We start from the raw sequence: 144,179 nt of genomic DNA, 5'->3' as shown, positions 1-144,179 counted from the left end.
TCTCAATAGATGCAGAAAAGGCCTTTGACAAAATTCAACAGCCCTTCATGCTAAAAACTCTCAATACACTAGGTACTGATGGAACGTATCTCAAAATAATAAGAACTATTTATGACAAACCCACAGCCAATATCATACTGAACGGGCAAAAACTGGAAGCATTCCCTTTGAGAACTGGCACAAGACAAGGATGCCCTCTCTCACCACTCCTATTCAACATAGTGTTGGAAGTTCTGGCCAGGGCAATCAGGCAAGAGAAAGAAATAAAGGGTATTCAATTAAGAAAAGAGGAAGTCAAATTGTCACTGTTTGCAGATGACATGATTGTATATTTAGAAAACCCCATCGTTTCAGCCCAAAATCTCCTTCAGCAACTTCAGCAAAGTCTCAGGATACAAAATCAATGAGCAAAAATCACAAGCATTCTTACACACCAATAACAGACAAACAGAGACCAAATTATGAGTGAACTCCCATTCACAACTGCTACAAAGGGAATAAAATACCTGGGAATCCAACTTACAAGGGATGTGAAGGACCTCTTCAAGGAGAACTACAAACCACTGCTCAATGAAATAAAAGAGGACACAAACAAATGGAAGAACATTCCATGCTCATGAATAGGAAGAATCAATATCGTGAAAATGGCCATACTGCTCAAGGTAATTTATAGATTCAATGCCATCGCCATCAAGCTGCCAATGACTTTCCTCACAGAATTGGAAAAAACTACTTTAAAGTTCATATGGAACAAAAAAAGAGCCCACATAGCCAAGACAATCCTATGCAAAAAGAACAAACCTGGAGGCATCATGCTACTTGACTTCAAACTATACTAAAAGGCTACAGTAACCAAAACAGCTTGGTACTGGTACCAAAACAGATATATAGACCAATGGAACAGAACAGAGGCCTCAGAAATAACACCACACATCTACAACCATCTGATATTTGACAAACCTGACAAAAACAAGAAATAGGGAAAGGATTCCCGGCAAGGATTCCCTATTTAATAAATAGTGCTGGGAAAACTGGCTAGCCATATGTAGAAAGCTGAAACTGGATCCCTTCCTTACACCTTAGACAAAAATTAATTCAAGATGGATTAAAGACTTAAATGTTAGACCTAAAATCATAAAAACCATAGAAGAAAACCTAGGCAATACCATTTAGGACATAGGCACGGGCAAAGACTTCATGACTAAAACACCAAAAGCAATGGCAACAAAAGCCAAAATAGACAAATGGGATGTAATTAAAGAGCTTCTGCACATCAAAACAAACTACCATCAGAGTGAACAGGCAACCTACAGGATGGGAGAAAATTTTTGCAATCTACCCATCTGACAAAGGGCTAATATCCACAATCTACAAAGAGCTTAAATTTACAAGAAAAACACAAACAACCCCATCAAGAAGTGGGCAAAGGATATGAACAGACACGTCACAAAAGAAGACATTTATACAGCCAACAGACACGTGAAACATGCTCATCATCACTGGTCATCAGAGAAATGCAAACCAAAACCACAATGAGATACCATCTCACACCAGTTAGAATGGTGATCATTAAAAAGTCAGGAAACAACAGATACTGGAGAGGATGTGGAGAAATAGGAATGCTTTTACACTGTTGGTGGCAGTGCAAATTAGTTCAACCATTGTGGAAGACAGTGTGGTGTTTCCTCAAGGATCCACAACTAGAAATACCATTTGACCCAGTGATCCCATTATGGGTATATATACCAAATGATTATAAATAATGCTACTATAAAGACACATGCACACGTATGTTTATTGTGGCACTACTCACAACAGCAATGACTTGGAACCAACCCAAATGTCTATCAATGATAGACTGGATTAAGAAAATGTGGCACATATACACCATGGAATACTATGCAGCCATAAAAAAGGATGAGTTCATGTCCTTTGCTGGGATATGGATGAAGCTGGAAACCATCATTCTCAGCAAACTATCACAAGGACAGAAAACCAAACACCGCATGTTCTCACTCATAGGTAGGAACTGAACAATAAGACTACTTGGACACAGGGCAGGGAACATCACACATGGGGCCTGTCAGAGGGTAGGGGGTTGGGGGAAGGATAGCATTAGGAGAAATACCTAATGTAAATGACGAGTTGATGGGTGCAGCAATCCAACATGGCACATGTATACATATGTAACAAATCTGCACGTTGTGCACGTGTACCCTAGAACTTAAAGTATAATAATTTAAAAAAAAAAAAATGTCACCTTGCAGCCACTGGCCTCATTAATCCTAATCGGAGTATTTTCTTTCCCATATCACATCTTAAAAGGGAGGCCTTACTTTTGCTCCTACAGGACTACTGCTTTGCTGTATCTTCTCTAAGAAACACATCCATAATGAAGGTGTGTGCCACCTCAGGTGAAGCGAGAAGAGAGAAGCAAGTTAGCCCAACCTCCTCCTTCCTGCTGGGGAACATTCCAACCACTGATTCCTGGAGGCAAAAGGAGAGAACAAGACAACATTCTGTTTCAAACTAGAGACAGAGATGAGTGTCCCCTCCTTCTAAAAAGAAGTGTGACATCTTCATAAAGGGGAAAGGCTGTCAGAGCCCCTCACTTGTACAAGGTCCAGTGCAGGAAGCTAGAATGTGGCCACTGAGAGCTCATCACTTCAGTCCACGGACAGACAATGCCAGGCAAAGTGCCCTTCTCCCAAACACCTCAGTAGAGTCTGGCTATCCAAGGAATGCCAAGTAATGTTTCTTAGAACTTTCTTTGGAATCCTGAAATGGTGGCCTGAGCCTTGGATTATAAAAGAGGATTCCCCTATTTCTCATCACCTCATGCCTCATGCTTGGCTTCCTCTGCAGGACTGGGCCAGAAGATCAGATGGAAAGAGAAGGATTCACCTGAGGCAGCACACACCTTCGTTATGGATATATTTCTTAGAGAAAATACAGCAAAGCAGGAGTTCTGTAGGAACAAAAATAAAGCCTCCCTTTCAGAATTCAAAGATGTGATATGGGAAAGAAAATACCCAGATTAGGATTAGTGAGGCCAAGAGCTCAGAGGTCATTTCTCTTCACAGGTGTCAGTTTAGCCTTGATTATGCTGGGGCAACCCAGCTCGACCTTGTCCTTCCATGGACCTGCGGTGTCCATGTTTCCACCAGTTGTTTGTTTCTCTATTTACTTTTAGGACAAAAAAAGTCCCCAGCTTTTATTTTGTGGTAGACCTCTCAGAAACCCATCAGCATGCCTGTGAGCTTAGCTTATGCTGCTCCTCTGCATGGAATACCTTCTCTCTCCTCTCCACGGTGACTGCCTCCTCTTCCTTCAAGGCCTAGTTGAACTGCACCCTCTGTGAAACCTCCTCCCCCTCTCCAGGAAAGGTGAGTCACTTCCACAGCACCTGTTTCTGCTCTCATCCTCACACTCAGCACCCTGTAGGACCCCACGAGCCCCTGGAGGCCCAGCAGGCAGTCTGGAATGGAAGATGGGTTTGAGTGATTTATCATGCTGCCACTGGCCCTGAGGCCTTATCTGTAAAACAGCATTCTTCTCGCCTACCTCAGAGCCACTGTGAGGCTCAAACAAACCCCCAGGGTTAAAGTGGGAGCGGTAACTTGTAAAAGAACCCCCAGGTGTCACCTCATTCATTGATTTCCTCATTCACAAGGCACCAAATGCCAGTCACTACCAGGCAGAAGCTGACAAAGACACAGTGCTGACCTTCAAGGAGCCCACCATCTAGGGTGGGAGACAGGAGCAAGCAAAAAGTCACAGAAATGCGTTTCCACTCTGATGAGGGCAAGCCCAGAGCACCAATGCAGGCTGCTGGCTCAGGGAAGCCTGCCCCAACTAGGAGATCCCTAAGCTGACTTCAAAAGACCCCAGAAGAGTGAGTAAAACAGAGGGCATGGTGTCCTGAAAGACATTCCATGGCCAGGGGTAGGAAGGACAAAGCAATGGCACAGAGCCACAGAGCGAGCATGTTTTTATAACTGTGACAAGTTGTGTCACAGCAAGTGTGAAGCAAGATCGGGAGCAAAGTTGAGAACATGTGGGGCCTGTGTGCCAAGCTAGGGAGTTACAAGGGGGGAAAGATGGTGGAGCCCCCAGAAGTTGGAAGCAGGAGTGAGTGTTGCGATTGGAAAGATCACCTTGGCTGCAGTGTGGGGAAGAGATTTTGGACAAGTCTAAGGCTCCAGGCACGGCGGGTAGGGGGAATGACAAGAGCAAATCAGAGACGAGAACTACATTTGACCCCTGAACAATGTGGGAGTTGGGGCACTGAGCCCCAAAGTAAAAAATCCACATATAACTTTTGACTCACCTAAAACTTTACCAATATAACTTGCTGTTGGCTGGAAGCCTCACCAATAATGTAAACAGCTGATTAACAAGTATTTTCTGCGTTACATCCATTACATATTGTGTTCCAGCAATAAATTAAGCTAGAGAAAAGAAAATGTTACTATGAAATTGTAAGGAAGAGAAAATATATTTACTATTCATTGAGTGAAAGCGGGTCATCATGGTCTCCGTCCTCATGGTCTTCACACTGAGTAGGCTGAGAAGGAAGATGAGGAGGAGTTGATCTAGCAGCTCAGGGGTAGCAGAGATGAGAAAAAACCTGCCTGTAAGTGAACTCACAAGGTTCAAACCCATGTTGTTCAGGGGTCAACTGTAATACTGCCTGAAGACCTGCTCAACATCAGGCCACTTTACATATAAGTACCTCATCCCATTGAGATGCAAAAGTATCCCATCAGGTAGACAGTACTGGCCTCACTCGACAAATAAGAAACAGGCTCAGAGAGGTTAAGCGACTTGCCCAAGGTCACACAGCCTGCACAGAACTTGTGTTTGTCCCTTGTACTCTGTCAGGCTTCCGATCTGCAGGCTGATGGACAGGGAAGCAAAATGTGGAGGGACATTAAGTTAGAAGGGTTAGCAGGGGCAAAACTGGGCAGAGGGATCACAGGCCAGGCTAAGGAGCCCTTTACAGTCCAGGCTCTGAAGGTTTAAGAGCAGGGAGATGCCGTGACCAGAGCTGTTCACTATGAAGATTAACCTGGCAGAGTAGGGAGGACTAGCTAGGTGAGAGGTGGGAAACAGGGGAACTACTCATCAGTTGTCTGACCAAGATTTACTGAGCACCTAATATGTGCCCCTCTCTGTTCCAGGTCCTGGAGTACCAGTAGTGAATACAACCAAGATGCCCGCCCTCAGATAGCCTGCCTTCTAGCGGAGGGACAACAAAGAGCAAAATAAACAAGCAAAATATACAGTAGGTCAGAAGGTGATAAGGACTATTGGAAAAAAAAGCAGAAAAAAAAGCAGAGCAAGGTGAGTGGCCTGTTTGTATTGGGGGCTGCAGTACTTAAATAGGGTGCTTAAGAGGAGGCAGACAGAGAGGACAACTGGGACAAAGATGAGAGGCAGTAGTGTGGCTGGCACATGAGGTTCAACCACAAAGCCAGTGTTCTGGGGCTGAGAGAAGAGTTGTGGAGTGATGGGAGGGGACACGTCGTGCCAAGCTTTGGAGACCATGATGAGAACTCTGGCTCGTACTACTTGGGGGGATGATGATGACCCAAAAATTAGGAGTCTGTTCACTGCTGAAGAGGGCAAAGGGCAGAAGCTCCATTTAAAAGGTTCTAATAAGCCTCAGGCCTTTCTCTGCCTGAAAAACTTACTTTCTGCCCTCTACTTCCCTAGATTACTGCCCCAGTGCCTGGAGGAAAATCAGGTGAAGGCTAAAAGCCACGTAGACAGCTAAAGAGGGCAAACTGGACCTCCAGCTCCACTTCTGCAGGTCTGTCTCAGTCCACACAGCCCTTGCACACGCTCCCTTTTAATTCTCCAAGCATACCTCTCACTTCCAAAACTCCTGTGACTCTGCTGATGAGGGCGTCTCGGCCTGGAATGCTCCTCCTTATCTGCACTGTGTGGGTGTCAAAAAGAGTATATTTTGATGACCTCTCCCCGCCCCTCTTGCTTGCTCACATCCCCTTCACTCCTTTCAAAGTCCGTTCCCAAAGCCCCCAGTTCACCGTCCTGGGCTGTTTTTAGCCAGGTAAGACCTGAAGTGATCCTCTCTTGGAACCTGGTCTGGGGCCTACACATCTGGGTCAGTCTGGGGGTGCTCTCGAAGGGCCACCCTCAAAGAGCGAGCCTCGGCTGGATTCAGTTCCTAGGTCCCAGCCGTCCGACCTCTGCCACAACGCTCAGCAGACCCCTTCCCCTCTCCGGGTCTCAGTTGCCCCGTGAGTACAGTCCCTGCTCCAACACGCAAGGTCAATCGTCTCTGGCTGCTCTGATGCACTCGGTCCCTAACTCAGCCTTAGGTCAGCACAGAAAGCACCCGACCCGGGCGGCCCCGCAGCTCCTCACCCTCCCGCCCCGCCCAGTCGCTGACACAGGGTGGCCTCCAAGGGCAAGGCCACGACTCTTACCCGTCCGCAGGTGCCCCACTGGCTGGCCTCAGCTCGCAAGCAGGCTGCACCCACCGAACTCCAGCCCCGGAACGCCACCCTTTACTCCCCTCCCGCGTGAGCCGAGAATCAGCCGAGCTTCTTCTACCAAGAGGATTGGCCCAGCTCGGCGTCGGCTCAGCCAATTGGCGCTCACGGCTTGATCTTGCCCAATAAAGACAGGTCTCTGTCCCCAGCGTGCCCCTCCCCGCGCTGGGCCTGGGCTTTGCCAGGTTAGTCCCACCCTCTTCGGCCCTGCACCAGTAGGGAGCGGCGGCGGCGAGCGGACGCCCAATGGGGAGCGGGGCTGTGCGCGCGGGGCGGTGGGAGCGGCGCCGAATCAGTGTACACGTCGGTTGCCTAACAACCGGCCGTGGACTCCTTTGGCTATGGTGAGTGCTGCCGCTCTGTCGCGCCCCACGCCCAGAGGCTGAGCCCTTCCCAGGCCCCAGCTCGGCCACGCCGCCTCTCCTGCGCCTTTCTCGGCTTTGACGCACCAGTCCTTCCTTTGAGCTCTTTCCCGGAAGAGTAGGGTACAGACGCTAACCAACCTACTGGGCCTGCGCTTTGCTGCTGCCTCCCCTTCACCCACAACAGGCCCACACCCGCCCCTCGGGCTCCCCTGGCCTTCCCTGATCACCTCGGTGAACCTCCCTGGGCAAAAAAGACTCGAATCCCTCACAGGCCCCTGACTTTCTCAGACCTTGGCCCCCTGGCCGCCTCATTCTGCCAAAATTTCCACACAGAGCTGGGAGAAGGTGTATTGTGTTCTATTAAAGTGTTTTTTACAATTTAAATATAGGGGCATTCAGGGGATGCTGTAGCTTCTTGGAGAAGGCACGAAGGTGTCAGATGGATTGAGTTTTATTACTCGATACTGACACAATATACATCTTAACAACTTGCTAATATTTGGCCAAATCTAGAAGTAATTGGGAAGTCAGAGTGCTTACTGGGAAGCGGAGTACTGGGAGTGGGCATTGTAAGGCAGTTTCCAGAACCAGGATCCCCACATTCGGGAAGAGCTGATTATCTCTACTTATTCGCAGTCATTTTCTTGACTAGCTCTCTTTTGGGATGATTTTCAGTAAGAGGTATCCTTACTGAACAAGTGATCTCCCTGCTTCTAGAAACGACAGTAAAGAAAAGGGAGGGATAGAAGTTCATGGAAAGATTCATTGTTCTTGCCAGTAAACCCTGTTATCTTTCTTGTTAAGCAAAGCTTTGGAATTGGTTGCCATAAAATTATTTAAAACTACATATGGGTGTCTGTAACTATGTTATGTAAATATGGACTGTACGATATATTATTGTGCTTGTGTATTGCATAACGTATGAAGGCCTCCAACTTTAAGAAGACAAACATGGCATCAAGTTCCCAGAGAAAAAGAATGAGTCCTAAGCCTGAGCTTACTGAAGAGCAGAAGCAGGAGATCCGGGAAGCTTTTGATCTTTTCGATGCGGATGGAACTGGCACCATAGATGTTAAAGAACTTAAGGCAAGCTCTATGCATTCCTGCCGTACTGCCCTTCCTTTCCTCTGCCTCTTCCTTGTCATCTCCCTATCACCTCTCTACCCCTTTTGCCCTCTTCTCCCTGCAATAAGTAACAGGGGAGGTTGTACTGTGCTCTGTTTTCCTGTCTTTACTTAGAGTATTATTAAATAAAATTGATTGCAAATGTCAATTAGATCAATGTTATAGTGTTCCCCAATCATATTAACATGACCACATCAGATGCTGGCTTAATGCTCTCAACACTGTTGTTTTTGCTGCTGCTAGTTCAGATGTGCTTATTGAGACAATCCTGTTTTCATTATAGGTGGCAATGAGGGCCCTGGGCTTTGAACCTAAGAAAGAAGAAATTAAGAAAATGATAAGTGAAATTGACAAAGAAGGGACAGGAAAAATGAACTTTGGTGACTTTTTAACTGTGATGACCCAGAAAATGGTGAGTAGCTAAGACAATTTGCATGGTATGGCGCCCCAGTCATCTGCAGAGGCCCATGGCATCTGCCTGTTAAAACAGTCATGTGACCACAGAGCAGTCCAGGTAGCAGCTGCATCAGGAGGCCTGCCCTCCCATCATGTTACCTTGGGCTCCCAAAACAAGCCCTTGTACTTCTTTCTCAAGACTTCCAAGCAGATACCTCTTCCCACAGAATTCTAAACCAGTTAGGAAATAGATATGGGATAGGGAGAGATATAGGGATAGGGAGCAAACGTCACCTTGGATGGAGTGCCTGGCTTGACTGGTGTTTCTCTGAGGCCAAAATGGGCTTCCTGACACTTGCTGCAAGTCTAGACTCGAGTTACATTGTTAAAAAGGAAAGGGTGACCTGACCGGGCAGTGGCAGGGCTACAGGACATGAGTAACCATGGTGTCCCCCTACTCATGTGTTTCATGTTCTATTTGGTAAGTCTGAGAAAGATACCAAAGAAGAAATCCTGAAAGCTTTCAAGCTCTTTGATGATGATGAAACTGGGAAGATTTCGTTCAAAAATCTGAAACGCGTGGCCAAGGAGTTGGGTGAGAACCTGACTGATGAGGAGCTGCAGGTTTGTAATGCATCACACTGGAACTTAAGATTCCCACCTTTGGGCCCTCTGTGACTTTTCTGTTACATTTTCCCTAGTGTGAGCACTTCTTTGAAGGAAAGCCAGTGTACTTTGTCCCTCTGTGGACAACTGAATTCTCCTTTAATAGTCAGACAAACCTATGAACGCTGCTTCCAGAAAAATGCACATAGGCACAGTTTTGCCTACTATTTTACATTCCAGGAATCCCTCTAGTCAAGGTAATCTTCAAGCTCCCTCCCAGGTGATAATGTTTGACAAAGTATGAGTTGGTTTTCAAATAAGTTTTCAGGAACCAAGCTATTATCAGGAGTGGCATACTGGCATTGGGTGGACTACAATTATCTATTCACATAGTGTTATTAAAAGTCTATTGCTTGCCAGGCACAGTGGCTCATGCATGTAATCCCAGTACTTTAGGAGGCTGAGGCAGGAGGATCGCTTGGGGCCAATAATTTGAGAGTAGTGTGGGCAGCATAGAGACCCCGTCTCTAAAAAGAGTCATATTACTTAGTCACCTTTTGGCATTAGTTTATAAATTAATCTAACCTGAATCTTTACTGTCATATAGGAAATGATTGATGAAGCTGATCGAGATGGAGATGGAGAGGTCAGTGAGCAAGAGTTCCTGCGCATCATGAAAAAGACCAGCCTCTATTAAGATCAGTGTCTTCTTTTTCTACTGCAAGCACATGTAACTAGATTTAGTGCCTGCCATTGTGTGAAATCTGGCTTTTGAGAATACAAACTTTTCCCCCACTGACCTCCCTTTATCACTTTAATAGTGACCTTGAGTCTATTTTAGCTGTTTGGAAGTGTTCTTTGATATTACAGTTCTTTGTAAAATGACCTGCGAATTACCCTAATTCTCAAAAGCAAAACAAGAGCACATTAGCATGAAGAAAAAGATCTTAAAGCTTTGAGCACCTGCCATTTTGCCTTGCATTGTTTCCCTCTTATCATGCATTTCCACATATCCACAAACACAGGACGACTTTAGACAAGCACATGTTACACTTGTGTCACCACAAGCAGTCATTCTTGAGTGGCTCCAGTTTTTATTTGACACTTGAGTTTAGTTTTCTCTTTAATAAAACCCAGTGAAGTCTTGCACTGGCATTTGGATGTGTGTTAATGCTATTTGTTTTGTCTTAAAAATAAAACCTTTCTCAGTTTGAACTTGTGTTCTCTAAGGATGAGTTCTTTAGCTTTGCTTATGAGTTCCTCTTCTCAACTATTGTGTTGAAGGCAGCCTGTTAGATACAAAACTCCTTACCAGCCTATGGACAGAAATGAATAATCCTTTGCTACTTTCCTGGCGTGAATTGTTTTTTGCCTTGGGAACCTGCTGGTTTGTAAAACTAGCAGAAATTTTATATTAGCTAAGCCTAAATGATGCTCTAAAAATAGTTTTGGCAAAGTGTAAGACTGGAAAAGAGTCTTGTTAGTAATTTGTGCTTGAATAAAATGGGGAGAGCCAGGCTAATCCAACACTAGGATGGATTCAGCCAACCTCTCATGAATTTATTTGCTTATGGTGTCTCATCGACTCTTGGAGGTGGGTTGGGCTGAGGGACCCTGTCCAGCCATCTTCCTGGCCTTGCACGGGATTACCTGTGAGAGAAATCCTGGTAGATGACATGAAAGTCTCTGCTCCAGGTTGAGAGTGGGGAGACAGAAGGGGTAAGGGAGAATAGAAAACGAACAATGATGGAATGCTCATTTGTTCACGTGGAGACAGAGAAAACAGATTTTCAAACTTCTGGGGGTAGGCTAGTCCCCTGGGGATAGGGTTGCACTGATTTAGCTAATAAAAAGAAAGCCTAGGTAAATTTGTATTTCAGATCAACAATGCATTTTTTTTTTTTTGTATGAATATATCCCATTTGGATTTTTTGTTTATTCATTGTTGATCTTAAATGCAAATTTACCTGAGCATCCTGTATTGCCACTGGTAACCCTACCTGGGGAGCACGTTACAGAGGCCAGAAGCCTGGCCCTGGGTCTCATGCCTGGACCCTGACATCCTGTAGGACTTGGGGGCCCAGGAATATGAACTTTACCATATCCCGCAGAGGAGTCTCATGCAGAGGGACTGCTCCTTAAGAAACACTTGGGGGAAGAGCCCAGACTAGCCCCATCACTGGGTTCTCACACACATACTCACCCACTTCCGCGCCGGGCAATTTGGGCCAAGCTACTTCTCTAGGTGCCTGGAGTTTCATGTCTGTGTGATGGGGAGAAGAGTTGTGCCTACTCAGAATCACTGGAGGTGAAATGCAAACTTACAGAAAGGACCTGGCTTGAAGGTGTTCAAGAACAAGAGGATTCAGAAGTGTTCAGTCTCACTCCCATTCCTTTGCTATAGTTATCACATAAGCTTTGTTGTTAAATGTGGGTCCATGAAGCTTTTATCATTACTGTCCCCAAAGTCTGTTGATAGCATTTCCTAAGAGGATTTGACCTTTGTCGTATTGTGATTTTCTAATAAGAGGCATATGATTGGATAAAAGACATAATGTTAGAAAGGAGTGAAAAGACTGGGCCCTGCCTCCGATTTTACTGTTAACTGTAACCCTGGAAACACTCATTTGAAAAAAAGTTAATTAAATGAGATCATGTCCTTTGCAGGGACATGGATGGAGCTGGAAGCCATTATTCTCAGCAAACAAACTCAGGAACAGAAAACCAAACACTGCATGTTCTCACTCATAAGTGGGAGCTGAACAAAGAGAACACATAGATACAGGGAAGGGAACAACACACACAGGGGCCTGCCGGTGGCAGCAGGGGTTGGTGGGGGGAGGGAGAGCATCAGGATAAATAGCTAATACATGTGGGGCTTAATACCTAGGTGATGGGTTGATAGGTGCAGCAAACCACCATGGCACACATTTACCTATGCAACCAGCACATTCTGCACATGTATCCCGGAACTTAGGGAAAAAAAAAAAAAAAAAAAAAGAGAACAGTTTTAGGGATAAGGAAAAAAAAAGTTAATCAAAAAGAAGTTTTAAAATTGACATTGTATATATTTATGGTATACAATATGATTTGAAACGTGTATACATTGTCGAATGGCTAAATTAAGCTAATGGACTATCCTGGACACATTCTTATCTCCTCCTGCTTAATATTCCCACAAATGAAATCTCTCAGGAATCTCTTGAGAGAGGACAGAGAGTGGCAAGTAATAGGTTATCCCTGAGGATAAAAACAAACATAAGGTGTTCACCATAGCTATGCCTGGCAGCCATTCTAAGATAGGTGTGCAGTTGTTCAGTGGAAGGGATGGGGACAGAGAGGGAGCATGAGTCAGTGGGGCTGAACCAGAGAGCTGCAAGGGGATCAGGAAGATGGGGAAGGAGAGGGAGCTGGGCTCAGTTCATCTGGAGGCAGAAAAGAGTCCTGAAGGCGGGAGAGGATGTGGATGGAGAAGTAACTGAGGTCAGTTCACGTGGGGCTGGACCAAGAGGTGGTGGGAAATTGCAGAAGATAGGGACAGAGAAGTAAAAGAGATCTTCCCATGGGGTGTCCTGGAGAGGTGCAGGGGAGAGGGGGTAGGGGGGAAGGGAGTGAGAGAGAGCAGGGATCAGTTCATGTGAGGATGTAACTGAGTTTTCGTGGGAGTATCGGTGGGTGGGCTTGTAGAGTTAGTGGCTTATTCATGTGGACAATAGAGTTGTGGGGGAGGGAGGGGAAATGTTGACAGTTCATGTGGGGCTGGCCCAGGGAACTGGAGGGGGATGGAGTGGCGATGGACGCTTAGAGGGGGCAGAGGTCAGTTCATGTAGGGTGTACCAAGAGATGCAGAAGGTTGAATGGGATGGCATGGGAGAGGCATTCGAGGCCAGCTCCTGTGCAGCTGCACTGGGGAGATGTAGAGAGTCAGAGAGGGAAAGGAAAAGCCACTGAGGACAGCTTATGTGTGGCCGTATCTGCAGAGGTAGCCGGAGTATGGGGCAAGGGAAAGGAGAGGGAATGGAGCTTAGTTCATGTGTGGCTGGACCAGAGATGTATGGTGGGGAAGGGGAAGGAAAGGAGATGGAGCTGAGTTCATGTCATGGAGGGCTGGACCAGAGAGACGTAGGAAGAGTGACTGGGTAAGTTTTAAGGGGTGTGGAGGTGGCATATGATTGGATAAAGACATATACTATTGGAGAGGAGTGAAAAGACTGGGCCCTGCCTCCCATTTTGTTGTTAGGGAGGGAGAGGCAGGGTAAGTGAGTTCAAATGCCAGTCGCGTACAGAGCTGCAGGGGACAGGCAGGGAGACAGAGGTAGCAGGGGTCAGCCCCTGTGGGTGGACCAGAGAGACGCAGGAGGAGTGGAGTGGGTTTGGAATGGAGAGGTAACAGAGGTCAGTTCATGTGGGACTGGAGCAGAAGGACACTGGGGAGAAGATCAGAAGTAAAGGGGCTGAGGTCAGTTCATGCAGCGCAGGATGGAGCAATATAGGGAGGTGGTGGGGAAGGGGCAGGAGTGAAAGCAGAGGGCAGTTCAGGTGGGGCTGGACCAGAGAAATGTCGGTTGTATGTGGGGATTGGGCTGAGAGAGGGCAAAAGTTCATTCATGTGCAACTGCGGCAGAGAGCAGTAGTGCAATGGGGGGAGGCAGGGCACAGGAGAGAGCAGAGAGCAGTTCATGTGGGGTTGGACTGGAGAGCTGCAGGAGGGTGGAGGTGGAATTTTGAACTAGAGAGGCCAGAGATTGCTTCATGTGAGGCTGAACTAAAAAATTCAGTCAGAGTTGGAGAAAAAGGGGAGGAAGAGGGAGCAGGGGTTCCTTCATGTGGGGCTGGACCAGAGGGATGTCGGAGGGAATGCAGGCCAGTTTCCTAAGGATGGACCAGAGAGCCGGAGGGGAGGAAGGGTAGGGGGAGGGAGAATACTCAGTTACTGTTTGGTCTTGTGGGCCTCCTTAATAACTTAGGGTTGTGCTAAATTGCCTTGAAAAAACTGTCCAGTAGATTCGTCTTTTCTTTACTCCCAAGTGTTAGAACTACTGTGAACAGTAGAATTTGTTGCTCAAGCTTGATATAACGAAATGATTTAAGAAAGGATGTGGTTCAGTTTCTGTCTCTGTAAGACATGGAACAGCTGCTGGGACAGATTTTTTTAAGTTCTATGATGACCGGGAAGAGAAGAAAGAACACGTTTAACCATTTTTCTTGTTTAACCACCTCTTTAGGAAGTCTAGGAGTTAGACCGTTAGGTTAGACCCAGTTATCTCAGGGACCACGTGGCTCCCCACCATACACTGGGAGAAATTTCCTTAAAGTTCAATCTGGCTTTTGAGAATGCTGATCTTTCAAATGCAACCTCAAGTGCCAGGATGTCTGACTGTCATTGGGCCAACCTCAAAACTCGATCTTAGAGCAGCTCTTCTCTCGAGGGACTCCTGCTTTCAAGGATGACTGTATTCCAGGGCTGCTCAACTTTATTTTATGTTTTTGTCACACCTTTGAATACAATGCAGGAGCTACCCTTTTTTGAGCTCCCCCATCACCATTAGTGAGAAGTATCTTACAGCAGGTTGCTCCTTTCTCCACTCCATGTCTCATGACCTGCTTAGTTCATTGTCCTACATGCTGGAAGCTGCTGGAATGGCCACATCTTCAGTTGTAGCAAAAGTAGTGCATCTGCATCAACTGCAGCTGTGCCATGCTGGGACATGTCGGACCCATTTCCTGACCCAAATCTCTGTCAGCAGCCCCCCAAATTCTTATGTGGGTTTCTGGACTCATTTCGAAGAACATCGCCATCAGCACTTGCTGTATCTGGAGCTAAAGTTACCCTCATTTCCAGCTTTTCCCTGCGGCCTCCCAGTCCTCCGGTCTTCCAAGCCTCTCCTTAAGCACCACCTTTTGCCTTTATCTTTCTGATTGTGTCGGTTTACAGGATTGATGTCATTTTCATTTTCTTTTTTGTCTTTGCCTCATATGTCACCCAGACTTTCCCTACAGTATTCACACCCATCCACCCCTTCCTTTTTCATTTCTGAAGCCACCACCTCAACTCAAATTCAGATTGCTGAAATGTCCTCCTAGTTGATTTCCCTGTCCTGTCTTTTCCCAAGACATTCTGCAGTACTGTCTTTGTCATGCCATTATTTTGCTCAGGGAAGAGACCTAGCCTTTTGATTCAGTCACCCCTGGTGCAAATCCCAACTCTTCAACCCAGCAGCTGTGGTTTTGGGGGAAAGGATTCAACCTTCTCAAGCCTCAGTTTGCTCATCTAGAAAACAAGGGTGCAGTAAGGACAAAGACAGCGAACAAAAGCTAGCGTAGAGCCTGATGCCTCTTTGCCACTGATGATGGCTGTTCATTAATTAGCCTGTTTTTCTTTCTTCCCCTGACTTGGACACCGTGTCCTTAATAAGTGTCTATGTGTGTTTCCCTTCATATAAAGTTAGTTGCTATATATATATTATACTCATGTCTCTCTCATTGTCCCTACTGAAATATTGTCCCCCCATCTTATCCCAAATCTGTGTTCTTCTCCTTGTGAAACTCCTCCTCAGAGCTCCCTCCTTCCAGAAAACTTGTTTTCAAATAGAGGACTGCTTCCCAGCTGGAATTCTGGAAGACAGCAGTCTTGCAGATATGTCCCTTGCCACTAGGTGGGGTGCCAGGACAGAGAGGTTCTGAGGCAGTGCCACTAAATCACCTTGAGTTCAGCAGTGGTTTAAATTGGATCTTCCTAGTGCCCCAAGAGGGCTGTGGTCTCATCTAGCCTTGGAGTGTGATGGAGAGAATGCCACAGTGGGAAGAATCCTGGTGGGGCTGTGGACCCCTTGGAAAAGGCCACCAGGTGTGGACACTGATGGAATGACAGGTCATTTGAATGGATGCCCTATTAAGTCTAGTTATAAGTGAACAAAATGATACATTTGCATTTTTGAGTGTGAGCGATCAAGATTGCTTACCTGCTACGTGGGCTCATTGAGACTCCCTAACTACATTGAACACTTCTCAATGGAAGAGCGCAGGGTGCCTTTGATGTCATCATAGCTGGGCTTTGTGCCTGGTACAATGCTCCATCCATCCATCATCAGGCTTACTCATTTACTAAGTTTGTTGATCCTATAGCAAGGATTTATTAGCTCATTAAAAATGTCTAGTATTCTGTGGCTCTTTTACTTCCTGACCATTATCCCTTGTTATGAGTTGAATTGTGACCCCTAAAATTCATATGTTGGTGTCTTAACTGCTAGGACGTCAGAAGGTGAACTTATCTGGGGGTATGGTCCTTGTGGAGGTAATCAAGTTAGAGTGAGTTTACAACAGTAGGCCTTAATCCAATACAACCAGTATTTCCTTATATTGAATAAATATACAAATAAATACTGGAAATATATATATATGAATAAATACTGGGAATATATAAATATACAAATAAACACTAGGAATATATAAATATTTCCAGTATTATAGTGTAAAATATAGAAATATTTCCAGTATTTATTTCCTTATAAAAGGAGAAATTTGGACACAGACACAGACACTTGCAGAGGGAAGATGATGTGAAGGGACACAGGGCAAAGACAGTCATCTTCATGCCAAGGAGAGAGGCCTGGAACACATCCTTTCTTCACAGCCCTCAGAAGGAACCCACCCTGCTGACATCTTGATCTTTGACTTCTAGCCTCCAGAACTGCAAGACCATGCACTTGTGTTGTTTAACTCCTCAGTCCGTGGGTACTTTGTAACTGAAGCCACAGGAAGCTCATACATCCTCTCTCTTACTGAAGAATTTTCTCTGTTCCCCTAAGTGTCTCAACCAGAAGTGCACACAGTAATGTTGATGAAACAAAACCTGAACTTGGAATCTATGCTGCAGAACTCATGACTTCATGGACACTGGATGTGGCCTCTCCTGAGAGATCCATGAGCCCCTGGGTGTGTGCAGCATTGCTATCAGAAAGCTTTCTTCTCAACTTGGAGACTGAACTTGAACATGCATGTAAAGCCATCTCCTTGTGAGATGTTGGATGCGGGGAAATATTTGTGCAATCCCTCTTACAAATAGATCCAGAAGGTAAACCAATGATTAAAACTGAGTCAGCAAACCATGGGAACGATGAATAAGCAGAGGCAGGGTGACAGAGCCTCCGGGTGTCGTTGGTGGTGGGATTTTCACTTCTAACCTACTATATGTAGTCTAAGAGAAATGTTTTCAGGGTGAACGGGGTTATCTGAAAGACAGACGCCAACCTCATAAGAGGCATCGTGGGGTAGCAGTAAAATGTCTCTAAAGCTGAACTTCTGGGGTTCCATCACTGGCTCCGCCCCTACTAGTGACTAGTACAAAATGAGTGATCTCTAGCAAGTTACCCAAAGCCCCAGTACCTCGTTTGTCTCATCTGTCAAGAGTGAAGGTGGTATTAATATAATCTACTTCAAGGGCAGTTGTGAAGATTAAATAAGCTACATGGCAGTCATGCAATACATATTTGTTGAATGAATACACTCAGAATTTGGCTGCAATCCTCAATTCTAGGGTTAAAGAGTTACATCATTAATCCAAGTGCTGCAATTGAGGGGTATACCCTTAGAACAGGGGTTTCTAACCTGGGGCACTTGGATTTCAGGTGTCCATGAATTGCCTGGAGGAGGATTCCTGAAATTTCCTTAAATTCCCGGAAATAATGCACATGTGGCAATTTTCATCAGATTTGTTCAAAGAGTTCACGAGCCCAAAAAGATTCAGACCCACTGCTCTAGATTTGGACATCATTTGGGGGGCATGGAGAAAAATATGCAAACCCATAGTATTGTGCCCTAGCAGTGTGTGTGTGTGTGTGTGTGCATGCGCGCGCGTGTTTGGCGGTGGGGACTGGTTTAGAGATCCTCTGTCCATACAGACATTGCCTGAGATCAGCCTGCTTCCTGGCCCTTCTGGATTTTTTTCAGTGAGGCAGCTCTAGCGTTATTTTTATGCCATGCCTGAGGGCATGAGGCTGCTGCTTCCTTGCTGCTCTGGGGCCTGGAGATCTCTATGACGCTTTCTCTGTCACTATCTAGACATCCCCCGCAATCAATCGCTCCTTGGAGCCTCTGGGATCTAGCAACTTCACCAGCTGTCTGGATTTCCCGGTCTCTCTCCTGTCTCTCCTCCAACTTTTCTTTAGCTTGAAGATCAATCTTCTGGAAGGAAAAATGCCAACAAAAGAGGATTTATTTTCTTCCAAGAAATTGCTCTCACACTTCCTTACACTCACTAAAAGGCATTTTACTTATCTGTCTTCAGCATTTTCTTAAAGCCTCAATTCATTTTCAGCTTTAGCTTTTCCCAAATTAAGTATTCGTTAGGATCCACACCATTTCATATGTGCTTTTTATCCATCACTGGATCTGTCCCCTCCTTCTATCTTTTGCATTTATTCATTTATCCACTCACTCAGCAAATACTTAGCACCTATTCTGATCCAGGCCTTGCAGAGAAAAAATAAAGTCCCTGGCCTCGTGGAATTTACATTCTAGTGAAGAAGACAGGAAACAAGCTCAAACAAATAAAGGGAGGTAAGGAGGTGGAAAGGGATGGAGGGGGTGCTATTTTGGGGAGAGTGGTCAGGGAAGGCCTTGCCATGAAGTCCTGTAAGGATCTGGGAAAGAGTGCCCAAGCAGATGGAACAGCAAGTGCAAAGGCCATGAAACAGCAAAAGGCTTGGCAGAAGTGAGGAACAGTGAAGAAGCATGTGTGGTGGCAGCAGGAGGCAGGCGGTGAGTCAGGCCTCATAAACCCCATAAGGTAAGGGTATGTTCTCTGGGGGATGAGGAGTCATCACAAGGTTCTGAGCAGGAAAGAAACCTGAATAGCATTGCCACTGCATTCTCTTTCTCTCCAGTTTGGCCTACACACCTTTTTTTTTTTTTTCTTAATCTTTCTTGCTTAGAATTTTAACTGCCTATAATGCCCATCAGGATAATTGCTCAATGCACCAGAGCTTCCTGCTATGGGTTCAAGCTCCCTAAAAGGCCCATATGGCTAGTGTGATGGTTAATTTTATGTGTCAACTGGACTGGGCCACGGAGTGCCCAGACATTTGGTCAAACATCATTCCCAGTGTGTCTGTGAGGGTGTTTTTGGATGAGATTAGCATTTGAGTTAGGAGACTGGGTAAAGATTGCCCCCCATTATGTGGGTGGGCCTCATCCAGGTAGTTAAAGGCCTGAATAGAAAAAAAAGGCCTACTCTCCCCCAAGTAAGAGAGAATCCCTCCTGTCTGAAGGCCTTCAAACTAGGACATTGGCTTTTTCCTGCCTTTGGACTCAAACTGCAGCATCGGCTTTTCTGGAGTCTTGAGCCTGCTGGGCTTTGGACTGGAACTACGTCATCAGCTCTCCTGGGTCTCAGGCCTTCGAACTCAGACTGGAACTACATTATCATCTCTCCTGGATCTCCAGCTGCCAACTCACCCTGCAGATCTTGAAATTTGCCAGTCTCCATAACAGTGTTAGTTCCTTATAACCAACCTGTATATATTTATATATAATATAGACATAGATTTATATTTATAATCTAAATATATATGTTTAAATATGTATATTTATATGTATTATGTTACTCCTTACAAATGTATCTATCTTTCCTATCGGCTGCTGCTCTGGAGAACCCTGACTAACACAGGCAGCAGAGGGCGATCTCTCACCAAACACTGGCTGTTTCCCACGTTCGTCCTATTGGATGGTTGTTTGCTCCGAAGGGGTGAAAAATTTTTCTCATTCCTTTTTTTTCTTTTCCAGACAAAAGAAGGTAATTTCGGAGAAAGAGAGAAGCATAAGGAGTTGTTGGTATATGTGATAGGAGAAGTTCAGCTCAGATCAGGCCTGAGACGACCTAGGCAATGCATTCTACATGCGGCAGACACTAAAGTTCTTCTGGTAGTGACTTCACCCAAAACAGCATACTCTTCCTGGAAATCAAAGACCACGTTATAGCCAGCAGTATAAGCTAAGGGCAAAATTTTAGAAGTGGAACTTCTCTAACAGAAAAAAAAGAAATAGTGGAACAGTTGGAAAGGAGGAAAACTGACAGTGACAGAATGGCTGTTTCCATTATGCATAATCTTGCATTCACACACCCATAAGAATACAAATGCAAAACAAAACAAAACAAAACAAAAAAACCAGAATGATACAACGGACTTTGGGGACTTGGGGGGATGAGTGGGAGAGGGTCAAGGGATAAAAGACAACAAATATGGTGCAGTGTATACTGCTTGGGTGATGGGTGCACCAGGTTCTCACAAATCTTCACTAAAGAACTTACTCATGTAACCAAATACCTCCTGTACCCCGATAACTTATGGAAAAATAAAATAAAATAAAATAAAAAAAGAAATCTGTGCTTGTCCAGGTATAATGAAGATATTTTCCTCTGTAAGTTTTATAGTTTTGTTTTCCATGTTTAGTGTCTATTTCATCTTAATTTTTTGGTGGGTGGCAAAATTTCCTTCTCACCCCATACGGAGACTCATTTGTTCCAGCGTCACTTATTGAATAGTTTACCTTTTTCCAACTGATTTATAAATATCTAAAAATTCTGCCATAGATAAAAATCCATATATGCAAAAAAAAAAAAAAAAAAAAAAAAGAACAGAAATGCAAAGAACAAGGTCAGGAAAGATGCATACCAAATTTTTAACAGTGATTTTCTCTGGAGAGGGGAAGGAGCTTGGACATGGCTACAGTGAAGTAGATTTTTAAATTCTGTTCTGGGTTTGAATTTGTCAGAACAAAATTGTATTCATATATAACATTTGTACTTAAAAATGTTCTTAGATACAGCTTCACACATGCTAGGACACACTAGGATGGCTATAATAAAAAATAAGGAAAATAACAAGTGTTGGCAAGTATGTGGAATAATTGGAACCCGGATTCATTGCTGATGGGAATGTAAAATGGTGCAGTCACCTTGGGAAACAGGGTGGCAGTTCCTCAGAAGTTTAAGCATAGAATTATGATCTAGCAATCACACTTCAAGATATAGATTCAAAAGAATTGAAAACAGGGACTTGAAAAGATATTTGTACACCAATGTTCATAGCAACATTATTCATTATAGCCAAAAGTAGAAACCCAAGTGCATCAACAGATGAGTGGATAAACAAGATATGGTCTAGCCATACAATGGAATATTATTCAGCCATGAAAAGGGATGGAGCTCTCCTACATGCTATAACATGGATGTACTATTAAAAACTATGTTTCCTGATAAAAACCAGACACAGAGGACAAATATTATGTGATTCCACTTATATGAGGTACCTAGAATAGGCAAATTCTAGAGACAGAAAGTAGAATAGAGGTTACTGGAAGCTGGGGTGAAGGGGAAAGAGGAGTTACTGTTTAATGGGCATAGAGTTTTTATTGATAGTGACAATTCTGGGGTATAGATAGTGGTAAAAGTTACACAGCATTGTAAATGTATTTAATGCCACGGAATTGGCAACAAATTGTTAAATCGATGATGATTGTGTTATATATTTTTTACTTAAGAGAAAGGGATGTTATACTATCACATCCAGTTGCACCCTTCCACAGAGGGAAGAACAGTGGATTCCAGGATCTAGAGAGGGGAAGCCTCGGTTTTATGGGTAGCGGGTTTGCATGAAGCAGCAAATGCTACAGAAGTTTCTCACAGCTGGAATATAAGAAGACATGAGGATCAGCTGTCATCCAGCTCACAGTAAACTTTGTGAGTGAATGGACTGGTTTTATCTTTGCTCATCATTGCAACCTTAGTTTCTAGCACGGTGTCTAGTGCCTGTAGGCACTCGATAAACATTTGATGAATGAAAGAATGCATGCATGAATCTCTGTGACTTCCTAGTAATCTATTAAAAAAAACCCATCTATCCCATCAGTTTGGGCTGCATTGTCAATCATTTGATGCATAATTAGAAGAACAAGCCCAGAATGCAAATATTTGGTTGTCATTAGCATAGAGATAGTGTATTAGTTGGGCCAGGTTAATTGCCTCATCAAATAATTTCTGTATTTCAGTGAGCTGACTCAATAAAGGATTATTTTTCACTCATGTTCAAAGTCAGTGGGAGTGGGTTGGGGTGGAGGTTGGGCTCTGTTTTATTCAGGATATTAGACACCAAGCTTCCTCTTGTCCCGTACTTCCAGGGGCCCCTAGGCACTCAGAGATCTCTACTGGCATTTTTTTTTTTTTTTGGCACAGGGCCAAATGAATGAAACGAGAACATGGAAGATCACATGTGAGGTTTGAGTGGCCAGCCCTGCAAGTGTTAAACATCTCTTCTTCCCACATCCCACTGGTCAGAAGCTAGTGACCTGTAATCAAAAGGGATTCTAGGAAATATGGTCTAGCTGCATGCAAAGCAGGAAGAGGAAACGGTGTTTGGTGAACATGTAGCATGGTCCATGTTGCAGGTAATGTTGGAAGCCATAGATGAGGGGGAGTGCTCCTAGGTAAACTGTGGTGAGCCTGTTAAGAGAATGTAACCTGGCCGCAAAATCCTAGGAACTTCCGTCTTTAAGAAGTGGGAAGAGGAGGAGAGGCAAAGAACGGGGATGGAAAATAAGGAAAGCGACTGCAGGAAACCCAAGAGGATGGAAGGGCACAGGAGCAAAGGGAGAGGAAGTGGTCACCTGGGTCAAGCTAGTGAAGGCTGGAGTTTGCCCTCTGGATTTAGCAACATAAGCTCATTGGTGACCTTAGCAAGAGCAGTTTGTGTGGTGTGATGGGAGTAGAAATAAGATTGCAGTGGCTTAGGATTGAAAAGTGGCTGAGGAAACCGAGGGCCACATGCAAAGACTTTTTGAAAAATGTGACTGTAAAAGGATGGAAAGAGAGTGAGCATGGTAGCTAGTGGCCATGTGGGGGTGGCAGTGGGAGAATTTTCTTTTTTTAATGGGAAAGACTTGAGAATGTTTGATTGTTTAAATGGAAGAAAATACAGTAAGTACAGAGTGTGGTATACTACCAGGAATGAATAAATGGACTACTGGAACAGAAGAAATAGCCTTCAAACAGGTTCAAGTGCATATGGCAATCTGGTTTATGGCAGGGGTGGTACTAAAAATTGACATGAAATGATAGACCGTTTCTGAGACAGACAGGTATGCACTTATGTATGTGGTAATCTGTGTATATTGTTTACTTTCCTTTTTCCAGAAAGGATTTAAAACAGTTTAAAAAGATGAATTCTATGCAATAGAGTAAGACAAGCGTTTAAAGAGGGAGAAAATGACATGTGGGGACAACGAGGGGAAACATGTATTTAGATTTTTCAACTTTAAGTATCTCTTTGATTCTGACTACTTTAAACGTTGGTGCTAAGCTGATGTTAAGTACTTTGATCAATTAGTGCTGTGATCTATTAGATAGATAATTCTTTATGTAACTTGCTCTGCAATGTCCCATTTAAGGCAGAGATTCATATTTATTCTGGACGTTGTTCTGAAAAATCATGCTGTTTCTGCTCTTTGCTCTGTCTACTGTGCAACAGCCTTTGACCACAAGCAATAAAACCCGACATGAACATTAGACAGGCACTGACTGTTCTGGTAGCAGAAATAGCTTCTAAATCAGACAGCAAGCTTGGTTTCATTTTTATATAATCATATCTATTCCTGACCCCAGATGGCACCCCGTGAGCCATCTTCTGCTGTATTTACTCTGAACTTTCTCCTAAGCTGTTGGAAACCCCTAAGCCTTTGTCTACAATGTCCCTTTATTCCCTGTCTCCTCTCAGCAGACTCCTTACTCTGCAAGATCTAACTTACCTGTCCGTCACACGCTCGAGGGGATGCTTTCAGGATTCCTCCACGCTGGATTTGTACTCTTCTCTGTGCTTCCCCAGCCCTTGTTCTCTTCATCACGGCACGGAAGCCTCACAGCAGAGAGATGGGATTTTCTTTTTCTTGTTGTAAATAAAGATGGGAATCTTGCTCTGTCACCCAGCCTGGAGTGCAGTGGCGTGACCTTAGCTCACTGCAGCCTCAAACTCCTGGGCTCAAGCAATCCTCCCACCTCAGCCTCCTGAGTAGCTCAAACTACAGTCACATGTCACCATGCCTGGCTAAAGAAGGTGCGATTTCTATTTAAAAATACAACTACCATAGCAACCAGGATGATGGTTCCACGGGAGTGTACATTTGTTAAATTTTTCATTAAGTTGGACACTTAATATCTGGGTAATTTATTGTATATACGTTATACCCCAATAGAGCACCATTAACCTAAAATTGTTTTAACAAAAGAAGAAAGAAGAAAAATCTCCTTAACTATCTGCGGTTGCTTTTGCTTTTTAGGTGAGTGACATGGTTGTCCCTGGGTAGACAACTCTTTGTTTAGGAAGATACCTGGCTGCCTCTGGGTTGAAATTAGAGAGTCACAGAGAGAGCTGAATTGCTCCTCCACATAAAGGCAACAGAATCTGTGATGTCCTGATGTAGTCACTTTAATAGTAAAGGAAGAATATTCCCTTAGTGCTGAAGTGTTCATGAACCCCATGCACCTGGAACTCTGGTGTGTGACACTTTTAAAGGCTTGTCATAATCACTCTTTTGTTTGGTCCTTAGAGTTAAGGGTAAATGCTAATATGGTTCCAGAGTCCTTCTGTCGAAGGATCTAGCTACGGCAGTCCTCTTAGCCTAGGACAAGAATGCAAACCACAGGGAAGCTTTGAGTCTGGGGTTGGGAGACCTGTGCCAGGAAGTCCCTGAGCCCACAGGGCATGAGGGATGGGCATGACTAGGAAAAGGATTCAGATGTTCTGAATTGGGCGAACTGGGGTGCAATTCCCCCTAGGCTGGCGGAGTGGAAAACACAGGCTTGGGGACAGATCAAGCTGCGTTCAAGTCCTGGCATGGCTGCCTACTAGTTTGTGTGACCCTGAGCAAGATAGTTAACCTCTTAAAGTCTTGGGCCCCTTCTCTGTGAAATAGTCATAGGCTTTATTTCACAGGAGTGGGAGGAATGAAGGATATTATACTAGTCTACTCCAGCTGCCATGACAAAGCATCACAGACTGGGAGGTTTAAACCATAGAAATGCATTGTCTCCCAGATCTGGAGGCTGGAAGTTGGAGACTAAGGTATGGGCAGGGTTGGTTCATTCTGAGGCCTTTGTTCTTGGCTTGTAGATGGCCCACTTCTCCCTGTGTCCTCACGTGGTTCTCCCTCTGCACAAGTCTGTGTTTGAATCTCCTTTTGTTATATGGACACCAGTCATATTGGATCAGGGACCACCCTAACAGCCTCGTTCTATCTTAATTACCTATTTAAAGGCCCTATGTCTAAACAGTCACATTCTGAGGTACTAGGGGTTAGGACTTCAACATATGAATTTTGGGGGACACCAGTTAGCCCCTAACAGGTGTTGTCCTGCTGTCACCTCCTCAGCTCCTATTCCAATTGTATTTTCTTAATGCTGTCTGCTTCCCTATGAGCCTGAGAGCTCCCCAAAGCCTTCATTTCTTCAGTTCCGAGTTGGATTCTTAGAACAAGTGAGGGAGCTGTGATTCCGGCTACCCCTACCTTTCTGCCATGGGAATCCCAGGAATGCCTTCCCACACTGAAGGCCTGTTTCAGTCTAGTCGCTGGTGCCTGAAAGCAGCTAAGCGCAAACGCATTAGCCCCTGAGGTGCACTTTCAGTCACGTGAACTTAGACTAAGTCCATCTGCTCCCTATGGGTCAGTTGTCTCTCTTATAAAATAAAGGTTTTAGCTAGGACTGGCTATATAATTTGTCGGGCCTAGTGCAAAATAAAAATTCAGGGCCCAGTTGTTTAAACATTATTAAGCATTTCAAGTCAGTGGCAGTAGAGCATTAATTTAAGCATGCAGAGCCCTTCTAAGTGTGGGTATCTGTGTGACTGCTTACACTGCACACTCCTGAGACTGGCCTTGGTTCTAATTTTGGACCTTCTCTTGAAACCAAGCAGGTGTATACTATGTGACAATCTCAGGAAAAGTGCTTTAGAAACAGCCAAGTGCTGGACTTGAAGGTTGCAAGCTTCCCAAAGTCTACTGTCTTCCTTTTCCTGGCATCATTTGGACGTTTCTAATCAGTTTGCTTACCCAGAGCACTCCCTCTTCATCCGCCTCTCAAGATCTCCTCATTCAGTGTGCAGCATCCTTTCACTTGGCTATGGGGCTGGGTGCCCCAAAGGATCAGAGTCAAAGGGGACCATCCATCTCCTGGGGGTCAGACCCACATCTCTGCCAGCACCTCTGCCCTGGGGCTAGAGCTGTCTTGCTTATCTGGCAGCCTGGGAAATCCCAGCGTTCCCTAGCAACAAGACCCATCTGGAGCTGTTGCTAGGGAAACCCTGGGATTTCCATAGCTACCGAGAGCACACCAAGCATCTCTGCTCCCACAGCTGAATATATCTGGTGCTAGCAGAAGACGGGGGAAGGGAGATGATCTTCTGCTGCCAGCGGGGCAGAACTGGTTTCTCTGAATCTCAATACCTGCACAAAGAGGGGTAAACAGGTCACCAGGGACAGGATCACTCCTCCAGGCTGATGAGTGGACAGTCCTTCCTCACGCAAAAACCTCCAAGAAATGGCTAGTCAATTTGGAACTGTGTAGTCTGCTGGGGTCCCACAGTACCCGCTGCCCTGTGGGACAGAAATCCCCAGACTGTGTTGTATCTGTATATCTGCGGGCCCTCCCACCTTCAGTGGCTGGGATCTTTCCAAAGCCAGTGACCAAGGTCTGTATCATGGGCTGCGGTGTCCTCAGTGCCCAGCACAGGGAACCTTCTCTTTGGTTGTCTGGGGAAATTTGTGTGTTCCTTCTCAGAATAATGTTTTTGAATTCATGAAATAAAATTGGTGGAAATACAAAGAAAGCAATTTTATTGAAAGACAGTTATCAAAATATTTTTTTAAACCACAATTGTGATGCCATGAAATATATGTGCATCTTCATTAATGTGTTAAATAATAAAATTGAGGAAAGGTCTAATAACTGCTATAATTTGGAAGTAGTGACAAGTATAAAGCATAGAGAGCTGCTTCCACAGTTAATGTAATACAAAAATATCAGGGATTTCACTCAGTGACTGTTATAAGTACTGCTAATCTTCCTGTGGTTGATTGCCTGCATTCGTTATCCATGATGGTAATTTCAACTAGAGGTTAATAAAAAAAAAATAAAAAAATAAAAGTATTCTTCCACGATCTAATTGCATTGACTCCCTAAATTTTATGGAGGTTGTGAACTCTGGGTTTGGACATTGCCCAATGCATGAACGAATAAATAAATTCATGCCCAGGGTCCTCAGTCGAGTGAGTGACTCAGCAAGAGAAAGGGAGGTCTTGTCACCCTCAGTCACCATGCTCCTTGTCCTTTCTTCCTTTAAGAGCTGAGGAGAATCTCAACAAATGATGTTGGGACAACTTGTTATCCATATGCAAAAGAATGAAATTGGACCCTCACTTTACACCATATACTAAAATTACCTCAAATGGATGAAAGACCTAAACACAAGTGCCAAAACTGTAAACTGAAGAAAACAGAGGGGAGAAGCTTCATGACATTGGATGTGGCAATGCTTTCTTGGATACAATGACAAAAATACAGGCAACAAAAGAACAAATGAGACTACATGAATTTTTTTTTTTTTTTGGAAACGGGGTCTCACTATGTTGCGTAGGCTGGAGTGCAGTGGTGCAATCATGGCTTACTGCAGCCTCAAACTCCTAGGCTCAAGTGGTCCTCCTGCCTCAGCCTCCTGGGTAGTTGGGACTGCTGGCACGTGCCAACACTCCTGGCTAAAAATTTAAAAAAATTCTTTTAAAAATAAAAACAGGGTCACCCTATGTTGCCAAGGCTGGTCTTGAATTCCTGGGCTGAAGTGATTCCCTTTCCTTGGCCTCCCAAAGTGCTGGGATTACAGGCATGACCCACCACGCTGGCCTACATCAAAATCAAAAACTTCTGCACACCAAAGGAACAATCAACAATATTAAAAGGCAATCAATGGAATGGGAGAAAATACTTGCAATTCGCACATCTTATAAGGGGTTATTATCAAGAATACACAAAGAAGTTTTACAACCAAACAACAACAAGAAACAAGCGAGATTTAAAAATGGGCAAAAGACTTGAATAGATGATTCTTCTAAGAAGATATACAAATGACCAATGAGCATATGAAAAGATGTTCAATATCACCAATTAGGGAAATGCAAATCAAAACTATTGTGAGACACCACCTCACATCCAGTGGGATGGCTAGTATCACAAAAACAGAAAACAAATGTTGGTGAGGATGTGGAGAAATTGGAACCCTTGTGCACCCTTATACACCATATGTGGGAATGTAAAATGGTGGAATATAGAATGGATGTCCTTGAAATATTAAACACAGAATTACCATATGATCTAGCAATCTCATTTCCATAGTGACAGACAGTAGAATGGTCAGTGCCTGGGGGTAGGGGGAGGGAGAATGGGGAGTTAGTGTTTAATGGGGACAGAGTTTTAGTTTGACAAGTCTGTGGATGGATGGTGGTGATGGTTGCACAACACTGTGAATGTGCTTAATGTACCATCGAACTGTACAGGCTCAAGGCCTCTGGACAGGGTGAGCCTCACAGGCCACAGAAGTTCAAGGGCAGAGAGGCAGTATTCACAGGGACTCCAGTACAGCAAAAAGAAGTTTTGCCTGAGGGGGTCAGGGAACCCTGGGCTTCAGATTTTAGCTAAGCAGGGAGAGTGGCAGGAGCCCAGGCTGAACAGGAGGCCAATGTCCCCACCATGCAGGACCCCATGGGCCATGGAAAGGGGTCTGGACTTTATTCCAAGGAAAGTGGGGAGTCCCTAGGAGGTTCTTATTTTATTTTATTTATTTATTTATTTTTGTTAGACGGAGTTTTGCTCTTGTTGCCCAGGCTGAAGTGCAATGGCGCGATCTTGGCTCACCACAACCTCCGCCTCCCAGGTTCAAGTGATTCTCCTGCCTCAGCCTCCCAAGTAGCTGGGATTACAGGCATGTACCACGATGCCTAGCGAATTTTTGTATTTTTAATGGAGACAGGGTTTCTCCATGTTGGTCAGGCTGGTCTCGAACTCCCGACCTCAGGTGATCCGCCCTCCTCGACCTCCCAAAGTGCTGGGATTACAGGTGTGAGCCACCGTGCCCGGCCTATTTTATTGTGTTTTAAAAAAATTCTGTGTTTTATGTCTTCAAATATGTTTAACACATTCATTTTATAGTCACTATCTCATCATGCTATAACATGAGGCCCCTGAGCAATCCTTTGGCATCTTAAGGTCTGGCTTCTGATCGGGCCAGTTGTTTTAGGAGCTTCCACAGAAAAACGTCTTTGGTGAACTCATCATCACTGCTGTGCAGGGAACTGCTGGCAGTGGCAGTGGTGAGGAACTGCCCTCACCTGACTTCCCTGGACCCAGAAATGAATGGTGGGAGCAGAAACGAGAAAGGACACTTTGTGTTTCGGGCTAAGTGTAGATGAACGACTTGTTTGTCAGCCCAGGTGCATCACTCTCTAGATATTTCAGAGATATCTGGGCAAAGATTTGATGCCACGGACAGATTTGTGATAATAGCTGTAAGCCAGTTGAGGGGTATGGACTCAGTGAAACATACCTCTGTGGACAGATTCTACATGTCCTAAAATATTTACCAAGATCTGGATGCAAAAACATAGGATGTTTTTTTAGTCCAAACCAATCAACTCACAAAAGAAAAACAGGTCCAGAAGGAGGCAGTAGCCGGATCAAAGTTACACAGGAAATTCAGGACTAAGACTCAGTTTTTCTACTTTCTATATACATGTTCTTTTCACTACAAGATGTCATTCTACTTCCAGTCATTTTGTATCTCCCAATCTGTTCTGCCTCCAACGTTCTATGGCTCTGTTATTGACAACAACTGCTGAATGGCCCAAACCGGAAATCTGGAAGTCATGACACATCTCTGTCCATCAGTCCCCACATTCTATCCATTTCCAGGTCCTAAGTATTCCTCACATCGATTCAGTTTTCTCCATCTCCACTGCCTTCATTCCAGTCAACTAACAAACATTTATTAAGGACCTACAATTCTGAAGCACCATTCTAGATATTAGGACATAGCAAGTGAAGAAGATAAAGTCCCTTCCCTCAAGTATTCTACATTCTGGGGGTATGGTGGGGTGTGTGTAATGTGTGTGTGTGAGAGAGAGAGAGAGAAAGAGAGAGAGAGAGGAAGAGAGTAAGAATGAGCAGTGATGGACAACTAACAGTAAGTGGTAATTAAATGCATGACTAAAACCATTGACTCATACATTTTAAATGGATGGCCTATATGAGACATAAATTATATCTCAATATAGCTGTTTAAAAGTGCCTATTACTTTACTGGCTGGGTGTGGTAGTTTATGCCTGTAATCCCAGCACTTTGGGAGGCTGAGACAGGAGGACTGCTTGAGCCCAGGAATTTGAGGTCCCATCTGGGCAGCACAGCGAGACCCCATCCCTACACAAAAGATAAGTAAAATAAAAATGTCTATGATAAATTTGTGCTTTTTTTTCTGTTAAACTCCTGTTTATTTACTTTGCCCATTTTTTTTCTATCAGGTTATTTGTCATCTTCTTGTTAGTTATAGGAGTTTATTACATATTTTGTGTACTAATCCTTTGTTAAATATATTTGTTTAAATATTTTTGTAAGTGTGAAGTATAACATACAAAAACCCTGCAAATACATACAGTTTAGCAGTGATTATGAAGTCAACACCCATATATTCACTACACAAGTCTAGATATAAAACATTATCAGCAATGCAGAAGCTTACCTATGTAAATTATGGCCAACTTTCTCCACAGTAAAGGGGGAATTTTGTAATAATCATCTTATTTTTTCCTTTTGTTGTCCTACTTTTCAATACATTTATTAACAATATTGTTTAGTGTCACTTGAGTTTTAAGCTTTTTATTCAGGTTTAATTTTCAATAGTTACTGACAGATTTTGAGCCCATTGTTATATAAGCTCAATATATTCACATTTGACAAATGTGAATACTTATGTATCCATCACCAAAATTAAGATGTAGAACTTTTCCATGACCAGAAAGTTCTCCATTTCATTTTATATTCAATCTTTCCTCATCCAAGGCACCTTCGATTCTGTTTGCCATCATTATAAATTAATTTTGCATATAATTAGAATCATATAGTATGCACTCTGTTGTGTCAGGATTCTTTCCCTCAACATAATGTTTTTGAGATTCATTCATTGTGTTGCATGAATCAGTATTTTATTCATTCTTATTATTGGATTCCATTGTATGGATATATCACAATTTTTTAAAACCATTTACCTGTTAACAGACATTTGGGTTGTTTCCATGTTTGGCTGTTATTACCCTGCTATGAGAATCTTATACAAACATTTCTGCAGACCCATGGCTTCATTTATTTTGAGAAAAATACTTAGAAGTAGAATTTCTGGGAAAGGGCTGGTGTGTGCTTAACCGGTGTGTGCTTAACCATTTTAGAACTGCCTGTGTTTGGTCAGATTCCCAAGAAGTTTGTATGAAGGAACCTATTATTGGAAAGTGCTTTCAGGAACAACATCTGTGAGGAAGTGAAGGAAGTAGGGAGGAAAAACTGGCAGAGAAAGCATTCAGCTGTGACTCGGTCATGATGGAGACTTCATCCTATCCCATGGGGATCCTTGTAGCTGACATGTCCCTTCAGAGTTGTCTTAAATTGAGTCAAAGGGGCCCAGTCTTTATACTCCCCCACTTACAAGTCACTGGATGCAGATTTTTCCTAGGGAGACTACATAATCTTTGGTTAGGTTAAACCCTCCAATTAAAAAGCAAAGATTGTCATATTTGACAAAAAGAATGATTCAATTATATTTTTCTATAAAACCCTACTTTAAATATGAAGAAACAGATAAATTAGAAATAAAAGAATGCTAAATGATGGAACATGAATTAACTATACTAACATCAGACAAAATAGATTTCAGAGCAAGGAATATTATCAGGGATTAAAAATAGATATTTCATAATGACAAAAAAGTCAATCTACCCAGAAGACATACTAATTCTAAATGTGTATGCACCTAATAATAGAGCTTCAAAATAAATGAAACAAAAAATTTTTAGGAGAAATAGACAAATCCACAACTGTATTTGGAACTGTCAATACCTTTCTTTCAATAATCGATAGAACTAGTGCACAAACATCAATAAAAATATGGAAGATTTTAACAGCATTATCTGTGTTCGTAACATAATCGACATCTACACAACATTCCATCCAACAACATCAATGTACACAGTCATGTCACATTTTTTAAAGGTGCACATAGAACATTTACCAAGATAGCCTATGTCCTGGGCCATAAAATAAGTCTGAGTAAATAAAAAGGATTGAGGTAATAAAGGCATATTCCTGCTCAGTAGCAGAATTAAGTTAGATGTCAACAACATAATGATATTTGGGAAATTCAAAACTATTTGGATATTTAAAATTACACTTCGAAATAATCCATACATCAAAGATAATTTATCCCAAGGGAAATTTAAAAACGTTTGGAACTGAATTAAAATGAAACTGGATAAAGAAAATGTGGTAATATACACCATGGAATATTATGCAGCCATAAAACGAAGGAGATCATGTCCTTTGAAGGGACATGTATGGAGCTGGAAGCCATTATCCTTAGCAAACTAACACAGGAACAGAAAACCAAATACTGCACGTTCTCATTTATAAGTGGGAGCTATATGATGAGAATACATGAGCACTAGAGAGGAACACCACACCCTGGGGCCTATTGGAGGCTGGAGAGTGGGAGGGCGGAGAGGAGCAGAAAAAACAACTATTGGGTACTAGGCTTAATACCTGAGTGATGAAATAATCTGTTCAACAAACCCCCATGACACAAGTTTACCTACGTAAAAAACCTGCACATGTACCTCAAACTTAAAATAAAAGTTAAAAAAAGAAAATACAACATCTCAAAAACTGTGGCATGCCATTAAAGCAGTACTTAGAAGGACATCTAAGTGCTTATTTAGAAAACCTTATGAAACTAGAAAAAGAAGAGCAAATTAAAGTCAATATAGGGTAATAAACAAACAGAAAAACTGTGAAGAAAGCAATTATACTAAAAACTTGGTCCTTGAAAAGATAAATAAAACCAGCAAATTTCTAAACAGACAGCTCAGAACAAAATGAGAGAAGACACACATTACCAACATCAGCAATGAGATAGGCAACATAACCACAGTTCCTAGAGCCATTAAAAAATAATGAGAATATTGGCTGGGAGCAGTGGCTCATGCCTGTAATCCCAACACTTTGGGAAGCCAAGGTGGGCGGATTGCCTGAGGTCAGGGGTTTGGGACCAGTCTGGTCAATTTGGTGAAACCCCATCTCTACTCAAAATAACAAAAAAATTAGCCGGGCATGGTGGCGTGTGCCTGTAATCCCACTCGGGAGGCTGAGGCAGGGGAACTGCTTGAACCAGGGAGGTGGAGGTTGCAGTGAGCCAAGTTCGTGCCACTGCATTCCAGCCTGGGCGATGGAGCAAGACTGTCTCTAAAACAAACAAACAAACAAATAATAATAATAAAATAAATTAATTTAAAAAATAAAAAAAGAATATTATGAACAAGCTTGTGCCGAAAATTTCAACAACTTACCATAAATAGGCAAATTCCTTATAAGACACAAAGTACCAAGAAGGTAGTCTGAACTGCCCCATATCTGTTAAAGTAGTTGAATTAGCACGTAAAGTCTCTCTCTACTGATAAAACTCCAGTCTCCGATGACTCTACAGGTGAATCCTACCTGCTTAACGAATGAATGATACAATTCCACACAAAACTTCCCAGAAAACTGAGGAGTGAAAACTTTCTAAATCATTTTATGCAGCCTTTATTACTCTGATACCCGACACAAAGACTACACACACAAAAAAATACACACGACCAATATCTCCCATGAACTTAAACAAAAAAATTCTCAACAAAAATCATAGAAATTTAATTAAAAAATAAATTTGAAAAATATAAATTTGAGACAGAAACAATCATTGGACAAAATTCAACATCCATTTATGATTTAAAAACTCTCAGCAAATTAGTAATAGTCAGAAATTACTGCAAGTTGGTAAGCAGCATGTACAAAAAAACCCCTACAGATAACATCATTACTTAAAGATGAAAGACTGAATGCTTCCCCCATAAAATTAGGCAAGGATGATTGCTCTCAGCTCTTTTCACTCTTATTCAACATAGCACTAGAAGCTCTAGACACTGTAAAAAGACAGAGAATCCACAGATGGCAGAAAAGCACATGAAAAGATGTTCAACATCATTGCCCATTGGGAAATGCAAATCCTTAATGAAATATCATTATAATCTCTCATAACAGCTACAATAAAAAATAGTCACAATACCAAATGTTGGCAAGGATGTGGATAAATTGAATCACTCATATATTGATAGTGAATGTAAAATGATACAGTCACTCTGAAAAGGAGTTTAAGAGTTTCCAATAAAACTAAATATGCAATTAGCATATGACCCTAAAATTAGGCTACTGGCCATTTATTACAGATAAATAAAAACTTAAGGAGGGCAGAGGAAGATGGCCGAATAGGGACAGCTCCAGTCTCCAACTCCCAGCGCGAGCGACACAGAAGACCGGTGATTTCTGCATTTTCAACTGAGGTACTGGGGTCATCTCACTAGGGAGTGCCAGACAATCGGTGCTGGTCAGCTGCTGCAGCCCGACCAGCGAGAGCTGAAGCAGGGTGAGGCATCGCCTCACCTGGGAAGTGCAAGGGGGAAGGGAATCCCTTTTCCTAGCCAGGGGAACTGAGACACACAACACCTGGAAAATCGGGTAACTCTCACCCCAATACTGCGCTTTAAGCAAATAGGCACACCAGGAGATTATACCCCACACCTGGCGGGAGGGTCTCACGCCCACGGAGCCTCCCTCATTGCTAGCACAGCAGTCTGCGATCTAAACGCAAGGCAGCAGCGAGGCTGGGGGAGGGGCGCCCGCCATTGCTGAGGCTTAAGTAGGTAAACAAAGCTGCTGGGAAGCTCGAACTGGGTGGAGCTCACAGCAGCTCAAGGAAACCTGCCTGTCTCTGTAGACTCCACCTCTGGGGACAGGGCACAGCTAAACAACAACAACAACAACAAAAAGCAGCAGAAACCTCTGCAGACACAAACGACTCTGTCTGACAGCTTTGAAGAGAGCAGTGGATCTCCCAACACGGAGGTTGAGATCTGAGAACGGACAGACTGCCTGCTCAAGTGGGTCCCTGACCCCTGAGTAGCCTAACTGGAAGACATCCCCCACTAGGGGCAGTCTGACACCCCACACCTCACAGGGTGGAGTACACCCCTGAGAGGAAGCTTCCAAAGTAAGAATCAGACAGGTACACTCGCTGTTCAGCAATATTCTATCTTCTGCAGCTTCTGCTGCTGATACCCAGGCAAACAGGGTCTGGAGTGGACCTCAGGCAATCTCCAACAGACCTACAGCCAAGGGTCCTGACTGTTAGAAGGAAAACTACCAAACAGGAAGGACACCTACACCAAAACCCCATCAGCACGTCATCATCATCAAAGACCAGAGGCAGATAAAACCACAAAGATGGAGAAAAAGCAGGGCAGAAATGCTGGAAATTCAAAAAATAAGAGCGCATCTCCCCCGGCAAAGGAGCGCAGCTCATCGCCAGCAACAGATCCAAGCTTGACGGAGAATGACTTTGAGGAGCTGAGAGAAGAAGGCTTCAGTCCATCAAACTTCTCAGAGCTAAAGGAGGAATTACGTACCCAGCGCAAAGAAACTAAAAATCTTGAAAAAAGAGTGGAAGAATTGATAGCTAGAGTAATTAATGCAGAGAAGGTCATAAACGAAATGACAGAGATGAAAACCATGACACGAGAAATACGTGACAAATGCACAAGCTTCAGTAACCGACTCGATCAACTGGAAGAAAGAGTATCAGCGATTGAGGATCAAATGAATGAAATGAAGCGAGAAGAGAAACCAAAAGAAAAAAGAAGAAAAAGAAATGAACAAAGCCTGCAAGAAGTATGGGATTATGTAAAAAGACCAAATCTACGTCTGATTGGGGTGCCTGAAAGTGAGGGGGAAAATGGAACCAAGTTGGAAAACACTCTTCAGGATATCATCCAGGAGAACTTCCCCAACCTAGTAGGGCAGGCCAACATTCAAATTCAGGAAATACAGAGAACGCCACAAAGATACTCCTCGAGAAGAGCAACTCCAAGACACATAATTGCCAGATTCACCAAAGTTGAAATGAAGGAAAAAATCTTAAGGGCAGCCAGAGAGAAAGGTCGGGTTACCCACAAAGGGAAGCCCATCAGACTAACAGCAGATCTCTCGGCAGAAACTCTACAAGCCAGAAGAGAGTGGGGACCAATATTCAACATTCTTAAAGAAAAGAATTTTAAACCCAGAATTTCATATCCAGCCAAACTAAGTTTCATAAGTGAAGGTGAAATAAAATCCTTTACAGATAAGCAAATGCTTAGAGATTTTGTCACCACCAGACCTGCCTTACAAGAGACCCTGAAAGAAGCACTAAACATGGAAAGGAACAACCGGTACCAGCCATTGCAAAAACATGCCAAAATGTAAAGACCATCGAGGCTAGGAAGAAACTGCATCAACTAACAAGCAAAATAACCAGTTAATATCATAATGGCAGGATCAAGTTCACACATAACAATATTAACCTTAAATGTAAATGGACTAAATGCTCCAATTAAAAGACACAGACTGGCAAACTGGATAAAGAGTCAAGACCCATCAGTCTGCTGTATTCAGGAGACCCATCTCACACGCAGAGACATACATAGGCTCAAAATAAAGGGATGGAGGAAGATCTACCAAGCAAATGGAGAACAAAAAAAAAAAAGCAGGGGTTGCAATGCTAGTCTCTGATAAAACAGACTTTAAACCATCAAAGATCAAAAGAGACAAAGAAGGCCATTACATAATGGTAAAGGGATCAATTCAACAGGAAGAGCTAACTATCCTAAATATATATGCACCCAATACAGGAGCACCCAGATTCATAAAGCAAGTCCTTAGAGACTTACAAAGAGACTTAGACTCCCATACAATAATAATGGGAGACTTCAACACTCCACTGTCAACATTAGACAGATCAACGAGACAGAAAGTTAACAAGGATATCCAGGATTGAACTCATCTCTGCAGCAAGCAGACCTAATAGACATCTATAGAACTCTCCACCCCAAATCAATAGAATATACATTCTTCTCAGCACCACATCGCACTTATTCCAAAATTGACCACATAATTGGAAGTAAAGCACTCCTCAGCAAATGTACAAGAACAGAAATTATAACAAACTGTATCTCAGACCACAGTGCAATCAAACAAGAACTCAGGACTAAGAAACTCAATCCAAACCGCTCAACTACATGGAAACTGGACAACCTGCTCCGGAATGACTACTGGGTACATAATGAAATGAAGGCAGAAATAAAGATGTTCTTTGAAACCAATGAGAACAAAGATACAACATACCAGAATCTCTGGGACACATTTAAAGCAGTGTGTAGAGGGAAATTTATAACACTAAATGCCCACAAGAGAAAGCTGGAAAGATCTAAAATTGACATTCTAACATCACAATTAAAAGAACTAGAGAAGCAAGAGCAAACGCATTCAAAAGCTAGCAGAAGGCAAGAAATAACTAAGATCAGAGCAGAACTGAAGGAGATAGAGACACAAAAAACTCTCCAAAAAATCAATGAATCCAGGAGTTGGTTTTTTGAAAAGATCAACAAAATTGACAGACCACTAGCAAGATTAATAAAGAAGAAAAGAGAGAAGAATCAAATAGATGCAATAAAAAATGATAAAGGGGATATCACCACCGACCCCACAGAAATACAAACTACCATCAGGGAATACTATAAACACCTCTACACAAATAAACTAGAAAATCTAGAAGAAATGGATAATTTCCTGGATGCGTACACTCTTCCAAGACTAAATCAGGAAGAAGTTGAATCCCTGAATAGACCAATAGCAGGCTCTGAAATTGAGGCAATAATTAATAGCCTACCAACCAAAAAAAGTCCAGGACCAGATGGATTCACAGCTGAATTCTACCAGAGGTACAAGGAGGAGCTGGTACCATTCCTTCTGAAACTATTCTAATCAATAGAAAAAGAGGGAATCCTCCCTAACTCATTCTATGAGGCCAACATCATCCTGATACCAAAGCCTGGCAGAGACACAACAAAAAAAGAGAATTTTAGACCAATATCTCTGATGAACATCGATGCAAAAATCCTCAATAAAATACTAGCAAACCGGATTCAGCAGCACATCAAAAAGCTTATCCACCATGATCAAGTGGGCTTCATCCCTGGGATGCAAGGCTGGTTCAACATTTGCAAATCAATAAACATAATCCAGCATATAAACAGAACCAAAGACAAGAACCACATGATTATCTCAACAGATGCAGAAAAGGCTTTTGACAAAATTCAACAGCCCTTCATGCTAAAAACGCTCAATAAATTCGGTATTGATGGAACGTACCTCAAAATAATAAGAGCTATTTATGACAAACCCACAGCCAATATCATACTGAATGGGCAAAAACTGGAAAAATTCCCTTTGAAAACTGGCACAAGACAGGGATGCCCTCTCTCACCACTCCTATTCAACATAGTGTTGGAAGTTCTGGCTAGGGCAATCAGGCAAGAGAAAGAAATCAAGGGTATTCAGTTAGGAAAAGAAGAAGTCAAATTGTCCCTGTTTGCAGATGACATGATTGTATATTTAGAAAACCCCATTGTCTCAGCCCAAAATCTCCTTAAGCTGATAAGCAACTTCAGCAAAGTCTCAGGATACAAAATTAATGTGCAAAAATCACAAGCATTCTTATACACCAGTAACAGACAAACAGAGAACCAAATCATGAATGAACTTCCATTCACAATTTCTTCAAAGAGAATAAAATACCTAGGAATTCAACTTACAAGGGATGTAAAGGACCTCTTCAAGGAGAACTACAAACAACTGCTCAGTGAAATAAAAGAGGACACAAACAAATGGAAGAACATACCATGCTCATGGATAAGAAGAATCAATATAGTGAAAATGGCCATACTGCCCAAGGTTATTTATAGATTCAATGCCATCCCCATCAAGCTACCAATGAGTTTCTTCACAGAATTGGAAAAAACTGCTTTAAAGTTCATATGGAACCAAAAAAGAGCCCGCATCGCCAAGACAATCCTAAGTCAAAAGAACAAAGCTGGAGGCATCACGCTACCTGACTTCAAACTATACTACAAGGCTACAGTAACCAGAACAGCATGGTACTGGTACCAAAACAGAGATATAGACCAATGGAACAGAACAGAGTCCTCAGAAATAATACCACACATCTACAGCCATCTGATCTTTGACAATCCTGAGAGAAACAAGAAATAGGGAAAGGATTCCCTATTTAATAAATGGTGCTGGGAAAAATTGGCTAGCCAGAAGTAGAAAACTGAAACTGGATCCTTTCCTTACTCCTTATATGAAAATTAATTCAAGATGGATTAGAGACTTAAATGTTAGACCTAATAACATAAAAACCCTAGAAGAAAACCTAGATAGTACCATTCAGGACATAGGCATGGGCAAGGACTTCATGTCTAAAACACCAAAAGCAACAGCAGCAAAAGCCAAAATTGACAAATGGGATCTCATTAAACTAAAGAGCTTCTGCACAGCAAAAGAAACTACCATCAGAGTGAACAGGCAACCTACAGAATGGGAGAAAATTTTTGCAATCTACTCATCTGACGAAGGGCTAATATCCAGAACCTACAAAGAACTCAAACAAATTTACAAGAAGAAAACAAACAACGCCATCAAAAAGTGGGCAAAGGATATGAACAGACATTTCTGAAAAGAGGACATTCATACAGCCAACAGACACATGAAAAAATGCTCATCATCACTGGCCATCAGAGAGATGCAAATCAAAACCACAATGAGATACCATCTCACACCAGTTAGAATGGCAATCATTAAAAAGTCAGGAAACAACAGGTGCTGGAGAGGATGTGGAGAAATAGGAACACTTTTACACTGTTGGTGGGATTGTAAACTAGTTCAACCATTATGGAAAACAGTATGGCGATTCCTCAAGGATCTAGAACTAGATGTACCATATGACCCAGCCATCCCATTACTGGGTATATACCCAAAGGATTATAAATCATGCTGCTATAAAGACACATGCACACGTATGTTTATTGCGGCACTATTCACAATAGCAAAGACTTGGAATCAACCCAAATGTCCATCAGTGACAGACTGGATTAAGAAAATGTGGCACATATACACCATGGAATACTATGCAGCCATCAAAAAGGATGAGTTTGTGTCCTTTGTAGGGACATGGATGCAGCTGGAAACCATCATTCGTAGCAAACTATCACAAGAACAGAAAACCAAACACCGCATGTTCTCACTCATAGGTGGGAACTGAACAATGAGATCACTTGGACTCGGGAAGGGGAATATCACACACTGGGGCCTATCACAGGGAGGGGGGAGGGGGGAGGGATTGCATTGGGAGTTATACGTGATGTAAATGACGAGTTGATGGGTGCTGACGAGTTGATGGGTGCAGCACACCAACATGGAACAAGTATACATATGTAACAAACCTGCACCTTATGCACATGTACCCTAGAACTTAAAGTATAATAATAATAATAATAAAAACAAAACAAACAAACAAAAAACTTAAGGAGATTTGTCTTCAGTGTCCAACCTTGATGCAACCCTTATCTTGCATGTCTGGCTAACTGTGGACTGTACGTCTGGCCCCAACCCCAGAATACCCACCTCTCTCCCTTTCCACACCACTGCCTCTTCCTTCCTTCCTCCCTCCCCACCATCTGAGAATATGCAGACCCACACATCATTTTACAACAGGTTCATTTTATTTTCATCACCCTGTTGGGTGCAAAATATACTCTAGACCTTGTTGCCTATTTCTCCGGTGGGGGTAGGGGGGAGTGGGTCAGACCTTTGGGGACTTCTCAGATAGATTTGAGGTCTCTGGCCTTGCCCTGAAATTACAGGCTGTGCAGGGAGATGCTGGAGATGGTGGAGGTCTCCTGGCTTACTTGGTCCTGCTGTGGCTGATTTTATCGAGTTCCTTATTCAGTTGGTCGCAGTGGCTAGATAGTGTTGGCCCACTCCCTTCCTCAGCTTTGCTGGAAGCGGTGGTCTTTTAGGGAGAAACTTTTTTTTTCCTGGAACTCCCTCCAAGGGTTCCTTTTCCCTTTCAGGTTGTCTTGGGAACCTGGAAGGACAGCAGGGAGATCACAGAAGGGAATGGTTTTGGGGAGGAGGAAGGAAGAGGGTGGGAACAGAAGCTTCATGAGAAGGGGTGCAGGCTGGGGTGGGGGTTATGCCAGGACAGGACAGGGTAGGAGTCGGAGCTTGAGTGGGCTGCCCACCTTGATAGGGCTTCTGGGCCTGGATTGAGAGGTGGCCGTCCTCTTTTCCTCTTCTTTGGTGTTGGTAGGTAGTCGTTGGGCAACTGGGCTGGAGACTCATGGTTTCCTGGCCATCTTTACCATGCCAGCGTCTCTCAACAGTCTGTTCCAGACGTCCTAGCCTCACTATATATACCCCTCCCAGGATAACGGCAAGACACATTCCTGAGCTTTGATTATTCAGAGGAGGATACTGGAGGGCCTAGATACTCTGGTTGAATTAAGGGGCATTTCTTTAGCACCCATAAAGAGCCTTCCAAACTGATCTGTCACCCTGTTCATTTCCCCATCTTCAATTCTGGTGGGTCACGTAGCAGAGAGAGGGTGTCTCCTCCAAGTCTTCTCCCATGGCCCACCCCATTCAGTGGTATTAATACATTCTGTCCTCTGCCACCCTTCACCATTACCTAGTGTTTGTATGTCTTACCTAAAAATCCCTCCATGGTAGTGTAGCTATATTAAGTCTTTTGTGGAAATGCGAATCATTCCATTTCCTGCCTACAAATTGCTTTCATGCATCTTGAAGACCATCTACTTCTTGGTTACCACCAGGGGACTTTGCCATTCCCCTCCTTTTCCCAGTATACTCATATCTCTTTTCAATTTTCTGTTTTTCAGTCTGAAATCACTGCCTTCAGGCTGTCAGACGTATTCTAGTCTTGTTTCAAATATGGGGGTCATGTTAATCTCTTTAAGTATAGCACCCAGGCTTGGGTTTCTTCTTCTTCTTTTTTTTTTTTTTTTTGAGATGGAGTCTTGCTCTGTTGCCCAGACTAGAGTGCAGTGGCGCGATCTTGGCTCACTGCAAGCTCCACCTCCCAAGTTCACGCCATTCTCCTGCATCGTCCTCCCAAGTAGCTGGGACTACAGGGGCCCGCCACCACGCCTGGCTAATTTTTTTTTGTATTTTTAGTAGAGACGGGGTTTCACCGTGTTAGCCAGGATGGTCTCAATCTCCTGACCTCGTGATCCGCCTGCCTCGGCCTCCCAAAGAAGGCTTGGGTTTTAACAGTACAGGGAGGAAGAGGTAGATATTCCTGTGTTGGAAGTTGTGCTGGGGATTTGCATGTAGAAACTATAACCTAAGACTGATGAGTTTGTGGTAAAGAGAGAGAAATTGTTCAACATTGTACTTGAGGTTCTTGCCAGTACAATGGATCATCTGGACTGGAAGAGGCCTCCGGATTGGAAAAGGAGAAGTAAAATTGTCTTTTTCACAGACCACAAGATAATATATGTAGAAAGTTCTATCAATCTAAAAAAAATGCTTCTAGAATTAATAACTGAATTTAGCAAGTTGCAGAATAAAAGATCAGTATACAAAAATCAATTGTGTTTGTATAAACTAACAATGCACAATTTGAAGTTGAAATACACAACAGTGCAATTTAAAATAACTTTAGAAAATAAGAAATACATAGAGATAAATCTGGAAAATAATCACATGAATAAAAACTCAACATTATTATTCATTAGGAAACTGATAATCAAAATCACAATGAGATAATGACACAAATATCAGAATGGTTAAAATTGAAAAGATTTAGTCCTTATAAATGTTGGCAAGAATATAAAACACTGGAGCTTTCATATATACCTGGTGAGAATGTAAAATTATACAACCATCTTCAAAACAGTTTGGTAGTTTCTTAAAAAGTTAATAATACCCCTATCATATGATGGAGCTATCCCACTTCTAAGTATTTATGTAAATCTTTTAAAAAATTTAAAATAGTCTATCACGACAGACAGATCAGTGGTTGCCTGGGAATGGGGATTCAGAAGTGGCAAGAGGGAGGAATTACAACGGGAAAAACCTTTTGGGAATGATGGATATGTTCACTATCTGTAGTGTGGTGAGGTTTTGCTGATGTATATATATGAAAAAATGTATTAAATTGTATACTTTGGGAAGTTTATTGTATATCAACTATATCTCAATAAAACCATTTTTAGAAATTACATTCTGTGAAAGTTGTCAGAATAAAATGGAGTCACTAATGTTAAAAAACCACTGACAAATATAGCTGCAAAAAGTTATGAAGGAAGGGTTCTCATGTAAGAACGCCTGATAACAAGAGTCTGCAAAAACTACAACCTTACACAAAAGCCATTACAACCTGCTAAAAATACTTCTGTGAGGGCATCTGCCCAGCAACTGCTTATCCAACCTCGGCCTGGCATCACCTTTGTTATTGATCTTTGTAGTCAATGATAATTATTTCCTTTTTTTTTTTTTTTTTTTTTTTGAGACGGATTCTCACTCTGTCATCCAGGTTGAAGTGCAGTGGCTCGATTTCAGCTCACTACAACCTCTGCCTCCTGGGCTCAAGCCATCCTCCCACCTCAGCCCCCAAGTAGCTGGGACCACAGGTGTGCACCACCACATCTGGCTAATATTTTGTATTTTTTGTAGAGATGGGATTTTGCCATGCTGGCCAAGCTGTTCTCAAACCCCTGAGCTCAGGCCATCTGCCCGCCTCGGCCTCCCAAAGTGCTGGGATTACAGGCGTGAATTGCCGCGACTGGCCAAAGGATAATTATTTCAAAGGATTTATGTAAGTCTCCTTATTCTTTCCTTTTAAAACCTTTGTCTTCCTTTGCCTCTCTGAATACACAACATTTACTATGGCACGTGTAATCCCAATGAAACGCTCTATTCCCAAATTTTCTTTTAGAGATCCTCTCTCTGTATATTTAGGTTGACAATTTCCTGAAAAGAAAAATAACTTGTGAAAAAATAAGGATAAAAGATTGGGGGGAGAGCATTTTATCACAGAAATTATATAGACATACTGGAATATGGTGGTGATAAAAATCAAGATTGGCTTTTATCAATTTCATTGTTTTAAAATTATCTGTAGGGATTCAACTTCCACTTCTGAGAAGATGGAGTACACACCCTTTCTCCTATTTCTCCTGCTAAGCACAACGAACTGCCCAGAATGTTATACATAAAACAAGCAGCAAGACGGGTCTGAATGGTAGAGAAAAGAGGGAGACCGGCTAGGGACCTTGGAATCCAAGGAACAACATAGTGGTGAGTTCCCTGTGTTTTCCTTTTTCTTTTCTTTTTTTTTTTTTGAGACGGAGTCTCGCTCTGTCACCCAGGTTGGAGTGCAGTGGCATGGTCTTGGCTGACTGCAACCTCCCCCTCCCGGGTTCAAGCAATTCTTCTGCCTCAGCCTCCCCAGTAGCTGAGATTACAGGTGCACGCTACTACGCCCAGCTAATTTTTGTATTTTTAGTAGGGATGGGGTTTCACCATGTTGGCCAGGCTGGTCTCAAACTCCTGACCTCGTGATCTGCCCACCTCGGCCTCCCAAAATGCTGGGATTCCCTGTGTTTTCTTTATGCCTTATATATCCCAGAAATGGAGCTAAATAAGCCAACAGGTACAGGGAGTTGAGGGGAGTAGCCTCAACAAAAGCCTCCTCTCTCTAACCAAAAAATAAAATCAGGCAAAGGGTAACCTAGCAAGACAGAAAACTTTTAGACACTAACTGCTCTACTCTCACCAAATATCAACACATACAAAAAATCTATGGCCCCACTCACATGCACACCAGCAAAGGCTAAGAGGTGAGCCTAGACTGCCACCCTCACTAGGTTATACCAAGGGCTCCAAGTACTCCCTCACCAGCACTAGAGTGGTGTCAGAGGTGACTGAGTAGAGACCTTGGGCTTTTATTCCCAGCATGTAGTAATGAAGCATTTCCCTCCCCACAGCATGTTGTTTACACAGCTCATGTAGGGAACCTACACTTCCACTCAAAGATAACAAGTTGCCCCTTCCTCTCTTGACTCGGGTGTCATCAGAGGAGGCCTCGTAAAAAGTAAGGACTTTCACCAGTGTCCAGGAACAATGAGACCATCCCTACAACATGTGTTGTCAGTGGAGGCCACATGGGGAACAGTAATGAGAAACACCCACCCCTCTCAGACAAGGAGGTATCAGTAGAGCCCTAGTATGGGGCCAGAACTCCCACCTAAACCCAGTAGTAATGAGTGGGCTGCCACTTGGGTGTTAATGGAGGCCAAGTGAGGAACTTGGTCTTCTATTCCCACATGTCAGTAATGAAGTGGTGCCCTATCTTTTTTGCTAGAGTGATGTCTGAGAAAGCCAGCTAAAGCACAAGGTTTTAATAAGATCCAGAATAATATGACATAACAACCAAAATATCAACAGCTCAATCAAAAACCATTCACATAACAGAAACAGGAAGATCTTGAACTGAATAAAAACACACAGTCAATACATGTCAACACCAAGACGATGGACATTGAGAATTATCTGACAAAGATTTTAAATCAGCCATTATAAAAATGCTTCGGCATGCAATTATAAACACACCTGAAACAATTGGAAAAAATAGAATATCTCAGCAAAGAAGTAGCATATATAAAGAAAAATCAATTGACATTTTTAGAACTGAAAAAAGCAGTAACTGAAATGAAAAACTTAATGGATGGGCTAAAAAGCAGAATGGAGATGACGGAGGAAAGAATCAGTAAACTGAAAGATAGAACAATAGAAATTTCTCAGTCTGAACAACAGGGAAAAAATACATCAATATAAAAATGAGCAGAGCCTCAGAGACCTGAGGGACCATAACAAAAGATTGAACATTCATGTCACTAGAATACCAGAAAGAGAAGAGAAAGAGAATAGGGCTGAAGAGGTACTCAAAGAAATAATGGCTTAACGCTGTCCAAGTTTAGCAACACTCATAAACTTATAAATTCAAGAAGGTGAGTGAATCCAAGGAGAATAAATCCAAGTCAAGATACGTCATAGTCAAACTTCTGAAAATTAAAGACAAAAAAATATTCTTGAAAGCAGCGAGAGAGAAATGACATCTCAGTTTAGAGGGAAAATAATTCAAATTGCAGTGAGGTTTGCAACAGAAACCATGAAGCCCAGAAGAAAGAAGCACAACATCTCTCAAGAGCTGAAAGAAAAGAACAGTTAACACAACCCTACATATGGCAAAAATATATTTCAGGAATGAAGGGAAAATCAAGATATTCCCAAATTAAGGAAAACTAATAGACTGTGTCACCAGGAGATCTACCCTAGAAGAATGGCTAGAGGAAATTCCCTAAACAGAAAGGAAATGATAAAAGGGATAATGGGGAATTGGAACATGGAGAAGGAAGAAAGAACATGGTAAACAAAATGTGGATAAATACAATAGACTCTCCTTTGAGTTTTCTAAGTTATGTTTGACAGTTGAAGTAAAAATTATAGAACGGTCTAATGTGTCTTTAAATGTATGTATAAGAAATACTTAAGACAACCACATCATAAATGGAGAAGGGTAAAAGGATATGAAGGGAGGTGAGGTTTCTACACTTCACTCGAACTGGCGAAATGTTGACAACAGTAGAGTGAGATAAGCTAGGTATATATAATAACTAAAGCAACCACTAAAAAGGATATACAGTTGTAAGTTGGCACTCCCATTCTTACAAGAAAATGCTTGACAAACTGAAAACTTTTTCTTACACCCATCAGAGAACTGAGATTGCAGGGCAAACCACTGACTGAAAATGTGGAGCGACTGGTGCATACAAAGAGGAACAGGTAAGATCTGCTTACCTGTAGCAGAAGCTGCTGGAGCCATAAACTGGTAAGAACATCTAAATGGTGATTTTGATGAATTTCTGAAAGCTGGGTGTGGGGTAATGTAAGTGATAAACTACCTGGGGCTGCAATCTTAAGGGGCAAACATCATGGGCTTTATCTTCAGGAACCCCACAATATTCTCAGTAAAGATCTGAGAAAAGTTGGCCTTGTGGATCTGACACGGGGAGGCAAAATGAAATCATTGTAAAAGAAATGCCCAAGATTTTCCACCTTCACCTTTGAGGTTGTATACCCCATTCTGGCTACAAGATAGGCTAACTGCACCTGAGATGCTGAAGCCAAAACTGAGGAAGAAAGTAAACTCCGCAACAGCTGAGTTGGGCCTGGGCACAGTAAATCTGGAGATGACTCATACCTTCAGTGAACTCGTTCACAAAACACAAATCTACCTCTTTTAGAATCTCAAGGTTCCTGAATATTGCTGAGGGCTCTGTCAAGTGTGAGGGCAGCTAAAAGAAAGTACATGGAGCAGAGGTGGTGCAGGCATTGATCTGGGTGGGTGTTGATCACGGGTAGATGAGATGATCAAGATAATGCTCTTCCTCCTATAAGGCCCTCTTAGTCCATCACCCTGGGCCTAATTTTGGGTGACCCCATTCTCATTCAGAGGCTGTCAGCCTGAAGCATTTCCAACCAGAAGCTCCAAATCCCATTTTGATGGTGGAGAGTCTTCATTAAGACACTTCCGTGACCCAACTCCCCAGACTAGTGGTAGTTCATATGCTGGAGGAAAGGCCCTCCAACCAGCATCACTGGTGACTCCCCATCCGTGGAAGAAAATCAAGGTGAACTTGGGTTTAGCTATGACTTCTTAGACACAACACCGAAAGCATGACTCATGAAAGAAAAAATGAATAAGTTAGACATTATTAAAATTAATAACTACTCGCTAAAAAACACTGTTAGGAAAATCCTGCCCATACCCGTGGTAGTTCATGTGCTGATGGAGAAAGTCCTTCATTCCTGGAGGCCCTCTGCCCACTGTGGAATTAGTTCAGGCTTATCCCATGATGCCTGTCTTCTTCACACTGATCTCTGATCTCAGGAAGGAGAGAGACTCCCCTGCCTTGCTCCATTAAGTACTCCAAGTCCCACTAGTGGAGGTCTACAGCGAGGGTTTTCTGTCAAGGAACAGGATCTGGGGGACATCTTGCAATGAGTAAAAAAGGAGAGAGGCCAAAGCCCCCAAACCCCTCTTCCAACCAGTGGCTCTCACCCAGATGAGGAGGGAGGTAGCACTTTACTCCCATCACATGTGGACAACCTGGCACTGCCTCTCTAAGTTGATAGAGGCTTCCTGGGCCTGATCAGGGTGTTAGCCCAACAAGCCTTGTCAGAAGTCTCAGGAATCACTGTCAGGTCACACTTCTCTGAGCTCCAGGACTCTAGGGATCAGCAGGGGCTGTGGTGAGAGATGGAATGAACAAGTCACTGGTCCAGGTAGCCTTCTCCTAACCCTTCTCCTGTCTAGCCACCAGGTCTAGCTCTTTGAAAATGAAGACCCCTGAGGGTAGGAAGGTCATCTATGTCAGAGATAAGGGGCAGAAGGAGCTGCCATTTCCCCTCTTCCTCCCTGACTTGTATCACCTCCATCCCTTCTGGTACTGACCAATGTCCCTAGCCTTTTTCAGTCCTTTCCCCTCCAGCCTTATCAATGCCCTCCTTGACCCATACAGCTTGCTCTCTAGATGACAGAAACATATGAAGGCTCATTTTTACCATTCCATGTATTTTATGTGTATTTTTAAAAAGTCACAGGAAACCTTTAAAAAGTGGTTCTTTAATCCTCCTGGAATTAATTTTTGTGTGTAATTCCAAGGAGGGTTCCTGTTACATTTTGTTTTCTACATGGGTGTTTAGTTGTTTCACTGTCATTTATTAAAAGTTATAGCTTTATTATTGCCCTATCTCTCCTGCTCTTTTTAAATATATAAATCAAAAGTCCATGTATTAAGTGGGTGTGTTTCAGGAATCTCTATTCCTATTGCTCCATTGTTCTATTCGTTACACCTTGTATCCATACCACAAATTCTTTATCACTATAGCTTTCTAGCCGTTCTTATTATCTGGTGGAGGAACTCCTCTTATCTTCTTTTATCTCAAGAATATCTTGGCTATGCTTGGCCTATTGCAAGTTGTGTTAATCTTTTCTCACATTGCTATAAAGAAATATTTGAGACTGGATAATTTATAAAGAAAAGAAGCTTAATTGGCTCACGGTTCTGCAGGCTGTACAGGAAACATGATGCCGGCATCTGCTCAACTTCTGGGGAGGCCTCAGGAAACTTATGGCAGAAGGTGAAGTGGAAGCAGGTACGTCACATGGCCAGAGCAGGAATAACAGAGAGGCAGGAGAGGTGCCACACACTTTTAAACAACCAGATCTCGTGAGAACTCACTCACTAACTATCACGATAACAGCACCAAGGGGGTGGTGCTAAACCATTCATGAGAAATCCAGCCCCATGATCCAATCACTTCCCACCAGGCCCCACCTCCAACAATGGAGATTACAATTCAAAATGACATTTGGGTGGGGACACATATAGAAACTATATCACATGTCAATTTAAATTTCAGAATCATCTTGCAATATTTTACACACACATGTATGTAAGCACACACATTCACACATAAAGACTTGAATGTTTCAGTTGGGATTGTAATCATCTGTAGATTACTTCTGGAAGTAATTAACACGTCTACAATACTGAATACTCACATCCATTTATTTTACATATTAAGCCTTAATTAGTTCATTCATTTAATTTCCATGAAGTTCTTAAGCTTTCTTTGCTTAGATTCATTTTACAAGATATATTTTGTTTATTCTTATTTTCATACTGTTACTGCAGAAACTTTTTTTTGGTAAATTGATCATATTTGTCCTGCAACTTTTATATACATTTTATTAAATGAATAATTTACCCTTATTTTGAATTTTCTTTATACACAATCTAAAAATCATCTGTTAATTCGGCAAATTTTGTTTCTTATTTTTATCTCTAGCCCTTTTATTTCATCTGCTTAGTGTTACTGCACTGGCTAGTACCTCTATTACAATATTGAATAGAAATGGTGATAGCAGGAATCATTGTCTTTCACAATTTCAAAGTAAAAGTACTTTCAACTTTTTGATGTTCGCTGTAGTTTTTTGGTAAATATTCTTTAAGTAGTTTGCTAACATTTTTTTCATTGTTAATAAACTTGTAGCTTTAGATTTAGAGAAAAATAGAAAACCTAGCATTGAGTGCCCTATGCTCCACATCCAGTGTCCTCTTTTATTAACATTTTCCATTGGTATGGCACATCTGTTACAACTATTGAACCTATATTAACACATTGCTATTAACCAAAGTACATACTTTATTCAGATTTCCTTTGTTTTTACCTAATGCATTTTTGTTTCTGTTCCAGAGTTTCATCTAGGACCACCGTTTCACATTTACTCATACCTCCATAGGCTCCTCTTAGCTGTGGCAGATCTTAGACTTTCCCTATGTTTGATGACTTTGATCTTAACAGTTTTGAGGCGCATTGGTCAGCTATTTTGCATAAAGCCCCTCTACTGGGATTTGTCTTCTATTTCTGTCATAATTAGAATGAGAGTATGAACTTCCAGGGGGAAGATCTCAGAGGTAAAATGCCATTCTCTTCACATCATGTAAAAGCAATAGAAATATTTTCATGTAAAAATCATAGAAATATGATTTCTCATGGTTGATGTCAGCTTTGGTACACCACTTGTTCTGTAAAGGTACAGCAATCTACAAAGTATGATATTGCCAAAAGAATGGACACACATCAATGAAACAAAATAGAAATAGATCCATACAAATATAGTTTACTGATCTTTTGACAAAGGTGCAAAGATAATCCTATAGAGAAATGATAGTCTTTTCAACAAAGGGCACCTGAACAAATGGATCTTAATATGCAAAGAAATGAACCTAGATAAAATTTTATATCTTTCACAAAAAATAAACTCAAAGTATACTATAGACTCAAATTTAAAATGCAATATTATAAAAATTCTTGAAGAAAACAGGAGAAGATCTACATGACTTTGGTTTTGGTGATAAGTTTTTTAGATACAACATCAAAAGGATGGTCTATGAAAGGCAAAATTGATAAGTTAGACTTTCTAAAAATAAAAAAGAAACCTCAAATGCTCTTTGAAAGACATTGTTAGGAAAAAGAAAAGAGAAGTCACAGACTATGACAAAGTGTTTGCAAAACATGTATCTGATAGAGGATGTGTATCCAAAATCTACAAAGGAGGCTTAAAACTGAACAATAAGAAAGCAAATTTATAAAAACTCAATCAACGGGCAGAAACTCTGAACAGACACATCGCCAAAGAAGATATACAGATGGGAAATAAGCATAAGATAAGACCGTCAACATCATTCTTCATTAGTGAATTGTGAATTAAATAACAATGAGATACACAGCTACTAGTATGTCTAACAATACCACTTGCTGGCAACACTAAGGAGCAACAGACACTGTCATTCATTGCTTCTGGGAATGCAAACTAGTACAGCCACTTTCAAAGATGGTTTGTCAGGTTTTTGTTTGCTTGTTTGTTTGTTTTTAACAAAGCTGAGCACAGTCTTGCTATTCCTAGGTATACATCCAACTAGCTTGCAAACTTGCGTCCACACAAAAAACTTGCATACAAGTGTATATGGCAACTTATTTCATAATTACTAAAAACTGGAAACAACCAGGATGTTCTTCAATAGGTGAACGGACAAACAAACTGTGGTCCAACAATAATAGAACATTATTTGTGAAAAAAAGAAATGAGTTATCAAGCAACAGGAAAACATGGACAAATCTTAAATGCTTGGTGTTAAAATGAAAAAAGCACTATAATGAAAAGCACTACAGTCTAGTTGATAAGTCTGTTTCCCATAAGGATGGGGGTTAACAATTCTGGTTCTACTGTATACACACACACACACACACACACACACACACACACACACACACACACACACACGTACGTATGTATATATATCTACCCATGACCAACTACTTTATTTATTTAGTTTTATTTTTTATTTTATTTTATTTTTTTGAGATGGAGTCTTGCTCTGCCACTCAGGCTGGAGTGCAGCGGCACGATGTCGGCTCACTGCAAACTCCGCCTCCGAAGTTCACACTATTCTCCTGCCTCAGCCTCCCGAGTAACTGGGACTACAGGCACCTGCCACCATGCCTGGCTAATTTTTTGTATTTTCAGTGGAGACAGGGTTTTACCATGTTAGCCAGGATGGTCTCAATCTCCTGACCTCGCGATCCGCCCGCCTCGGCCTCCCAAAGTGCTGGGATTACAGGTGTGAGCTACCACGCCCAGCTGGAGCAACTACTTTTATAGATGAAGAATGGTAGGAGCCAGATCTCTCATTGTTGGAGTGGATACTTACAGAGAAACAAAGGAAGTAGGCTAGAAGCTCCTTGTGGTAAAGGAGTAGTGTTGGAGACATCAGTAAGAACTCCTGTATAGCTTAATATACATACAGAGGATTGCACACACACACACTTATAGATAAGTGTATATGTACAGGTTTATAAACACACATACATTTCCTTACTCTGTCAGATGAGACAGCTAGGAGCAACAACTCCCCAGGAACAATGAGCATACTTAGCACCCACATCTAGGATTCTAGTATTCTTCTCCAATAAAAAGGAAGCAGAAATCCATGGAAAAATGAATTCTTCTATGACTGGAACGGGAAATATACAAATGAGCCTGAAACACTTTGTCATGACAGAAAGTAAGGCAAAGCAAAAAACATGTATAATGATGGAGGTATGTGAAAGGAACACCAGAGCCAACTGAAAGAGCTTCCAATGGACAAAAGTGGAACAATTTGAACAACAAAATAAAGTGGTATTGGATTATAACCCAAAACATATAATAAATAACCATGAGTTCATCTGAGGTAAATCCATGCGTGAATAAATACATAAATAGGGGAGAATAAACAAATCTCCCACTGAGAAAAATTCCAAATCATTCGTGTCAGTGCCACCCCTTCCCTAGTTATGTGGCGTGCGCCTAATGATTTCCTTTTTAAAAGTATAATATGGAAAGGCGGGAAGTAATAACCTTACAGAGGGAAAGCCTGACAAACACTGTCTCAGCCAGGTGGTCAAAGTCAACATCAACAGTGATAAATCATGGTGGTAGAATAAAGTGTGGTGAGAATGGCAATTCATCTTTCTGGTCTTCCTGCCCCAAACCATTACCCCAGTTTAATTATGAGAAAAAACTCAAATCCCAATTGAGGGTCATTCCACAAATTGCCTGACCAATACTCATCAAAACTGTTAAAGTCATCAAAAATAAGGAAAGCCTGAGAAACTATCACAGTCAAGAGAATTCTAAGGAGACATGATGACTAAAATAATGTATCCTATATGGGATCCCGGAACAGTAAAAAGTCACTGAGGATGACTATTGGCTTGTAAGTTGTGACAAATGCATCATATTCATGTATGATGTTAATAATACAAGAAACTGGGTGTGATGTATATGGATCCTCGCTGAATCATCTTTGCAACTGCTGACGGTTTCCCACATGCTGTTCTTGTGATAGTGAGTTCTCATGAGATCTGATGGTTTAAAAGTGTGACATTTCCCCTCTCTCTTGCTCTCTCCTGCCGCCTTGTTAAGAAGGTGCTTACTTCTCTTTTGCCTTCTACCATGATTATAAGTTTCCTGAGCCTTCCCCAGCCATGTGGAACTGTGAGTCAATTAAACCTCCTTTCTTCATAAATTACCCAGTCTCAGGTAGTTATTTATAGCAGTGTGAAAATGAACTAATACAGCTTCAGATTGGGAGAAAATACTTGTAAATCCTGTGTCTAATGAACGACTCATATCCTGAATAAGGAAGTTTTAACACTCAACAACATGAAAACAAGCAATCCAATAAAAATATGTTAATGATTTGAAGATAATTCACCAATGAAGATACACAGATCACAAAAAGAGCATATGAAAAGATGCTTACCGTAATTATTCAATAAAAATGCAGATATAGACAACAGCAAGATTCCACTACACACCTATTAGAATTGCTAAAATCCAAAAACCTGAAAATACCAAATTCTGGAGGAGGATGTGGAATTCTCATTCATTGCTGGTAGGGAAGCAAAATGTTACAGTCATTCTACAAGGCCATTGGGACAATTCTTATATAGTTAAACGTCGACTTACCATTAGACCCTGCAATCATACTTCCAGGTTTTACCTATGTGAATTGAAAACTTCGCTTCACATACACAAAATCATGTACCCAAATGGATATAGCAGCTTATACATAATCACCAACCAAGATTTCCTTCAAGAGGTGAATGGATAAACTGTGGTTTATCCATAAACTGAAAGCCAATTAGAAGCTCAAGCTACCCTCAAATGTTCCAGGACATGCAGTTTTGGAGGCCAGGTCTACCAAATAGTCAGGCAAAACGAATCACCATCTTATCTCAACTATTCCAAAGAATCCAAAAGGATAGGCAGTTTTTCAACACATTCTCCTGGGCTCCCTCTTCTGGATTCAAAAAACCAGATGATGACACCTGAATCCCCATGCAACACTTGAGCCAAGTTCACTCATATTGCAGCAAATACCCCAAATAGATAATTGCATATTCAACACAGCAGTGGATTAAATAAACAAGAAGCCTATATCCAAGGAATACAAATATTATTATTTTCAAATTTTTAATGTTTGTGGATACATAGTAGGTGTATATATTTATGGGGTACATGAGATTTTGATACAGGCGTACAATGTGTAATAATCACATCAGTATAAATAGGGTATCCATCACCTTAAGCATTTATCTTTTCTTTGTGTTACAAACAATCCAATTATACTCTTAGTTATTTTAAAATGTACAATAAATTATTGTCGACTGTAGTCAAACTGTGTCGTGCTATCAAATACTAGATCTTATTAATTCTGTCTAACTATATTTTTGTACCTTTTAACCATCCCCTCTCCTCCCACAACTACCCTTCCTAGGTTCTGATAACCATTGTTCTACTCTTTATCTCCATGAATTCAATTGTTAATTTTTAGCTCCCACAAGTAAGTGAGAACATGCAGTGTTTGTCTCTCTGTGCCTGGCTTATTTCACTTAACATAATCACCTCCAGTTCCATCCATATTGATGCAAATGACAGAATCTCATTCTTTTTTATAGTTGAATAGTACTCCACTGTGTATATGTACCACATTTTCTTTATCCATTTTTTTGTTGATAGACATTTAGGTTGCTTCCAAATCTTGGCTATTGTGAATAGTGCAGCAATAAACATGGGAGTGCAGATATCTCTTTGATATACTGATTTCCTGTCTTTTGAGTATATATACCCAGAAGTGGGGCCACCAACAGTGTGGAAGTGTTCCATTTTCTCCACATCCTCACCAGTATTTGTTACTGCCTGTCTTTTGGATAAAAGCCATTTTAACTGGAGTAAGATGAATATGTCACTGTAGTTTTCACTTGCATTTCTCTGTAGATCAATGATGCTGGCCACCTTTTCATATACCTGTTTGACATTTGTATGTCTTCTTTGGAGAAACGTCTATTCAGATCTTTAGCCCATTTTTAAATTGAATTGTTAGATTTTTTTTCTTATAGAGTTGTTTGAGCTCCTTATATATTCTGGTTACGAATCCCTTCTCAGATGAGTACTTTGCAAATAGTTTCTCCCATTCTGTGGGTTGTCCCTTGACTTTGGTGATTGTTTCCTTTGATGTGCAGAAGCTTTTTAACTTGATGTGATTCCATTTGCCCGTTTTTACTTTGGTTGCCTGTACTGGTGGGGTATTACTCAAGAAATCATTGCCCACACCAATGTCCTGGGGAGTTTTCCAAATGTTTTCTTTTAGTAGTTTCAAAGTTTGAGGTCTTAGATTTAAGTCTTTAATCCATTTTGATTTGACTTTTATATGCGGTGAGAGATAAGGGTCTAGTTTCATTCTTCTGCATATGGATATCCAGTTATCCCAGCACCATTTATAGAAGAGATTATCCTTTCCCCAGTGTATATTCTTGACACCTTTGTCAAAAACGAGTTCACTGTAGATGTATGGATTTGTTCCTGGATTCTCTATTCTCTTCCATTGGTCTATGTGTCTGTGTTTATGGCAGTACCAAGCTGTTTTTGTTACTATTGCTTTGTAGTATAATTTGAAGTCAGGTAATGTGATTCCTCCAGTTTTGTTGTCTTTGCTCAGGATAGCTTTGCCTATTCTGGGTCTTTTGCAGTGCCATGTAAATTTCAGGATTTTTTTTTCTATTTTGGCAGAGAATATCATGGGTATTTTGATAGGGACTGTGTTGAATCTGTAGATTGCTTTAGGTAGTATGTATATTTTGATAATATTGATTCTTCCAATCCATGAACACGGAATATCTTTCCATATTTTTGTGTCCTCTTCAGTTTCTTCCACTAATATTTTATAGTTTTCATTGTAGAGATCTTTCACTTCTTCAGGTAAGGCAATTCCTAGGTATTTAATTTTCTTTGTAGCGATTGTAAATGGGATTGCTTTCTTGATTTGTTTTACAGATTGTTCACCATTGGCATATAAAAATGCTAATTTTTGTATGCTGATTTTGCATCCTGCAACTTTACTGAATATTTTTCAGTTCTAATAAGTTTTTTGGAGAAGTCTTTAGGTTTTTCCAAATACAAGAACATATCATCTGCAAACAAGGATAATTTGAATTCTTCCTTTCCAGTTTGGATGCCCTTTCTTTCTTTCTCTTGTCTGACTGCAATAGCTAGGAATTCCAGTACTATGTTAAATAAAAATTATGAAAGTGGGCATCCTTGTCATATTCCAGAGCTTAGAGGAAAAACTTTCAGTTTTTCCCCATTCAGTCTGATACTAGCTGTGCATCTGTCATATATGGCTTTTATTGTATTGAGGTACGTTCCTTCTATACTCAGTTTTTTGAGGGATTTTATCATGAAAGATGTTACGTTTTATTGAATGCTTTTTCAGTATCAATTGAAATGATCATATGGTTTTTGTCCTTCATTCTGTTGACATGATGTATCACATTGATTGATTTGTGTATGTTGAATCATACTGGCATCCCTGCGATAAATCCCACTTGGTCATGGTACCTAAGCTGCAATATAAAATCCCCTTTACTCTTCTCTCTGCTTTTCTCAAGCAGAAAGAGTCTCTCCCTGTAGCCACCACAGCTGGGAAATTGCTGGGTCACACCTGAAGCCAGCACATCTCTGAGTGTCACCCAAGGTCCATAGCAAATACTGTCTGGGTACCCCTGCTGACCATTCAAGGCCCAAGGGATATTTAGTCAGCGGGTGATGAATCCTGTCAGGACTGGTTCCTTTGCTTCAAGGCAGTGGGTTCCCTTCTAGCTCAAGAGGTGTCTAGAAATGTCATCTGTTAGCTAGGGTCTGGAATGGGCTCCTCAGGACTCTGCCTGGTGCCCTATCCCGCTGTGGCTGAACTAGTATCCAAGTTGCAAGGGAAAGTCCTCTTTACTCTTCCCTCTCCTCTCTTGAGTTTCCTGTACCTGCAAGCTGTACTGCCTGCGGCTGGGGGAGAGGTGGTGCGAGCACCCGCTTGGCCACCCCGGTTGTTGTCTCACTAGGTTACATGCCCCCCAAGTCCACTGGCTCTGAGCTTAGCCCAGCACCAGGACTTGCTCAAGAATTGTAATCCTTGTGGCCTAGACTGCCTTTCATTTAGCACCACGGACCATTTTAGCCCACAGTGACGAGGCTTGAGGAACTCAGGTTCTGACCGCTGGTTAGGGCTTGTCCAAATGCTCCCTCTGTGGGTACTGGCTGATTTATGCCTGGTGTTGCTTTCTGCTGTGACAGGGCAGTAGTCAGTTCCAACACAAAGTCCCACAATCACTGCCCTCTCTCTCCCTTAAACACAGAGATTCTCTTTCTGTGCCACACAGCCACTGCTGGGAGATGGGGTAGGGGTGGTGTTAGCAATTCAAGACTGTCTTTGCTACCCTCTTCAGTGCCCCTTTCATTGGTATGAAGTTAAAACCAGGTACTATGATCACTCACCTGATTTTTCATTCTCATTAAAATGTTCTTTGTGTGGACAGTTGTTCAATTTGATCTTCCTGCAGGGAGGACAATTGGTGGAGGCTTCTGTTTGGCCATCTTGTTCTGCCTGCAAGCCAAAAGTATTTTTAACATTAGAAAGAAATTCAATTGTAATTATGTACATACAAGATACAGTAGAAAAACATTTGGTCATTTCGATGAGTACAGAAAAAGCCTCTGAAAGAAATACTATGCGATTTCAAATTAACAACTTTTAGCAAACTAAGATGAAGAGGAACTTCCATTTCCTAAAATTGGCAGCAACCATATTTAAATACGAACTGTTAGAAGAAGCATTCACATTCATGTCAGGCACAAGTCACTGACATATGCTGTCATGGCTACCGTCCATAGCTGCAGTGGGTAACAAAAATGCAAAAGAGTCAGAGCTATGGATATCAAAATGAAAAAGAGGTATGAAGATTGAAAAGAAACACAGTATTTGTTGAGAATATGATTATCGATCAAGAAAATTCAAAGGAAAAGACACATGGAATATTCAAATAATTAAGAGGATTCAGAAAACAGCAAATGGTAGATCACTATAGCAAAATCAAGAGGATTGCCACACAAAAGCAACTTAGAACATATAAAACAGAAAATATAGCATTCAAAAAAGCAATAAAATCCAAAATTAAACAGAAGCCTAACAAAAATATATGAGATATTAACGGAGGCAACTGTATAAGTTTACTGATAGATCCTGGAAAAAAATTTCCAAGTAAATGGAGGAGTATCCCATATTCGTTGATGGAAAACAGAATATTGCAAGGATGTCAATTCTGCTTAAATTATGTACAGATCTAGTGCCTTACGTGTAGCTGTCAAAATAACAATCAAGTTCAGGCTGCTGTGTTCTGTTCCTAAAATCAATTCTGAAAAACTATACAATGGAAAAAGAAAAAAAAAAAAGTATTAGCAATAAAATCTAAACAACAAAACAGAGAAATCCCTGGGGAGACTAAGACTTTCTTGAACTGGTACTTGTGTTTGGGGCATGCGGTAGTGGCAGAGAAGTTGGGGAGGTCTGTAGCCTGTGCTGACAGCACACTACGGAATGGGTAGAAAAAAAATTTTAAACTCCCACCCCATTATTATTGCCTAATATGAGGCAGCATCTCACAATGTGATGCCAGTAGCCCTGGGGTAATATCAGGACACCAGGAATCTTGGTGTGATTGAGACACGATGGCTCCAGAGTTCTGTTAATACCCACTTGAAACCATCTTAGTAGGTGAGGCCTGGCCCTCCAAAAATATAATTTAAATAGAATATAAAGAATGAACTAGAAATGGAATAGCGTGAGTGAATCATACATAGTATGAGTAGATATTGTTTAATAAAATAAGTATATGTAATATATATTTACACATTTATCTGTAAAGATATATACATGTGAATACATAAAATTCATATATAATAGACATATATACATACATAGGAGTTTATGTATCTAAACATAAGCGTAGTCTACATATATGACATATAGTGTACACATACAATTAGCAGAAATGTAAAATTTATTTCTCACTGTATGAATGCGGATTAAAATATGCAAGTCACTAAACTGTATAATGAAATGTCAGATAAATTCAAAATGCAGGACTCCTCAATTCTCTTGCTGCTGCTCAGCCTCTTCAGTGTAAAAATAAACCCTTTAGGACAAAAGGTTTGACAAGTCAACTTCTGGCTGGGGAGGAGCCCCCGTGGGAAGGTGTCTATCTTCTCTCAGAGGTCACTACAATCACAGGTGCTGCAGCTCCCCAGGGAGCACCTGGCCTGGGACCCGCAGCCATTCTCTGCAAGGGGTACAGCTGGGCAAATACTCAGAGGTGACAGAAACTGAGCATCCTCCACCCATCACTTCATCAAAGAGTCAGGAGCCAGGAGGAGGGCCCTCCTGAGTGAGGATTGGGGGTCCACTCACCCCACATAGAGGGGCCACAGAATCCAGTTCAGCCCCTCCTGTCAGCCTTGGAAGACCCTGGCAATGTTGTCGCCCCGACCATATCCCTCCCTCCACTGCCACCTCAGGGGACTTGGAGTCAGTGCTTTGGTCTGAGGGGAGCAGACACCATCCGCACAGGATGGGATCCAGGCTCTGCCAGGCATCAAGGTCAGGACCCTGAGGATGACTGAGAGTCCGCACCCCCTTGACCTCGACCCCCACCTCCACCCTCACGACCCCCACCCCCATTTCCACCCCCACTCATAGCAGAATCCGGTACAACACCTGCAGTCAACCCGAGGAAGCCCCAGGCTTGGTGGCCGGCTGCGACGCCTAGGGGTCAGAGAAGCGAGGGTCTCGGTCTGAGGGGCGGCTTGAGATCGGCAGAGGGAAGTGGACCCAGGCTCTGTGAGGAGGCAAGGTGAGAGGCTGAGGGAGGACTGAGGACGCCTCCACCTCAGATAGAGGGCCCCAAATCATTCAGCGTCGCCCCTGCTGCCAGCCCTGCACCACCTGGGGGCGTGCTTCTCAGTCTGGGTCACCCCCCGGCACCCTGCCAACCCCTGCCGCTTATGCCACAGGGGACTCTGGAGTCAGAGCTTGGTGTGACCAAAGCAGGGGTGGTTAGGAGAGGGTAGGGCCCAGGTTCTGCCAGGCTTCAAGGTGAGGACCCTGAGGAACGACTGAGGGCCCTCCTCATCGCCAGGCCCACCGTCACCGCCAGGACCTACAGCCTCAGGATCCCCACCCCTATCCCCATCATCACCCCCATCCTCGCCCCCACCCCTCCTCCATTCCCATTCCCATTCCCACCCCGACAGAATCAGGTTTTGCCCCTGCTGTCAACGCAGGAAAGCCCCAGATGCCCGGATGTGACGCCACTGATTTGCGCCTCAGGGATCAGAGGGAAGCAAGGGCCTGGTTTTGAGGGGCGGCCTAAGAGCGGCGGAGGAAAGCGGGCCCAGGCTTTGTGTGAAGGAAAGGTGAGGCGCTGAGGGAGAACTCGGGACGCCACGTTGCAAGCCAAGATAGAGGATCCTAAATAATCCAGCACCAGCACTGCTGCCAACCCAGGACCACCCCGGGGGCGGACTTCTCAGGCTGGGCCTCCCCCAGCTCTCTGCCACTTAAACCTCAGGGGACTCTGGAGTCACAGGTTGGTGTGACCAGGGCAGGGCTGCCTAGGAGAGGGCAGCAGCCAGGCTCTGCCAGCCATCACATTCAGGACCCTCAGAGAGGGTTGAGGGCTCCACAGAGCGGGGCTCTGTCCTTGCTGTCACCCCTGGGAATTTCCGGGCATGGTGGCCAGGCATGTGGATCCTGGCATCTGAATCCAGGGCTGACGGAGGGAAGGGGCTTCATGTCATGAGCACGGCTCGTGGGGAGCAGAGGGAGGGCCCAGGCCCTGCTGGGAGACAAGGGAGACCTGAGAGAGGCCTGAGGGCACCCAGGACCTCAGGACAGGGGGCCCACCCTCCCCCTGTTTGAGACTGAGGTGCCTCCTCATTTGGCCTTGGGAATCTGAGGGATGAAGACTCAGCTCAGCAGGCTGGGGTGGGGCCCAAGCCTGCCAGGAGTCAAGGGCAGGAAGAAGAGGGAGGACTGACGGGAACTTGCAGTCCAAATCAGTGGGGACCTCGACCCTGGGAGGTCCCAGGCACAGTGGCCACATGTGGCCTGAACTCGCTGTGCCTTTGGGGTGTCAGGGAGGAGTGGGCTGTGGTTTGGAGAGTGGGGCCTCAGGTCAGCAGAGAGAGGAGTTCCAGAGCTCTGAAGGATGACTCAGAAGACCTTTCTTCCCAGACTTAGGAAACCTGCCCCTACTGTCAGTCCTGGGAGGCCTCGGCAGGACTGTGGGGAAGGGATGCTGTCCCACCACTTTCTCCCTGAGGGTATCAGGAACATGGTGGCCTTGGCATACAGTTCAGCAGAAGGGAAAGAGCGGGGCCCTGTCGGGATTCAATCTGAATACCTGGAAGACACCCAGACAGTGGAGGCCCCCTGAAACCTGCACCTTCTGTCAGCTTTGGGAATCCCACGCAGGGGTGACGGTGTGGTGCCCTCTCACCTCTACCTCCCAGGTCTCAGTGAGGTGGGGGCCTTGGTCTGAGGGGCGTCCTCAGCTCAGCAGAGGTAGCCACACCTGGTCAGCACAGGGTAGAGTCCAGGGTCTTCCAGGAGTGATTGGGAGGAAGTTTGGTAAGGACTGAAGATAAGAAGTTACCTCCACATCATAAAGAAGAAGGGAACTTGCAGAGCCGCCCAGCTTCCCCTGTTCTCAGCCCTGGGAGGCCCCAGGCAGGGATGGCATGTGGCATGCCTTTATTTCTGCCATGTGGTTGGAGGCGGGAGGTCTCAGGGAGGTGAGGACCTTGGTCCCAGTGACACTGACAGGCCAGTAGAGGGAGCCACACCAGGTCAGCAGAGGGAGGAGTCCAAGGATCTGCAGGACCCAAGGTGTGCACCTTTCATGAGGACTGGAGGTACCCCCATCCCAGAAAGAAGAGACCCCGCAGAGTCTGCTGTCCTTGTTCTTGGCTCTGGGGGGACCTGATCCACGGTAGCCCTAAGTGGCAATCTCACTTGTGCCATGGGCAGGAAGTTAGAGAACCCTCAGGGAGATGTGTAAAGGGGAGATGTCTGCTCACCTCACGGGGCTGAGGGTTGAGGACCGGCAGGTCCCGGCAGGAGTAAAGATGAATAACCCACAGGAGGACTTTGGAACTTCCACCCTATAGAACAAAAGGGGGCAGCCCCTGGTGTCAGCCCTGAACACCCCATGGAAGGTTGATGGGATGTGAGTCCTCCTCACTTCGGCTTTGGGATCTCAGGGAAGTGAGGACCTTGGTCTCAGTGGGTTACTCAGGCCAACACAGGGACCCCCATCTGATTGACAGACAGAGTGGACCCAGGATCTGCTAAGACCCTAGGTGAGGAACCTGAGGGAGGATGAAGGGTACCCCTGGACCAGAAGGCAGATGGAGGCCCCACAGAAATCTGCCTTGCCCCTGTTGTTCCCCCAGAGAGCATGGTCAGACCTGTCAGTTGAGGCCTCCTCTCTTATACCAGGATCAGTGGTCTCAGGGAGGGGGAGGCCTTGGTTGGAGGGGCTGCATTTAGGTCAGAGGGAGGGTCCCAGGCTCAGCCAGCAGTCAAGCTGAGGACTAAGTGGACCCCACACAGAGAATGCAAATGACCCAGCCCTGCCCTGCCTTTTCTGTCAGGCATGGGAAACTGCAGGGAACAGTGGGTGGATGGAATCCCCTCACTTCCTTTACTGGTGTATCTTGGAGATAGGGCTTTGACTTAAGGTGGTGGCCTCAGGTCAACAGGAAGAGTCCCGGGATCTGCAGGCATCAAGATGTGGACCAAACAGGTTCCTCATCTCAGGACATACGGACCCACCTGAATATGGCCACCTCTTACTGTCCTTGCTGTGAAGCCTTGAGCAGGTGTGGCCAGATGTGGGTCCCCTCATGCCCTTCTGTTCCATATCAGGGATATGAGCTCTTGATCTGAGATTTTCTCAGGCCAGCAAAGGGGCAGGATTCAGGCCCTGCTAGGAGAAATGTGAAGGCCCTGGGTGAGCATAGAAGGGACCATCTATGCAAATGAGTGGGGGAACTGACAGAGTCCAGCCCACCCTCCTGACAGTGCTGGGGGACTGAGGCAGTGCTTGCAGCCTGCACCCTGAGGGCCCCTTGATTCCTCTTCTAGGAGCTCCAGGAACTTGGAGGTGAGGCTTTAGTCTGAGTCAGTGTCCTCAAGTCACAGAGCAGAGGAGACCCAGGCAGTGTCAGCAGTCAAGTTGAGGTGTTTACCCTGAATGTATACCAAGGGTCCCACCCACCCATAATGGATGGGACTCCACAGCGCCCAGCCCCACCGGCCCTACCATCAGTGTTGGAGCCTTGGCCTCTGCTGGCTGGCTGTAACCTCAGGAGCTGTCTCACTTCTCTTCAGATTCTCAGGGGACCGGCTGACCAGGAGGACAGGAACCCAAGGAGGCCCTAGAGGAGCACTGAAGGAGAAAATCCATAAATAGGCATTTGTTAGAGCCTCCAAGGTTTGGTTCTTAGCTGAGGTCTCTCACACGCTCCCTCTCTTCCCAGACCTGTGGATCCCCATTACCCAGCTCCTGCCCACACTCCCGTCTGCTGCCCTGACCAGAGTCATCATGCCTCTTGGGCAGAGGAGTCAGCACTACATGCCTGAGGAAGGCCGTGAGGCCCAAGGAGAGACCCCTGGCCTGGTGGGTGGGCAGGATCCTGTGCCTGAGGAGGAGGAGGCTGCCTCTTCTTCCTCTAGTCTGACCATGGGCACCCTGGAGTTGTGTGCTCCTGGGGCACTGAGTCCTCCCCAGAGTATGCAGGGAGCCTCCTCCTCCCCCACTACCATCGATAACACTCTATGGAACCAATCTGATGAGGGCTCCAGCAACCAAGAAAAGAAGGAGCCAATCACCTTGCCCAACCCAAGTGTCATGGAGTCCTTGCTCCGAGAAGCACTCTGACAAGGTGTCTGATTTAGTTAGTGTCCTGCTCCACAAGTTTCAAATTAAGGAGTCAATCACAAAGCCAGAAATGGTGGGTAGTGTCATCAAAAATTACAAAGACTACTTTCCTTTCATTTTCAAGGAATCCTCCGAGTACATGCAGCTGATCTTTGGCAATGACGTGAAGGGAGTGGTCCTCCCCGGTCATTCCTATGTCCTTGTCACCTCCCTGGGCCTCTCCTATGATGGCATGCTGGTTGATGACCTGAGCAAGCCCAAGACGGACCTCCTAATAATTGTCCTGTGTGTGATCTACATGGAGGGCAACTGTGCCCCAGAGGAGGTTATGTGGGAAGCCCTGAATGTGATAGAGATGTATGCTGGGTGGGAGCACTTCATCTATGGGGAGCCCAGGAAGCTGCTCACCCAGGATTGGGTGCAGGAAAATTACCTGGAGTACTGGCAGGTGCCCAGAAGTGATCCTGCATGCTATGAGTTCCTGTGGGGTCCAAGGGCCCATGCTGAAACCAGCAAGAAGAAAGTCTTGGAGTACGTGACCAAGATCAGTGGAAGAGAACTCACTTCATACCCATTCCTGTATGAAGAGGATTTGAGAGAGGAGGAAGAGAGAGTTTCAGCAGGAGATGCAGCCAGGGTCAGTGAAGGGTGAGGGGTATATACTAGTGCACGTTCCAGGGCCACATCCAGCAGCTTCTCCACTCAGTGTGACACGAGGCCCATTCTTCACTCTAAAGAGAGCAGTTGGCGTTCTCACTAGTGAAAGGCACGGTGGGTGGAAGGGAACACATTGTATAATGTCTTTGTGTTCTGTTCTATTTGGATGACTTAGAATTCGACCTTTGTTTCCTTTTGGTAATTTTCAAGTATTGTTCCTTTTAGTAGAAGAAATAACTAGCTTCAACATCTCAGTGTATTAATGATATTGGTTGCACATGTATTTTTGCTAATCCATTTCAAGAGTAAGAGTTTGCTATTTTGTAAAACATATTGGGAAGCCCTTCATCTTGTTTTGTGGTTTGGAACAAGATGCCATGGCATTGGAATAGGTGTTTCCTTGGAAAGTGAAATAAATTAGCAAAACAATTGATGGTGTCATGAAATAGAGAAATAAAAGGAAAAGATAGGCTGCTCTGCCTATGGAGTAGCCATTCTTTTATTTACTTTCTTAATAAACTTGCTCTCACTTTACTCTATGGATTCACCTCGAATTCTTTCTTGCATGAGCTCCAAGAACCCTCTCTTGGAGTCTGGATTGGGACCCCATTCAAGTAACATCTTTCTGGTGAACTCTGATGGGACAAAACCCCCTGACCCAAAGGAAATAGACAGCTGCACTGACTGGCAGACTTAGGAGTCAGGAAAACTTTTCTTTTGGGCTATTGACAGCTTTTAACAATTCAGTAAAGTATACTTCGTGAAAAAAATTCAGAGCATGTTTGTTTCTCTCTACCTAATTTCTCTAGAATGTGGAAATTACCTGTGAATATTCTTAACTTATAGCAATATAGTTATTTGCGTAAGTACAATAAGGATCTGTTTTCTTTTGCAACCAGACACAATTCGAGAAACTGGTTATTTTACCAAGGCTTTGACTGGAATGGTGTTCTTTTCTTTAAGGAATCAAACTTGACTTATAGAGCCAATAAAAACCCCTTGGGAAAACTAGCCTCATAACTTGTCTACACAGTCCCTGTGCAGGGTTTCTGACCTGTGGTAAATAAAGAACGTCATTTTCTGACACGCCCAGGAGCCCCAAATTATCTTGGGACCTCAAGAGGAGAGTATTTCACCCAACTCACGGGTATTTGTTGCCACCAACCCCTGGATGGACTCAGCTTTTAAAAGGTCTTATCTGAGATTCCTTCTATGGAAGAGAGCTCCATCAAAGCTATTTATTTTTAAATTTTGTATTTATTTATTTATTTATTTATTTATTGAGATGGAGTTTCGCTCTTGTTGCCGAGGCTGGAGTGCAGGGACGGGGGTCAATCTTGGCTCACTGCAACCTCCACCACTTGGGTTCAAGCGATTCTCTTGCCTCAGCCTCCCGAGTAGCTTGGATTACAGGCACCCACCACCACACCTGGCTAATTATATATACATATATATATTTAGTAGAGATGGAGTTTCAACATGTTGGCCTGGCTGGTCTTGAACTCCTGACCTCAGGTGATCCGCCTGCCTCAGCCTCCCAAAGTGCTGAGATTACAGGTGTGAGCCACTATGCCAGGCCCATCAAAGTCAATTTTAAAAGAGCTTATGTGAGACTGGGCATGGTGGCTCATGCCTGCAGTCCCAGCACTTTGGGAGGCCGAGGCAGGAGGATTGCTTGAGGCCAGGAGTTCGAGATCAGCCTGGGCAACATTGGGAGACTGACTCTATTAAAAAACAAAATATAAATAAAAATATAAAGAGCGTATGTGAAAAATAATTATTCTTGCTGCACTTTATACAAATGATCAGGCCAAGTATGATAAAACAAATCAGTCTTACCACGATTTGTCTTTAGTAAAAGTGGGAGACTGGAGAGAGAAAAAACATTATGGTGCAAAAACTATGGTACCCCTGTTATTAGATTCTAGTTTCATTAGTTGTTTTCAAGTTTTTTTCTGCAATTTAGACTCACTTTTCTTATTCCTGTGAACTAATCAGTGATCTCTGACTGCTATTTAGAAGAGACAAGAGGGATAGGTAATGTAAAAATCTGGATCAATATTCTAGTTCTGGGCACATACTGAAATCAGATAATGACCCCATATCTGCCTGGTTCTAACAGTTGCCCAGTTCAAGGAAAGCCTTCTTATTTAGTTTACTTGGGATAATTTTACCTATTTTGCTTTACTGTTGTGGAATACATTGGTGTTGTACTCTTGGTGTAGGAGTGCAGGATAAGCTTACTCAATGTTTTCTTAAACTGAACACTTATTAATCTTCCAGATACCGCCTTTTGTCAGAACTCAGAGTTGTGTATGACCCTCACCACACTGACGCTTTCTGACTGAGTTCCTCTCTGCCCTGAATTCAAAAGACTCTCATAATTAGGCGGTAATATCATCACCCATATTCAGCCTGAAGAAGTTACAGAGGATGGATCTTCATCCCTCTACCACCTTTAGGAATAAAGGTTCTCAGATAAAAGAGAGGAGGGAAATGTCAGAGGTGTTTGAACCAGAGCAACTCCATCTTGAATAGGGTCTGGGTAAAATAGGGCTGAGACCTACTGGGCTACATTCCCAGGAGGTAAGGCATTCTTAGTCACAGGATGAGACAGTATGTCAGCACAAGATATAAGTCATACAGACCTTGCTGATAAAACGGGTTGCAGTAAAGAAGCCAGCCCAAACCCACCAAAGCCAAGATGGTAATGAGAGTGACCTCTGGTCATCCTCACTGCTCATTATATGCATTAGCATGCTAAAAGACACCCCCACCGGCACCATGACAGTTTACAGATGCCATGGCAACGTGTGGAAGTTACCCTCTATGGCTGAAAAAAGGGAGGAGCCCTCAGTTCCAAGAATTGCCCACTTTTTTCCTGAAAAACTTATGAATAATCCACCCCTTGTTTAGCAAATAATCAAGAAATAACCATAAAAATGGGCAACCGGCCGGACACCATGGCTCAGCCTGTAATCCCAGCACTTTGGGAGGCCAAAGGTCAGGAGATTGAGACCATCCTGGCTAACACAGTGAAACCCCGTCTCTACTAAAAATACAAAAAATTTGCCGGGCGGGGTGGCAAGCACCTGTAGTCCAGCGACTTGGGAGAATGGGGCAGGAGAATGGTGTGAACCAGGGAGGCAGAGCTTTCAGTGAGCCGAGATCACGCCACTGCAATCCAGCCTGGGCGACAGAGTGAGACTCAGTCTCAAAAAAAAAAAAAAAAAAAAAAAAAAAAAGGACAACCAGCAGCAGCCATTCTTTTATTTCTTTACTTTCTTAATAAACTTGCTCTCACTTTACTCTAAAAAATAAAAATAAAAGGAAAAGACAGTTAATTCTCAGCTTTTTATTCATGTGTTGTTCTATAAAATTAAACCATATATGTGTACCTGGATTTTCTTGGCTTATTCAAGGATGTAGGAGAAATTATATCTTAAATGGACGTCCTGGTCACTGGCTCATTCTTTCTCAAACATTCACTGAACATCTGCTCTTTGGAAGGCCCTATGTTAGTGGAGATACTGGAATAAGTCAGACCCACCCCTACCCGAAGGGTGGTAGAATCTAGGAGCTATAGTCATAAAATTAAGTTGGTGAGATGTCCTCTAAGACCTAGAGGAAAAGTAAGAGAGGGCAGAATGTGTGGTGCCCTGGTGAGAGTGGTGGAGTGTAAATGCCCTGAGCGAGGGCCTTTCAGGCTTTGGGAAACTGCAGTTCCTTCTGAGGACGCTGATTCTAATGAAGCTGGGTGGGCCCAGGGCCAGATTCTCAAACAGTGAGAGAAAAGCCTGGAATGGAAAACTGCTCTGGGCAGTTCATTATGGTCGGTGAATGAACATAGACGAGTTTCCACCTGGGGCAGGAGTGGAAGGCATCCTGTGCTCTTATGCCAGCGCGGTTGAATACAGCCCGAGAGCTAGGTGATGGATATTCATCATCTGCAAGGGTTTCCTGGGAGGTAAGGGTGCATCTCTCAGGAAGGGAGGCCCAGAAGCCACTGACAAGGTACTCTTCTTCTGCCTTAGTGGGAGAGCCGGAGCTGACTCTATTCAAATGGCATTCTAATTAGGTTGTCTCAAGTGTCATTTGGCCATTCCTAAGCATGGGCTAGATTTTGGGTGGTGATTATATGAATGAAAATAGTGGTTGAGATGGAAAAGCAGCTGAGAGCGAGGAAAAGAGTTGGTCCTGGACTCAAAGTCAGGAAACATTGAGCTGCATCCAGCTGAAGAAGACTCCTCCGCACACAAATTAAATAATAGATCATCTAGGAGGGAAATTCTACTGTGTTTTGTCTATGAAGCAACACTTTGGGCTGAGTTGGTATTCCCTGTACTATTGTGCTAGGTACTCTGAGGTTTCCTAGATAACAATAACAACAGCAACAACAAAATTTCCAGAGGAAACTGCGGTAGGATCTGAGTTCCAAATACTAACACAAATAACTGCCAAACATTAATGATCTAATACACGCCAGGCCCTGAGCCAAGTGCTTTACTTTCATTGCACACACTCCGACAGTCGTATAAGACTTTATCAAACCTGCTTCACAGATGAAGAACCTGATGCTCATGCAGCTTGATAATTTCCCCATAATTACATGGCTAATAAGCAACAGGGTTGGGACTGTATCCCTGCTAGATTAGGGTGGGCTCCAATCCAATACGACTGGTGTCCTTACAAGAAGAGGACATTAGGACACAGACACACACAGAGGAAAGACCATGTGAAGACACAGGAAGAGAATGGCCATCTACAAGTCAAGGAGAGAGGCCTCAGGACAACTCAACTCTGCCCACACCTTGAGATTGAACTTGTAGCCTCTGGGACTCGGAAAACACATTTCTGATGCTTAAGCTCCCCCAGTCTGTGGTACCTTGTTATGACAGCCAAAGCAAACAAATACACATGGTCTGAATTCATCTGAGTGTATGTCATTCCTTCTCGTCCCAAACTGAAGCTGACTTTTGTCTTGCTATTTACTTCTCAGGAATCCATGTCTCTCAGGCAACCAAATGAAGGACCCTGTGGTCAAGCTACAAAAAGTACACCTAAAGAAGTGCTATGGACTGAAATGTGTTCCCCTCCAAAAAAAAAAAAAAGTATATATATATATATATGTTGAAGCTCTGAGTCCCAGTGTGATGGCCTGGAGATGGGGCCTTTGGGAGGTAATTAGGGTTAGATGAGGTCCTGAGAGCGTAGGCCCTCACGATTGGATTAATGTCTGTATTAGATCATTCTTGCACTGCCATAAAGAAATACCTGAGACTGGGTAATTTATTTTTAAAAAATAGGTTTAATTGGCTTGTGGTTTGCAGGATGTACAGGAACCATGGAAGTATCTGCTTCTCGAGAGGCCTTAGGGAGCTTTTACTTATGGCAATAGGCAAAGAAGGAGCAGGCACTTCACTTGGTGAAAGCAGGAGCAAGAGAGACGGGGGGCATTGCCACACACTATTATATGACCATATGTCGTGAGAAATCACTCACTATCATGAGCACAGTACCAAGGTGATGGCACTAAACTATTAATGAGAAATCTGTCCCCATGATCCAGTCACCTCCCAGCAGGCCCCACCTCCAACACTGCAGATTACAATTCGGCATGAGATTTGGTGGGGATACTGATCCACACCGTATCTTGCTTATAGGAAGAAATGCTTGCACTTTTCTCCCTTTCTCTCTTTGCCATGTGAAGACTCACAGAGAAGGTAGGCATCTATAAGCCAGGAAGAGAACCCTCACCAGACACCCACCATACTGGCATTCTGAGTTTTGGCTTCCCAGCCTCCAGAACTCGGAGAAAATAAACGTCTGTTATGTAAGACCCTCAGTCTATAGCATTTTCTTACAGCAGCATGAAATAACTAAGACAAGAAGGAAGATGACGAGGAGAACCAACAGAATTCAGGGATTGTCTGTGGTTCCGTGAGAGCCAACTCTGTCCAGGTGCCAGCGTTTCAGTGCATTCCCAGCAATTTCCCGAATTATAGCACCCTTCCACAATGGTCTTGCCCCATATATGCCTGCCTGTCCAATTCTGGAATCTAGCTTGCTGCTAAGCTCTTCATGGTTGCATCCTTTAAAGGCTGTGCCCTACTTTCAGTGGAACAGCCAAGAGTCACCTGCCCTTCTCCTGACATAGAACAGTTCTACTTTCTGCAGAAGTCCCTGACTGTCCCTGTTCCTCACACTGGGGCCCCTCTAATAGCAAAAATACATTTGACTTTGAATAGCGACCTTTAGACATCTGATCATCCTGCTGCATGTCTTCAATGCATTCTTAAAATGTTTTCCAAATGAGCTGGCGAGTAGCGTCTGATTTTGGCTTGTAACGTATCAGTTCCTGGGATACAACCCTTGTAGAGGACTACATGCTCACAAACAGGGTGTTCCTGATAAGTCCTGCTCTCGCAAACGAAGCAGGGCGTTCTGGACAAGTCCTGCTCTTGCAAACGAAGCAGGGCGTTGGGGGCCTGTTTATATGTAAATATCTTGAAAATCCAGAAAGTCAGGGAAAGGTCAGAAAAACAACAATGTGTCTTGTGACTTGGCAACAGTACACAAACGACTGTATAAAATAAAGGTGAGCGCGATTCGAGGTGGCCGCCATGTTTGTCTTGTCTTGTGTTGTCTTGTGTGTTCATTCCTTTGTTTAGGAAACACGCGGACCCCAACATCTGGCGCAGCGAGCAGGGTCCGTGGCTCCACGAGAGCAAGGAACCGGAGGGGGAACACCCCGGGCAGGTAAATAAAGAAAGGGGGACCCACGGGAAAATTATGGGGAATTCCACCTGTCTGGCCTCTGAATATTTGTGGTTACTGCAGGGACTGTTGATGTCTATAGGAGTAGAAGTTAGTTAAGGAACATAAGACTTTGAAGTGATTGTTTGCCCATGTTGAACAACATTGTTATTGGTTTCAATATCAAACCAAAGTGCAGTTAAATCAAAAGGAATGGTTACAAGTGGTTAAAGTACTGCGTCGAGCTCATCAGCGAGGGCAAATGATGCCTCTGACTTTGTGGACTTTGTGTGTAGTTCTATTACTCAGGCATTAGAGTTACTTGAAACTGACTCAGAGCATGGCGATACTGCCACAGGAGGTGAGGCATCTGAAGCTTTAGAGAGGAATGATCCTAGAGAGGAATATATTTACGCCCCGGTTTTTGAGGACAAGGAATTGGAAAAAGAGCTAATGCTTCCTTCATCTGAAGGAAATTCTGATTTGCAGTGCATTTTAGAGATGTTACAACAGTTGTTAAAATTGCAAGGTACCGCTGCTCCTGTTTCTCCTATCTCTCCGCCATGAGCCTTCCCTGTTACCTTCCCTTCTGCTAAATGGAATTCCCTTTGCCTCCACCTCCAACCTCTTTGCCTATGTCAGGTCAGGTTTTCTCTGTGCCTCTTCCTCCTGTAGGAGAAAAGAAGGAATCGAAGGAAAAGGATGATTTCGAGGAATTAGATTTATTCCCAATAACACGGGCTGCTTTTGGCCCCAATGCTCAGTTCCCAAATGGTGGCCAGAATGTGACTTTTACAGCCCTACAATTTAAATTTTTGAAAGAAATGCTAATTATGGACCTCAGTCACAGTTTGTTCTTGGCCTTCTCGATTTCTTCTCTTTAGAACATATGATGATTTCTATTGACTGGGAAACGTTGGGACAGGCTGTCCTTGATCGTTCGCAATGGCTTCAATTAAAAAGTTGGTGGTGGGAAAAAGCAAGAGTACAAGCTAGAAAAAATGCTACGCGAAATCCCCCAGGGCGACTGAGGAGCAGCTTACAGGTTCAGGACAATACGCCACTCTTAATGCTCAGGTAGGCCTAGATGATATTGCTCTCACTCAGATTAAAGCCTTGTTTATAAAAGCGTGGACTAAGGTTGGAATAGTGGGTAAAACTTCTTTACCTTTTGTAAAGATCCTACAAGGAGCCACTAAGCTGTATCCAGATTTTGTAGCCCGTCTTCAAGATGCTGTATTAAAGACTGTAGGTTCAGGCCCTGCTGCTAAAATTCTTTTGGATACTCTGGCCTTTGAGAATGTTAATCCTGAGTGCCAAAAATTGCTGCGTCCTCTAAAAGCTAGTGGAGCTGATTTAGCTGAATACATTGGGGCTTGTGCAGGTGTTGGAGGAGCTATTTACAATGCTCAGTTGTTTGCTGGGGCACTTTCTAAGGCTTTAAAAGGCAATTCTAAACAAGGTATATGTTACCAATGTGGGAAACTCGGTCATTTTAAGAAGGAATGCTGAAAAAATTAGGCTCTTCTGCTCTAAAAGAAAAAAGGTTACCATCTGATATGTGTAAACTATGTGGCAAGGGTCGACATTGGACCAATGAATGCCGTTCAAAAACTGATAAAGTGGGAATGTACTGTCACCCCTCTCGGGAAACGGGAACCGGGGCCCGCAGGCTTGGGGCCCCAACTACAATGCAGGCCTACGCCAGTCTCAGCTTTATGCTGCCACTAAGCAGAGTGCCGCTGCTGACCTAGCTATTGTCCAACCTTATACTTTATCTCCTAATGGAGGAATATATAACTTGACTACCGGAGTGTGTGGTCTTTTGCCAAAGGGACATGTAGGACTTTTACTAGGTCGAAGCAGCAGCGCTATGCGGGGGTTAATGATGGTCCCAGGAATTATTGATCCTGATTTTACTGATGAAATCCTTATTATGGTACAAGCCTCACAATTTATGCGCCTAGAGGCAAGGGAACGTATTGCACAATTGCTTTTATTGCCTTTTTTTCCTTTCTTATCTAGAGATGTGTGTCGTCAAGGAGGTTTCGGTAGTACTGGGAAAACTGTTTTCTGGGAAACTTTAGTTTCTGATCAAAACCTTTATGTTCATTGCAAATTAATGGGATACTTTTTGAGGGATTAGTCGACACAGGAGAGGATGTATATAATAATGTTTGGCTCAATGGCCTATCATTGGAAAAAGAAACAAGTATCGGTTCCTCTATCTGGCCTAGGTACTGCTTCCATAGTCTACCAAACTGTCGAGCCCCTGAGCTGTGTAGGACCTGAAGGACAACAAGGAAAATTGTTCTTTTATATTGTTCCCATTAATATTAAGCTTTGGGACCGTGATCTTTTACAACAATTTGGTGCCTTTTTAAGCATTCCTCATTTCTTCTGCTGCCAAAAATATGATGTTCAAAATGGGCTACAATCCTTTAAACTCTTAGCCACTGTCCACAAGCCTCAAACTTTACAATTGAAGTGGAAAACTACAACTCCTGTTCGGGTGGAACAGTGGCCATTATCTAAAGAAAAACTTAAGGCTTTAAAGAATTTAAGGAACAATTGGCCGAGGGGCATATTGAACCAAGTACTTCTGCATGGAATTCCCCTGTGTTTGTCTTGTCAAAAAAAAAAAAAAAGAAAATGGCACTTATTAACTGATCTTAGAGCTGTAAATACTTGTATTCAACCTATGGGGACTTTATCCCCTGTAGCAGAAGAAGAATTGTCATTTGTAGAAAATAGAATTAGTGAAGCTCACCTTGATTATATTGCACCCAATCTTCCACTTTCATTGTGTCTTTTGCATACTCCCCATTCACCAATGGCCGTTTTACACCAAGATAATAATATTCTGGAGTGGCTGTTTTTGGCTAATAAAGCCATTAAGAAAATTCACCCATATATTGATAAATTGGCTGAATTAATTATTAAAGGATGACATCGAGCTCGTCAGTTGCTTGGTGCTGACCCTATAAAAATTATTCTCATTCAGCTTTGCCAGGACCTTTATCTTTTGGCAACACTCAGATTGATTCTTTACTTACTGGCAGTGTCCAGCGGCCTCAGGATGAGCACCACCTACATCATACTAATAATTTAGGATTACAACAGCGATTTTCTATAACACGCCATCAAGCCTGAGCTATTGTCAGAGCCTGCTGATCTTGTGCTCCTATTATTACACCTTTTTTAAGTCCAGGTATTAATCCTCGAGGCATTCAACAAAATCACATTTGGCAAATGGATGTAACTTATGTTCCTTCCTTTGGTCGTTTAAAATATGTTCATCATACTATTGATACGTGGTCACATTTACAGTGGGCTACGCCATTACCCTCTGAAAAGGCTGACTCTGTTATTACTCATTTACTTACTCGCTTTGCAGTTATGGGAGTCCCTGCTGAATTAAAAACTGATAATGCCCCTGCTTATTGCTCTTGCAAATTGGCTGCCTTTCTCTCTTTATACCATATTCATCATTCCACTGGTATTCCATTTAACAGTCAAGGTCAAGCAATTATTGAAAGAGCCAATGCTACCTTAAAATTACAACTTTTAAAACTAAAAGGGGGAGATGGGCGAGATTCCCCAAAACATCAAATTCTGAAAGCCCTTTTTACTTTAAATTTTCTCAACCATTGGCGCCAATTACAGCAGTCTGCAGCGGTGAAACATTTTCAACAGCCTTTAGAAAAACCGCAAAACAGTAATCAGTGGGTGTATTATCCTTCATTACAAGGGCAATATTTAAAAGGAAACGTTTTACAATGGGACCGAGGCTATGCTCTTGTCCGTACAGGTGCCAGAGACGAGTGGTTTCCATCTCGACTGTTGAAACAGTGCCATGGCGAAGAGGAGCCAATCCAAAGAGTTCCTGAAGGAATTCCAGGAGCTAAATCTGAGCGCTCAGAGAACATTCACCTTCGGAACTCGTGTGGAGCCCCCTACATGGGGACAACTGAAACAGTTAAGAAGCTGAAGGGGTTGTTCAACAAGCTGGGCAGCCCAAAACCCCACTGACTTTATTCCTGGCTATGCTGGCCGTAGTAAACTGTCAGGTAACAGCTGGAGAATTTACATACTGGGCTTATATTCCTTTTCCACCCTTATATCAAGGTGTGGCCTGGGGAGTCAGAGAAGTCCCAGTATTTACTAATGATACTGCTTCGATGCCATCACCTTTTTTAAACTAGGATCCTGAATTAAACACTGGCACAGTAAATAGTTCATATCAATTTGGGGTTAAAGGGTTACCTATATGTCTTGGGGGGGTAGTCCGCATTGTCTGCATCTTTCTCATGAGGCTTGGGCTGTTCGCTATAACCATAGTCATATCTCTGCCTTTACTATGATTGTTGTGGCTCAAAGTTTCAAGTATAATCATACTGCAGTACTTGATGAAACTCTGCCAAGTACATTATCTTTATGCCCTATCCCTGATGTGTCCGGAGGTGTTTCCCAACTAGAGTGGACTAGATGTAGAAGTAGTGAAAGGACACAAAGATAGATGTGTACCCGCCCCCCACCCGCTACACCCTTGTTCTGCTCTCTAATCTTTGCACGTACCAGAGGTTTCGTAAGTTCTGTAAGTACATGTTTCTCTTTCTGAGGCCAGGTCACAAGGAATGTTTAAGTAAGATAGCCAGGTCACAAGGTGTGTTTAAGCAAGATAGCCATAAACTGGTCGTGCAACCTGATGCAATATAATTAACTGCCTTTGTGTAAAACTGCTCTTCCGCCTCAAGGGTTGTACTGAAATATCAGAAATGGCGGGAACCAATCATAGTTTGCCAAATCGCTTTGTTCAAACTCCAGCCAATCATACCTCTAATTTGTATAATGATTCTATGCCTACTTTCCTTAGACTATATAACATTGTTCGGAGCTCAGTAGGGGAGCTCTCCTGCCCGTCTCGTTTCACGAGCAAGTGAGAGCTCCAGGTTCGAACCTGTAATAAAGATCCTTGCTGCTTAGCTTTGACTCTGGACTCTGGTGGTCTTCTTCGGGGAATAAACGGTCTGGGCATAACAAATGGGGGCTCGTCCGGGATTTCCCCCAAGCCCACCAGACCCCCAAGTCAACGGATCTTAATCTGTAGGTAAGCCGGCTTTGTCACTGTCTCTGTCTTTGTCTCTGTCTGTCTCCCTGAAATTTCGCGAAATCCGTAATCTGTAATCTGTATTGGTCTGTTCTGTAAGTGGCACGGTCTTGGCGGACGCGCTAGAAGACAGCCACTCGGGACTGGTGGGAGACGTTCCCCAGTGCCCATCTGGGGGCCTCCATCCTTGGTTGCCCCGTCTGACTCAGGTCGGAAGTCCGACACGCGCTCGCGAATGCTCATCATTATTACTGTCTGTCCGTTATTGTTAAGTGTTAAGTGTAAGCCCAAAACGAAACATAAAACCTTTTCTTCCCCCTCCAGGACCGGACCTGTCGGATACTCCCCTCTGCTTCACACTCATTTTCGTCCCCCCTTCTCTTTGTAGGAGCAGTCCAAAGATGGGCAACAACCAGAGCACGCCGCTCTCACTCCTTGTTACCAATTTTAAGGATGTGAAGGCTCGGTGGCGTAACTTAAGCGTAGAACTAAAGAAGGGAAAGCTAGTTACTTTCTGCCGTTCGGAGTGTCCCTCTTTCGGCGTAGGGTGGCCCTCTGAAGGAACTTTCTGTCTCTCTATTATTACTAAGGTAAAAACTAAGATTTTCCTGCCAGGGCAGTCAGGACATCCTGATCAAATTCCTTATATTCTAGTGTGGCAGGATCTTGTGGAAAACCCACCACCCTGGATAACTCCATTCATCCTTGAGCCCTGCAAAGTCCTAGTAACGCGACCTACAAGACAAAAGACTCCCTCTGCTCCCTCGGCCCCTGTGCTGCCGGACAGCCAGGACCCCCTAACGTTAGAACCCACATTTCCCCCACCATATCAGCACCTTATCCCGCAGGACCCAGTCCCCCAGGGTGGTGCTTCCGTAGAGGGAAACCGAGAAGTGGAAGCAGCCGAGAGTGAAAGTAACCTGGGGGGGCCGGCCGGCCGAACACGAGGCCGTGTACAGCGGGACCAAGCTTCCCGACTCCCTGACTCCACTGTAGCCCTGCCTCTCAGAGAAATAGGATCGCTCGATGATACCGGGCTCTCCCGTCTCATGTATTGGCCTTTTTCCACCAGTGATTTATACAATTGGAAGTCCCAAAATGCTCGGTTCTCAGATAATCCCAAAGATCTAACCTCGTTGTTAGACAGTGTCATGTTTACTCACCAGCCGACCTGGGATGACTGTCAACAGCTCCTCCGAATCCTGTTCACAACGGAGGAGCGGGAAAGAATCCAAGTTGAGGCCAGAAAACTGGTTCCAGGAGATGACGGCCAGCCAACTGCAAATCCTGACCTCATTAATGCGGCTTTCCCTTTGACCCGGCCCAGATGGGACTACAACACGGCAGAAGGTAGGGGACGACTGCTCATTTATCGCCAGACTCTAATGGCGGGTCTCCGGGCTGCAGCTCGCAAGCCCACCAATTTGGCTAAAGTATATTCTGTGTTACAAGGTAAGACAGAAAGCCCCGCTGTGTATTTAGAGAGATTAATGGAAGCCTTCAGACAGTTTACCCCTATGGACCCGGAAGCACCGGAAAATCAGGCAGCGGTAGTAATGTCCTTTGTAAACCAGGCAACACCAGATATTAAAAGAAAACTCCAGAAATTAGAAGGTTTAGAGGGAAAGCAGATTCAGGACCTCCTTCAGATGGCCCAGCGAGTTTATAATAATAGGGATACTCCAGAAGAAAAACAGTTCAAGGCAACCAAAGAAATGACCAAAGTCTTAGTAGCAGCTTTCCCCCAGGCAGGAAATGGCCAAAACAGAAAGCAGAAAAAGCAAGGCCCTAGGCAAGGATTAGAAAAAGATCAGTGTGCTTATTGCAAGGAACGTGGCCACTGGATTAAAGACTGCCCAAAGAAACGGAGACCAGCTAACCCTACCTCTGTACTCGTTACCCAGGACTCTGACTAGGGAGGACGGGGTTCAGACCCCCTCCCCGAACCCAGGGTAACTTTGCAAGTGGAGGGGTCCCCAGTTCGCTTCTTGGTCGATACTGGGGCGGAACGCTCAGTCCTAACCAAACCAATTGGAAAAATGTCTAAGAAAACATCCTGGGTGCACGGGGCCACAGGCATCAAAAAATACCCCTGGACAACCCAGAGGACTGTAGACTTAGGAACGGGAAAAGTCTCCCATTCCTTCCTAGTCATCCCAGAGAGCCCCTGCCCTCTACTAGGGAGGGACTTGCTGACAAAGATGGGGGCCCAAATCCACTTTGAGCCAGAAGGGCCCAAGATAACTGATTCCCAAAACAGGCCAATATCTATCCTGACTGTCACCTTAGAAGATGAGTACCGACTCCATCAAGAGCAAAAGCCCCCCGATCAGGGAATTGACTCTTGGCTCCAGCGTTTCCCTGAAGCGTGGGCAGAAACTGGGGGCTTGGGGCTAGCTAAACATCGACCTGCCATATTTGTGGAAGTTAAGCCAGGGACGGACCCCGTTCGGGTTCGGCAATATCCTATGCCCCTGGAGGCAAGAGAAGGAATTACGCCCCATATCCGCCGACTCCTAGACCAGGGAGTCCTACGGGCTTGCCACTCATCCTGGAATACTCCACTGTTACCTGTTCGTAAACCCAACAGTACGGACTACAGGCCAGTACAGGATTTAAGAGAAGTTAATAAAAGGGTCATGGACATACATCCCACTGTGCCCAATCCATACACCCTTCTGAGTGCCTTACATCCCAAAAAACAGTGGTATACCGTTCTGGATCTAAAAGACGCTTTCTTCAGCCTTCCTCTGGCTCCCAAAAGTCAAGAACTCTTTGCATTTCAATGGACGGATCCTGAGAGGGGCATCAACGGTCAGCTAACATGGACCAGACTGCCACAAGGGTTCAAGAACTCGCCAACTCTGTTCGATGAAGCCCTTCATGAAGATCTGGGTGAGTACCGGCGGCAACACCCTGAAATAACTCTTTTGCAATATGTTGATGATCTCTTAATAGCGGCCAGGTCCCCGGAAACTTGTGTTCGAGGGACTGAGGACCTCCTGAAGACTCTGGGGGAGCTAGGCTACCGAGCCTCAGCAACAAAGGCTCAGATCTGCAAGTCGGAGGTAACTTATCTGGGGTACCTATTAAAAGGGGGGCAACGCTGGCTAACCAAAGCCCGAAAGGAAACAGTCCTACGCATCCCTAGACCCCAGTCAACACGGCAAGTGAGAGAATTCCTGGGGTCGGCAGGGTTCTGTAGGTTATGGATACCCGGATTTGCTGAGTTAGCCAAGCCCCTATACCAGGCAACAAAGGAACGGCAGCCCTTCAATTGGACGGAAGAGGCTGAGCTGGCCTTTCAGCAAATCAAAACTGCCTTGTTATCAGCCCCCGCGCTGGGGCTCCCTGATGTCTCCAAACCCTTCCACTTATACGTGGATGAAAGTAAGGGTGTTGCAAAAGCCGTGTTAACACAGTACCTAGGCCCCTGGCAGAGGCCAGTTGCCTATTTGTCAAAAAAATTAGATTCAGTGGCTGCTGGCTGGCCACCCTGCCTCCGGATAATCGCGGCGACCGCCCTAATGGTCCGAGACGCTGATAAACTTATCATGGGGCAAGAGTTGCGCGTTATAACCCCGCATGCCATTGAAGGCGTCCTCCGGCAGCCGCCGGACCGATGGATGAGTAACGCCCGGCTCACCCACTATCAAGGACTGCTGTTAAACCCCCTCAGAATAACTTTTCTGCCCCCAACCTCTTTAAACCCTGCTTCACTGCTGCCAAATCCAGACTTGGACGCCCCGTCCCATGAGTGCACTGAGATACTGGCTCAGGTGCATGGGGTGCGGGAGGACCTGCAAGATCGTCCGCTCCCCGACACAGAACTCACCTGGTTCACTGATGGCAGCAGCTATGTCCACCAAGGCCAGCGGTATGCAGGAGCGGCTGTAACGTCAGAGACTGAGGTAATCTGGGCGGAACCCTTGCCTCCAGGGACATCGGCCCAAAGAGCCGAACTGATAGCCCTTACACAGGCCCTCACCCTAGGGGCAGAGAAAAAACTAACAGTATACACGGATAGCCGCTATGCTTTCGCTACTGCGCACATACATGGGGCCATCTACAGAGAAAGGGGACTATTAACAGCCGAAGGCAAAGAAATAAAAAACAAGCAAGAGATCCTAGCTCTATTAACTGCTTTGTGGAAACCAAAGAAATTGGCTATTGTACATTGCCCTGGGCATCAGAAACCAACTACGCCAATTGCTCGAGGCAACTTCTTAGCCGACCAAACCGCAAGGAGCATAGCAAAAGCTCCCAGTCAGCTCCTCGCGCTCCAGCTCCCCGATCCTGGCCCGCGAAATTTGCCATGTTTTCCCGACTATACCGAACAGGATCGCGAATGGATGAACACGCTTCCACTAAAACAGGTTAAAAATGGGTGGTGGACTGATATAAATGACCAAACCATCCTACCAGAAAAATTAGGACGTCAGGTGTTGGAACACATCCACCGGACAACCCACCTGGGTGCCCGGCGAATGATGGACTTAATCAGGCACGCCAAGTTTAGAATCAGGCGCATAGCTGAACTGGCCAGCGATGTCACAACAAATTGCAAAGCCTGCCAACTAAACAACGCTTGCCCCCAAACCCAGACCACCACAGGAATTAGGTGTAGAGGAACTAGGCCTGGTATCTATTGGGAAATAGACTTTACTGAGATAAAGCCTGGAAAATATGGGTATCAGTACTTACTTGTCTTTGTAGATACTTTTTCAGGATGGACAGAAGCGTTCCCAACTAAGAGAGAAACTGCTCAGGTTGTAGCAAAGAAAATTTTGGAAGAAATCCTCCCCAGGTATGGCTTTCCCGTCCAAATAGGGTCAGACAATGGACCAGCCTTCGTTGCTAAGGTAAGTCAGGATTTGGCTTCCATTCTGGGGGCAAATTGGAAATTACATTGTGCTTATAGGCCCCAAAGCTCAGGACAGGTAGAAAGGATGAATCGGACTCTGAAGGAGACCTTAACTAAATTGACCATGGAGACTGGCGCTAATTGGGTAGTACTTCTCCCCTACGCTCTGTTCCGGGCCCGAAATACCCCTTACAGACTAGGCCTCACACCATATGAAATCATGTATGGCAGACCCCCACCCCTGGTCCCCAGTCTAAAAGATGACTTACTCAAACCTGAAACTGAAAATGTCTCTGAGCTCCTGTTCTCCTTACAAGCCTTACAGAAAATTCACCAGGAAATTTGGCCCAGACTACGAGAACTGTACGAGGCAGGACCTCCGCCGACGCCTCATCCGTTCCAGCCGGGAGACTGGGTCCTAGTCAAGCGCCACCGGCAAGAAACTCTTCAACCCAGGTGGAAAGGACCACTGCAAGTACTCCTGACTACTCCCACCGCTCTCAAAGTAGAAGGCATCGCTTCGTGGATCCACTACACACACGTCAAACCAGTGGACCCAACATCCGACCTTCTCGAGCCGTCTGGAGCACCGGTTACATGGACTGTAGACAAAGCTAAGAACAATCCCTTAAAGCTAACCCTGCGCCGTCATCCCCATAGCCGTAACCATGTCTAGCTTACCTATGCTTTTATGCCTTATGCATCTGACTCTCCTCACTGCTGTGCCGTCTAATCCCTATGTCTGGAGGTTCTGGCTCTATGAAAACAAAACTCACCCCGGGGAAACCCCCCAAGCGGGTAAACTGCTAGCTAGCACAGACTGCCCCCCCTCAGGGTGTAATACTATAGTTTACCTCAATTTCACTAGGTTCCAGATTGCCCAACCAGCAACACCCATGATCTGTTTTGAATATGATCAAACTGAATATAATTGTAAAAATTATTGGTGGCACCAGAGTGCAGGTTGCCCATATAGCTACTGTAAGACGCACTCTGTCCGATACTGGAGAAAACGACAAGGGTGGTATTTTTACAAAACTGAGTCTCCCGTCACTTACACTTGGATAATTAGAGACCCATGGGACTCTCGGTGGACAACCCCACAACATGGGGGAGTATATTACTCATCAACTAGTACCTGGCCCAGTAGCCATTTATATCTGTGGAGAAGTCTAGCCCAGATTCAACCCTTAATCCACACACAAATCCACAGGCAAGAAACCAAGTTATCACAAGACTTGCAGCCCTTCTCCTGGCTAACTCTATTACGGGAAGGGCTAGCATTCGCCAACCTCACTGGTTTAGGCGACCTGTCCTCTTGCTTTATGTGTGCAACCCTAGGAAGACCACCATTAACGGCTGTTCCTCTATCCTCCCCTCCCACAAACTATACAGGTTTTAACTCATCGATAGTCACGATACCCGATGTAGCCCTGTACCGTGACCCATACCAAGAGAAATACCCCTATTGTTATTCGGCATTTAGCAACAGCCTCTGCAACCAATCGGCTACATACCCTAATAGTCCCATATATGCTCCCCCTGGTGTGTTCTTCTGGTGTAATATGACTCTGTTAAAAACTCTGTCCAAAAGCATCTCTGACGGACAGTTGTGTATCCCTGTTACCCTAGTTCCCCGACTGACACTGCTAACCCCGGCAGAGTTCATAGGCTGGGCAGGGACCGCCCCAACTAAAACTGCGCGACATAGACGAGCAGTTTTTCTACCACTAATTGCCGGAATATCCTTAACCACCTCTGTCGTCGCAGCGGGGTTAGCAGGAGGGGCCCTACAACACTCCATGATAGAAAACGACAAGCTGTTACAACAATTCTCTGTTGCTATGGAAGACTCCGCCTATTCCCTAGCCTCCCTTCAGTGGCAGCTCACCTCCCTAGCACAGGTCACCCTTCAAAACCGCAGAGCCTTAGACTTACTCACGGCTGAGAAAGGAGGTACCTGTATGTTCCTCAAAGAAGAATGCTGTTTCTATATAAATGAGTCAGGGTTAGTTGAGGAAAGAGTCCAACGCCTACACGAACTAAGCTTAGAAATGAAAAAGCAACAATTCACTACAGCCGCTAACAATTGGTGGAGCTCTTCAATGTTTTCCCTTCTGGCACCCCTTTTAGGCCCCCTAATGTCTTTACTACTTCTATTCACTATAGGCCCCTGTGTGGTAAATAAAATTTTACAATTTGTCAGAGAAAGGTTTGATACCATCCAACTAATGGTCCTCCGTAGCCATCACCAGCCTCTCCTGCACCCAGAAAGTGAGGCTATATTATAAGACTCTGGAAATCCAAGATTGGACATCCAGTTACTTATGAGAAGGGAGAAATGAAAGGACACAAAGATAGATGTGTACCCGCCCCCCACCCGCTACACCCTTGTTCTGCTCTCTAATCTTTGCACGTACCAGAGGTTTCGTAAGTTCTGTAAGTACATGTTTCTCTTTCTGAGGCCAGGTCACAAGGAATGTTTAAGTAAGATAGCCAGGTCACAAGGTGTGTTTAAGCAAGATAGCCATAAACTGGTCGTGCAACCTGATGCAATATAATTAACTGCCTTTGTGTAAAACTGCTCTTCCGCCTCAAGGGTTGTACTGAAATATCAGAAATGGCGGGAACCAATCATAGTTTGCCAAATCGCTTTGTTCAAACTCCAGCCAATCATACCTCTAATTTGTATAATGATTCTATGCCTACTTTCCTTAGACTATATAACATTGTTCGGAGCTCAGTAGGGGAGCTCTCCTGCCCGTCTCGTTTCACGAGCAAGTGAGAGCTCCAGGTTCGAACCTGTAATAAAGATCCTTGCTGCTTAGCTTTGACTCTGGACTCTGGTGGTCTTCTTCGGGGAATAAACGGTCTGGGCATAACAGTAGTGGGCCACGATTGTTGTTAGAAGTAAAAAGAAAGAGTCGGAAATACCTTGTTACAGATTGGAGTGTACATGATTTTCAGACTAAATTCAACCATGTCAACCTGCGTTGGCATATAGGTAATCACAACATCGCTGCAGATGGCAATGAAACTATTATTTGGCATGATGGTGGTCTATCACCCCCTATGCCACATTTGGCTAATACCTCACAAATACAAGGTCATATTTGGAAGTTGCTAGCTGCTGGTAAACCAATGTTCACTTTCATGGGAAACATGTCCTTAAATCTTACTAATATTGCTAACCCTTTCCATATATCTTTGCATCGAAATAGTTCTAGATATGTTATTGCATGTGTAAGAAAGCCTTACTTGTTGTTGACAGGAATTTTTAAATAGGATAATAATACAGGGGTAGTTAACTGTACAAACAATTGTACATTCTTAAGTTGTATAAATACTACTTGGTGGAATAATAATTGGAATGAGTCTCATTCCGATTTATATATACTAAGAGCCAGAAAAGAAACCTGGCTACCTGTAAACTTAACACGTACTTGGAGTGAATCTGCTGGGGTTACTCAAATTTACAAGGTTATGCAAGATCTTGTCCACCGCAGTCGGAGGATGGTTGGAATCGTCGTGACCACGGTGATAGGACTTGTAGCAATTGCTTCCACCGCCGCTGTTGCTGGATTAGCTCTACACCAGAGTATACAAAATGCAGAATTTGTGCAACAATGGCATGAACAATCACATTTGTTGCGGCAGCAGCAACGAGACATAGATGCTCATTTGACTGAACAAGTAGATAATCTGGAACAAGTGGTTTCTTGGTTGGGATATCAGCTAACAGTGTTGAATACCCGAGTTTTGTTGAAATGTGATTGGAACACTACCCAATTTTGTATTACTCCTGTTCCTTTTAACAGCACTGTACATAATTGGACTGAGATAAAGAGACTTTTAATTGGTCATAATAATCTTTCCCTAGAAATACAAGAATTAACACAGAACATTTCTGAAACATTTCGCAATCAGTTACCATTGCTAACTGGTACAGATTTGATGACTGGTATTGCACAAAGTTTGACGTCTTTGAACCCTATGAGTCCTGTAAACACTTTGCTGACCTCTGTTTCTGTAATGTATTGATTGTTGTTCTTGCCTTTGTCATTTTTCACAGTCTGCTGGAGACGGTGCCAAAGGGCAAACACCGAATCACAGCGAGCCCAACATGAAATGATGGTTTTAAAAGAAATTCAAACTTGTAAATAAGGAAAGGGGAAATGTAGAGGACTACATGCTCACAAACAGGGTGTTCCGGATAAGTCCTGCTCTCCCAAACGAAGCAGGGCGTTCCCGACAAGTCCTGCTCTTGCAAATGAAGCAGGGCGTTGGGGGCCTGTTTATATGTAAATATCTTGAAAATCCAGAAAGTCAGGGAAAGGTCAGAAAAACAACAATGTGTCTTGTGACTTGGCAACAGTCCACAAACGACTGTATAAAATAAAGGAGAGCACGCCATTCGAGGCGGCCGCCATGTTTGTCTTGTCTTGTGTTGTCTTGTGTGTTCATTCCTTTGTTTAGGAAACACGTGGACCCCAACAACCCTGAAGTGAGAAAGTGTTTGAAACCATCCTATATTTACAGTAGGACTTTAACAAGCTGTCTCATTGGAAACTGGCCACAGAGCACATACACAGATGGTCAAAAGCCAAGGCCTCTTGTATTAGCTCAGGCTGCCATAACAAAGTTCCATAACAAAGTACCACTGGGTGGCTTAAAGAATAGATCGATGTTTCTCACATTTCTGGAGGCTAGGAAGTTTGAGATCAAGATACTAGCAGGTTTGATGCCTGGCGAGGGTCTCTTCCTGGCTTGTAGACAACTACCTTCTCTGTGTGTCTGCAAATGGCAGAAAGAGAGAATGCAAGTAAGCTCTCTGATGTCTCTTATAAGAACAGTAATCCCAGCATGAAGGTCCCACCTTAATGACATAATCTAACTCTAATTACTTTCAAATACCTCATCTACAGATACATCACATTGAGTCTTGGGATTTCAACATATGAATTTTGGTGGGAGCAGGGACACAGTTCAGTTCATAACATCTCCTTCATAAGTGACAGATGAGGAAGGACTTTCTAAATCACTGTGGGGCAAATATCCAATGAAGCTGAATTCCTAAAACCCTAACGTTTTCCTAGGAGATAAAAAGTGGTGCCTTGGTAGGCATGTTAGCTGATTAAAAATGAAAAAAATCAAAACATTAAAAAATGAAAAAGAAAACTTTCTTGGCACTACTTCAGGTCCGCAGATCGGCCCCACAGGAAAGACACAGCTTTCTATATGTCTAATGGCATCTGAACAGATGTTCAGGTAACAGGAGGGTAGCAGAGACCCACAGGTTAAGGCTTCAACCATGAATTAAAAGAATGAGAAATTCTCAGCCCACTAAGGTTTCAGATATTATCGCAAATGATAGTGCAGAAAAGTGTTAGTAAGTGAAGATAGTTAGTATATCTAACTATACTAGTAAGTGAAGAAGTTACTATATCACACGAAGGGCTGAGGTTTACAGGATCCTTAGAAAACTACATGTGATCCTGTATTTGAAAGCATCTGTCATACGGTACACACTTAAAAAAGGTTGGAGAACTTAAAGAAAATCTGGCTTTCTCAGAAACTCCTCCCAGCAATGAAGAGGGCTTTTGTCATAGCAAATGATAACAGTTCCTTTTTGCTGAGCACTTACTATGTAACAGTTTATGGGAGAGACTATAGTGCTCATCCACATCTCATCTTCCTCTCCTTCCTGGATACATGGGAACAGTACAGTCCACTTGTAGTTAGGAAGGGTCATGTGACAACCCCTTACCACTGAAACATGAGTAGAAGCATTGTTTGTCACATCCAGACATCTGAGAACCAGTGTGCCATTTCCATGCTTTCTCCCTCCATCTGACAATAAACATGGCAGCCTCATGTTGAGATGGTGGAATCCCAAGGTGGAAGTTGCTGCCTGGATACCTGGGTCACAGGAGAGTGGAGAGGCCCTGTCAAACCACATCAGGACTCATGTGCACATAAAATAAACTTGTGTTTTGTCAAGTCACTCAAATTCCATGGTTTGCCTATTGCATCAGCTAACAGTTACTTCAGTTACTTTAACTGACAAGTACACAGCTACTATTTTTGCTGTTAGGCTTATTTAGATATTTTAATTAAAAAGAAAATAGTGCCTATATTCTTGTTGCAAAAAAAAAAAAAATCTAAAATACAGAGAATTCACAATTCTTCTCTGTATAAAGTTCCTCCACAATTCAGCCTGCACCTCAGAGGTCGCCACAATTAGCAATCTGCTGTGTACTATTTTATTTTATTTTATATTTCATTTTTCTGCTTTAGTTTGATTTTGAATGCATTTATTTCACAAATCTGTTCACTAAGTGTTATAAAAATGCTTGTATCACCTTTTGTCTTTGTATAAATTAATTCAACAATAATTTCAGTCAAAATTAGTAGTCACAAGAATTTTTCCCCTTTATACAGGGTGCATATCCAGGGGGCCTTCAAAAAGCTCATGAAAAAAAATTGAATTAAAAGATAAAAATAAAAAATATGAACTAATTTCTGATCATAAACTATACCAAGTTCAAGACATTCTGTAAGTGATGATACCAGATATTTAGTCCATTCCTAAAGAACTGAGAGTCCTGGGAATTTAACCATATCAATGCAGTCCTTTCACATTGTTAACTGAAGACAACTGAGTGTCCTTTGAAAACTTCTCAAGATTTGGACTGTGGGCTTTTGCGTTAATGCTGAAATGAGTTAAGACTTTGGGGGACTGTTGGGAAGGCAGGAGTGGTTTTGAAAGGTGAAGATGTGAAATTTGGGAGGAACCACAGGTGGAATGATATTGTTTGGCTCTGTGTCCCCACACAAATCTCATCTTGTAACTCCCAATATTCCCACATGTTGTGGGAGGGACCCAGTGGGAGATAATTGAATCCTGGGGTTGGGTCTTTCCCATACTGTTCTGGTGATAGTGAATAAGTCTCAAAAGATCTGATGGTTTTAAAAACAGGAGTTTCCCTGCACAAGCTCTCTCTCTCTTTGTCTGCCGCCATCCATGTAAGATGTGACTTGCGCCTCCTTGCCTTCCGCCATGATTGTGAGGCCTACCCAGTCACGTGGAACTGCAAGTCCAATAAACATCCTTCCTTTGTAACATTCCCAGTCTCAGGCATGCTTTATCAGCTGTGTGAGAAGCAATAAATACAGAGGGGTTCCCTACTTCATTTCAAGGTTTATAAAGTAACAATAATCAGTATAGTGTGGAATTGTCATAAGATTAGAAACACACAAAAGAAGAGAATAAAGTCCAGGAATGGATCCACATGTATATGCATATACATAAAAGCCAAGTATTGATAAAGATACAAATGAAGATTAGAGGAGAGAAATGATAGTGTATTCAACTGGCTCGAGATCAATTGGATATCCATATGCAAACCTGAATTTCAATCCATAATTGCTTTCTATCTATCTGTCTGTCTATCTATCTACCTACCTACCTATCTATCTATGTGAAAAGGGAGAGAAAGAACGAAAGATAAAGATATCATAAAGAATTATCTCATGCGATTATGAGGTCCGGTATATCCCAAATCAGTGAGGCAGGCCAGCACGCTAGAAACTCACACAACATTTTAATGTTAGTCTTGTGGTAGAATTCTTTTCCAGGAAACCTTGGTCTTTTCTCCTAACACCCTCAACTAACTGGATGAGGCCCATCCACATTATGGAGGTTAAACTGATTTACTTAAAATCAACTGATTGTAAACGTTAATTACAACTACAAAATACCTTCACAACAATATCTAAACTACTGTTTGACCACACAGCTGAGCACTATAGCCTAGACAAGTTGACGCATAATACTAATCATTGCACATATCTTACACCATACAAAAATGTAACTCAAAATGTACCACAGACTTTAAATATCAAATTTACACTTTTTTTTCTAGGACAAAACAAAAAAAAAATTGTGTTACCTGAGGTTAAGTGTTAGTCAGCTCAGGCTGCCATAACAAAATGCCACAGACTGAGTAGCTGAAACAATAGAAATTTATTTATTTTTTCCACAGTTTTAAAGTATGGAAGTCCCAGATCAAGAAGTGGTGGGGTTAGTTTCTGGTGATGGCCTTATTCCTGGCTTGTAGATGGCCCTTTCTCAATATGTCCGTTCTTGGCCTTTCCTCTGTGCATGTGCAGAGAGAAAGAGAAACAGAGAGAGAGAGAGCTAGTGCAGGCACAAAAGTAATTTCTTCTCTCTCTTCTAACTTCTTAGTAACCACACTAATCCTATGGGATCCACGCCCCACTCTTATGACCTCTTTTAACATTAATTACTTCCTTAGAGGCCTCATCTCCAAATATAGACACCCTGGGACTGAGGGCTTCACAATATGAATTTAGTGGAGGACATAAGCATTAGCAAAGAATGGACATGTAGATTAATAAAACAGAATAGAGCTCAGAAATAGACCCGCACACATATAGTCAGATGATTCACAACAAAGGCAATAATGGTGAAAGTACAGTTTTTCCAACAAAAGGTGCCTGAAAAATTAGACATCTATACACAAATTATAATAACCTAGACACATCCTTACATATTCCACGAAAATTAACTCAAAATACATCATACACGTAATGCAAAATGCAAAAACTATACAACCCTCTATAAGAAAACATAGGAGAAAATTCACATAACTTTGAGTTCAGTGGTGAGTTTTTAAATTCAACACCAAAAGCACGATCAATGAAAGAAAAATTTGCCAAGTTGACTTTATTAAAATAAACATCATGTGCTCTTCAAAAGACAATGTTAAGAAAATGAAAGCAGAAGCCACAGACTAGCAGAAAACATCTGTGGTACACATATGTGGTAAAGAACTTGTCTCTACGACATACACAAATTCTTAAAGTGCAATGATAGAAAAAAATGAAAATAGTCAAAGATCTGAACACACGCTACACAAAAGAAGATACACACATGGCAAATAAGCATAATAAAAGTACTGAGCATCCTTTCTCATTAGATAATTGTGTACTAAAATGAGATACCACTACACACCTATTAGAATGTCCAAAATCCATAAAAAAGCAAAACAAAGAAAACAAAACCAAGACCAATTGCCAGTGAAGGTGTGGAGCAACAGAAACTCTCATTCATTGCTGGTCGAAACGCAACACGATACAGTCATTTTGGAAGATAATTTGGCGTTTTCTTAAAAAGCTGAACATAGACTTAGCATAAGATTCAGCAGTCATAATCAATTTACCCAATTGATTTGAAAAATTAGTCTACATAAAAAGTTGTATATGAATGTATACAAAAGCTCATTTCATAATCACCAAAAATAGAAGCATCCAAAATGTATTTTGTTTGGTGGATATATATATATATATATATACACACAACCAGACAATGATACTACTACTCCTCAATGAAAAGGAATAAGTTACAAGCCACACAAAGTTATACATGACTCTTCAGTTCATTATGTTAGGTGAAAGAAACCAGTCTAAAAAGGCTACATAGTATAAGATTCTATTCATATGACATTCTGGAAAAGGCAAAATTATAAAGACGAAAAACCTGTCAGTGGTAGCCAAGGGGTTGTCTGACAAGCACAAGGGATTTATCAGGGCAGTCAAACTAGTATGGTAATACTGTAATGGCGGATGCATGCTTGCTTTCATCTGAGTATTTGTGTTCCCACAAAATTCATGTGCTGAAATACCAAGGTGATGGTAGTAGGTAGAAGGTGGGATATTTGGAGAATGACTCGATCATTAGAGCAGAGTCCTCATGAATGGGATTAATGTTTTTATAAAATACACCCCACAGAGATCCCTTGCCCCTTCTTCCATGTGAGGACATAGGGAAAAGGCTGCTGTCTATGAACTAGGGAGCAGGTCTCCACCAGACATGAAATCTGCCAGCACCTTGATCTTGGACTTCCCAACCTCCAGAATGTGAGAAATAAAGTTGTGTTGTTTATAAGCCACCCAGTCGACACTATTTCTGTTATGGAAGCCCAAATGGACTAAGACAATGGCACGAGGCATTTGTCAAAACCTATAGATCTTTAAAGCACAAAGAGTGAAGCTTAATGTACAAGAATTTTAAAAGTAACTTAAGAAGTTGGAGAACCATGGGACAGAATGTAGAATGTTCCACACACACACAAACCTACCTAGCTGTATTACAGATGTATGAAACCACCACAGTGAAGCAAGTAGGGGAAAGTTACCATATTTGGGTACTCCATCAAAGAAATATATTTTTTATAAAGTATAAGTCCGCCAGATAAGCGTGTAAAATAGTTGAACATTTGATAATCATTTATATAATTTTTCAGTTATGTAAACTATTGGGATTTTGTTTAATAGAATGTCCTTATCTTTTAAACATGCATATAGAATTATTTAGAGATGAAATGGCATAATGCCTTAGATTTGCTCCATGTTATTCCACAAGCTGATATGCAGGTAGGCGAGTGTCTAACTGGAACCAGATTTGCTGTGTATTTAAAGCTGTTCATGCGCAGTGGCTCAAGTCTGTAATCCCAGCACTTTGCGAGGCTGAGGTGGGCGTATCATGAGGTCAGGGAGATCGAGACCATCCTGGCTAACATGGTGAAACCCCATCTCTACTAAAAATACAAAAAATTAGCCGGGCATGGTGGCTGGTGCCTATAGTCCCAGATACTCCGGATGCTGAGGCAGGAGAATGGCGTGAAACTGGGAGACGGAGCTTGCAGTGAGCCAAGATCGCGCCACTGCACACCAGCCTGGGCGACAGAGCAAGACTCCGTCTCAAAAAAGAAAAAAAAGCCATTAAAAGTGAAATCCTAAATGAAACTGACCACTTTGTAGAAATAAAATAAATCAGTAACTAAACTGATCCAAAAAGAAAAAGAAAACATTAATTAAACTATAAAAACTGAAACTGTACAATATTCAAAGCCCAAGCCACCCTCAAACATTCCAAGTTAGGCAGTATTGAAGTCCAATTCTACCAAATGATCAGGGATAACTAACCAACATCTTATCTCATCTCTTCTAGGACACACAAAATATTGACAATTGTTCAATTCATTCTCCCAGACTAGCCCTCCTGGATTCAAAAACCAGGTGAGGACCACATCATACCCAGATGGAAAAAAAAAAGCACATTAAGTAAGCTCCCTTACATAGCAGTAAACATCCTTCGTAAATTACTAGTATATTAAATGAATAACCAAGCCCTGCCCAAGGAAATAACATACAGTTTAACATTAGGAAAAAAAAAAAAAAAAAAAAAAAACTGTTTCATTGTAATTCCTTGCATACAAAATGGAGGAGAAAAAATTTGATCGTGTCAATGGGTACAGAAAAAGCTTTGTTAAAGAAATTTAATATGAGTTCATGGTATAAAAAAAAAGTGTTTATTTAACCTATATTCAAAGAGAACTTTCATTTCCTAAAATCAACAGCAAACATACTTAAATGTGAAACATTCAAAGAATTATCATTCAAGTCAGGAATGAGAAGTAGATGTAGGCTATTATCTCTACATTTGAAATCAGGACTGAGACACAAAGAGCTATAATTATCAAAATGAGTAAGTGGTATGAATATTGGAAAAACATGTAATGTTTAGTGATAATACCATTATCGATCTTGAAAATTCAAAGAAAAAGGTATGTGGAATATTCAAGTGCATCAGCCTACAGAACGAGGTGCACAACAGATTACTACAGCAAAATCAAAATCTTCACTTCATGAAAGCAATAACTAACTACAACAATTAATAGACAATATGCCATTTGCAATAGCAACAAAATTCAAGAATAACCTGAAAAGAAGTCTAACAAAAATGTATAAGGTCTTTATAGAGACAACTATCAAAGTATACTGACATATTCAGATAAAAGAAAGCTTGAAATACATAGAGGAATATAACATATTCATTCACGGGGAACACAACAGTGTAAAAATGTAAACTCAGTTTAAATTATTTACAATTTAGTGACTTACCTGTAGCCGCCAACATTACAACAAAATAGGGCTGCTGTGCTCTGCTTCCCAAGTCAAACCTGGAAAATTACACAATGGAAATAGAAAGTAAAAAAAAACAGTATCAGCAACAAAATCTACATAACAAAACAGAGAAAGCCCAGGGTGAGACTGAAGGCTGTGTTGAGCTGGTACTTGTTTTTTGACACTTGCAGTGTCAGTTAAAGGGGGTTAGCGGCAGGGATGTTGGGGAGGTTTGTAGCCTGCCTAGACGGCAGATGAAAGAATGGGTAGAATAAAAGTTTTTAAATTTCCACTTCACTTAATTGCACAATCTGAGGCAGTCCCTGAAAACACGATGCCAAGAGCCCTAGTGTAATAGCAGAACACCAGGAAAATTGGGTTGGTTAAGGTAGTATGGCTCCAGAGTTCTGCTAATAACAACCTGAAGCCAACACAGTGGGAGAGGAATTACGTTTAAAAAAAAAAAAATTCTTTCAACAGAACACAAAGACTGGAATAGAAGTAGAATAAGATATGAGAGTGAATCATGCATACTAAGGGTAGATGTTAGTTCATAGAAATAAATATACATATTGCTACCTACATATATACTTGTAGGATATGTAAACCCTATTTCTTCGATTCAGAGAATAAATCATTCGGTACCAAAAGTTTGCCAAGTGTAGCTCTGGCTGGGGAGGAGGCCCCGTGGGAAGGTGTGCGTCTTCTCCCAGAGGTCACTACAACCGCGGGAGCTGCCGCCCTGCAGGGAGCACCTGACCTGGGACCCGCAGCCATTCTCTACAAGGGGTGCAGCTGTGCAAATGCTCAGAGGTGACAGAAACAGAGCATCTCCTGCCCATCACTTCATCCAACAGCCAGGGGTGAGGAAGAGGACCCTCCTGAGTGAAGACAGAGGGTCCACAGCCCCCCCCACCTCGCCACATAGAGGGACCACAGAATCCAGCTCAGCCCCTCTTGTCAGCCCTGGTAAACGCAGGCATTGATGTCACCCCGACCACACCCCTTCCCCCAATGCCACTTCGGGGGGACTCAGAGTCAGAGACTTGGTCTGAGGGGAGCAGACACAATCGGCAGAGGATGGCCGTCCAGGCTCGGCCAGGTATTCAAGTCAGGACGCTGAGGGATGACCAAAGGCCCCTCCCACCCCCAACTCCCCCGACCCCACCAGGATCTACAGCCTCAGGATCCCTATCCCAATCTCTACCCCTTCACCCATCACCATCTTCATGCTCACCCCCATCCCCATCCAGATCCCCATCCAGGCCGAATCCAGTTCCACCCCTGCTGTGAACCCAGGGAAGTACGGTTGCCCGGATGTGACGCCACTGACTTGCGCATTGGCGGTCAGACGGCCGCGAGACTCGCCCTGAGCAACGGCCTGATGTCGGCGGAGGGAAGCACGCCCAGGCTTGGTGAGGAGGCAAGGTGAGACGCTGAGGGAGGACTGAGGCGGGTCTCATCCCAGACAGAGGGCCCCAAATAATCCAGCACTGCCTCTACTGCCCGGCCTGGACCACTCTGCAGGGGAAGACTTCCAGGCTGGGTCGCCACCTCCTTACCCTGCCCACCCCCACCGGTATAGCCACAGAGAACTCTGGAGACAGAGCTTAATGTGGCCAGGGCAGGGCTGGTGAGAAGAGGTCAGGGCCCACGCTGTGCCAGGAATCAAGGTCAGGACCCCAAGAGGCGACTGAGGGCAACCTAACCACCACCCCCACCACCATTCCTTTCCCCCAACACCAACCCCACCCCCATCCCCCATTCCCCATTCCCATCCCCACCCCCACCCACATCCTGGCAGAATACGGGCTTTGCCCCTGGTATCAACTCAGGGAAGCGCCGGGAATGGCAGCCAGGCACGTGAGTCCTGAGGTTCACATCTACGGCTAAGGGAGGGAACGGGATCGGTATCATCAATACCGCCTTTAGGAAGTAGCAAAAGGGCCCAGGCCCTCCTGGAAGATAATGGAGTCCTGAGGGGACGCAGCATGCCAGGACAGGGGGCCCACGGTACCCCTGTCTCAAACTGAGGCACCTTTTCATTAGGCCACGGGAATCCTAGGGATGCAGAGCCACTTCAGCAGGGGGTTGGGGCCCAGCCCTGCGAGGAGTCAAGGGGAGGAAGAAGAGGGAGGACTGAGGGGACCTTGCAGTCCAGATCAGTGGGAACCTTGGTCTGGGGGATGCTGGGCACAGTGGCCGAATGTGCCCCGTGCTCGTTGCGCCTTCAGAGTGACAGAGGGTTGAGGGCTGTGGCCTGAAGAGTGGGACTTCAGGTCAGCAGAGGGAGGAATCCCAGGATGTGCAGGACCCAAGATGTACCCCCAAGGCGCCCCCATCTGGTCGACAGATGCAGAGGTCTTAGGATCTGCAAAGCGTCCAAGTGAGAAGCCTGAGGGAGGATTGAGGGTACCCCTGGGACAGAATGCGGACTGGGGGTCCCATAAAAATCTGCCCTGCTCCTGCTGTTACCTCAGAGAGCCTGGGCAGGGCTGCCAGCTGAGGTCCCTCCATTATCCTAGGATCATTGATGTCGGGAAAGGGGAGGCCTTGGTCTGAGGGGGTTGCACTCAGGTAAGTAGAGGGAGGCTCTCAGACCCCGCCAGGAGTGGAGGTGAGGCAGTGTCCTCAGGTCAGAGTAGAGGGGGCTGAGATAGTGCCAATAGTGAAAGTTTGCCTTGAATTCACACCAAGGGCCACACCCGCCCGAGAACACATAGGACTCCAGAGCGCCTAACCTCACCCTCAATACTTTCAGTTCTGCAACCCTAGCATGCACTGGCTGGCTGTACCCTGAGGAGCCCTCTCACTTCCTCCTTCAGGTTCTGAGGTGACAGGCTGACAAGGAGGACCAGAGGCCCCTGGAGGAGCACGGAAGGAGAAGATCTGTAAGTAAACCTTTGTTAGAGTCTCTAAGGTTCAGTTCAGTTCTCAGCTGAGGGCTCTCACGCGCTTCCTCTCTCCCCAGGCCTGTGAGTCTCCATTGCCCAGCTCCTGCCCACATTCCCGCCTGCTGCCCTGACCAGAGTAAACATGTCTCTTGAGCAGAGGAGTCAGCACTGCAAGCCTGAAGAAGGCCTTGAGGCCCAAGGAGATGCCCTGGGCCTGGTGGGTGCGCAGGCTCCTGCTACTGAGGAGCAGGAGATTGCCTCCTCCTCTTCTACTGTAGTGGAAGTCACCCAGGGGGAGGTGCCTGCTGCTGAGTCACCGGGTCCTCCCCAGAGTCCTCAGGGAGCCTCCACCCTCCCCACTACCAACAACTACACACTCTGGAGCCAATCTGATGAGGACTCCAGCAGCCAAGAAGAGGAGGGGCCAAGCACCTTTCCTGACCTGGAGTCCGGCTTCCAGGCAGCACTCAGTAGGAAGGTGGCTGAGTTGGTTCATTTTCTGCTCCTCAAGTATCGAGCCAGGGAGCCAGTCACAAAGGCGGAAATGCTGGAGAGTGTCATGAGAAATTGCCAGTACTTCTTTCCTGTGATCTTCAGCAAAGCATCTGATTCCTTGCAGCTGGTCTTTGGCATCGAACTGATGGAAGTGGACCCAGTCGGCCACTTGTACATCTTTGTCACCTGCCTGGGCCTCTCCTACGATGGCCTCCTGGGCGACAATCAGATCATGCCCAAGGCAGGCCTCCTGATAATCGTCCTGGCCATAATCGCAAAAGAAGGCGACTGTGCTCCTGAGGAGAAAATCTGGGAGGAGCTGAGTGTGTTGGAGGTGTTTGACGAGAAGGAAGACAGTATCTTCGCGGATCCCAGGAAGCTGCTCACCCAAGATTTCGTGCAGGAAAACTACCTGGAGTACCGGCAGGTGCCTGGCGGTGATCCTGCATGCTACGAGTTCCTGTGGGGTCCAAGGGCCCTCCTTGAAACCAGCTATGTGAAAGTCCTGTACCATATGCTAAAAATCAGTGGAGGACCTCACTTTTCCTACCCACCCCTCCATGAATGGGCTTTGAGAGAGGGGGAAGAGTGAGTCGGAGCACACGTTGCAGCCAGGGCCAGTGGGAGGGGTCTGGGCCAGTGCACCTTCCAGGGCCCCATTCATTAGCTTCCACTGCCTCGTGTGACATGAGGCCCATTCTTCACTCTTTGAAGAGAGCAGTCAGCATTCTCAGTAGTGGGCTTCTGTTCTATTGGATGACTTGGAGATTTATCTTTGTTTCCTGTTGGAATTGCTCAAATGTTCCTTTTAACAGGTGGTTGAATGAACTTCAGCATCCAAGTTTGTGAATGACAGTAGTCACACATAGTGCTGTTTATATAGTTTAGGAGTAAGAGTCTTGTTTTTTATTCAGATTGGGAAATCCATTCCATTTTGTGAATTGTGACATAACAGCAGCAGTGGAAAAAGTATTTGCTTAAAATTGTGAGCGAATTAGCAATAACATACATGAGATAAAGAACTCAAGACATTAAAAGATAGTTAATTCTTGCCTTATACCTCAGTCTATTCTGTAAAATCAAACAAATATGCATACCTGGATTTCCTTGGCTTCTTTGAGAATGCAAGAGAAATTAAATCTGAATAAATAATTTGTCCTGTTCACTGGGTCATTTCTTTTCCATTCACTCAGCATCTCCTCTGTGGAAGGCCCTGGGTTAGTAGTGGAGATGCTAAGGTAAGCCACACTCACATCTACCCATAGGGTTGTAGAGTCTAGGAGCTGTAGTCATATAATTAAGGTGGCGGGAAGTCCTGTAAGATGTAGAGGAAATGTAAGAGAGGGATGAGGGTGTGGGGCTCCAGGTGAGAGTGGTGGAGTGTAAATGCCCCGAGCTGGGACATTTTGGGCTTTGGGAATCTGCAGTTCCATCTGAAGGAGCTGACACTCATGAAGCTGGGTGAGTCCAGGGCCAGATTCTCAAGAGAGTGAGAGAAAAGCCTGGAATGGAAAGCAACTCTGAGCAGTTTCTTTAGAATGGGGAATGAACCGAGAGGAATCTCCACCTGGGGCAGGAATGGGAGGTGTCCTGTCCTTTTGTCCCACTGCTATTGAACACAGCCCAAGATGCACGTGATGGACAACCATCATCTGCAAGGGTTTCCTGAGAGGTAAGACTGAATTTCCCGGGAAGAATGGCCCAGAAGCCACTGGCCAGGTGCTTTCTGCTAGGCAGGGAGAGCCAGAGCTGACTCCATTAAAAAGGCATTCTAACTAGGTTATCTCAAGTGCAATTTGACCAATTGTAAGCATGGGCTAGATTTTGGATGGTAACAAAATGCATGAAAATAGTGGATTGGGTGGGAAAGCAGCTGGGAGAGAGGGAAGGAGTTGGTCTTTGACTCACATTCTAGGAGTTTAGAGCTGCACCTGGCTGGGAAAAAGTCCCGCACAGCCAAATTTTGAAGTGCTTTCTCTGAGAGGAAATACTTAACTGAATTTTATGGAATAAGCTTCCTTTTTGGGCTAATTATTCCAATACCTATTGAGCTGTATATTCTCTGATAAGTCCTGGAGAACTATGACAACAACAACAAAATCCCAGTGTTAGGGCCTGGGGTTAAAAAATAAGAAATAACAACCATCAGCCATTTGTTAAACTTCTAATCTATACCAGGCCCAAAGCCAGGTGCTTCACCTGCGTTGCATACACTCCAACTGTCCTACTAGACAGGCCTTATTAAATCTGCTTACAGATGAAGAATCCAAGGCTCACAGGGTTTGTGAATTGAGACCTAAAAACAGGGTACTCATTGGGTATTTCACAGGATCACGTGGCTAGTCAGGAACAGGGCAGAACCCGACCCCCGTTCTGAATTCCTTTAGAGCCCATGCTGTTCCCACTTCTCCCAGCCCAAGGCTGACCTCCTGACAGGTACTTCATCTTTCTTCTCAGCACTGCAGCATGTCTCTCAGATGACAAAAAGAAGGACCTTGAGGCCAGTATAGTGAAGCAGGCATGGAACGCGACAATAAGAATCAAACACCATTTGGGGCTGGTGTGCGCTGGGTTCCCTGAGAGCTGACGCTGCCCAGATGCGGGCATTTCTGTGCAGCCCCAGCACTTTCAGAATTACAGCACATTTCCTCGGGTCGCTTCCATGTATCCTGTCTGACTCTGGAACCTACCTGGCCTGCTGATCAGCTCGTCACTGGTCCCCACAGAACAGCCCAGAATCCCCTGCTCACCTCCTGACGGGGAGCATTCCTTTTCCCTGTATAAGTCCTTTGGTTGTCCCATCTCTCACCCAGGAAGCCATATGATATCAACAATTGATATAAAAATTCGCATGGGGACTGTGATGTTTAGACACTTGGTTACCACTCTGGTTGTCTTCAACACACTCTCTAATTGTTTTCTGAATGGGCTCAGTAGTCTGCTTTGCCATATTATCTAAGGGTTCTTGTGTGATATCACCCTGAAGTTAGAGGAATTTGGAACCACCTTGATACTTGAAATCAAGCTTTCACAGGGTGTCCTTTTGGAATTCGCCTCTGAATACATGCACAGACAAATGGTCAAAGAGCAAACCGTCCCTCATGAGTATTAGATGAGAAAAACCTTGGGAAATCCCAGTAGAACAAACATCTACTTACTGAGACTGAATTCCCAAATTTCTGGAGTCCTCCAGGAGTTTAAAAAAGATTCCTTGAAAACATGTCAACTCTCATGAAAGAGGAATAATTAAGCAGCCTTCTGTTTCTTGTCTGTTTACCTGCTCCACGGGAAAATACTGGCCTTCAGTGTGCGTAAAGGCACCAGACAGGTGTTTAGGCGTGTGGAGGGTAGCAGAAATTCACAGGTTAACATTTTGACTCGGAATCAAATGGAGGAAAAATTCTCAGCCTACTATGGATTTAAAGGGTATTGCAAAGGGAAGGCTTCCTGCTGAGACTTTCAAGATTATTGGGCAGTTAGTTGTGATTGTATATGTGAAAACATAAGTCACATATTTGACACTGGAAAAAGTTGGAGAATGTCACGGTAAATTTGGCCTTCTCAGAAACTCCTCCTAGAAAAGAGATGGGTAGTGTAATACCAAATAATTATAGTTGCTTTTTGTTGAGCACCTACTATGTAACAGTTTATGGGGGAGGGTATCCTACTCACCTACATTTTGTCTTTGTCTCCTTCCTGGACACATGGGAACAGTAAAGTCCTTGCAGTTAGGATGGGTCATGTGACATTTCCTTTATACCAATATAGGAGCAGAAGCATCGTTTGTCACATCCTGGCATGTGGGAGCCAGTGTGCCATTTCCACGCTTTCTCCCAGCTTTCAATGGCAAACATGGCAGCTTCATCTTGAGATGATGGAATCACAAGGTGGAAGCAGCTTGCATCGCTGGGTCCCATGAGAGTGGAGAGCACCTGGCAAACTGCATCAGAACTTATTTGCACATAAAATAAACTCGTGTTGTGGCAAGCCATTCATGGTTGTTCTGTTGCAACAGCTAGCAGTTACTTAAACTCACATGGCTAGTATTTCTGTTTGTCAGGTTTAAATATTTTTTATTTAAAATGTAGTATTGTATGTATTCTTATTGCAAAAATTATAGAAATGTGGATTATTCACTATTTTCCCCTTTACAAAGCTCCTCCACAGTTAGCAACGCCTACCCACCCCACCCCCCCGCAGAGGTCACCACAGTTAACAATCTTGTGTAGTTTTTTACAGCTGACTCTAGGCTTTTCATTGACAGATAAACTATAACAATATATTGTTTTTATTTAATATATGATAACAATGGTATACATATTGATATTCCTTTATCACTTTATAAAATGGATGTAAGATATTTCCACAACAGGATAGATAGATAGATAGATAGATAGATAGATAGATAGATAGATAGATAAATAGATAGATAGATAATAAGATAAGTAGATCTATCTCACTTTTGGAACCACTTTCTATAATTCTAAAGTAGGCATGCACCATAATTAATTAAACTCTTTCTTCCTAATGGACATATAATTTGTTTCCGATTTGCCATATGATAAATACAATAAAATCAACGTCTCTGAATATGAATTGTTAGGCAAACATGGTTTTCTTCTAAGTAGGATATATTTACATGGGTATTGGGTTAAAGTGAAAGGGCGAAAATAGTTTAACATTTAAAATATTTCTAAAATTGTATTACAAAAATGCTGTACCAATTCAAATTCTCATAAAAATCACAATCGATTTAAAATTCTGAAATGTGGACAGGACATTTCTTCTCTGCTTTGAGAAGAATTTGGTCAGACTGAAGAGGAGCCAGGTAATGAGAGCAGACAGGAGACCCTCAGCCCGTGAGGGAGGATCCCGGGAGGATCCAGGGGAGAGCCGTTGCTGGCGTCCATGAGAGAGACCACATGAGAAACCAAGTCCACAGAACCCCAGGCAGGCTGGCACTCCGAGCTCTAAATCCAGAGTTCAGGACGGTGGAGTCGGGCCTGAGGGAGAGAAGGGGGAAGGAGGAGGGAGGACAGGACAATGAATAGGAATAGGCTTGGGAAATCCCAGCACCATCGTCACCAGCTGGAGGGGGCCCTGTGATCTGAGTGAGCGGGCCTGTTGGCTGAATGCACCAGGGCTGTGCTGGTCAACCTTCCTGCCCTCAGAATCCCCTTCCCTCTCTCAGGAAGAGCTTGGCTGACTCTCTGCATCATTCTGGGCCAGCTGCCTCTCTTGAACACTCCAGTGGTCCTTTGCACCTTCACCAGCGTCCCAGATGTGGGAGCTGTCTTCATGCCTGCTCGGGGCTGGTGTTTTATCCCCTGGGGACCCTCCACAGAGTCTGGGCTATGTGAGTGGGTTGCTGACTGATGACCAAATGCCAAGACAGGTCAGGAATGCTGATGAGCAGTTGAAAGGGACAGTGGGGCTGCATGGAGGAGAAATGGGAGGAAGAGTGCCCAGGGACTAGTCAGCTCAGACTCTGCAGATGAAGGATTGGCTGTGGACGTGCCTTGAAAATGATCCAGGTGGTGACCGTGTCTCAGATAGCCATCTGTGGCTTCTGAATTCTTGGCACAGGAGGGGACAGGTGTCCTAGGGCAGTGATCGCTGGCCTATGTTGCCAGCAGATACAGTCTGGGGTAGAGGGCTGGACCAAGGTGTGTACGCGAGCAAGTTGTATGGGAAGGCAGTGGAGGTGGCAGCTTTCCTTGTTAAGCTGATGGGGATGTGTGGCGTCCAATACAGGAAGCATCCTGTTGGCAGCATCCTCACCTCCATGACAGTGTTTGGTCCAGGGGAGAAGACGTCTGCAGTGACCCTCTCCGTGGTAGTTTCCACGGGATTTGTGAACTCAAATGAGCACAGGTGAAGGAACCGTGAGTTTCTTCATGTAGGCGGGAGGCCCAGGACGGGCAGACTCCATAATTTGAATCAAAGAATTCCCATGCCTGGTAACTTCATTCATCCCATGCACTTATTCATTCCTACAGAAAACTTTTATTGAATATATGCTGAGGAAACACCAAGTCAACAAAACAAAAGAAAGTGGCATAGAGAAATGATACAGACCTGGGTGGGGGTCGTGCCAGGGGAGGACAGGTAGGAGTCAGAGCTTGGGTGGGCCGTTCACTTTGATAGGGCTCCTCGGCCAGGGTTGAGAGGATGCTTTCCCCTTCCTCGCCTCTTTGGTGTTGGTGGGTGGTTGTTGGACAATGGGCTGGAGGCTCGTAGTTTCCTGGACATGTTCACCACACCAGCATCTCTCAACAATCTACTCCAGTCCACCTGGTCTCCCCCTGCCTCCCCCAGGACAGTGAAGGCAGGCCAGCAGGTGGAAACTCACACAGCATTTTTATGCTAGTCTTGTGGTAGAATTCCTTTTCCCAGAAAACTTGGTGTTTTCTCTTAACACCTTCAACTGACTGGATGAGGCCCATCCACATTATGGATGTTAAACTGCTTTACTTAAAGTCAACTGATTGTAAATGTTGATCACATCTACAAAATACCTTCACAGCAACATCTAGACTACTGTTTGACCACACAACTTAGCACTATAGCTTAGACAAGTTGACACGTATTTTAACCACTGCACATATTTAGCACCATACAAAAATGTAACTCAAAATGAACCACAGACTTTAAATGCCAAAATTACGGGTTTTTTTCTAGGACAAAACAAAAAAAAATTGTGTTATCTGAGGTTATGTCTTAGTCAGCTCAGGCCGCCATAACAAAATGCCATTGACTGAGAAGGCGAAACAACAGAAATTTATTTTTTTTCACAGTTTTGAACTCTGGATGTCCCAGATGATGGACTGGCAGGTTTGGCTTCTGGTGATGGCCTTATTCCTGGCTTGTAGATGGCCCTTTATTAAGATGTGCATTCTTGGCCTTTCCTCTGTGCATGTGCAGAGAGAGAGAGAGAAAGAGAGAGAGAGAGAGAGAGAGAGAGAGAGAGAGAGAGAGACAGAGAGAGAGAGAGAGAGAGAGAGAGAGAGAAAGGTCATGCAGGCACAAAAGTACTTTCTTCTGTCTCTTCTCCCTTCTTATAAACCACACTAATTCTATCAGATCAAGGCCCCACCCTTATGACCTCTTTTAACATTAATTACTTCCTTAGAAGCCTCATCTCCAAATATAGACACCCTGGAGCTGAAGGCTTCAGAATATGAATTTGCTGAAGGACATAAGCATTAGCAAAGAATGGACACATAGATTAATAAAACAGAATAGAGCTCAGAAATAGACCTGCACACATATAATCAGGTGATTTGCAACAAAGACAATAATGGTGAATGTACAGGTTTTCCAACAAAAGTTGCCTGAACAGTTAGACATCTACACACAAATTATAATAACCTGGACATATCCTTACATATTCCATGCAAATTAACTCAAGATACATCATAACCCTAAAGGAAAATGCAAAAACTATACAACCTCTATAAGAAAACATAAGAGAAAATCCACATAACTTTGAGTTTGGTGATGAGTTTTTAAATTCAACACCAAAAGCATGATCAATGAAAGAAAAATTTACCAAGTTGATTTTATTAAAATAAAAACCTTATGGTCTTCAAAAGACAGTGTTAAGAGAATGAAAACAGAAGCCACAGACTAGCAGAAAACATCTGTGGTACACATATGTGGTAAAGAACTTGTCTCTACAATATACACGAATTCTTAAAGCTCAACGATAGAAAACAATGAAAATAGTCAAAGATCTGAACACACGCTACACAAAAGAAGATATACACATGGCAAATAAGCATAATAAGAGTACTGAGTGTCCTTTGGCATCAGATAATTGTGTACTAAAATGAGATACCACTACACACCTATTAGAATGTCCAAAATCCATAAAAAAGCAAAACAAAGAAAACAAAACCAAGACCAATTGCCAGTGAAGTTGTGGAGCAACAGAAACTCTCATTTATTGCTGGTGGAGATGTAAAATGGTACAGCCACTTTGGAAGACAATTTGGTGTTTTCTTAAAAAACTGAACATAGACTTAGCATAAGATTCAGTAGTCATAATCAATTTACCCAACTGATTTGAAAAATTTATCTACATAAAAACTTGTATATGAATGTATACAAAAGTTCATTTCATAATCACCAAAAATAGAAGCATCCAAAATGTATTTCATTTGGTAAATGGATATATATATATATGTATATGTACAACCAGACAATGATACTACTACTCCTCAATGAAAAGGAATAAGTTACAAGCCACACAAAGTTATACATGACTCTTCAGTTCATTATGCTACGTGAAAGAAACCAGTCTAAAAAGGCTGCATAGTATAAGATTCTATTTATATGACATTCTGTAAAAGGCAAAATTATAAAGATGAAAACCTATCAGTGGTAGCCATGGGGTTTATCTGACAAACACAAGAGTTTTATCAGGGCAGTCAAACTAGTATGCATAATACTGTAATGGTGGTTGCATGCTTGCTTTGGTCTGAATATTTTTGTTGCCACAAAATTCATGTGCTGAAATACCAAGGTGATGGTAGTAGGTAGAAGGTGGGGTATTTGGAGAATGACTTGATCATGAGAGCAGAGTCCTCACGAATGGGATTAGTGTTTTTATAAAATAGACCCCACAGAGTTCCCTTACCCCTTCTTGCATGTGAGGACCTAGGGAAAAGGCAGCTAGCTGTCTGTGAACTAGGGAACAGGTCTCCACCAGACATGAAATCTGCCAGCACCTTGATCTTGGACTTCCCAACCTCCAAAATGTGAGAAATAAAGTTGTTTGTTTATAAGCCACCCAGTCTACATTACTTTTGTTATGGAAGCCCAAATGGACTAAGACAATGGCACAAGGTATTTGTCGCAACCCATAGATCTTTAAAGCACAAAGAGTGAAGCTTAATGTATCTAAATTTTAAAAGTAACTTAAGAGGTTGGAGAATCACGGGACAGCAGGTAGAATGTTACACAAACACACAAACCTAGCTGTATTATAGATGTATGAAACCACCAGAGTGAAGCAAGTGGGGGGGGAAGTTACCATATTTGGGTACTCCATCAAAGAAATATATATTCTGTAAAGTATAAGTTGGCCAGATAAGTGTGTAAAATAGTTGAACATTTGATAATCATTTATTTAATGTTTTAGATATGAAAACTATTGGCTTTTTGTTTCAAAAAAATCCTTAACTTTTAAAAATGCATATTAAGGTGTTTAGAGATGAAATGGTATAATGCCTTAGATTTGCTCCATATTATTCCAGCAGTTCATATGCAGGTAGGCGAGTGTCTAACGGGAACCAGATTTGCTGTGTATTTAAAATTGTTCATGCTGGGTATTAAGTACCCTGTGTTCTTTATATTAGTTTCTGTTATTCTGTATGTGTGAAGGCTTTCCCTAATAAAACTTTTTTTATCATAAATATGTCATTAAAAGTGAAATCCTAAATGAAATTGACCACTTTGTAGAAATAAAATAAGTAACCAAACTGACCCAAAAAGAAAAATAAAACTTTAATTAAACTATACAAACTGAAACTGTACAATATTCAAAGCTCAAGCTACCCTCAAGCATTCCAGGTTAGGCAGCTTTGGAAGCCAATTTTACTAAATGATCAGAGAAAACTAACCACCATCTTATATCAACTCTTCCAGAACATACAAAAGATTGATAATTGTTCAATTCATTCTCCCAGACTAGCCCTCCTGGATTCAAAACCAGATGAAGATCACATCCCTCCCCTGATGGAAAAAGAACACCTCAAGTAACCTCCCTCACATAGCAATATATATCCTACGTAAATTAGTAGCATATTAGACAAATAAACAGGCTCTGCCCAAGGAAATAAAATGTGATTTAATATTAGAAAAAAATCTGTTTCATTGTGATTCCTCACATACAAAACAGAGGAGAAAAATTTTTATCATGTCAACGGGTACAGAAAAAGCTTTTAAAATAAATTTAATATGAGTTCATGGTAAAAAAAAAAAAAGTATTTAGGCAACCTATACTCAAAGAGAACTTCTGTTTCCTAAAATCAACAGCAAACATACTTAAATGTCAAATGTTCGAAGAATTATCAGTCAAGTCAGGAATGAGAAGTAGATGCAGGCTATTATCTCTACGTTTGAAATCAGGATTGAGACACAAAGAGCTGTAAGTATCAAAATGAGTAAGTGGTATGAATATTGGAAAAACATGTAATATTTAGTGATAATACCATTATCGATCTTGAAAATTCAAAGGAAAAGGTATGTGGAATATTCAAGTGCATCTGCCTTCAGAACAAGGTGTGCAACAGATTACTACAGCAAAATCAAAATCTTCACCTCACGAAAGCAATAACTAACTACAACAATTAATAGACAATATACCATTTGTAATAGCAAGAAAATCCAATAATTACTTAAACAGAAGTCTAATAAAAACGTATAAGGTGTTTATACAGGCAGCTATCGAAGTATACTGACATATTCAGAAAAAAAGAGCTTGAAATATATAGAGGAGTATAACATATTCATTCATGGGGAACACAGCAGTGTAAAAATGTAAACTCAGCTTAAATTATTTACAATTTAGTGCCTTACCTGTAGCCACCGACATTACAAGCAAATTTGGGCTGCTATGCTCTGCTTCCCAAATCAACCCTAAAAAGTTATAGAATGGAAACAGAAAGTAAAAAACCAGTATCAGCAACAAAATCTACGTAACAAAACAGGGACAGCCCAGGGTGAGACTAAAGACCATGTTGAGCTGGTACTTGTGTTTGACACTTGCAGTGTCGGTTGGAGGGGGTTAGCAGCAGGGATGTTGGGGAGGTTTGTAGCCTGCCTAGACGACAGATGAAACAATGGGTAGAATAAAAGTTTTAAAATTTCCACTTCACTTCATTGCACAATCTGAGGCAGTCCCTGAAAACACGATGCCAAGAGGCCTAGTGTAATAGCAGAACACCAGGAAAATTGGGTTGGTTAAGGCACTATGGCTCCAGAGTTCTGCTAATAACAACCAGAAACCAACATAGTGGGAGAGGAATTACGTTTAAAAAAAAAAATTCTTTCAACAGAACACAAAGACTGGAATAGAAGAAGAATAGGATATCAGAGTGAATCATGCATACTAAGGGTGGCTATTACTTCATAGAAATAAATACATATATTGCTACCTACATATATACTTAGAAGATATGTAAACGCTATTTCTTCGATTCAGAGAATAAATCACTTAGGACCAAAGGTTTGCCAAGTGTAGCTCTGGCTGGGGAGGAGCTCCCGTGGGAAGGTGTGCATCTTCTCCCAGAGGTCACTACAATCGCAGGAGCTCCCACCCTGCAGGGAGCACCTGGCCTGGGACCCGCAGCCATTCTCTACAAGGGGTCCAGATGCGCAAATGCTCAGAGGTGACAGAAACAGTGTATCTCCCACCCATCACTTCATCCAACAGCCAGGAGTGAGGAAGAGGACCCTCCTGAATGAGGACTGAGGGTCCACCCTCCCCCACATAAAGGGACCAGAGAATCCAACTGAGCCCCCTTGTCAGCCCTGGTAAACACTGGCAATGATGTCACCGCGACCACACCCCTCCCCCAATGCCACTTCGCGGGGACTCAGAGTCAGAGACTTGGTCTGAGCACATACAATCAGCAGAAGATGGCGGTCCAGGCTCAGCCAGGTATCCAAATCAGGATCCTGAGGGATGACCAAAGGCCCCTCCCACCCCCAACTCCCCCGACCCCACCAGGATCTACACAGCCACAGGATCCCCGTCCCAATCCCTGCCCCTAACCTCAACACCATCTTCATGCTTACCCCCATCACCATCCAGATCCCCATCCAGGCAGAATCCGGTTCCACCTCTGTGGAAAACCCAGGGAAGTGCCGCTGCCCGGATGTGACGTCACTGACTTGCGCATTGGGGATCAGAGGGCAGCGAGATTCTCGCCCTGAGCAACGGCCTGATGTCGGGGGAGGGAAGCAGGCCGAAGTCTGGTGAGGAGGCAAGGTGAGATGCTGAGGGAGTACTGGGGCGAGTCTCACCACAGACAGAGGGCCTCAAACAATTCAGTGCTGCCTCTGTTGCCAGGCCTGGACCACCCTGAAACGGAAGACGTGGAAGGCTGGGTCGCCACCACCTCACCCCGCCAACCCCCGCCACTTTAACCCCAGGGAACTCTGGGGTAAGAGCTTTGTGTGACCAGGGAAGGGCTGCTTAGAAGTGGGCAGGGCCCAGACTCAGCCAGGAATCAAGGTCAGGACCCGGAGAGGGGACTGAGCACAACCCACCCCCTGCACCCACCACCATTCCCATCCCCCAACACCAACCCCACCCCCATCCCTCAAACACCAACCGCATTCCCATCCCCACCCCCACCCCCACCCCCACCCCCATCCTGGCAGAATCCGGGCTTTGCCCCTGCCATAAACCCAAGGAGGATCTGGGAATGGTGGCCAAGCACGTGGATCCTGACCTTCACCTCTACTGCTAAGGGAAGGAAGGGATTCGGTATCGTGAGTATGGCCTTTGGGAAGCAGACGAAGGGCCCAGGTCCTCCTGGAAGACGATGGAGTCCTGAGAGGACCCAGCATACCAGGACACGGGGCCTACTGTACCCCTGTCTCAATCTGAGGCAACTTTTCATACGGCCGCAGGAATCCTAGGGATGCAGAACCACTTCAGCAGGGGGATGGGGCCCAGCCCTGCGAGAAGTCAAGGGGAGGAAGAAGAGGGAGGACTGAGGGGAGGTTGCAGTCCAGATCAGTGGGAACCTTGGGCTGGGGGGATCCTGGGCACAGTGGCCGAATGTACCCTGTGCTCATTGCGCCTTCAGGGTGACAGAGTTGAGGACTGTGATCTGAGGAGTGGGACTTCAGGTCTGCAGAGGGAGGAATTCCAGGATCTGCCGTACCCAGGGTGTGCCCCCTTCGTGAAGACTGGGGAAACCCCCGGCCTAGAAAAAAGGAATGCCACAGAGTTTGGCTGTCCCTTGTTCTTGGCTCTGGGGGAACCTGATCAGGGATGGCCATAAGTGGCAATCTCATTTGTACCACAGGCAGGAGGTTGGTGAACCCTCAGGGAGATAAGGTGTTGGTGTAAAGAGGAGATGTCTGCCCATTTCAGGGGGTTGGTGGTTGAGGAAGGGCAGGTCCCGGCAGGAGTAAGATGAGTAACCCACAGGAGGCCATCAGAAGCCTCAACCTAGAACCAAAGGGGTCAGCCCTGGACAATGCCCATAGGGGTGACAGGATGTGGCCCCTCCTCACTTCTGTTTCAACATCTCAGGGATGTGAGGACCTTGTTTTCAGAGGGTGACTCAGGTCAACACAGGGGCCCCTATCTGGTCGACAGATGCAGTGGTCCTAGGATCTGCCAAGCATCCAGGTGGGGAGCCTGAGGGAGGATTGACGACTCTCCTGGGCCAGAATGCAGACAGGGGGCCCCATAGAAATCTGCCCTGCCCCTGCTGTTACCTGAGAGAGCTTGGGCAGGGCCGTCAGCTGAGGTCCCTCCATTATCCTGGGATCTCTGATGTCAGGGAACAGGAGGGTTTGGTCTGAAGGGGATGCACTCAGGTCAGTAGAGGGAGGGAGGCTCTCAGGCCCTACCAGGAGTGGACGTGAGGACCAAGCAGGCTCCTCACTCAGGACACATGGACTCCAATGAATTTGGACATCTCTCATTGTGCTTTGCGGGAGGACCTGGTCATGTATGGCCAGATGTTCGTCCCTCATGTCCTTCTGTACCACATCAGGAATGTGAGTTCTTAACATGAGAGTTTCTCAGGCCAGCAAAAGGGCAGGATTAGGCCCTACAAGGAGAAAGGTGAGGGCCCTGAGTGAGCACAGAGGGGACCCTCCACCAGAGTAGAGTGGGGACCTCACAGAGTCTGGCCAACCCTGCTGAAATATCTGGGAATCCGTGGCTGTGCTTGCAGTCTGCACCCTGAAGGCCCGTGCATTCCTTTCCCAGGAATCAGGAACTCTAGAAACCAGGCAGTGAGACCTTGGTCTCAGTCAGTGTCCTCAGGTCACAAAGCAGAGGGGACACAGACAGTGCCAACACTGAAGGTTTTCCTGGAATGCGCACCAAGGGCCCCACCCGCCCCAGAACAAATGGGACTCCAGAGCGCCTGGTCTCACCCTCCCTACTGCCAGTCCTGCAGCCTCAGCATATGCTTGCTGGCTGTACCCTGAGATGCCCTCTCACTTCCTCCTTCAGGTTCTGAGGGGTCAGGCCGACAAGGAGGACCAGAGGCACTGGAGGAGCACGGAAGGAGAAGATCTGTAAGTAAGCCTTTGATAGAGCCTCCAAGGGTCAGTTCAGTTCTCAACTCAGGGCTCTCACACGCTCCGTCTCTCCCCAGGCCTGTGGGTCTTCATTGCCCAGCTCCTGCCCACATTCCCGCCTGCTGCCCTGACCAAAGTCATCATGCCTCTTGAGCAGAGGAGTCAACACTGCAAGCCTGAAGAAGGTCTTGAGGCCCGAGGAGAGGCCCTGGGCCTGGTGGGTGCGCAGGCTCCTGCTACTGAGGAGCAGCACACTGCTTCCTCCTCTTCTACTCTAGTGGAAGTCACCCTGGGGGAGGTGCCTGCTGCTGAGTCACCAGGTCCTACCCAGAGTCCTCAGGGGGCCTCCAGCTTCTCTACTACCATCAACTACACCCTTTGGAGCCAATCCGATGAGGGCTCCAGCAACCAAGAAGAGGAGGGACCAAGAATGTTTCCTGACCTGGAGTCCGAGTTCCAAGCAGCACTCAGTAGGAAGGTGACTGAGTTGGTTCATTTTCTGCTCCTCAAGTATCGAGCCAGGGAGCCGTTCACAATGACAGAAATGCTGGAGAGTGTCATGAGAAATTGCCAGTACTTCTTTCCTGTGATCTTCAGCAAAGCCTCTGAGTACTTGCAGCTGGTCTTTGGTATCGAGGTGATGGAAGTGGTCCCAGTCGGCCACTTGTACATCCTTGTCACCTGCCTGGGCCTCTCCTACGATGGCCTGCTGGGCGACAATCAGATCATGCCCAAGACAGGCCTCCTGATAATCGTCCTGGCCATAATCGCAATAGAGGGCGACAGTGCCCCTGAGGAGAAAATCTGGGAGGAGCTGAGTGTGTTGGAGGTGTTTGATGGGAGGGAGGACAGTGTCTTCGCACATCCCAGGAAGCTGCTTACCCAAGATTTGGTGCAGGAAAACTATTTGCAGTACCGGCAGGTGCCTGGCAGTGATCCTGCATGCTATGAGTTCCTGTGGGGTCCAAGGGCCCTCGTTGAAACCAGCTATGTGGAAGTCCTGTACCATATGCTAAAGATCAGTGGAGAACCTCACATTTCCTACCCACCCCTGCATGAATGGGCTTTGAGAGAGGCAGAAGAGTGAGTCCGAGCACACTTTGCAGCCAGGGCCAGTGGGAGGGGGTCTGGGCCAGTGCACCTTCCAGGGCCCCATCCATTAGCTTCCACTGCCTCGTGTGACATGAGGCCCATTCTTCACTCTTTGAAGAGAGCAGTCAGCATTTTCAGTAGTGGGCTTCTGTTCTATTGGATGACTTGGAGATTTATCTTTGTTTCCTGTTGGAATTGTTCAAATGTTCCTTTTAATGGATGGTTGAATGAACTTCAGCATCCACGTTTGTGAATGACAGTAGTCACACATAGTGCTGTTTATATAGTTTAGGAGTAAGAGTCTTGTTTTTTATTCAGATTGGGAAATCCATTCTATTTTGTGAATTGTGATATAATAACAGCAGTGGAAAAAGTATTTGCTTAAAATTGTGAGCGAATTAGCAATAACATACATGAGATAAAGAACTCAAGACATTAAAAGATAGTTAATTCTTGCCTTATACCTCAGTCTATTCTGTAAAATCAAACAAATATGCATACCTGGATTTCCTTGGCTTCTTTGAGAATGCAAGAGAAATTAAATCTGAATAAATAATTTGTCCTGTTCACTGGGTCATTTCTTTTCCGTTCACTCAGCATCTGCTCTGTGGAAGGCCCTGGGTTAGTAGTGGGGATGCTAAGGTAAGCCAGACTCACGCCTATCCATAGGGTTGTAGAATCTAGGAGCTGTAGTCATATAATTAAGGTGGCAAGAAGTCCTGTAAGACGTAGGGGAAATGTAAGAGAGGGGTGAGGGTGTCGGGCTCCAGGTGAGAGTGGTGGAGTGTAAATGCCCTGAGCTGGGGCATTTGGGGCTTTGATAAACTGCAGTTTGATCTCAAGGAGCTGACTCTAATGAAGCTGGGTGGGTGCAGGGCCAGATTCTCAGAGGGTGTGAGAAAAGCCTGGAATGGAAAGCAACTCTGAGCAGTTTATTTCAGATGGGGGATGAACAGAGAGGCGTCTCCACCTGGGGCAGGAATGGAAGGTGTCCTGTGCTTTTGTCCCACTGCTATTGAACACAGCCCAAGATGCACGTGATGGACACCCATCATCTGCATGGGTTTCCTGAGCGATGAGGGTGAATTTCCCGGGAAGGGTGGCCCAGAAGCCACTGGCCAGGTGCTTTTCTGCCGAGCAGGGAGAGCCAGAGCTGACTCCATTAAAAAGGCATTCTAACTAGGTTATCTCAAGTGCAATTTGACCAATTGTAAGCACGGGCTAGATTTTGGATGGTAACAAAATGCATGAAAATAGTGGATTGGGTGGGAAAGTAGCTGGGAGAGAGGGAAGGAGTTGGTCTCAGGTTCTGGGAGCTTTGAGCTGCACCTGGCTGGGCAAAACTTCCACACAACCAAATTTTGAAGTGCATTTTCTAAGGGGAAATACTTAACTGAATTTTAAGGGTGAAGCTTCCTTTTGTGGCTAAGTATTCCATGTTCTGTTGAGCTGTATATTCTCTGATAAGTCCTGGAGAACAACGACAACAACAACAAAATCCCAGTGTTAGGGCCTGGGGTTAAAACATATTAGAAATAACAGCCATCCACCATTTGTGAAAATTCTAATTTACACCAGGCCCAGAGCCAGGTGCTTCACTTGCGTTTTATACACTCCGACTGTCCTACTAGACAGGCCTTACACATCTACTTACAGATGAAGAATCCAGGGCTCACAGGGTTTGTGAATTGGGGCATAGAAACAGGGTATTTCCTGGGTATTTCTCAGGATCACGTGGTTACTAAGGAACAGGGCTGGAAGCAGACCCCTGGTATGAATTCCTTTAGAACCCATGCTGTTCCCACTTCTCTGAGCCTGAGGCTGACCTCCTGACAGGACTTCATTTTTCTTCTCAGCACTCCACTATGTTTCTCAGGTGACAAAAAGAAGAACCTTGAGGGCAGCATACTAAAAGCAGGCCTGCAGAATGTGACAATGAGAATCAAACACCATTTGGGGCTGGTGTGCGCTGGGTTCCCTGAGAGCTGACGTTGCCCAGATGTGGGCATTTCTGTCCAGCCCCAGCACTTTCAGAATTACAGCACATTTCTCCTGGTCACTTCCATGTGTCCTGTCTGACGCTGGAACCTATAGGGCCTGCTGATCAGCTCCTCACTGATCCTCACAGAACAGCCCAGAATCACCTGCTCACCTCCTGACAGGGTGCATTTCTTCTCTCTGTAGAAGTCCACTGGCTGTCCCATCTCTCACCCAGGAAACCACATGATGTCAAAAACCCTTCTGATATAAAAACTCACATGGGGACAGTGACACTTAGACACTTGGTTACCACTCTGGTTGTCTTCAACAAACTCTAACTGTTTTCTGAATGGGCTGAGTAGTCTGTTTCGCCATATTATCTAAGGGTTCTTGTGTGATATCACCCTGAAGTCATAGGAATTTGGAACCACCTTGATAACTTGAAATCAAGCTTTCACAGGGCGTCCTTTTGGAATTCCCCTTTGAATACATGCACAGATAAATGGTCAAAGAGCAAACCGTCCCTCATGAGTATTAGATGAGAAAAACCTTGGGAAATCCCAGTAGAACAAACATCTACTTACTGAGACTGAATTCCCAAATTTCTGGAGTCCTCCAGGAGTTTAAAAAAGATTCCTTGAAAACATGTCAACTCTCATGAAAGAGGAATAATTAAGCAGCCTTCTGTTTCTTGTCTGTTTACCTGCTCCACGGGAAAATACTGGCCTTCAGTGTGCGTAAAGGCACCAGACAGGTGTTCAGGCGTGTGGAGGGTAGCAGAAATTCACAGGTTAACATTTTGACTCGGAATCAAATGGAGGAAAAATTCTCAGCCTACTATGGATTTAAAGGGTATTGCAAAGGAAAGCCTTCCTGCTGAGACTTTCAAGATTCTTGAACAGTTAGTTATGATTGTATATTTGAAAACGTCAGTCACATATTTGACACTGGAAAAAGTTGGAGAATGTCACGGCAAATTTGGCCTTCTCAGAAACTTCTCCTAGAAATGAGATGGGTAGTATAATATCAAATAATCATAGTTGCTTTTGTTGAGCACCTACTATGTAACAGTTTATGGGGGAGGGTATCCTACTCACCCACATTTTGTCTTTGTCTCCTTCCTGGACACATGGGAACAGTAAAGTCCTTATAGTTAGGACGGGCCATGTGACTTTTCCATTACACCAATATATGAGCAGAAGCATTGTTTGTCACATCCAGGCATTTGGGAGCCAGTGTGTCATTTCCACGCTTTCGCCCCGCTTTCAACAGCAAACATGGCAGCTTCATCTTGAGATGGCGGAATCACAAGGTGGAAGCAACTTGGATCCCTGGGTCCCGTGAGAGTGGAAATCCCCTGGCAAACTGCGTCAGAACTTATTTGCACGTAAAATAAACTTCTGTTTTGGCAAGCCATTCGTGGTGGTTCTGTTGCATTGGCTAGCAGTTTCTTAAACTGACATGGCTAGTATTGCTGTTGTCAGGATTAAATATTTTTCATTTAAAATGTAGTAGTGCATATATTCTTATTGCAAAAATTATAGAAATGTAGATAACTCAGAATTTTTTTTTATAAAGCTCCTCCACAGTTAACAACACCTCCCCCCGCATAGGTCACCACAATTAACAAACTTGTGTATTATTTTACTGCTGACTGTAGTCTTTTCACTGACAAATAAATCATAACAATATATTATTTTTATTTAATATACAAGAACAATGACGTACATACTGATCTGCTTTTATCACTTTATAAAATGGATATAGTATCTTTCGACAACAGTATAGATAGATTAGATAGATAGATAGATAGATAGATAGATAGATAGACAGACAGATAGATCTTTCTCACTTTTGAAACCACTTTCTTTAATTCTAAATTAGGCATGCACCATATTTAATAAAACTCTTTCTTCCTAATGGACATGTAAGTCGTTTCCCATTTGCTATGCGATAAATAGAATAAAATAAACATCTGAATATGAATTTTAGGCAAACATGGTTTTCTTCTAAGAAGGATATATTAACATGAACATTGAGTTAAAATGAAAGGGTGAAAATAGTTTTAACATTTAAAATATTTCTAAAATTGTATTACAAAAATGCTGTGCCAATTCAAATTCTCATAAAAATCACAATCGATTTAAAATTCTGAAATGTGGACAGGACATTTCTTCTCTGCTTTGAGAAGGATTTGGTCAGACTGAAGAGGAGCCAGGTAATGAGAGCAGACAGGAGACCCTCAGCCCATAAGGGAGGATCCAGGGAGGATCCAGGGGAGAGCCATTGCTAGCATCCGTGAGAGAGACCACATACGAAACCAAGTCCACAGAACCCCAGGCAGGCTGGCACTCCGAGCTCTAAATCCAGAGTTCAGGCCAGTGGGGTCAGGGACCTAAGGGGGAGAAGAGGGAGGGGAAGGAGGAGGACAGGACAATGAACAGGAATAGGCTTGGGAAATCCCGGCACCATCATCACCAGCTGGAGGGGGCCCTGTGATCTGAGTGGGCAGGCCTGTTGGCTAAATGCACCAGGACTGTGCTGGTCAACCTTCCCGCCCTCAGAATCCCCTTCCCTGTCTCAGGAAGATCTTGGCTGACTCCTTGCATCATTCTGGGTCAGCTACCTCTCTTGAAAACTCCAGTGGTCATTTGCACCTTCACCAGCGTCCCAGATCTGGGAGATGCCTTCATGCCTGCTCGGAGCTGGTGTTCTATCCCCTGGGGACCCTCCATAGAGGCTGGGCTATTTGAGTGGGTTGCTGACTGATGACCAACTGATGAGACAGGCCAGGAATGCAGTTGAAAGGGGCAGTGGGACTGCATGGAGGAGAAATGGGAGGAAGAGTGCCCAGGGACTAGTCAGCTCAGACTCTGCAGATGAAGGATTGGCTGTGGATGTGCCTTGAAAATGATCCAGGTGGTGACTGTGTCTCAGATGGACTTCTGTGGCTTCTGAACTCTTGACACACAAGGGGGCAGGTGTCCTAGGGCAGTGATCGCTGGCCTATGTTGCCAACAGACACAGTCTGGTATACAGGGATGGCCCAAGGTGTGTACATGAGAAGGCTGGAGTTGGCAGCCTTCCTTGTTAAACTGATGGGGATGTGTGGGGTCCAATACAGGAAGCATCATGCACCATCCTGTTGGGAGCATCCTCACCTCCACGACAGTGTTTGGGCCTGGGGATAAGCCATCTGCAGTGACCCTCTCAGTGGTAGTGTCCACGGATTTTTCTGAACTCAAGTGAGCACAGGTGAAGGAACTGTGGGTTTTTCTTCATGCAGGTAGGAGGCCCAGGCCAGGCAGACGCCATAATTTGAACCAAATAATTCCTATGCCTGGTAATTTCATTTATTCCATGCACTTACTCATTCCTACAGAAAACTTTTATTGAATATATGCTGAGGAAACACCAAGTCAACAAAACACAAGAAAGCAGCAGTGCCCTTAATTCAGTCTACGGGGGATGTGAGGGAGATGGTGAGATGGAAAGATATGTAAGAGTTTTAGGAACTGAGGGACTGTGAACTGATGGAGAGTCTCTATTGACCTGACTTCTGAGGTTAGTGATGTTGTTCCCTTAGTTGAGAGGGAGGGAGAAGGGTGAGGGTTGGTGGCGATTTGATGAAGAAGAGTGTGGAGGATGAGCTCCATGCACAGCATTTTAAAGCTCAGTCAAGGATTTTTTGGACATGGATGTTTTATGAAAATATATAGTGTTTCTAACACCCACAAGTAGTGATGTACATATTGATATGTCACATGCCTTTCCCACGTAATAAGATGAACGCAAGGTCTTCCCGCAACTGTACCTACAATCGTGATCACTATTGTAAATATCCCCTTGAATTCTAAAGTGGTTGGGTGCCATAGTTAATTAAACCTTTCTTTTCCTGATAAACACATACATTCTTTCCCATTTGTTGCTATGATTAATAGAACTGAAATAAGCATACGTTTTTGGACAAATATGCAGGCTTTCCAATAAGAAAGATATAGTAACATGGACATTGGGTTAAGGTGGAAATGGTGTGAATAGTTTAACTCTTTAGAAATACTGTCAAAATGTATTCCAAAAATACTGTACCAATGAATTTTCTCACAAATGAATAGACGTGAATATCCTACACTCACAGAAAGATTTTGTCTTATCAATCTTCTAATTTTTGGTGAAAATTATGAATAAAATTTGGTGAAGATATATTGTTTCATTGTTGTTTTAAATTGTGTCTTTGCTTTCTCTGATTAGGTTAAGTACACACTAACTTAATCCCTCAGCCATATGAAGTTGGATTTATACAGTGACATGCTGAGCAACATTTCTCTAGGCATGATTTAAAATTCTGAAGTGGGGACAGGACATTTCTCTTGTGCTTTGAGAAGGATTTGGTCAGAATAAACAGGAGCCAGGGAAGGAGAGCAGACAGGACACCCTCGGCCCATGAGGGTAATCGGAAGGATCCAGCAGTGATATGGTTTGGTTGTGTCCCCACCCAAATCTCATCTTGAATTGTAGCTCCCATAATCTCCAGGTGTCATGGGAGGGACCAGGTGGGAGGTAATTGAATCACAGGGGTAAGTTTTTCCCATGCTGTTCTCGCCATAGTAAATAAGTCTTAGGAGATCTTATGTTTTCACAAAGGGCAGTTCCCCTGCACATGCTCTCTTGCCTGCTGCCATGTGAGACATATCTTTGCTCCTCCTTCACCTTCTGCCATGAGGCCTCCCCAGCCATGTAGAACTGTCGGTCCATTGAACTTCTTTTTCTTTATAAATTACCCAGTCTCAGGTATTTCTTCATAGCAGTGTGAAAATGAATGAATACAAGGGGAGAGCAATGGCCAGAGTCCATGAGAGAGACCATATATGAAACCAAGTCCGCAGATCCGCAGGCAGGCTGGCATTCAGAGCTCTGAATCCAGAGTTGAGCCCGGTGGTGGCAGGGACCTGAGAGACAGAAGGGGGAAGGGAGGAGTGAGGGCAGGACAATGAAAAGGAATAGGCTTGGGAAAATCCAGCATCATCAGCAGCAGGTGGAGGGGGCCATGTGATCTGAATGGGCAGACATGTTGACTGAATGCACCAGCAGTGTGCTGGAGAACCAACCCTCCCTCAGCATCCCCTTCCCTCTCTCAGGAAGAGTATGGCTGGGTCCCTGCATCATTCGGGGTGAGCTCCCTCTCTCAACCACTCCAGTGGTTGTGTGCACCATTTCCAGCGTCCTGGGGCAGGGAGGTGTCTTATGCCTTCTGGGGTCTGCTGTTTTATCCCCTGTGAACTTGAACTCGCTATAGAGCCTGGACTATGTGAATGGGTTGCTGACTGATGAGCAACAGCCAAGAAAGGCCAGAAATGTTTATGAGCAGTGGAAGGTGAAGGTGGCAGTACAGCTGCATGGAGGGGAAGTTGGAGGAAGAGTGCCCTGGGACTAGTCACCTCAGACTCTGCAGAAGAAGGACTGACTGTGGACATGCAATGAAAATGATCCAGATGATGACCATGTCTCAGATGGACTCCTGAGGCTTCTGAGCTCTTAGCCCAAAAGCAGACAGGTATCCTGGGGCTCTGATCACTGGCCTATGATGCCACCAGACAGTGTCTGGAGTAGAGGGCTGGCCCAAGGTGTGTACATGAGCAGGTTGGATGGCAAGGCAGTGGAGGTGACACCCTTCCTTGTTAAACTGATGGGGATGTGTGGGGTCCAATAGAGGAAGCATCATGCACCATCCTGTTGGGAGCATCCTCACCTCCATGATAGTGTTTGGGCCTAGGGAGTAGGCATCTGCAGTGATGCGCTTACTGATAGTTTCCAGGTGATTTCTGAACTCAAGTGAGTACAGGCGATGGAACTGTGGGTTTCTTCATGTAGGCAGGAGGCCAAGGCGGGGGCAGCCTCCAAATTTTGAATCAAGGATCTCCCACGCCTGGTAATTTCATTCATTCATGCATTTATTCATTCCTACAGAAAACTTTTATTGAATATATGCTGAAGAAACACCAAGTCAAAAAAACAAAAGAAAGTGGCAAGGCCCTTAATACTGTCTGTAGGAGGTGGGGGAGATGGAGAGGTGGTGTGAATCAACCATCTGAGCCACGGAGGCCAGGAAGGCAGAGCCAGACTTGGGGACAGGTAGTGGGCAAGAAAGGGAGTGACAGCCCGTCCAGGCAAACAAGCTCTCCTTCTATGACACTATCAATCTGGTTTTCCTCCTGGATGCTGCCTGTGTGTGAAAGCAACTGCTGCTCTCTGTGCCTACCTGCCTTTGTTAATAGGGAAAAGGCCCATGGTTGGCAGATGCTCACTTCTGCTCACCTTGGATCACTTCTACTGAAGGGGTGGTTTGACAGCAAATGGACAGGAAGAAACTTTTGGGGATGATGAATGTATTTTCCACCTTCTATGTGGTATTGATTTCATGGGACTATACATTTGTCAAAGTTTAAATTGTTTCTCACTAGGAAAAAAGGAAGCAGAAAACCAGGAAGGATATAGATGACCTGAACAGCACCGTTAACTACTCTGACCAATTAAAATAATAAGAAAAGCACTGCATTCAACAACAGCAGAATAAGCATTCCTCTCAAGTGTGAATGAAATATTTCCCAGGATAGATGGTTCTGGGTCATCAAACAATGCTTACACATTGAAAAGAACAGAAATAATAAAAATCCTCTTCATAGACCATAATATAATTAAACTCAAAACCAAACACCAAGATATCTGAAAAATGCCCAAATATTGGAAATTTTAAAATATGCTCCCAAATAACCTAACGGTCAAAGAGGGAGTCTCAGGAGAATTTTAAAAATACATTAAGTTGAATGAAAATCAAAATATACATACAAAAAGTGGGATTCAGCTAAAGTGTGTCCTTGAGGGAAATGTATAGCATATTTTAAATGTTTATATTGGAAAATAAAATCTAAAATCAATAACCAAACTTTCACCCTAGAAAACTAAAGAAAGAAGAGCAAATTGAATTTAAGGAAATTGTAGAGGATCTCCCCTCCCTCCCTTCCCACATTCCCACCTCTTCCCCCTTACTCCCTACCCCCACCATTTGAGACACACAGACACACACATCATTTTACAACATGTTCATTTTATTTCCATCACCATAGGGCATACCCTTTGGGGTGCAAAATGTACTCTACACCCTGTTGGCTACTTATCTGGGGTTAGACCTCTGGCGACTTTTCAGATAGACTTCAAGTCTGTGGAATTGCCCGGGGAATTACTGGCTGCCCAAGGAGACGCTGGAGACAGTGGAAGTCTCCTTGCCCTTGTGGTCCTGCTGTGGCTCATTTTGATTGAGTTCCTCATTTGGCTGGTCAGAGTGGCTGGATAGTGGTGACCCACTCCATTCCTCAGGGATTTTTGAAGTGGTGGTCTTTTAGGGAGAGGCTTTTGTTCCTGGAACTTCCTTGGCGGGTCCCTTTTCCCTTCCGCGTTGTCTTGGGAACCTGGAAGGACAACAGGGAGATCACAGAAGGGCATTGGTTTGCGGAAGAGGATGGAGGAGGGGTGAGAACAGGGGCTTCATAGAGAAATGGTACAGGCTGGGGTGGGGGTTGTGCCAGTGGAGGACAGGTAAGAGTCAGAGCTTAGGTAGGCCGTTCACTTTGATAGGGCTTCTGGGCCAAGATTGAGAGGATGCTTTCCCCTTCCTCGTCTCTTTGGCATTGGTGGGTGGATGTTGGACAATGGGCTGGAGGCTCGTGGTTTCCTGGGCATCTCCATCACACCAGCATCTCTCAACAGTCTACTACAGTCCCCCTGGTTTCCCCAAGCCTCACCCAAGGCTGGTGAAGGCAGGCCAGCAGGCTAGAAACTCACACGACAATATCATGTTAGTCTTGTGGGAGAATTCCTTTTCCAAGAAACCTTGGTCTTTTCTCTTAACACCTTCAACTAATTGGATAAGGCCCATCCACATTATGGAAGTTAAACTACTTTACTTAAAGCCAACTGATGGTAAATGATGATCACATCTACAAAATACCTTCACAGTAACATCTAGACTATTGTTTGACCACACAGCTGAGCACTATAGCTTTGACAAGTTGACACATAATACCAGCCATTGCACATATCTTTCACCATACAAAAATGTAACTCGAAATGAACCACCGTCTTAAATGTGAAAATTACGTTTTATTTTTTTTCTAGGAGGAAACAAAAACATTGTGTTACCTGAGGTTATGTCTTACTCAGCTCAGGCTGCCATAACAAAATGCCACTGACTAAGTAGCTGAAACAACAGAAATTTATTTTTTTTTCACAGTGTTGAAGTCTGGAAGTCCCAGATCAAGGACTGGCGGGCTTGGCTTCTGGTGATGGCCTTATTCCTGGCTTATAGATGGCCCTTTCTCAATATGTCCATTCTTGGCCTTTCCTCTGTGCATTTGCAGAGAGAGAGAGAGAGAGCTCATGCAGGCACAAAAATACTATCTTCTGTCTCTTCTCCCTTCTTGTAACCACACTAATTCTATGGGATCAAGGCCCCACCCTTATGACCTCTTTTAACATTAATTACTTCCTTACAAGCCTCATCTCCAAATACAGACACCCTGGGGCTGGGCTTCAAAATATGAATTTGGTGGAGGACATAAGCATTAGCAAAGAATGGACACATAGATTAATAAAAGAGAATAGAGTTCAGAAATAGACCTGCACACATATAGTCAGATGATTCACAACAAAGGCAATAATGGTGAAAGTACAGGTTTTCCAACAAAAGGTGCCTGAACAATTAGACATCTATACACAAATTATAATAACCTGGACATATTCTTACATATTCCATGCAGATTAACTCAATATACATCATAGACCTAATGGAAAATCCAAAAACTATACAACCTCTATAAGAAAACATAAGAGAAAATCCACATAACTTTGAGTTTGGTGATGAGTTTTTAAATTCAACACCAAAAGCATGATCAGTGAAAGAAAAATTTGCCAAGTTGATTTTATTAAAATAAAAACCTTATGGTCTTCAAAGGACAATGTTAAGAGAATGAAAACAGAAGCCACAGACTAGCAGAAAACATCTGTGGTACACATATGTGGTAAAGAACTTGTCTCTACAATATACACGAATTCTTAAAGCTCAACGATAGAAAACAATGAAAACAGTCAAAGATCTGAACACACGCTGTACAAAAGAAGATATGCACATGGCAAATAAGCATAATAAATATACCGAGCGTCCTTTGTCATTAGATAATTGTGCTAAGTGAAAGAAACGAGTCTAAAAAGGCTACATAGTATCAGATTCTATTTATATGACATTCTGAAAAAAGCAAAATTATAGAGATGAAAAACCTATCAGTGGTAGCCAAGGGGGTTATATGACAAGCACAAGGAATTTATCTAATAAGGGAAGTGAATCTAGTATGGTAATACTGTAATGGTGTATGCATGCTTGCTTTGCTCTGAATATTTGCGTTCCCACAAAATTCATCTGCTGAAATACCAAGGTGACGGTAGTAGGTAGAAGGTGAGGTATTTGGAGAATGACTAGATCATGAGAGCATAGTCCTCATGAATGGTATTAGTGTTTTTATAAAATAGTCCCCACAGAGATCCCTTGTCCCTTCTTCCATGTGAGAACATAGGTTGTCTATGAACTAGGGATCAGGTCTTCACCAGACATGAAATCTGCCGGCATCTTGATCTTGAACTTCCCAACCTCCAGAATGTGAGAAATAAAGTTCTATTGTTTATAAATCACTTAATCTACATTATTTTTGTTAAGAAACCCAAACAGACTAAGAAGATGGCACAAGGCACTTGTGAAAACCCATAGATCTTTACAGCACAAAGAGTGAAGCTTAATGTACATAAAGTTTAAAAGTAACTTAACAGGTTGGAGAATCACAGGACAGAATGTAGAATGTTACACGCTCACGCCTGTAATCCTAGCACTTTGGGAGGCCGAGGCGGGCAGATCACGAGGTCAGGAGATCGAGACCACCCTGTCTAACATGGTGAAACGCCATCTCTACCAAAAATACAAAAAAATTAGCCAGGCGTGGTGGCGGGCGCCTGTAGTTCCAGCTGCTCGGGAGGCTGTGGCAGCAGAATGTCGTGAACCCAGGAGGTGGAGCTTGCAGTGAGCCGAGATTCGCGCCACTGCACTCCAGCCTGGGCAAGAGAGTGAGACTCCGTCTCAACAACAACAACAACAACAAAAAGAATGTTACACACACACACACACAAACCTAGCTGTATTATAGGTGTATGAAACCACTACAGTGAAGCAAGTTGGGGTGAAAAGTTACCATATTTGGGTACTCTATCAAATAAATATGTTTTTTACAAAGTATAAGCTGGCCAGATAAGTGTGTAAAATAGTTGAACTTTTGAGAATCATTTAATTTTTCAGAAATGAAAACTATTGGGTTTTTGTTTAATAAAAAGTCCTTATCTTTAAAACATGCATACTGAATTATTTAGAAATGAAATGGTATAATGCCTTAAATTTGCTCCATGTTATTCCAGCAGCTCATATGCAGGTAGGTGAGTGTCTAACTGGAACCAGATTTGCTGTGTATTTAAAGTTGTTCATGCTGGGTATCAAGTATACTGGGTTCATTATATTAGTCTCTCTATTATTCTCTATGTGTGAAGGCTTTCCCTAATAAAATTTTTATCATAAATATGCCATTAAAAGTGAAATCCTAAATGAAACTGACCACTTTGTAGAAACAAAATAAATAAGTAACCAAAGTGATCCAAAAAGAAAAAGAAAACTTTTGGCTGGGCACAGTGGCTCACACCTTTAATTCCATCACTTTGGGAGGCCAAGGCGGGCAGATCACGAGGTCAGGAGATCGAGACCATCCTGGCTAACAAGGTGAAATCCCGTCTCTACTAAAACTACAAAAATTAGCTGGGCGTGGTGGCGGGTGCCTGTAGTCCCAGCTACTCAGGAGGCTGAGGCAGGAGAATGGCGTGAACCCTGGAGGCAGAGCTTGCAGTGAGCCGAGATTGTGCCATTGCACTCCAGCCTGGACAACAGAGCAAGAATCCATCTCAAAAAAAAAAAAAAGAAAAAAGAAAAAGAAAAGAAAAAGAAAGAAAGAAAGAAAAGAAAAAGAACAGTTTAATTAAACTATACAAACTGAAACTGTACAATATTCAAAGCTCAAGCCACCCTCAAACATTCCAGGTTAGGCAGTTTTGGAGGCCAATTCTACCAAATGATCAGGGAATACTAACCACCATCTTATCTCAACACTTCCAGAACATACAGAATATTGACAATTGTTCAATTCATTCTCCCAGACTAGCCCTCCTGGATTCAAAAACCAGATGAGGACCTCATCCCACCCTTGATGGAAAAAAAAAAAAACACATTAAGTAAGCTCCGTCACATAGCAGTAAATATCCTACACAAATTACTAGCATATTAAATGAATTAACAGGTTCTGCCCAAGGAAATAAAATGTGATTTAACATTAGGGGAAAAAACCCACTTCATTGTACGTAATTCCTTACGCACAAAAATAGAGGAGAAAAAAATTTGATCGTGTCAACAGGTACAGAAAAAGCTTTTTAAAGAAATTTAATATGAGTGCATGGTAAAAGAAAAAAATATATTTAGTTAATCTATATACAAATAGAACTTCCATTTCCTAAAATCAACAGCAAACATACTTAAATGTGAAACGTTCGAAGAATTATCATTCAAGTCAGGAATGAGAAGTAGATGTAGGCTATTATCTCTACGTTTGAAATCAGGACTGAGACACAAAGAGCTATAAGTATCGAAATGAGTAAGTGGTATGAATATTGGAAAAAACATGTAATGTTTAGTGACAATACCATTATCGATCTTGAAAAGTCAAAGGAAAAGGTATGTAGAATATTCAAGTGCATGGGTCTTCAGAACAAGGTGTACAACAGATTACTGGAGAAAATGAAAATCTTCACCTCACGAAAGCAATAACTAACTACAACAATTAATAGACAATATGTCATTTGCAATAGCAGCAAAATCCAAGAATTACCTGAAAAGAAGTCTAATAAAACTGTATAAGGTCTTTACAGAGGCAACTATCAAAGTATACTGACATATTCAGGAAAAAAGAGCTTGAAATAAAAAAAGGAGCATAACATATTCATTCATGGGGAACACAACTGTGTAAAAATGTAAACTCAGCTTAAATTATTTACAATTTAGTGCCTTACCTGTAGCCACCGACATTACAAGCAAATTTGTGCTGCTGTGCTCTGCTTCCCAAATCAACCCTAAAAAGTTACAGAATGGAAACAGAAAGTAAAAAACCAGTATCAGCAACAAAATCTACATAACAAAACAGGGACAGCCCAGGGTGAGACTGAAGACCATGTTGAGCTGGTACTTGTGTTTGACACTTGCAGTGTCGGTTGGAGGGGGTTAGCAGTAGGGATGTTGGGGAAGTTTGTAGCCTGCCTAGAGGGCAGATGACAGAATGGGTGGAATAAAAGTTTTTAAATTTCCACTTCACTTCATTGCACAGTCTGAGGCAGCCCTGAAAGCACGATGCCAAGAGCCCCGGGAAACAGCAGGACACCAGGAAAATTGGGTTGGTTAAGGCACTATGGCTCCAGAGTTCTGCTAATAACAACCAGAAACCAACACAGTGGGAGAGGAATTACGTTTTTTAAAAAAAAAAAAAAAATTCTTTCAACAGAACACAAAGACAGGAATAGAAGAAGAATAGGATATCAGAGTGAATCATGCATACTAAGGGTGGCTATTACTTCATAGAAATAAATACATATATTGTTACCTACATATAAACTTAGAAGATATGTAAACGCTATTTCTTCGATTCAGAGAATAAATCACTTAGGACCAAAGGTTTGCCAAGTGTAGCTCTGGCTGGGGAGGAGCTCCCGTGGGAAGGTGTGCATCTTCTCCCAGAGGTCACTACAATCGCAGGAGCTCCCACCCTGCAGGGAGCACCTGGCCTGGGACCCGCAGCCATTCTCTACAAGGGGTCCAGATGCGCAAATGCTCAGAGGTGACAGAAACAGTGTATCTCCCACCCATCACTTCATCCAACAGCTAAGAGTGAGGAAGAGGACCGTCCTGAATGAGGACTGAGGGTCTACCCACTCCCACATAGGGGACCAGAGAATCCAACTCAGCCCCCTTGTCAGCCCTGGTAAACACTGGCAATGATGTCACCCCGACCACACCCCTTCCCCCAATGCCACTTCGGGGGGACTCAGAGTCAGAGACTTGGTCTGAGGGGAGCAGACACAATCGGCAGAGAATGGCGGTCCAGGCTCAGCCAGGCATCCAAGTCAGGACCCTGAGGGATGACCAAAGGCCCCTCCCAATCCCAACTCCCCCAACCCCACCATGCTCTAAGCCGCAGGATCCCCGTCCCAATCCCTACCCCTACCCCCAACACCATCTTCATGCTTACCCCCACCCCCATCCAGATCCCCCTCCAGGTAGAATCCGGTTCCACCCCTGCCGTGGACCCAGGGAAGTCACAGGGCCCAGATGTGACGCCACTGACTTGCGATTTGGGGATCAGAGGGCAGCGAGATTCTCGCCCTGAGCAACGGCCTGCTGTCGGTGGAGGGAAACGGGCCCAGGCTCGGTGAGGAGGCAAGGTGAGACGCTGAGGGAGGACTGAGGTGGGCCTCACCCCAGACAGAGGGCCCCAAGTAATCCAGCTCTGCCTCTGCTGCCAGCCCTGGAACAGCCTGGAGGAGCAGAGGTCTCAGACTGGGTCACCCCCACCACACCCCGCCAACCCCTGCCGCTTAAGCTGCAGGGAACGCTGGCGTAAGAGCTTGATGTGAGCAGGGCGGGGCTGGTTAGAAGTGGGCAGGGCCCAGACTCAGCCACAAATCAAGGTCAGGACCCCAAGAGAGAACTGAGGGCAACCTAACTCCCACACCCGCCACCATTCCCGTCTCCCAAACACCAACCCCACCTGCATCCCCCAACACCAACCCCACCTCCATCCCCCAACACCAACCCCACCCCCACCCCTCAAACACCAACCCCACTCCCACGGCCCATTCCCATCCCCACCCCCACCCCCATCCTGGCAGAATCCAGGCTTTGCCCCTGCTATCAACCCACGGAAGCTCCGGGAATGGCGGCCAGGCACGTGAATCCTGACGTTCACATCTACGGCTAAGTGAGGGAAGGTGTACAGTATCGTGAGCATAGCCTTTGAGAAGCAGAGGAAAGGCCCAGGCCCTCCTGGAAGACAATGGCGTCCTGAGGGGACCCAGCATGCCAAGACATAGGGCCCACTGTACAACTGTCTCAAACTGAGGCACCTTTTCATTCAGCCGGGGAATCCTAGGGATGCAGACCCACTTCAGCAGGGGGTTGGGGTCCAACCCTGCCAGGAGTCAAGGGGAGGAAGAAGAGGGAGGACTGAGGGGACCTTGCAGTACAGATCAGTGGGAACCTTGGGCTGGGGGATGCTGTACACAGTGACTGAATGTGCCCGTGCTCATTGTGCCTTCAGGGTGACAGAGGGTTGAGGGCTGTGGTCTGAGGAGTGGGACTTCAGGTCAGCAGAGGGAAGAATCCCAGGATCTGCAGGACCCAAGGTGTTCCACCTTCGTGAGAACTGGGGATACCCCTGGCCCAGAAAGAAGGGACACCACAGAGTCTGGCTGTTCCTTGTTCTTAGCTCTGGGGGTCCCCATCCGGGATGGCCCTAAGTCACAGTCTCATTTGTACTACAGGCAGGAGGTTGGGGAATCCTCAGGGAGATAAGGTGTTGGTGTAAAGAGGAGATGTCTGCTCATTTCAGGGGTTTGGGGGTTGAGGAAGGGCAGGCCCCAGCAAGAGTAAAGCTGAGTAACCCATGAGAGGCCATCATAATCCTCACCCTAGAACCAAAGGGGTCAGCCCTGGACAGCCCACGTGGGGGTGACAGGATGTGGCCCCTTCTCACTTTCGTTGTTAGACCTCAGGGGAGCGAGTTCCTTGTTTTCAGAGGATGACTCAGGTCAACACAGGGACTCCCATCTGGTCCACAGAAGCAGTGGTCCTAGGATCTGCCATGCATCCAGGCGGGGAGCCTGAGGGAGGATTGAGGGTACCCCTGGGCCAGAACGTGGACAGTGGGCCCCATAGAAATCTGCCCTGCCCATGCTGTTATCTCAGAGAGCCTAGAAAGGGCTATCAGCTGAGATCTCTCCATCATCCTGGGATCACTGAGGTCAGGGAATGGGAGGCCTTGGTCTCAGGGGGCTGCACGCAGGTCAGTAGAGGGAGGGTCTCAGCCCCTGCCAGGAGTGGAGGTGAAGACCAAGCAGGCTTCTCACCCAGGACACATGGACTCCAATGAATTTGGACATCTCTCGTTGTTCTTCCCGGGAGGACCTGGGCATCTATGGTCAGATGTGGGTTTCCTCATGGCTTTCTGTACCGTATCAGAGATGTGAGTTCTTGATATGAGAGTTTCTCAGGCCAGCAAAATGGCGAGATTAAGCTCTGCAATGAGATAGGTAAGGACTCTGAGTGAGCACAGAGGGGAACTTCCACGGCAGTAGAGTGGGGACCTCACAAAGTCTCGCCATGCCTCCTGACAGTTCTGGAAATCTGTGGCTATGCTTGCAGTCTGGACCCAGAGTGCCCGTGGATTCCTCTCCCTGGAACCAGGAGCTCCAGGAACCAGGCAGTGAGGCCTTGGTCTGAGGCAGTGTCCTCAGGTCGCAGAGTAGAGGGGGCTGAGATAGTGCCAACACTGAAGGTTTGCCTTGAATGCACACCAAGGGCCCCACCTGCCCCAGAACAAATGGGACTCCAGAGCACCTGGTCTCACCCTCCCTACTCTCAGTGATGCAGCCTCATCATGCACTGGCCAGCTGTACCCTGAGGTCCCCTCTTACTTCCTCCTTCAGGTTCTGAGGGGTCAGGCCGACAAGGAGGACCCAAGGCTCTGGAGGAGCGTTGGAGGAGAAGATCTGTAAGTAAGCCTTTGATAGAGCCTCCAAGGGTCAGTTCAGTTCTCAGCTGAGGCCTCTAACACACTCCCTCTCTCCTCAGGCCTGTGAGTCTTCATTACCCATCTCCTGTCCACTCTCCCGCCTGCTGCCTTGACCAGAGTCATCATGCCTCTTGAGCAGAGGAGTCAGCACTGCAAGCCTGAAGAAGGCCTTCAAGCCCAAGGAGAGTCCCTGGGCTTAGTGGGTGCGCAGGCTCCTGCTCCTGAGGAGCAGGAGACTGCCTCCTCCTCTTCTACTGTAGTGGAAGTCACCCGGGGGGAGGTGCTTGCTGCTGAGTCACCGGGTCCTCCCCAGAGTCCTCAGGGAGCCTCCACCCTCCCCACTACCAACAACTACACACTCTGGAGCCAATCTGATGAGGACTCCAGCAGCCAAGAAGAGGAGGGGCCAAGCACCTTTCCTGACCTGGAGTCCGGCTTCCAGGCAGCACTCAGTAGGAAGGTGGCTGAGTTGGTTCATTTTCTGCTCCTCAAGTATCGAGCCAGGGAGCCAGTCACAAAGGCGGAAATGCTGAAGAGTGTCATGAGAAATTGCCAGTACTTCTTTCCTGTGATCTTCAGCAAAGCCTTCGAGTCCTTGCAGCTGGTCTTTGTCATCGAGCTGATAGAAGTGGACCCAGTCGGCCACTTGTACATCTTTGTCACCTGCCTGGGCCTCTCCTACAATGGCCTGCTGGGCGACAATCAGATGATGCCCAAGACAGGCCTCCTGATAATCGTCCTGGCCATAATCGCAAAAGAAGGCGACTGCGCCCCTGAGGAGAAAATCTGGGAGGAGCTGAGTGTGTTGGAGGTGTTTGAGGGGAGGGAGCACAGTATCTTCGCGGATCCCAGGAAGCTGCTCACCCAAGATTTCGTGCAGGAAAACTACCTGGAGTACCGGCAGGTGCCTGGCGGTGATCCTGCATGCTACGAGTTCCTGTGGGGTCCAAGGGCCCTCCTTGAAACCAGCTATGTGAAAGTCCTGTACCATATGCTAAAAATCAGTGGAGGACCTCACTTTTCCTACCCACCCCTCCATGAATGGGCTTTGAGAGAGGGGGAAGAGTGAGTCGGAGCACACGTTGCAGCCAGGGCCAGTGGGAGGGGTCTGGGCCAGTGCACCTTCCAGGGCCCCATTCATTAGCTTCCACTGCCTCGACATGAGGCCCATTCTTCACTCTTTGAAGAGAGCAGTCAGCATTCTCAGTAGTGGGCTTCTGTTCTATTGGATGACTTGGAGATTTATCGTTGTTTCCTGTTGGAATTGTTCAAATGTTCCTTTTAACGGATGGTTGAATGAACTTCAGCATCCACGTTTGTGAATAACGGTAGTCACACATAGTGCTGTTTATATAGTTTAGGAGTAAGAGTCTTGTTTTTTATTCAGATTGGGAAATCCATTCCATTTTGTGAATTGTGACATAACAGCAGCAGTGGAAAAAGTATTTGCTTAAAATTGTGAGCGAATTAGCAATAACATACAAGAGATAAAGAACTCAAGACATTAAAAGATAGTTAATTCTTGCCTTATACCTCAGTCTATTCTGTAAAATCAAACAAATATGCATACATGGATTTCCTTGGCTTCTTTGAGAATGCAAGAGAAATTAAATCTGAATAAATAATTTGTCCTGTTCACTGGGTCATTTCTTTTCCATTCACTCAGCATCTGCTCTGTGGAAGGCCCTGGGTTAATAGTGGGGATGGTAAGGTAAGCCACACTCACGTCTACCCATAGGGTTGTAGAATCTAGGAGCTGCAGTCATATAATTAAGGTGGCAAGAAGTCCTGTAAGATGTAGGGGAAATGTAAGAGAGGGGTGAGGGTGTGGGGCTCCAGGTGAGAGTGGTGGAGTGTAAATGCCCTGAGCTGGGGCATCTTTGGCTTTGATAAACTGCAGTTCCTTCTGAAGGAGCTGACTCTAATGAAGCTGGGTGGGTCCAGGGCCAGATTCTCAGAGAGTGAGAGAAAAGCCTGGAATGGAAAGCAACTCTGAGTGGTTTATTTCGGATCGGGGATGAAGAGAGAGGAGTCTCCACCTGGGGCAGGAATGGAAGGTGTCCTGTGCTTTTGTCCCACTGCTATTGAACACAACCCAAGATCTAGGTGATGGACACCCATCATCTGCATGGGTTTCCTGAGCAATAAGGCTGAATTTCCCGGGAAGGGTGGCCCAGAAGCCACTGGCCAGGTGCTTTTCTGCCAGGCAGGGAGAACCAGAGCTGACTCCACTAAAAAGGCATTCTGACTAGCTAATCTCAAGTGCGAATTGACTAACTGTAAGCACGGGCTAGATTTTGGATGGTAACAAAATACATGAAAATAGTGGATTGGGTGGAAGGCAGCTGGGAGAGAGGGAAGGAGTTGGTCTTTGACTCAGATTCTAGAAGTTTTGAGAAGAAGGATATATTAACACGTACATTGGGTTAAAGTGAAAGGGTGAACATAGTTTAACATCTAAAATATTTCTAAAATTGTATTACAAAAATGCTGTACCAATTCAAATTCTCATAAAAATCACAATCGATTTAAAATTCTGAAATGTGGACAGGACATTTCTTCTCTGCTTTGAGAAGGATTTGGTCAGACTGAAGAGGAGCCAGGTAATGAGAGCAGACAGGAGACCCTCAGCCCGTGAGGGAGGATCCCGGGAGGATCCAGGGGAGAGCCGTTGCTGGCGTCCATGAGAGAGACCACATGAGAAACCAAGTCCACAGAACCCCAGGCAGGCTGGCACTCCGAGCTCTAAATCCAGAGTTCAGGACGGTGGAGTCGGGCCTGAGGGAGAGAAGGGGGAAGGAGGAGGGAGGACAGGACAATGAATAGGAATAGGCTTGGGAAATCCCAGCACCATCGTCACCAGCTGGAGGGGGCCCTGTGATCTGAGTGGGCGGGCCTGTTGGCTGAATGCACCAGGGCTGTGCTGGTCAACCTTCCTGCCCTCAGAATCCCCTTCCCTCTCTCAGGAAGAGCTTGGCTGACTCTCTGCATCATTCTGGGCCAGCTGCCTCTCTTGAACACTCCAGTGGTCCTTTGCACCTTCACCAGCGTCCCAGATGTGGGAGCTGTCTTCATGCCTGCTCGGGGCTGGTGTTTTATCCCCTGGGGACCCTCCACAGAGTCTGGGCTATGTGAGTGGGTTGCTGACTGATGACCAAATGCCAAGACAGGTCAGGAATGCAGTTGAAAGGGGCAGTGGGACTGCATGGAGGAGAAATGGGAGGAAGAGTGCCCAGGGACTAGTCAGCTCAGACTCTGCAGATGAAGGATTGGCTGTGGACGTGCCTTGAAAATGATCCAGGTGGTGACTGTGTCTCAGATAGCCATCTGTGGCTTCTGAACTCTTGACACACAAGGGGACAGGTGTCCTAGGGCAGTGATCACTGGCCTATGTTGCCAGCAGACATTGTCAGGGGAGAGGGCTGGACCAAGGTCTGAACGTGAGCAAGTTGTATGGCAAGGCAGTGGAGGTGGCAGCTTTCCTTGTTAAGCTGATGGGGACATGCGGGGTCCAATACAGGAAGCATCCTGTTGGCAGCATCCTCACTTCCATGACAGTGTTTGGTCCAGGGGAGAAGACGTCTGCAGTGACCCTCTCCGTGGTAGTTTCCACGGGATTTGTGAACTCAAATGAGCACAGGTGAAGGAACTGTGGGTTTTGTCATGTAGGCAGGAGGCCCAGGACGGGCAGACTCCATAATTTGAATCAAAGTATTCCCATGCCTGATAACTTCATTCATCCCATGCACTTACGCATTCCTACAGAAAACTTTCATTGAATATATGCTGAGGAAACACCAAGTCAACAAAACACAAGAAAGCAGCAGTGCCCTTAACTCAGTCTCTGGGGGGCGTGAGGGAGATGGTGAGGTGGAAAGACATGTAAGAGTTTTAGGAAGTGAGGGACTGTGAACTGATGGAGACAGTCTCTGTTGACCTGACTTCTGAGGTTAGTGATGTTGTTCCGTTAGTTGAGAGGGAGGGAGAAGGGTGAGTTGGTGGTGATTTGATGAAGAAGAGTGTGGAGGATGAGCTCCATGCACAGCATTTTAAAGCTCAGTCAAGGATTTTTTGGACATGGATGTTTTATGAAAATTATAAATAGTGTTTCTAACACCCACAAGTAGTGATGTACATATTGACATGTCACATGCCTTTCCCACGTAATAAGATGAATGCAACGTCTTCCCCCAACTGTACCTACCACTGACATCACTTTTGTAAATATCCCCTAGAATTCTAAAGTGGGTGGGTGCCATAGTTAACTAAACTTTTCTTTTCCTGATAAACACATATACATTCTTTCCCGTTTGTTGCTATGATTAATAGAACTGAAATAAGCATACGTTTTTGGACACATATGCATACTTTCCAATAAGAAAGATATATTAACGTGGGCATTGGGTTAATGTAGAAATGGTGTGAATAGTTTAACTCTTTAGAAATACTGTCAAAATGTATTCCAAAAATACTGTACCAATGAATTTTCTCACAAATGAATAGACGTGAATATCCTACACTCACAGAAAGATTTTGTGTTATCAATCTTCTAATTGTTGGTGAAAATTATGAATAAAATTTGGTGAAGAAATATTGCCTCGCTGTTATTTTAAATTGTGTCTTTCCTTTCTCTAATTCGGTTAAGTACACACTAACTTAATCCCTTAGCCATATGAAGCTGGATTTATACAGTGACGTGCTGAGTAACATTTCTCTAGGCATGATTTAAAATTCTGAAATGGAGACACGACATTTCTCAAATCCTTTGAGAAGGATTTGATCAGAATGAACAGGAGCCAGGGAAAGAGAGCAGACAGGACACCCTCGGCCCATGAGGGTAATAGGGAGGATCCAGCGGTGTTATGGTTTGGTTGTGTCCCCACCCAAATCTCATCTTGAATTGTAGCTCCCATAATCTCCAGGTGTCATGGGAGGGACAAGGTGGGAGGTAAATGAATCACAGGGGTAAGTTTCCCCCATGCTGTTCCCGCCATAGTGAATAAGTCTTAGGAAATCTGATGTTTTCACAAAGGGCAATTCCCCTGCACATGCTCTCTTGCCTGCTGCCATGTGAGACATATCTTTGCTCCTTTGCCTTCTGCCATGATTGTGAGGCCTCCCCAGCCATGTAGAACTGTCAGTCCATTAAAGTTCTTTTTTTTTTATTATAAATTACCCAGTCTCAGGTATTTCTTTACAGCAGTATGAAAATGAACGAATACAAGGGGAGAGCAAAGGCCAGAGTCCATGAGAGAGACCATATATGAAACGAAGTCCACAGAGTCCCAGGCAGGCTGTCATTCAGAGCTCTGAATCCAGAGTTCAGTCCGGTGGGGGCAGGAACCTGAGGGACAGAAGGGGTAAGGGAAGATGGAGGGCAGGACAATGAACAGGAATAGGCTTCGAAAATTCTAGTATCATAATCACCAGCTGGAGGGGTCCGTGTGATCTGAATGGACAGGCCTGTTGACTGAATGCACCAGCGGTGTGCTGAACACCCAACCCTCCCTCAGAATCCCCTCCCCTCTCTCACGAAGAGTATGGCTGGCTCCCTGCATCATTCTGGGTGAGTTCCCTCTCGACCACTCCAGTGGTTGTGTGCACTTTTGCCAGTGTCCCAGGGCAGGGAGTTGTCTTCATGCCTGCTGCGGGCTGCTGTTTTATCCCCTGTGGACCCTCCATAGAGCCTGGACTGAGCAACAGCCAAGACAGGCCAGGAATATTTATGAGGAGTGTAAGGTGGCAGCATGGCTGCATGGAGAGGAAGTTGGAGGAAGAGTGCCCTGGGACTAGTCAGCTCCAACTCTGCAGATGAAGGACTGACTGTGGACATGCAATGAAAAAGATGCAGGTGGTGACTATGTCTCCGATGGACTCGTGAGACTTCTGATCTCTTGGCACACGAGGAAACAGGTGTCCTGGGGCTCTGATCACTGGTCTATGTTGCCACCAGACAGTGTCTACTGTAGTGGGCTGGCCCATGCTGTGTACGTAAGCGGGTTGGATGGCAAGGCAGTGGAGTTGGCACCCTTCCTTGTGGAACTGATGGGGATGTGGGGGGTCCAATAGAGGAAGCATCATGCACCATCCTGTTGGGAGCATCCTCACCTCCATGACAGTGTTTGGGCCTAGGGAGAAGGCATCTGCAGTGACCCGCTCTGTGGTAGTTGCCACGGAATTTCTGAACCCAAAGGAGCACAGGTGAAGGAACTGTGGGTTTCTTCATGCAGGCAGGAGGCCCGGGATAGGCAGACTCCATAATTTGAATAAAAGAATTCCCATGCCTGGTAATTTCATTCATTCCATGCACTTATTAATTCCTACAGAAACTTTTATTGAATATATGCTGAGGAAACACCAAGTCAACAAAACAAAAGAAAGTGGCAAGTCCCTTAATTCAGTCTGTAGGGAGTGTGGGGGAGATGCAGAGGTGGTGTGAATCGCCCACCTGAGCCAGGGAGGCCAGGAAGGCAGAGCCAGACTTGGGGACTGGCAGTGTGCAAGAAAGGGAGCGATAGCCTGTGTCCCGGCCAGAAAGCTCTCCTTCTGACACTGTCGATCTGGTTTTCCTCCTGGATGCTGCCTGTGTGTGAAAGCAACTGCTGCTCTCTGTGCCTACCTGCCTTTGTTAATAGGGAAAATGCTCATGGTTGGTGGATGCTCACTTCTGCTCACCTTGGATCACTTCTACTGAAGGGGTGGCTTGACAGCAAGAAGACAGGAAGAAACTTTTGGGGATGATGAATATATTTTGCACCTTCACTGTGGTTGTGGTTTCATGGGACTAAATATTTGTCAAAACTGTTTGATTTGTTTCTCAGTATTTAGGAGAAAAAGGAAGCAGAAAACCAGGAAGTATACAGATGACCTGAAAAGCACCATTAACTACTCTGACCAAATAAAAGAGTAAGAAAAGCACTGCATTCAAGATTGGCAGAATAAACAATCCTCTCAAGTGTGCATGAAATATTTCCCAAGATAGATGGTACTCTGGGCCATCAAACAAAGCTTACAAATTGAAAAGAATAGAAATAATAGAAAGCCTCTTCTTAGACCATAATATAATTAAACTCAAAACCAAACACCAAGATATCTGAAAAATGCCCAAACATTGGAAATTTTAAAATATGCTCCCAAATAACCTATGGGTCAAAAAGGGAGTCTCAGGAGAATTCTACAAATGCATTAAGTTGAATGAAAATAAAAATATACATACAAAAAGTGGGATTCAGCTAGAGTGTTTCTTTGAGGGAAATATATAGCATATTTTAAATGTTTATATTAGAAAATAAAATCTAAAATCAATAACCAAAACTATCACCCTAGGAAACTAAAGAAAGAAGAGCAAGTTGAATTGAAAGAAATTGTAGAGGATCCCCCCTCCCTTCCTTCCCACATTCCCACCTCTTCCCCCTTACTCCCTACCCCCACCATTTGAGACACACAGACACACACATCATTTTACAACATGTTCATTTTATTTCCATCACCATGGGGCATACCCTGTGGGGTGTAAAATGTACTCTACACCCTGTTGGCTACTTATTTGGGGTTAGACCTCTGGAGACTTTACAGATAGACTTGAGGTCTCTGGCCTTGCCCAGGAATTACTGGTTGCCCAAGGAGTTGCTGGAGACGGTGGAAGTCTCCATGTCCTTGTGGTCCTGCTGTGGCTCATTTTGATTGAGTTCCTCATTTGGCTGGTCAGAGTGGCTGGATAGTGTTGGCCCACTCCATTCCTCAGGGTTTTTTGAAATGGTGGTCTTTCAGGGAGAGACTTTTGTTCCTGGAACTTCCTTGGCGGGTCCCTTTTCCCTTCCGCGTTGTCTTGGGAACCTGGAAGGACAACAGGGAGATCAAAGAAGGGCACTGGTTTGGGGAAGAGGATGGAGGAGGGGGGAGAACAGAGGCTTCATAGAGAAATGATACAGACTGGGGTGGGCGTTTTGCCAGGGGAGCACAGGAGTCAGAGCTTGGGTGGGCCGTTCACTTTGATAGGGCTTCTGGGCCGGGGTTGAGAGGATGCTTTCCCCTTCCTCGCCTCTTTGGTGTTGGCGGGTGGTTTTTGGACAATGGGCTGGAGGCTCGTGGTTTCCTGGACATCTTCACCACACCAGCATCTCTCAACAATCTACTCCAGTCCACCTGGTCTCCCCATGCCTCCTCCAGGACAGCGAAGGCAGGCCAGCAGGCTAGAAACTCACACAGCATTTTTATGTTAGTCTTGTGGTAGAATTCCTTTTCCCGGAAAGCTTGATATTTTCTCTTAACACCTTCAACTAATTGGATGAGGCCCATCCACATTATGGAAGTTATACTGCTTTACTTAAAGTCAACTGATTGTAAATGTTGATCACATCTACAAAATACCTTCACAGCAACATGTAGACTGCTGATTGACCACACAGCTGAGCACTATAGCCTAGACAGGTTGACACATAATTCTAGCCATTGCATATATCTTGCACCATACAAAAATATAACTCAAAGTGAACCACAGACTTTAAATGCCAAGATTACATTTTTTTTTTCTAGGACAAAACAAAAAAAAATATTGTGTTACCTGAGGTTATGTCTTAGCTCAGGCTGCCATAACATAATGCCATAGACTGAGTAGCTGAAACAATAGAAATTTTTTTTTTTTCACACTTTTGAAGTTTGGAAGTCCCAGATCATAGACTGGCAGGGTTGGCTTCTGGTGATGGCATTATTCCTGGCTTGTAGATGGCCCTTTATCAGTATGTCCGTTCTTGGCCTTTCCTCTGTGCATGTGCAGAGAGAGAGAGAGAGAGAGAGAGAGAGAGAGAGAGAGAAGTCATGCAGGCACAAAAGTACTTTCTTCTGTCTCTTCTCCCTTCTTATAACCACACCAACTCTATGGGATCAAGGCCCCACCCTTATGACCTTTTTTAATATCAGTTTCTTCCTTAGAAGTGTCATCTCCAAATACAGACACCCTGGGGCTGAAGGCTTCAAAACATGAATTTGGTGGAGGACATAGCATTAGCAAAGAATAGACACGTAGATTAATAAAACAGAATAAAGCTTAGAAACAGACCTGCACACATACAGTCAGGTGATTCACAACAAAGGCAATAATGGTGAACGTACAGGTTTTCCAATAAAAGATGCCTGAACAATTAGACATCTATACACAAATTATAATAACCTGGACATATCCTTACATATTCCACGAAAATTTGCTCAAGATACATCATAGACCTAATGAAAAATCCAAAAACTATACAACCTCTATAAGAAAACATAAGAGAATATCCACATAACTTTGAGTTTGGTGATGAGTTTTTAAATTCAACACCAAAAGCATGATCAGTGAAAGAAAAATTTGCCAAGTTGATTTTATTAAAATAAAAATCTTATGGTCTTCAAAAGACAGTGTTAAGAGAATGAAAACAGAAGCCACAGACTAGCAGAAAACATCTGTGGTACACATATGTGGTAAAGAACTTGTCTCTACAATATACACGAATTCTTAAAGCTCAACGATAGAAAACAATGAAAACAGTCAAAGATCTGAACACACGCTACACCAAAGAAGATACACACATGGCAAATAAGCATACTAAAAGTACCGAGAGTCCTTTGTCATCAGATAATTGTGTACTAAAATGAGATACCACTACACACCTATTAGAATGTCCAAACGGACTGGGCGCGGTGGCTCATGCCTGTAATCCCAGCACTTTGGGAGGCCAAGGCGGGTGGATCACCTGAGGTTGGGAGTTTGAGACAAGCCTGACCAACATGGAGAAACCCCATCTCTACTAAAAATACAAAAAAATTAGCTGGGCGTGGTGGCACATGCCTATAATCCAAGCTACTAGGGGTGCTGAGGCAGGAGAATTGCTTGAACCTGGGAGGCGGAGGTTGCGGTGAGCCGAGATTGTGCCATTGCACTCCAACCTGGGCAAAAAGAGTGAAACTCTGTCTCCAAAAAAAAAAAAAAAAAAAAAAAGAATATCCAAAATCCATAAAAAGCAAAACAAAGAAAACAAACCAAGACCAATTGCCAGTGAAGATGTGGAGCAACAGAAACTCCGGGCCTGGTGTAAATTAGTATTTTATCAAATGGCGATGGCTGTTATTTCTAATAATTTTAAACCCCAGGCCCTAACACTCTGGGATTTTGTTGTTGTTGTCATTGTTCTCCAGGAGTCATCAGAGAATATACATCTCAATAGGACATAGAATACTTAGCCCAAAAAGGAAGCTTCACCCATAAAATTCAGTTAAGTATTTCTTATTAGAGAATGTACTTCAAAATTTCGGTGTGCAGGAATTTTGCCCAGCCAGGTGCAGCTCAAAGCTCCTAGAATCTGTGTCAAAGACCAACTCCTTCCCTCTCTCCCAGTTGCTTTCCCACCCAAACCACTATTTATATCCATTTTGTTACCATCTAAAATCTGGCTCATGCTTACAATTGGTCAAATTGCACTTGAGATAACCTAGTTAGAATGCCTTTTTAATGGAGTCAGCTCTGGCTCTCCCTGCTCGGCAGAAAAGCACCTGGCCAGTGGCTTCTGGGTCACCCTGCTCGGAAATTCAGCCTTATTGCTCAGGAAACCGTTGCAGATGATGGATGCCCTTCACCTAGATCTTGGGTTGTGTTCAATAGCAGTGGGACAAAAGCACAGGACACCTTCCATTCCTGCCCCAGGTGGAGACTCCTCTCTCTTCATCCCCGATCCGAAATAAACCACTCAGAGTTGCTTTCCATTCCAGGCTTTTCTCTCACTCTCTGAGAATCTGGCCCTGGACCCACCCAGCTTCATTAGAGTCAGCTCCTTCAGAAGGAACTGCAGTTTATCAAAGCCAAAGATGCCCCAGCTCAGGGCATTTACACTCCACCACTCTCACCTGGAGCCCCACACCCTCACCCCTCTCTTACATTTCCCCTACATCTTACAGGACTTCTTGCCACCTTAATTATATGACTGCAGCTGCTAGACTCTATGACCCTATGTGTAGGCATGAGTCTGGCTTACCTTAGCATCCCCACTACTAACCTGGGGCCTTCCACTGAGCAGATGCTGAGTGAATGAGAGAGAAATGAGCCAGTGAACAGGAAGAATTATTTATTCCAATTTAATTTTTCTTACATTCTCAAAGAAACCAAGGAAATCCAGGTATCCATGGTTTTTTTTTTCAATTTTGCAGAATAGAGTGAGGTATAAGGCAAGAATTAACTATCTTTTAATGTCTTGAGTTCTCTGTATAATGTATGTTATTGCTAATTCACAATTCTAAGTAAATACTTATTTCACCGCTGTTATTATGTCACAATTCACAAAATGGAATGGATTTCCTAATCTGAATAAAAAACAAGACTCTTACTCCTAAACTGTATAAACAGCACTATGTGTGACTACTGTCATTCTTTTTTTTTTTTTTTTTTTTTTTGAGATGGAATCTCGCTCTGTTGCCCAGGCTGGAGTGCAGTGTCCGGATCTCAGCTCACTGCAAGCTCTGCCTCCCGGGTTTACACCATTCTCCTGCCTCAGCCTCCCTAGTAGCTGGGACTACAGGTGCCTGCCACCTCGCCCGGCTAGTTTTTTGTATTTTTTTAGTAGAGACAGGGTTTCACCGTGTTAGCCAGGAAGGTCTCGATCTCCTGACCTCATGATCTGCCCGTCTCGGCCTCCCAAAGTGCTGGGATTACAGGCTTGAGCCACCACGCCTGGCCACTACTGTCATTCTTAAACTTGGATGCTGAAGTTCATTCAACCATCCGTTAAAAGGAACATTTGAACAATTCCAACAGGAAACAAAGATAAATCTCCGAGTCATCCAATAGAACAGAAACCCACTACTGAAAATGCTGACTGCTCTCTTCAAAGAGTGAAGAATGGGCCTCATGTCACACGAGGCAGTGGAAGCTAATGAATGGGGCCCTGGAAGGTGCACTGGCCCATACCCCCTCCCACTGGCCCTGGCTGCAACGCCTGTTCAGACTCACTCTTCCCCCTCTCTCCAAGCCCATTCATGCAGGGGTGGGTAGGAAATTCAAGGCTCTCCAGTGATCTTTAGCATATGGTACAGGACTTTCACATAGTTGGTTTCAACGAGGGCCCTTGGACCCCACAGGAACTCGTAGCATGCATGATCACTGAAGGGCACCCGCCGGTACTCTAGGTAATTTTCCTGCACCAATACTTGGGTGAGCAGCTTACTGGGATTTGCTAAGACACTGTCCTCCCTCCTGCCAGACAGCTCCAACACACTCAGCTCCTCCCAGACTTTCTCCTCAGGGGCACCGTCTCCCTCTATTGCTACTGTGGCCAGGATGATTATCAGGAGGTCTGTTGTGGGCATGATTTGATTTTCGCCCAGCAGGCCATTGTAGGAGAGGCCCAGGCAGGTGACAAGGATGTACAAGTGGCTGATGGGGACCACTTCCATCACCTCGATGCCAAAGACCAGCTGCAAGTACTCGGAGGCTTTGCTGAAGATCACAGGAAAGAAGTACTGGCAATTTTTTTTTTTTTTTTTTTTTTTTGAGACGGAGTCTTGCTCTGTCACCCAGGCTGGAGTGCAGTGGTGCAATCTCAGCTCACTGCAAGCCCCGCCTCCCACGTTCACGCCATTCTCCTGCCTCAGTCTCCTGAGTAGCTGGGACTATAGGCTCCCGCCACCACGCTCGGCTAATGTGTTGTATTTTTAGTAGAGACAGGGTTTCACAGTCTTCATCTCCTGACCTCGTGATCCACCCGCCTCCGCCTCCCAAAGTGCTGGGATTAGAGGCATGAGCCACCGTGCCCGGTCAGTACTGGCAATTTCTCATGACACTCTCCAGTATTTCTGCCATTGTGAACTGCTCTCTGGCTCGATACTTTAGGAGCAGAAAATGTACCAACTCAGCCACCTTCCTACTGAGTGCTGCTTGGAAGCCAGTCTCCAGGTCAGGAAAGGTGCTGGGCCCCTCCTCTTCTTGGTTGCTGGAGCCCTCATCAGATTGGCTCCAGAGAGTACAGTTGATGATAGTGGGGAGGGTGGAGGCTCCCTGAGGACTCTGGGGGAGGACCTGGTGACTCGGCAGCAGACACTTCCCCCAGGGTGACTTCCACTAGAGTAGAGGAGGAGGAGGCAGTCTCCTGCTTCTCAGTAACAGGAACCTGGGCACCCACCAAGCCGAGGGCCTCTCCTCGGGCCTCAAGGCCTTCCTCAGGCTTGCAGTGCTGACTCCTCTGCTCCAGAGGCATGAT

At 44.3% G+C, this 144,179-nt stretch overlaps 6 protein-coding genes and 2 pseudogenes across 21 annotated transcripts in view; 4 read left to right on the top strand and 4 right to left on the bottom strand.

The window, feature by feature from the left end:
• Nucleotides 1-6,565, bottom strand: part of NSDHL (NAD(P) dependent 3-beta-hydroxysteroid dehydrogenase NSDHL) — a 35,591-nt gene extending 29,026 nt beyond the window's left edge. The window contains exons 1-3 of one of the 12 annotated variants that reach the window (XM_077987405.1): nt 6,456-6,565; nt 5,873-5,944; nt 4,506-4,567 (exon numbers count right to left, since the gene is read on the bottom strand). Coding sequence is in view for 3 of the 12 variants with exons in the window: in XM_077987401.1 (XP_077843527.1) it covers nt 2,261-2,310 (50 nt within the window). In the remaining 9 variants the exon portion in view is untranslated. 12 annotated transcript variants of the gene reach the window in all.
• Nucleotides 6,566-6,838: 273 nt separating this feature from the next.
• Nucleotides 6,839-10,228, top strand: LOC144329345 (centrin 2). Of its 3 annotated transcripts, none has more exons than XM_077988792.1 (5): nt 6,839-6,865; nt 7,814-7,972; nt 8,295-8,423; nt 8,894-9,031; nt 9,621-10,228. In XM_077988792.1, exons 1-5 carry the CDS (start codon nt 6,863-6,865, stop codon nt 9,708-9,710), a joined length of 519 nt encoding a protein of 172 aa, XP_077844918.1. In that variant the 5' UTR covers nt 6,839-6,862; the 3' UTR covers nt 9,711-10,228. The 3 variants fall into 3 exon arrangements, with proteins under 3 accessions (XP_077844918.1, XP_014983933.1, XP_077844919.1); XM_015128447.3 differs by having other exon boundaries at nt 6,839-7,006; XM_077988793.1 differs by having other exon boundaries at nt 6,839-7,231.
• Nucleotides 10,229-41,081: 30,853 nt separating this feature from the next.
• On the bottom strand, nt 41,082-89,948 carry LOC144338613 (chondrosarcoma-associated gene 2/3 protein-like; annotated as a pseudogene).
• A 5,645-nt stretch (nt 89,949-95,593) lies between these two features.
• LOC706103 (melanoma-associated antigen 3) lies at nt 95,594-98,782 on the top strand. Of its 2 annotated transcripts, XM_015128439.3 has the most exons (3): nt 95,594-95,672; nt 97,070-97,135; nt 97,216-98,782. In XM_015128439.3, the coding sequence occupies exon 3, from the start codon at nt 97,281-97,283 to the stop codon at nt 98,223-98,225; it is 945 nt and encodes a 314-aa protein (XP_014983925.2). In that variant the 5' UTR covers nt 95,594-95,672; nt 97,070-97,135; nt 97,216-97,280; the 3' UTR covers nt 98,226-98,782. The 2 variants fall into 2 exon arrangements, with proteins under 2 accessions (XP_014983925.2, XP_077844916.1); XM_077988790.1 differs by lacking the exon at nt 95,594-95,672 and having other exon boundaries at nt 96,896-97,135.
• A 10,752-nt stretch (nt 98,783-109,534) lies between these two features.
• LOC706218 (melanoma-associated antigen 2) lies at nt 109,535-113,571 on the top strand. Of its 2 annotated transcripts, XM_015128438.3 has the most exons (3): nt 109,535-109,631; nt 111,846-111,910; nt 111,991-113,571. In XM_015128438.3, the coding sequence occupies exon 3, from the start codon at nt 112,056-112,058 to the stop codon at nt 112,998-113,000; it is 945 nt and encodes a 314-aa protein (XP_014983924.2). In that variant the 5' UTR covers nt 109,535-109,631; nt 111,846-111,910; nt 111,991-112,055; the 3' UTR covers nt 113,001-113,571. The 2 variants fall into 2 exon arrangements, with proteins under 2 accessions (XP_014983924.2, XP_077844917.1); XM_077988791.1 differs by lacking the exon at nt 111,846-111,910.
• Nucleotides 113,572-122,094: 8,523 nt separating this feature from the next.
• LOC705987 (chondrosarcoma-associated gene 2/3 protein) lies at nt 122,095-122,924 on the bottom strand. Its single transcript, XM_015128437.3, is given in 3 exon segments — nt 122,095-122,451; nt 122,610-122,791; nt 122,793-122,924. Coding segments are annotated over 3 exon segments (384 nt in total). The 3' UTR covers nt 122,095-122,381.
• Nucleotides 122,925-131,080: 8,156 nt separating this feature from the next.
• LOC106995364 (melanoma-associated antigen 3-like) lies at nt 131,081-132,067 on the top strand. The gene has a single exon (XM_015128436.3). The coding sequence runs from the start codon at nt 131,081-131,083 to the stop codon at nt 132,023-132,025; it is 945 nt and encodes a 314-aa protein (XP_014983922.2). The 3' UTR covers nt 132,026-132,067.
• A 10,862-nt stretch (nt 132,068-142,929) lies between these two features.
• Nucleotides 142,930-144,176, bottom strand: LOC100430686 (melanoma-associated antigen 12-like; annotated as a pseudogene).
• Between the last annotated feature and the right edge of the window lie 3 nt (nt 144,177-144,179).

Source organism: Macaca mulatta, chromosome X, assembly GCF_049350105.2.
Source record: "Macaca mulatta isolate MMU2019108-1 chromosome X, T2T-MMU8v2.0, whole genome shotgun sequence".
Classification (NCBI taxonomy): Eukaryota; Metazoa; Chordata; class Mammalia; order Primates; family Cercopithecidae; genus Macaca; species Macaca mulatta.
The sequence above is the reverse complement of the archived record's forward strand: the minus strand, read 5'-3'. Positions and strand labels throughout refer to the sequence as shown.

Excerpts from the sequence above, each read along its gene's own strand:
- LOC144329345 (XM_077988792.1), top strand. Across the intron at positions 7,973-8,294 it reads TAGATGTTAAAGAACTTAAG|GTGGCAATGAGGGCCCTGGG; the intron begins GCAAGCTCTATG and ends TTTTCATTATAG. Across the intron at positions 8,424-8,893 it reads CTGTGATGACCCAGAAAATG|TCTGAGAAAGATACCAAAGA; the intron begins GTGAGTAGCTAA and ends CTATTTGGTAAG.
- LOC706103 (XM_015128439.3), top strand. The coding sequence starts at position 97,281 with ATGTCTCTTGAGCAGAGGAGTCAGCACTGCAAGCCTGAAGAAGGCCTT.
- LOC706218 (XM_077988791.1), top strand. The coding sequence starts at position 112,056 with ATGCCTCTTGAGCAGAGGAGTCAACACTGCAAGCCTGAAGAAGGTCTT.
- LOC106995364 (XM_015128436.3), top strand. The coding sequence starts at position 131,081 with ATGCCTCTTGAGCAGAGGAGTCAGCACTGCAAGCCTGAAGAAGGCCTT.